Source organism: Cinclus cinclus, chromosome Z (genome assembly GCF_963662255.1).
Source record: "Cinclus cinclus chromosome Z, bCinCin1.1, whole genome shotgun sequence".
Lineage (NCBI taxonomy): Eukaryota > Metazoa > Chordata > Aves > Passeriformes > Cinclidae > Cinclus > Cinclus cinclus.
In genome coordinates, this window is record NC_085084.1 from 74,113,225 (window position 1) to 74,235,120 (window position 121,896).

Here is a 121,896-nt window from a genome sequence, read left to right on the forward strand (position 1 = left end):
TGTAACCTACACTCCTTGTGTAAACAGTGTCTGAGTTGAGAACTGTTACCCTGTTGCTGTGGAGCTGCTGCCTTGGTTCTGACCACTGATAGTGGATAGGGCTTAACAAACATGAAATATTTACTTTCTATATATTAGGAATCACAACTTTACGTGGACTGTGCATCCAGAGACAGGTAGTCTAGAATGTATGGGCTATATTCTACAAATAGAAGATAATTTTTACTGTGTCTGTAGGACTTTATCCCCCCAGATAATTCTCTCCACCAGACCTTAAAACTTTCTTTTTTGACTTTGGGAAGACCAATAGCCACAGCTTAAGAGCCATGTTTCCGAATTTTTTTCTCCTCCAACTTTGGCCTTGTTATCCCATTGCATGGGGATCCTTAATGCTACTTGAGAAAAGTTACTCTTTATGTCTTTAGCTGATTTTAATCCTCCCTGCAAAATCTCTCTATGATTCCCCCAAATAACTTTCAGTTTTCCCAGCTCATGGAGGAGTGCATGGATATTTTCTGTGATTCAGATAGCTGAGCCAAAGGTTAGCCAGGTTTAGAAGCTCTTTGGTTTTGTGATGAAATCTTTTTACAACTCTTGCCTAGCAAATCCATGAAAGGCTAGTTATGTCATCACAGTTGTAGTAGGTTTTACAGCATTAACTGTTTTCATTCAAAGTGTTATGAGGGATTATTGTTGCAGGTAATAACCAATAGTCATAAGTACCTGAAAAAATGTCTTTACCATATTTCCACTCTTGTTTTGCTTTTCAGCTCACTGCTGCCAAGAGACTGCTGCTTAGTAGGTTCAATAGGTCACTATTGATTATGTAAGGACAGCCTTAATGGATATAAACAATCTCTTTTCTATTTGAACAGATATATTTTAGTAGTATTTTGATAGCGGACAGTAAAAAACTTAATTTTTCATTGGCTTTAACATTTTGCCTTTTAGTTACATCCTCAGAGCCAACCCAAAACTTCACAGGTATTATCCTTGGTGTTTGCCTGAAACAAAGTACTTTAAACAGATTGGGTTTAAATGTTTTTGCATAAGTGTTCAAACCATTTCCACTTCCTCCCATGTTCTTTGACTGATATTCATCTGATTTCCTCAAGGAGATAAAAAAAAACCAACAAAAATAATTAGCTCTACAAAAAGAGAAGTGATCAGTTTTAGTTCCTTAAACTGATTTATTGCAGATTTATGGGAGTACAAGAAATTATGCTAAGGGAAGTAGAAATACCTGGAGTTTATTGGTCAGGACTGCTGAAATTGGTCAAAGAGCTGGACCTTATAAACTGACTTAACTGTTCAGCATCACCAGAAAAGACTAGAAGAAAATTACCCCCTACAACAAAATATTAACATTTTTTTCCCTGGGGTTGACATCTGTAATTTATGAGCAGGTTGAACCTTATTCTGACAGTCACTGTCTGTAGAGAGGAGTGTCTTTTGAAGGTGGATGTCCATTAGCTGTGACCCCCTGCTGTTTTAGAGCTGGAGTAATTCTGTATGTTGAAATCCTGTGCCCTATTTTGGTTTATATCTCATACCATGCTTTAGGTGTTTTCCTCTGTTCTAATCCAAATAAGGAAGAAGTTAATATTATATTAAGTTTTATGAGAATACCTTCAGACTGGTATAACTAGAATGATTGCCTCTCCTTTGCTCAAAATGTCTGATCTCTTTCCTAACTAATAATCTCAATCCTGTTGTGCTGCCAGAATTAAATAAGCACCTATATTATTTAATCAGCCTCTTGAATGTGGAGCAGTCACTGTCCAATGACTGATGACTGGCAGCTCATTAACTCCCCTATTAGCTGCCTCATCGGAAAAATTAAAAGAGACTAAATCAACAAATTAAGGAGTTTGTTCCCGTTTATTAATTTCTTTATTTCAGCTGCATAATTTTAATGAGTTAGTTGTTTACTTTTCCTTGCAGTTCTCATCCTCCTGCTATTGGCACTAGTGTGGGTGGAGCTGAAGCAAGAGCCATTTTAGCAAATCAGTGCCATGTTAAGAACAATTTCATCAGGTTTGATAAAGCACTAGTGAATTAAAAACTCCCTCTGGTCTCCTGAGTCCTGCTGCTTTTCCCCCTGGGGAGCCTCCCGTGTTCATCTCGGTGGGAGAGCCCTGCGAGCCGAGCCCGGGCTGCTGCTGTGTCAGCGCAGTCCTGCTCAGCTGCCGAGCAGCGTGAGGGTTATTCCCGAGTCCTGGGAGCGGAGCGTGTTCCCGGGGCTGGGACACCAGCGCAGTGCCGGACCAGCCCCCCCGGGCTCCTCTCCGCCTTGGTTCCCCCTTCTGCCTCGGCCCCCAGCGCTGGATTCACCTCCAGAAGTTGGTCATGCTTTGGGGTTTTGTGGGGTTCCCCCCGCCCTCCCTTCTTTTTTTATTATTATTTCTTTTTTTTTTTTTCCTTCCTTCTTCTTTATGGAGCCTGTCAATGCAAACATTCTGGGGCGTTTTCCAAAGCAGGTGTCTTACCCCGTAATGCATCGTCTGAAATCCACTGGTGTGACTTGCGCTGAAGCTCTATTCCGAGTTGCATAAAATAGAAGGCCAGAGTTAAAAATACACAGGTTGTGTTTCTCTGTGTCAATTTTACAGTCAAGCAGAGTAAAACAAGTTACACAAAGATACACAAGCTAGCAAGGTACATGATACAGTAAACAACCATGCCAGCAAAAAATGGCCTTGCAGGTGCAGGGAAAGTGCAGTTTGTTCAAAACTCCACTCAAAGCTGAGCATAGAAAGCCCCTGGAGATATTCTGAAATAATGCTGATTTACAAGTATGTGTTCTGCTAGAAAACTATTAACTTACATAATCTTAAAATCTCTAAAGCTTAAAAATACCCTGACACTTTTACAACTGACCAGAATTCAAAAATAAATTTGATGAGAAGAATGTATATTCAAACTATGGAATTGTTCTTTGAAAAAAGAATATATCATGGTGAAACTTACAGACTTGCTCTGAGGGGCTGATCCTGTTGCTTTAGTTATAGAGAAAAATAAAATTAAAGCTCATTCTATCCTTAAGATTTTTAGGTGTTCTTCAAATTTTCCACTGGATATTTTTATAAGAAATAATTTTTTTTCTTAATTTTAATATATCTAGGGCATTTTTAGTAGAAAAAATGGATGAGGCTCAGTACTAGTAAAGTTTCATCTTGTCCATGTCCTTGAGTGGTTTCAAATATACACTGTTGTTTCTGTATTACTTTCTCTAATCCTCTCAGCTCCCACAAAAATTGGACATGATCTAGCAGGCAGAAGCATTAGGTGTAGTTCTTTTGAGTTCAGTATAAGAGCACAGACAAGCCAATTTTCTTCTTTTTTTTTTTTTCCGGAATCAGGCTTTGCTGGATCAGAATATATTACAGGATCTAATGCAGAGTAGCTGAAATTTAGATTACATCAGTTGTGTTTTAATTTGATTTTGTTAAGCCGTAATAAATCCAAATTGGAAAAGAATAGTAAAGCTCTGCTTAAGCTATAGGGACCTCTTTAAATCCTGAAGCATGATCTATTTGTAACAGTTCTTGAAGCTTTGAGTTATAATAATAATGTTAAGTTCAGAAAAATACGCACTAAATCTCCAGAGACTGTAGGGTTTCTTTGAGACGTTCTCAAAAGATCTCTGGGGAGAGCAATACTGTCTGCTTTGACAGAATTTGCTTCTGCCTAGTTGATTCTTGAAGATGAAAGAGAAAACGAAATCACACGGAGTTAACTGGCCAGCAATTGTCATGAAGGTAAATGAAGGTGGGAAGGAGGTAATCATGTGTGGTAGTTTGGGTCACACTGTGGCTTACAGCTCTTTGTACAGGACATAAAGCCTGGTTAGGTACAGACCAGCAGGTAGCAAGTGGTGAGTAATGAAAATAATGTTTACAAAGAGGAGACTGCCTCTGACTCAGAACTGCTGAGACAAGGAGCAGCTTCCAGGATAGCAGCACCCTTTCAGTGCTGAACATTATTCTCCCTCCAGATGAGTTATCAGGGATGATGGCAAGGACTGTCTGGTGGGCATCCATGGGGAGAAGCAGGGCACGGGCTGACAACTGACATGGCATATTCTTTGTGCCCATTGACAGGGGGAAAGCCACAACACTGCACTTCAGCCAGGAGCTTTGGAGCCAAAGAAGGTTTCTGAAGTCAGTGGAGACTGCCTGAGAACAGACCGTGGTAAAATCAGTTACTTCTGCCCTTTCTCTGGATGACACATATTATCTTGAGTTACTTGATTAAGTGCATGAAATGTATTAGCCTCAAATGTGCAAATGGTACTGCATGTTCTGATTTTTTCTTTTTGTCCTTGAACTCTGTGACTGCCAATAACTTGGGATTTGCTTACATAATAAGAGCTAGGGTATGCAGAGTTGTTGGATAGAGCCCTACTGTGAGTACCCCATCAGAAGCTTAAGCTGTGGGCAAACTACTGCTGACATAAAATTCATATTAGCCTGGAGTTACAAAATATGTATGTATCATGCTATTACCAAAGATTTATATAATCTTAGAACTGAGTTTTAAATGCAGCATTATCCCAAGAAAATTAATGTCCAGCATTTAAAGTTAAACTGTGGGGCAGGTAAATTATTTAAGTATTAAAATAAACAACCTAGATGTTAGTAAGTGCCCACTTTGTTTTGTATTTAATGAAAAGAAACACAGAATTGAAAGGAAATGCTTAAGTGGAAACTCTTGCAAAAGCACTTCAGACTTTGTTAAGAGGCAGATTTAGGATCAAGTCCACTTAAAAATTATTTACAACTAAATTTTATTCAATATAGTAAAACTCCCTGTGGCTTTGAACTGTGTGTGTTATTTTGCTATTTTATTGTTTGCTTTTTTCTTTCATGCAAGTACAGTACTAAATCCATATATGTAGGCAGTTTCATTCTAAGTATTTTCCTCAGGTGTATGTAATGAAGTTATCACCAGACAAAAAGCTTTTTTTTTTTTTGCAATAATCTGCTCTCAAAAAAGCAGTGTGTGTTTGCTTGGCATTTTCATTTTGATGTAAATGTGTATAACTTTATGGGTCTTGTGAGAATTTTGTTCCTTGAACAGAAGAAACAAACCTGAGTATATAACTTGAAACTATATTTGAGAAATCAGATCTTTCAGTTAAAAAAAAAAAAAAACCTAAACATTTGCTTTTAAAATTGCAAAAGATTTTTCATGGAGCTGAAATAATTAATTGACTGGGCTAAAGCCAGCTTTTATAAGACAATACCAGATCTGAGAACCACAAAACCAAGAGTGTTTCAGCCACAGTGACAGAAATCCAGGCTGATAATACAAAATATACTGCCTAGAGATCTTAGAACAGTGCTGCAAATTGCTAACATGCAGCAACACACTGAGTCAGGTTTCAACATTGTTTTTCATTTCATAAATGCACACAGATTTCAGATGTTTAAATTTCCTCCAACATTGGTTTGCATAGTTATAAATCACTTGGAGTTTGTTTTTTTCAGGGTTTTTGCACGAGAGTTCTTTCCACAGATGTTTTGGTGAGCTCCCAAGTCATCTACTAATGTTGAGTAATGGGGAATCTCCAATCAACATAATTGTTTGGAAGTGATATAAGAAAACAGAGCATGTAATTATAAAGTATTTTCTCAGATATTACAAGATGACTCAAAAATGTTGTGTATATAAAATCTATATTAAGGGAGATGTTGGAAGAAAATTATGCAGACAGCTTTGTGCTGGCTAGAGTAATTTAGAATATATGGGGAACTTCAAAACAGCTCTGAGCAGAATGAAATGTTGAAGCTATTTGGGCTAGACTGGCTGATACCTGTCTATGTAGAAGTGCAGTGAATCTTATCCAGCTTCAGTAAAACACCTTTTCTTTACAGATAGGAAGCTACAAGATTGGGAAGCGGGATTTAGAAAATAATTTGTAGGACAGTACCTCAGTACATAACAACACTAGCAATGAAAGTAAATCTCTTGTGTAGCAGAGGATTAGCTCTAAAATTCCTCAGGATGAGTGCTGGATCTGAATCTTTAGTTCTTGTTTAAATCAATGACTGAGATTGGACTAATAAGAGAAATTACTGTTTCAGCCAGCAGCTCATTAGTTGGAAACACAGACAAATTACTTTGACAAGCACAAGTCTAGGAGTGCTGGCCTAATGTAGCTGAATTACTTCTAGTGGTATTAGAGGAGTGTAACTGATGTTATTCAAAGTTCTAGTGAAGACATCAAAGTAATTTGTGATATTCTACTCATTCTCATTCAAGGAACATGGATTAAAATTTGATCAGGTGCAAAGAAAGCTTCTATTCTTACTAATCTACTAGCTTTTCTTACAAGAAGATATCACAAAAATAATCTTTCTCGCCTAGCAAAAAAAATATAAGAAGAAATAAAATTATAAATGGTCAGTGTGGGAAAGGACCTTTTAAGATCACCAAGCTCCAGTCCTCTACCACGGGCAGGAATATCAAAGCTCATCCGTCCAGTTGTCTGCTATCTGTGAAGGGGGCATTGTATCTCTTCATGACATGTTGTGGTCTGCAGAAAGAATGCCAGGTGGAGGCTGTAACAGTAAGGACATAGAAGAAATGAAAATGTAGTACTCTGATCTGAACCATAAACAAGCAGATGTAAAACAGAGGATAAAACTTCAGGAGGAAATTGGAAGATTACTCTTTTCCCTTAAAGCAATTTGAGATCAGATCACTTTCCAATAACAACACAGTCAGAGCCAAAGAAGTAGCTACTGTAAAAATAAACTTGAGCAGCTAATTAAGAGGTGTATGCTGTATGATTATTCATAATAGCAGGTGATTTGGCTGATTTGGTGGTTTTGTCAAACAACTGCTCTGAGTTGTTGTCTCTGTGAAGGTGGATCTATAGAGTAGTCTGTGGATGACAGATCACAGATATTACAGATCTACCTTAACTCAAAAATTATTCTTTTGAAGACTGAACCATGATGCCAATGTCAGCTCTTTGAAATTGAGTGGTTCAGCTATTATTTTGGTTGCTTTAGCACATGCTTTCATTGAAGGTCTAGGCAGTGGTCAGAGCTGATTCTTGTATGCAGGAGTATTAGATTTTCTCCCTTTAGAGCCTTTGACATACCAGAGAAGAATATGAAGGGCTGAACTATATGACTTTGTGAATCTAAGGTGCTCCCTGTTGTGGGAAAAAATTACTTTATGGCAGCTGGGGAGACTGTCCTCAAGCACTGCCTGCTGCTACAGTGGCTGGGCAACACCTGCAGGACAGGTCTGGCCAGTGTTCATGATGCCTTCTTGACTTCATTAACCAACGTGTGCAAGTGAGGGGGAAGTTCTTGGGATAAAAAGTGAGAAAAGGGGAAAGGCACAGGGGTATAATCACACCTTTCAAATGCCTCCTCATAGTCACTATCACCCATGTTAATGATAACTGTTACTGGGTTTCTAAAGCCCTGTTTCATCAACCTCTTGCTCAGATCAGTAGAGGTTATCACACTGATAAATGTTTTGGCAACTTTGCTTAGAGAATGTGCCTGTCTAACTGCAAAAATAAATAGAGGGTTATGAAGAAGAAATGTTATATATGTTTCTATAACCCAGATCTGTACAATGGAGATAGGCTTTTCATATCATTCTCTTCTTTTCTTACGCCATTTTTTAAAATCAGGTATCCAGTAACATCCAGTAACATGTACAAAACTGTGGAAATTTGCAGTGTACACTCAAGGGGGAGTAGTGATTACATTAACACTTCTGGGATTTACATGCTTCCCACAGAACTCTTGGATCCCTTTTTTAATAGTCTTTTCCAATAAAGAAAACTGTATAAGCATTAATCATCTGACATAAAAATATCCTATAGTTTAGTGGGACAGGCAGCTTGCCTGGCTTCTGCAGAGTGCCATTAGACATTTTTTTGGCATTGGCAAGTTCAGGAAGGGTAGGGTTGGGTGACTTTTCCCAGAGCAGCCCTCAGAGTGCTATGTATTTGTAGCTAGAAAGGTGCTGGTAACACACTGGTGTTTTGGCTACCACCAGGCAGCCTCCCCCAGCATCCAGGCTGTCTCCAATATTCCCCCTCCATGGGCCAGTACTCTGGGCATGGCCAAGAGCTTGGGAGGGCACACAGACAGACATTACAGCGGCACCAACCTAACCAAGGAGATATGCTCTACCACATTGTCTGCTTGGAAATAAAACTAAGGGAAAGGAGAAGAGGAGGGAGCAGTTATTATTGGGGCAATTATCTTTTGGAGTTACCCTCCTATGTGTAGTGAGGACCTGCTTCCTAGAATGTAGCTGGACATAACCTTCTGATGGCAAGTAGAGAATTAATCTGTTTTCCCCTACTGCTTTATATAGACTTTTCCTTTACTTTACTGAACTACCAAAGTTAGTGGCTTATTTCAGTAGGCAGCCTGGTGAGAACAAATACATTTATGTTTACATTCAAGAAGCTGAGGAACTTCTTCTGTACTCTCTGCTGTGTCCATTCATAAACGCTCAGAGAAATGCAAAATTTGAATTTAGAGTGATCCGTCATATAACTGGCTGGGTTTGACACTGTGACTGAGTGCAGCTAGCAAATGTTTCTGTAAAAGGGGATGTCCTGTTCACCCACTCCTCCCTTCACTCCTTTACTCCTACCTACCTGTGAGCACTACCACTTTTGCTACATCTTTGGTATTTACTATACCACTTATGAAGCTGATTTAACTTGTTAGCCTGACAGAAGGCCTTTGCCAAGGTAGCTTATCAGTGTGGATCTCAGCTGGCACATGGAGAAGCAGGAGCACACGTCCAGGAGCAAGGTGTGTGAGGGAAGTGAAACTCCTGCTTCATTGATCCAGTCTTCCACATCATCGAGATATCCCAGCTGTAGTCTCAAACACAAAATAAGCTGCTCATCAAGGAACTAGATGGGCAAAAGACAAAAGGGAGACAAATGTTTGTCATGGTGTCCGAGATATCTATGTTCATCATTTGTGTCAGGGCACAGCCTACAGTGCCCAAATAAGCCTAGTGACAGTAGCCAGGTTCAGCCACGAGTCCAGACAGATAATCCACAGCCATGAGGCATGTCAGGGATCAAGCCAAGAGCTCAGGTTAAAAGGTCAGGGTCCAGATTAATGGGGCAGGTGGCCCAGCACAGGCACGGGCTGCAACACAGCTGAGGTGGGGCTGGAATGAGGCCTTGGTTTATAAGCCACTGCAGAGAGAAATGGGAGAGCCCATCCCTGGGCACTTCTTGGTAGATCTTTCTGGAAGGACTGTTTTCAAAGCTGGGCCCTTGCCCCATTACTGAAGCTGAGCCTGAGCTCAGGCACCCAACACCCCAGCTAGGGGGAAGGTAGAAGGGGAGTTCTCAGAATTCTGGAAGCTTTCAACAAACATGTTTTAGCTCAGAGCTAGAACTGAACTGTAGTAAGAGAAGTTTTGATGGGTCAGGGGACAGAGACTGCAGTATATTTTATCCCCCAGTACCTACAGTGTCTGACTTTTCTCCATAGTGTAGAGAAGCAAATAGTACAGTAACTCTAAACACTGTTTGCTTTCTCCAGAAACAAGATGATGGTGTGTTTGGGGAAAAATAGTCACCTACAGTTGAATTTACCCACAGCATCTTCTATGGTAGCTCCTTCCACACACACTTAACAGAAAATTCCCACAGACCAGCTATGCTGTGCATTCACAGTAGGCAGTCTTTTTCTCTGCTGTGCATCAGCCAAGAGTGGGAAAGCTATGCATCAACCAAGAGTGGGAAAGCTAGACCATAGGATCCAGGATATCCCTTTCACCAGGGATAAAAACCACCCTTTAACCAGACATTAAAAAACACCACAGTATTTACAGGAGTTCATAAGGGACTATGGTTCTCCTTCAGATTCATAAAACCTTTTAAAAATTCCACATGTATAAAATAAGAGAAAATTCTAATGACCCACCCTCACAAAGGAGAGTAACCTAGGTTCCTGTTATTAGATCCCTTGGGACAGATTAGAGTGAATGATTGGCGTTTGTAAATTTATATGTGTAGAGTATATTTTAGAACAATTTGGTTGCAACTGAAAGTAGGGATGTAGTCTTTTGGTTATTATTACCTATTGTAATATGATAATGTAAAAGCATAAAACATCACTTAAGAAACATGTGAAAATGAAAGAAAAGGAAAGGATAAGAGTAGAAGATCTCACCACCTGAAGGTCTCATGACAAGTCTTGGTTGTTGGAATTTCCACATCTCTTGGTCACAGTCTTGTCAAAGTGATGATTGCAGACTGGATTTGTTGGGTGGTGGGAGTATCCGAAGAAAAATCCATAGAACACAGAATCTACTGGGTTTATATTGGCTTAGGTTCAGGTCAGAACACCCAGGTGCCTCCTATGGGGTGAGGAGTTTCACATAGAATGATGTAATGTTGTGGATCAGGGGACACTGGGAATCTTTGACACCTTCTAAGATGTTACAGCACCAATGATGTCAGCACAGCTGAGTCCATCATGGCCCTTCAGCCCAGATTAATGCCTTCAGGCTGCAGTGTCCAGCACCTTCTGGCAGAGGAGTTACCACAGTTGAGTTCCCTTGAGTAAGGACAAAGAGACAGGGCTCATCTCAGGGGTTTGCCTTCCTGTGTCTCATTCAAAGCCCATGAGTAGCCTGAGGTGGGCTGTGCTGCCCTCTGCACTGGGTTGGTCACTTTGCACATCAGCAACCATCAGAATCCCAGTCTCTCTTCCACTGTCACCTGTGGACACATTCTTCTCCGCAGACCTGGGCTGACTGGAAAATAGTATTCCCCCTTTATCTTAAGTCCAAGTTCCAATTAGTAGGTGTATTTGGGGAAGGGTGGGCTTCAGTGGTTGCAGATGAACAGTTCCTTCTTTGCAGTTTGCAACAGTGGGAAGAAGTACTTCAATGATTTTAGCAATGTTTAAGCCATTAACAGTTTCAATCTCTCACAAACACATAAATTGAAATAAATTTGAAAAATTCTGGTTCTATATTTCTCTCAATTAGCATATACATGACTATGACATGATTTATGAATGATAAATAATTCATAATGATATTTAAAGAAAAATGTGTTCTAAAACCAACTTACATTTAAAATGTTCTGGCCTTTCACAAGATTGTACTTGTTATCATAGGATAGTGGAATTATTCTCATAAGTAAATTGAAATAGTATACTTGGTCTTTAGAAATGTTTGTGGGTGATCAGAGCTCTCTGTTGACTAAATTTTTACAGTAGATTTTCTAATATTTATTTTGCCTTAATGTATTAAAACTTATTGGTCCATATTAAAGAAGGGCAAAGTTTTAAAGTCCTGCTGTTGTCACTTAGTAAATAATTATGTGTCTCTCCATCAGCTGTCTTGACGTAGTCTTATCCCTGAGAATATTCCTGATGTAATTCTTCCTTCATGCTGCCTGCCATCCTGAGTCACTACGATTGATTCCAGAACAACATTCTGTTCCAATATCCTGCAAGTCAGCCAAAGCTAGATAGTGATGGGAGGACAAAAAGGTCATGCTTGAGTCATTCTTTTCAGTCTGCATGTATAGATTGATCAATCCTTTTCCACTGCAATCAGAAAACACCTATTTTTTCTGCTACATGGGAATAAAATCTAAATATATTTCTAAGGAAGACATATTTTGGAGGTTATATACTTATGTTAGATTTAAAAACTATGGAACTCATATTAAATCTTATATAATAATTAACATGTAAATATGTGTAGTTCAAAATAATCCCCTTCTCCTTCAGATCCAGTTTAACATTATGTCAATTGCTAGGGGCAGAGCAGTGAGACTAGATTAGTAGCAGCTGATTTAAGTCTATTGGACATTTTAAATGAAATTTGAAACATACCCACCTTTTTGTAATGCTTCTAAGGATGAAAATATCCTTTCTTCTTCAAATTCATTGTCCCTGTGTATGAGATTTGAATATATGAGCAAAGATAACTTTTTATATTCTGGATTTTGTAAGATTCCTGTAAGATGTAAATTTAGAAGACCTCCTGAATGTGGTGAAGATGTCTACCTCCATTTCCATAGGAATACCTCTCATTAGAGGTATACTAATTTCTAAGTATTTTTCTGCAATTTTGTCTTTGTCCCTCTTCCCCCTCATATAAGTAAGAATCAAAGGGTTTTGATCATCATTTCTCATTGTCTAACTCAATTAACCTTATTCTACAGTGGTGAAATAACTTCTCACTCTGAAATACAAAGTCTTTGATTTTGCTTTTGTCACCTGGGATCAAAGCATCTTTAATAATCTTTAAATATCCTTTCTAAACCAATTGCAAATACCTGTTGATCACTGCCTCTAAATTGTTCCTCTAAACTGACAGTCAGATTTGACATGACCTTCTGATGGTACTCACCACCTTTTATTGCCTGAGTCATAAGCAAGTGTTCAGCCACACCACCCAGGTTGCAAAAGGCAAAGGCAAGGACAGGGAGAATGAAGAAACATTTGTCATAGGAGAAGATCAGGTTCAGGGAGATCCAAGGAACCTGAAGGTGAACAGGTCCATGGGGCCTGATGAGATGTGTATGTACGTTCTGAGAGAACTGACAGATGAAATGTCTAAGCCATTAACCACCACATTTAAGAAGTAGTGGCAGTTCAGTAAAGTTCCCACTATCCGTTAAAAAAAGAGGAACATAACCCAGATGGGGAAAAAAGGGAAGAGCCTGGGAAGTACAGGCTGGCCAGTCTCACCTCAGTGTCCAGCAAGATCATGGAGCTGATCCTCCTGGAAGTTGAACTTAAGTACCTGTAAAATACGGAGGGGATTTGTGACAGCCAGCAAGGCTTCAGTAAGAGCAAATCACACCTGACAAAGTTGGTGGCCTTCTACAGTGCAGTTATAATGATGTTGGATAAGGGAAGAGTGACTGGGACAACATCCTCTACCTGGAGATGTGCAAAGCATTTGACACTGCTCCCCTCAACACCCTTATCTCTGACCTGCAGAGACATGGATTTGGAGGATGGACCATTTGGGGCATAAGGAAGTGGCAGGATCAACATCTCAATATCCAAATGGAGACCAGTGACAAGAGGTGTCCCTCAGGGGTCAGTACTGGGACCAGCACTGTTCAACATCTCTGTTGGTGACAGGGACAGGGGGATCAAGGGCACCCTCAGCAAGTTCACTGATGGCACTGAGCTGTGTGGTGTGGTGTGGTGTGGTGTGGTGTGGTGTGGTGTGGTGTGGTGTGGTGTGGTGTGGTGTGGTGTGGTGTGGTGTGTGGTGACCACTCTGGAGGGAAGGGAGACTTCCAGAGGGACTGGATAGGCTGGAGAGATGGGCCTGTGAGAGCCTCGTGAAGTTCAACAAGAACAAGTGCACCTGGATTGGGGAAATGCCAAGCACAAACACAAGCTGGGCATGAACAGACCCAGAGCAGCCCTGCCCAGAAGGACTTGGGGGTACTGTGGGTGAGAGGCTGGACATTCCCCAGCCATGGCACTCACAGCCCAGAGAGCCAAACGTGTCCTGGGCTGCATCCAGAGCCCCGTGGGCAGCAGGGCAGGGAGGGGATTCTGCCCCTCTGCTCTGCTCTGCTGAGACCCACCTGGAGCACTGCATCCAGAGCTGGGGTCCCTGCACAGCCAGGAGCCAGTCCAGAGGAGAGACACAAGATGTTTATGGGGATGGAGAACCACTCCTATGAAGACAAGCTGAAAGAGTTGCAGTTTTTCAGCTGGGAGAAAAGAAGGCTCCAAAGTGACCTGATAGCACCTCTCAGTACCTGAAGGGGCTGTAAGAAAACTGGAGAGGGAGGGTTTGTAGTGGCACAAGAAAGAATGTCTTCAAACTGAGAGATTATATATGGGAAGAAATTCTTTACTGTGAGGAGAGTGAAACATTGGCACAGTATTGTACTTGCCCAGAGAAGTTGTAGATACCCAATCCTTGGCAGTGTTCAAGGTCAGGTTTATGGGGCTTTGAGTAACCTGGTCTAGTGGAAGGTGTGCCTGCCCATGGCAGAGGGTTGGAACAGGGTAATTTATGAGCAGCTACCATGTATGTCTGCAGCTGTTCCTCTTTTCTGTGTGCAAGTATGGGTTGTTCCAATTTTAAATTTCATTGGGTTGGGAAAAGAGGGTGATGCATAGAGGGCTGCTGAGCAATAATCTGAGAAGAATGTAATGCCTTTATGAAGACTGCATATACTTATGACTGTGAAGTGAAATTATTACAGACTGGCTTTTGTGAATTTACTGTGTGCATTCATCAAGCTTTAAGGGACCTGTGAGAAGAACTAACCTGAAGACAATCAAACGTCTTAACATCTTTCAACAAAGCATTTGAGGGTTGTGCTTTCTCTATAACAATGCACTTCAAAGATTCTGCCAGAATGACACACTTGTGTAGTCGGGTCTTGGAATTAAATAAGAAAAAAAGAGCACTAAAGAAAAAACCTTTTCTGGATTAAGGAAAGGTGAGGGTATACTTGTCAGATGGGGTTCTCATTGGAACAGTTCCAGGTCTTGAAGAGTTATCTGAAAGAAGCTGAGGCCCTCACTAGCTCTCAGGGAATGATGGGGTTTAGAGAAAGGGTGTGTGTAAATGGACTTTTTAGGATGAGGCAGTCCAAGAACCATTGCTTGCAGAGTATGCAGATGCTGTCCCAGTGCTTAAGAGGAAAAGCTGAAGCCATGATAAGCCATGGAAAGTCTTAATTCAAGGAAAGAACATTTCCTTGACCACATTGTTTTTCAGGTCCTGGAGTATTAGTAATGGAGTATTAATTTGTGGATGTGAAAGGTCCTTCTGGGCCTTATTTCATGCATTCTGAATTACTTATTCTGCCTTTTTAGGCTGGGTGTTCCTACTGACCCAGAAGTCAGTGGGCATCATTTGACCACAAGGTACTCATTAAAGGTTTGGAGCTATTGTACAATTGGCAAGCTCTGATCCTGTAACTTTTCATGTAGCAACTATGCTCAAGTTCATCCACTAACTCTGCATTTCTGTGATCATTGCTGTCCTAATATCAGTCCTTTTTCCACAGAGGCAACATTACCAGATGGGCCAGAAGTTTTGTTAAGAAATGTATAACTATAGCTGTTCTCTGGAGAAGTCCTGACAACATTGCATCATGTTCTGGAAACTTACCAGCTACCCTGAACAGTTAGTGTTCAGCTTTGTTCTATACTCCATGAAACAGTGAGATCTACATATTTCAGGACTTCAGAGTCTTCCTGTAGGATTTGACGCTAGCTTATTCCCATGCAGAGGTTCATAGCCAAGAAATTAATGTTTTGACCTTGATTCTTACTGCCTGTGCTCAGCTCTGCTCTCGTATGGAATGACTCCATATTCTGATGACAGCTTCTTACCAGTTACCTGGTTGTTCTGCCAGATTGTTTAAGGCTTACTGATATTACCCATAAAATCAACTTGATACAAGCCTAAATAAAGGCTAAAATACTGGAAATCATCTGAATGCTTTGCAGTCTGTGAAAGGACTGTAAAGTGCAATGGCCCTTGATGTTTTTGTCTCCTGGCCCACATCTAAACTTATGCCAAGCTTAAGAACTTTATTTACAAAACAGGAGTCTATGAGGAAAAGATTGTACTTAAGTTTTGCAGCACCATGACAGTTCTTGCCTTGTTTTTACGTGGTCTTGAGACTCTGCTCTCTTCACTCCTTGCGAATTTTTTCCTCTTCCTACCCATATTTTCATAGCTGCAGACAGAAAAGAGATAGAGCCAGACAACAAGATCAAACTTTACTGCCTTCAAATCCCAAAAGAGCACATACTGGATGTAAGTGTCAAAGTGTCAGTGTCAGGGGTGACCTCTGTGAAAAAAGGTCAGGGGCAGCCCTGTGACAAACATAGCTGACTCCACGGCAGACCCACCACAGGACACCACTGAGCCCATCAGCCAAGCTGGTGGCACCTCTGTGAAAGCATTCCTAAGAGAGGGTAGAACATTGCATGGCAGGGTGAGGAGTAATGGAAAAAACCGTGAGAAAACAGCAGTGTGAGCACCAGCATGTGTGAAGAAGGGAGGAGGTGCTCTGGGCATCAGAGCAGGTGTTCTTTTGCATCCTGTGGGAGAGACCATGTTGGGGCAGATACCCACACAGCAGCCAGAGCAGAGACCTGCACTGGCACAGGTTGGCTTTTCCTGAAGGAACTGTGCTGGAGCACTCCTTGGGAACTGCAGCCCTAGGGAAGGACCTGTGTTGGAGCGGGGGAACAGTACAGGGGAAAAGCACAGGAAGGAAGGAGTAACAGAGATGAACTACTGTGTATTGACCACAGCTCCCCATCCCCCAGTTCCCTCTGGTCCAACTTAGTGGTGGGGAGTAAAGGACTCCACAAACGAAGGACTGAAGTTGAGGCTGAGAAAAAATATATGAGGAAGAAGGTATTATTTTAATTTTGTCTTTGTTGCTTCTCATCATCCAAATCTATTAAATTGGCATTAAATTAAATTAAATTAAATTAAATTAAATTACCCATATTTAATCTATTTTGCCTGAGATAGTAATTGGTGGGTGATTTCCCTCTGTTTTTCTCAATTTACTAGTTCTTTAATTTTGCCTCCTGTCTTGTTGAAGAGGGGCATAGGAGTGGATGTCTGGTTGTTTGGCAACCAACCAAGATCACCCATCTCATTTTTTAAAAAAGGCTTTTTCATTGGTTTAACTTCAGTCATTTTATGATAAACAAGAGGGTTTCCTTGGATATTACAATAATGCTTAGATAGCCTCCATTTCTGTATGAGAGAAAATTCTCTGCCCAAGATGCAGTCTAATGGAGCACACAGGACGTTTGGCTGTATCTGAATGAGATTTTACTCCAATGGCTTGTGGCAGGAGGGATTTTATATTTATATAAAATTTTCTTTTTTCTGCTTTTTTTTTTAATTGCTGCCCAAACTTTTCCTATTAGTGTTTTTTGTTTTTTGTTTTTTCTGTCAAGACCAAATGAGCAGCTTCTATAATAGCTGGCAAGTCATTAGAGACACAACAATGACATCCATGTTTCCCCTTTTCAGTCCTTATGCTACGTAATCCAGTTCTACTGTCCTGCATCTTCCCCTGCGGTTTCTAGCATAAACAACTGGTGCTCCCCTGTCTTCTATAGGACCTTGCTGGCCTGCCTTTAACACAGCTCCTGATGCACTGACTCAAAGCCAGGACTCCCTATCCCAGGCAGTATGAAATAGTAGTGTTTGAGTGAAAAGTTTATGCTTGCAGCATGGAATGCCTTACAAGAAAAGACTGCATGATATGGCAGAGTCCCTGGCCTCTCTCTGAAATAATTCTTTGGAGAAAACATGGGGCAAAGCTGCCAGTCCTTGTTGTCTAATCAGCCTCCTCCTCTTGGCCAGAGCATCTCTAGCAGCCTTGCATGTGTCTGCTTGCTAACACACGTGTTTTTCCGTAGTGACTCAAAACACATTCAGGAAGCCTTGCAGTGGAGATTTCACTGTAAGAGCATTACTAGGCATGGTGCTAGCACTGATCAGGTGCTCAGGAACCACTGTCTCAGGAGGGTGCCCCATCCTTTGTGGCATCCTTAAGGGTGCCTTCCTTCCAGAGCTAGAATCTATCTCTCTGTCTTGAATCTTTGTCCTTTGTATTAGGTGATAATGAAACAGACTCCCTGCTGCTCTGCTTCTTTTCATGGCTGGCTAAAGTTTGGCAGACTGATCTTTCCAGAGGTAAGGGGACTTCTTTGTCTGTGAGGCAAAGGATGGGTAGGAGCCAATAAACTCAATAGTGTTAATATGCCTTGCCAGAAGGAGGAAGGAGTGTCGCAGCTGGATGGATTTAGCTGGTAATTTTACCTCACTCTTTTTGAATTACAAACCTAGATGAGTTGATGTTTGTGGAAGATTTATTTGAAACACAGTAAAAGAATACCAGGAGCTGAGTGAATAGAAGCTTTGCCTCTGCCTGCTGGGGAAGTATTTACAGACCTTTGTGTGTTCTTCTCCATTACATTATGGTGATGAATCCATGCACAGTTGTAGGCTCAAGGACATTTAACTAGAGTTCTTTCTCTCCACTCCTCTTCCAGTTGTCCCTGTATTGACATTTGTTACACTCACACTCTCTTTACTTTAATTTTGCACTTTCGCCCAGTCCATTTATGGACTGTAGGCACTGATACAGTAGATATCAGATGATAGATATAGCTATAGATATGGATATCTATATATCTACAGTAGATGGCATTTTCAAAACTTGAACCTATCTGCACAGGTGCCTTAAAATAAGGCAAGTGCTGTGGTCCAGCTGGATTCATGTTGTCTTCGTCTCCAGCCATGAAATGATGTATTGCAGCATGTCCTGTCTCCATTGTGCAGGAGGATGCTGTGGAAAGTATAGTTAGCATTGGGCACTCAAGAGCTTTTACTGCTTGGTGCTCTATGGGAGTGTGTTGAACATGCAGAAACTTGCCTCTCTTCTAAATGTGAGTGCCAGAAACCCTCTGGTAATTCAGATGCAGAAAAAGACTGGGCATCCTCCATTGCTTACAGAATTTCTTCTCTTGTTGGCAGTACAAAATGTTCCCTTTTTACATAATTATGAAACTCTCTAGTGTTTATACATAAGCAAAGAATTACGCCCTTTTTGACAATGAGCAGCAGGCCTATCCACTCTATAGATTGTTTTACTGCTTTTCTTTCTTCTCCTTTTTTCTTAAATCAAAACCTTATCCAGTCCCTCAGTAGGCTTCCATTTTAGCCTGACATACTTAGGTCATTAATCTTCCTGCTGTGGTCTGGAAAATATCCCCAGATTCATTCCCAGATGTTTTGCTTACTTTTGTATCCAAAATGTGCACCCATTTGGTGAATCTAACATTTTAACCCAATCATGGGTACTTTCTATTTGCAGTGACATTACAAACAACATGTTTCCAAGTTCACTTTCAAACTCAATGCATAAATAGCTTCACTACATCATGAAATTTGCCAATTTGAATTGTCCCAATTTGTCTGCTAAATTTATCCATCACCACCACTAACACCACACAAACACATACTGGTTTCATTTTCATATTAGTTTGTGTCTCTGCAGGGAGGATGAGAGGTAATTAGCTTGTCTTGGAGGACCAAGACTACTTTAATGAACCCTCATGTGTTTGCTAAGGAGGTCCACTGAAGGAAGACCAAGCCCCCATTTTTAAATTTTCTCAAGCTTTCATTCAGAGAGTAGCTGTTTTCCTATGGGCAACACATGGTCTGAAAAAATACCTTCATACTGTGATGTGGTCCACAAACACTCAGAAATCTGAAGTTGAAAGTCTAATGTTTGTCTGCGATCTAGAAATGTTTTCTTCTGGCAACTGGACCCTGAGAAATGCTGGTATCATGTTAAACATGAAGGCTCTCTTATTTTCAAAGTCTTCACTCTTATTTATGCTGTTTATTATTTTGATTTACTTCCATAGTCTTTCAGAACAATGGAAAGTATTGCTTTAAAAGTAATGCTTTAAAATATCCTTGTCTTCTCCATCACAGCACCTCTGTCTAGTTAATGGCTTTTAGAAACCTGTATGTTCTAAGTAACGTGTAAATGATATATGACATGCAATTTCATCTTTTTAGTTGCTGTAGCAACATCACACTAAACTATGCAGTCAGTAGTCCAAACCAGCAAATGTCTTATTTCTAAAGGGTGGTTTACATATTATGAACACTATTAGAAATGAATGCTGAAATAGATAATTGACTATATAAGCAATTCCAGCAGAAGAATGTGTGCATGAGAAAGCACATTGAATTCACTTATACTGAATGGGTTTAGAACTGAATCTGTATGCTAAGCTTTATGTATAAATCTTACAAATATCCCTCACCTCCTCTTTTCATGCATGTACATACAGCACTTCTGTATGCACGAGATATATGCCATGATTCAAAGGCAGGTAAATAAAGCCCAAGAACCAGAAATTCTTTATGATGACCTGTGTATCTCTGTCCTATAACTGAAATACTCACTTATATGATGTCACTGTGTTTGCCATGGGCTTTCTGTTCCTGTATACATTATGATGGCATGATCAGGTCTGCCTCAAGCAGAGGTGAAAGGGGAGCAGTGCAACAGACAAATCAGTACTTCAGATCTTTCAAAGGAGTGAATATTGATGCTGTGGTCACTTGCTGTTTTCCACTAGGAGGAATAGGTTATTGCTTTCTTCATTCCCTTCCCTAGGGAAGTGCATATCCTTCCCTAGGATAAACTTTAAGCCATTTTTCTGTTTGCTAATCTTCTTCACCTTGCTATTTACTCATTGATCTGATGGTTTAAAGTTTACATTTGGGGTTTATGTATTTTGGATATTGTTCTTTTTTACATTGATTTTGCTCGGCTCATTATGGGGATTCATTAACAGGCTGTTGGGAAGTAATTTACAGACCTTGGATTGGGTCAGTTTGCCCCCCATTTCTTTTAATTCCTTTTCATGCCTGACTTTGTTTTGCACCTTCTGTCCATATTCTCTGTCCTTTTTCAGGCATCACTCCAGGCCTGTATTCTTCTAGATTGCATCACTGTGCCATTATTAAATACTTCATCATCTCAGAATAACTACATGTTACTATTCCATGTAAAATTATACAGAAAAAGACAACCAAAAACTAATTAATTTTTCACCTAAACAAGCCATGAAAAATGTGCAGGTAGACCAAGAAAATTTCAAAGTGAGCCTGAGAAGCCTCAGTGCTGCAGACTTGGAAAGTCAGGACATTGTGCTGCCTGCTATCACCAATGGTTATAGTGTGTTTACAGACCCACAGGGCCACAGTAGAAGACAGCTATACCATTAGAAAAAAATGGAATTGGAGCTGCAACTTGATCCTAGACCACAGGTGCTGTGATGTAAAATATCTGTAAATACAAATAAAGAAATAGGAATCCTAATATTAAATCAATATGTGGAAACCAAGTACTGATAATCTGAACTGGCATGAATTGTTCCGTTTATTTGTCAAGTAAATGCAAGACAGCTATGGCAATTACTCAAAGTGTGGCCAGTCTTGAAAGAAAAGTATTGAAGCTGTTGTTCCCTTGGTAAACCATTACACAAATAATTGCTCCATAGCTAACTCTTGTGAGTTACCATTCTTCAGCATGAGAAAGAGGTTGATGACTTGAAAAGAACTTTGTTAGCTTAAAATCTTGCTTGAAATGCCATTCTAATTAGCAAATACTTAACAGTTTTGTTTTCAAGGATGATATTGAATGTGTAATTATCCATGCAGTTTTCACATGGTTTGTTTCATAATTTGTGAGGCATTTTCTTGCATCACATTTTTTGCTCTAGTTTGAAGATGTATTGCTACTTATTATGCTAGAATCATTCCAATCAATGTTGGCATAAGTGGTAGTGAGATCAGGGGGATAACCTTGATCCTCTATCAAACTATAATTTTGGTTTTCTTTAATTGTGTGTGGTTTTCAGGCATTCTGTTTCATTGAACTGTTAATTTGACTTTTGTATTTTTTTTTATTTTGCCCAATGAAGCAGAAAACTACTGTGTCAGATGTCAGATGTGTATCTTCTGCTAATGCTAAATTCAATGATATTTCTCTGTATATACTGAAAATGGACAATGAAGAACAAAAGAGATTACTCTATCCATGGGGTTGATATAGGAGATAAAATAACTCAATATTTAAGTTAGATGACTGCTTGCTGTATTTTATTATTGACGATGGTTAGAGATAATGATTAGAGAAAGGGTAATTTACAAAAGAGGGATGCATATGATTTTTTTTTCTGCAACATAGTGTTAAGGGATTAAAAACAAAGTTCATTACTGCTGATTCTTTACGTGATAATTACAAAGTTCAGCTGACTTAATTGCCTGTGGTTGCCAACCACGAGTGTCATTTCTGAATCCTTTCAATGGAAAAATTTTGGGCTTTCATTCACAAGCACTGAAAGATTGAATTGAAACAGAAATAAATCAAATGAAGGCTTTGCACTATACAGGGGAAAAAATGAAGGCACCAATGTTGTTTGTTTTGAAATTAATTTTATTTTATGATTCAAAGCTGGAGATCTTTTTCTGGCTTCATGGAAAATTTTAGTACTGAATTTGGTGTTCACCACTAAGAGTGGATTCTGGCAATGTCATGGAAGGAGTAAATCTGCAATTAATAGACCTTCTGAAGAAACTGAATATATGTGTTCAGTGTATATATTCCCAGCAATTTTTTCCCCTATTCCACTTAAGGTTGTCATTCTTTGTTGTCAGTAACACTGATTTTGACAGCAATGGTTGCTGCAGACACTTTTGCAGGTTATATACATAGTCTTACAGGCTACTCAAGCTTCTTGCAGTGTCATTGTTAGGGTGTGCCTGAGCTCCAGTTGGTACTCCCACTCCTCTTGTGAAAGAGCACTTCAAATCCAGTGCTTCTTTTGTCACATGGGGTTGTAATATCTAGCTTAATTGTAAAGAGAATGGATAAGAAGGATAATTTTTTGTTGTAATACATAACCAGGAAATAAAAGTTCACTGTTTAAATGTACTATCAATAAATATCTGTTGATCTCTCTCAAAAAAAGAAATATTTATACAAATTTTAAGACATTTTCAAGATGTGCATGTAAGCCAAGCCTTATCAGAATTAATTTTTTTCTTTAAATATTAATCTAAGATCAGATATACTGATCTTGCATCATACCAATCTTAATTATAAGTTTAGATAAGATCCATATTTTTCCTGGTAGTCTCATTATTAGGTATCAAGCAGAAAAGAAGAGTACGACTTTTTAAATAAATAATGACTTGGAGTGTCTGGAAAGACTGGCTCTATTTACCATGCTGAAAGCATGGCTAGTTCATACCAACAGTATAGCTCTTCTTTTTTCAGTTACAAAATTTGTTCATTATTTAGGAGTGCTCCTGACCCAAAGTAATTTCTTATCATGTCCTTGACATTTTCAGATCAAACACTGGGACATCTATCATAGAATCACAGAATCCCTGAGGTTGGAAAAGACCTCCAGCATCATCAAGTCCAACCATCTGTAAAAGTGTAACAAAAATAGAGCACAAGCCACCCCCTCATGCATCAGTCCTCTCTAGCTCTTTCTTTGGCAGCCCCAGATGCCTCACAAGCTGGAGACCTCCTTCCCTCTGAACAGCATTAACAGTGGGAGCTACAGGAGGGATTTAATTTGTTCCTGTACCCACCTGCTGACCCTCTGTTCCCTGCCTTTGCTGCAGCTTTTTCTCCCACATGTACAACCTGTTAACAGAGTGGAATAAAATCTGTATGTGGGATTTAAAGTCGATAAAATTTCTGGACAAGTGGAAACAAAACTAATTAATATATCTTCGTCTTCAGGACTGTGCAAAATATGCTTTATCAGCAATAAAAGCTCTGCTTCATCATTATATATGATGAAGTAGGTGTTCTAGGAAGTAGTCGTAATTGTAATTGAAGCTCAGTTACCTATCTCTCCATGTATGTATATAGATAAATATATCTTCATCTGAGATCAGATATCCTGATCTTGCATCACAGCAATTTTAATAATAAGTATTTTACATAAGATCCATATTTTTCCTGGTAGTCTCATTTATAATAGTATTAGCATATTCAAGCAGAATAGAAGAGCATAACATTTTAAATAATGACCTGGAATGTCTAGAATCATACATACCATGTGTATGTACATATCAATGCACACTTATTGGGTGAGTCCTAGCTCATCCCTTATTTATAGTGCTGTTTAAAAACCATGGGTAACAGGCTCCTGGTATTTCCAAGGATTTTAAGAAGGTGAGACATCCAGTGACTTGAGTATTTTCTATCCTATGATGCCAGCTTTATTTAAAAGCAATCCCTTTTCCCTTAGCAGCTTGCCCACGTTCTTTGTTCCTATATTCTCTATGCTGACTTTCTACAGGAAAAAAGAATGCTTGAAATGTCACATGTCATGGTAATAAAAATGAAATATGTTATGAAATGTCAAGTCTGTTTGTTCATAGGTATTTTGTGTAGTTTCATGGTCACCTGTTCAGCAAACATCTAGATTCAGAGCTGAAAAAGCTTCTGCACTGAGACAGTATTCCTCTGCTTAATCTTCAATGAAATTTTTGAGAGAAAATAGAGTATGCTGAATGGTTCAGTGTACTTGTGACCTAATCCCATATCGGTTACATAAAACATAAAGCAAAAACTTTGAAACTTTAAAAACCACAGCAATTATTACCTCTACATGTAACTTTTTAGACAGAACATTTTTCAGCTCTTGCAGCAGTCTTCTTAGGTGGCAGTCTTCTGTGCAAAGGGCTGAATTTTGCATCTACAGCACAGCTGCTGTGATTTACTTTTTCATGTCATTTTTTTAGCCTACAATCAACCTCAGTTCTTAGTGTCAAGGGTACTTTTTTATCTACATCTCCCTTCGACTTGTCTTTTCTTGATTTCCCCCATAGCTTCCTTAATTTGATCTGCTGTTTTGCTTTCAGAATTAAGTTTGTCTACATGGTCTGTTTTAGCCAATAGGGATAACCAAGACAACTTGGTGGTTTCTTCTCATTCTTACCTCTTTGATGCACAATATCCTGTGATGGAGCAGGGCTGCTTGCTTTCCTATAAAGAAGCTCGGATTGGTGACACAAGGCAGACAAATGTTTTGTGACTGAGAAGGTTTCTTGCAGGAAGCAGGTGTTTCCGTAGACTCACAGAGTCAAAGAAAATACTTTATTACCTCATGGCTGCAGAATTTATTGCAAATTTTTCTTTACAATGCTGGTGTGCATGTATCTGAGGGTTTCCTGGATGTGTAAATCATTAACAGAACTCTGTGTGTGGTCAGTAGTCAGCTTATGATTTAAGTAAATAGTGCTTTACTTTTATCTAGGGCACGTGCAAAGCATAAAACTCTTGAAGGTTCGAATTCAGCAATGCTTCCTCTCTAGTGGCAAAAATGACACCTGGAATTTTATATTTTATGCACACAGTAATGGTTCAAAATGCAAATAGTCCTTTTCCTTACAGAAAAACCCAGCTGCTGAAAACGGTTCCTGCATAGAATCTGCTTAAACTCAGCTTATTTTCCTGCTTCCCCCATTTCTCCTGCAGTCTGCATTCAGGCCCTTTATTTCTTTGAAGAGCATTCAAGCACCTGGTCCTCACCCCTTAGGGCTGTTCAGCCCCACTGCAGCTATTTGGAAACCCCATCCCTAACCTGTGGCTCTACTGTTTTGTACTATCCTGTGTCAAGACCATTGTTACTGCTTTTTCCATCAAATACATTTAGGTCAACTTTGTGTTTCACTTCTTCCCACAGCATGAAAAACATTGGAGGGATTAATTAATTAATAAAATGAAATTAATACTTCATCTTGCTGGGACAGGCAGTGTAGTCTTAAATTTATAATCTGAGTTTTTGTGATATTCAGGTTTATTTCTATTGTAGAGGTTTTTGTGAAAAACACTCAGTGTCATCATTCTTGGTTTCCAACAATACTTCTATCAACAGTTGTTTCTTCTACGAATTCTTCCAAACTCCTTCTTAGTTTGTGATTTTCTACTTGATCCTTCTCAGTTTGACATGTATTAGCTATAAGAATGCATTTCAACCTGAAGTTTGAAAGATAACGTGTGAAAATGCAATGTTACACAAATTATTTTTGTTAGCAGCTTATTTAAGAATAGCATGCTTTGCAAAAACAATTTGCATGAGTTTGCTCTAATCCTTAAAAACCTAACTGTACATCATCCTAAAAACAGACTGCAAAATGTGGTAAAAAAAGTTTTTTAAATGAAAGGTTATGTTTTTTACTTCATCTTTCTTTTTTAAAACAGGAAAAAATACATACAGTATTAAAATTTTAAAATACATATAATACAGTCATAAGAGCTTTGATAGTGAAATAACCTTCCTGATTTTATTTTCAGCTCTATTCAATGCATTTCACTCACTGTACCATCATAGAAGATGGAAATAATAGTAATTTCTGTGCAGTTGATGAGGTGTGAGAGAAGTTGTGAAGCTTTTGTGAAATTTGGCAGGGAAAATTGTAAGCTGTATTAACTTTTTTATTTTTGTATTGGAATAGCCTCATTGGAGTTGAAATCAGCTGTTTACTCAAAGAGATGCACAATTTGTCCACTTATTTTTATAAGTTCTCTTTTTTATCTGAATAAGGGGAAGCGTTTGAAAAATTAGACCATCTGATGCAATAAGTGCCTTTTCAAAAAATACAGCATGGGGAAATGCAACCAGAGAATAGAAAGAATAAGTACATAGCTACAGACATTTAAAAACAGGGAAGGTAGATATTTCAAGAGAGGAATCCCAAGAGATCTTATTGGTCTATTTATTGTGATGAAGGGGACACTCTAACTCAGGTTTTCATTTCAGTTCTTTATACACTAGAATAGGGAGGTTAATATTTTTATCTTCAAATCAATGAAAACACTGAAAGTATTACTGGAGTTCTGCTGCATTGTATTAGAAACTTTCTAAGCCTGTTTCCAGAGTTATTGCATATAAATAGCATGGTTTTATTTAAAATAAAGCTCTTCCTTTTCCCATGATCTAGAATACATTCTGAGTCAGAGTGGAACTTTAGTTTTTCCCAAGTATTCTCAAGGTACTTATATATTCATGTTGTGTGAGGAAGAGGGCATTGCACTCCCCATACAAGCACAAAAACAACGTCAGTGGAACTTGCAAGGCTTATGCCTTGCATTACCAAAAACAAAAAAGGAAGAAGAAAAGGGGGGAAAGCATGGGAGAATTTCAAAACCTTACTGTATTTTCTGTTGCTGAGTAAGGACAAGGTGATGTCTTTTCTCTACACATCATCCTTAATTGTATCCATCCTTGAGGAAGTAACATCAGCCTCTCACCACCATGAAGAAAATTGTGGATGTGCTCCCAGGGCCTTGGGGAGCTATCTCCAGCCTTAGGGGCTAAGAACAATGAACTGATAATTTGTTGTTGAAATAACTGCATTCATTTCAATAGTTGTACACATTAACAGTTGTTGTCAGTGGTGTTATTGAGCAGCCTTTTTCTAACAAGCCAGGAGGTGGTGTGGGACCTCTAACAGAAGACAGTGACATTAAAAGGAACACACTAGAGCTGGGAACATGCAGCTGTAATGAAAATTACAGAGAAAACCACATTGCCACCTATGGTAGTCTTTTTCATCTGTAACATCAGGCCAAGCTCTTTCTAGTCTTGCAGATTTCAGAATTACATTTTCCCCAAGCACAAAATGTTCTTGAACTATTTCTTCTGCACACAAAGTTTGAATAGGTTTTGTTTTAGCAGTGGGTTGCTGTGGGTTTTTTTGCTTCTTGTTCTTGTGCAGTTTTTGGAATGTTTATCCCAAACTGGCTAGGGAAGGCTGATAATATTACAGCTGTCAAAATGTGTAATCCTTTCCTGAGCCTATAATAAAATCCCTGATTTAAAGGATGTTTCATTATCAGCTGTTTGTCCTGAGTGTGTGAGAGCCCACAGGCTGGCTCACAGTCTTTCCTGAACCCGTGGTACTGTTTATCCTCCCTACTGAGATCACTTAGTTTATTTGCAACAAAGTAGATTTCTAACTGCATCCATACACAGACAATATGTACAGAGGGAAGAATACACAGTCTAATGATGCAAATAATTCAGTGTCGACATATAGCTTGGTAATTGTCACACACATAACTGTTGATAGTATTTTGGTGGGATTTTAGATCTGTTTGCTGTCCTAGCTGACAGTTCTATGGAAGCTGATGATTTTTTTTTGTATTTAATAAATCTTATTCCAGAAAAATTAAACAAAGATAACATTTCAAGTTAAGACTGTTTTGAAGAAACAGCACTAGCTCATTAGAATTAATTTTCATTGTCTATTTTAATTTTGTTTCCTTTTATAGAAATTTTCTATTATAGAAATACAGACATTCATATTAGGCTGGTGCCCACATACCCTTTTTCATGTAGGTTAAGTACTTCTTTCTTTTTTCCCTAGATTGTTCACACCTAGCCAAATGTGACCGAAGGAACTGTCCTTTTCATTTCACACTTTTCTCTTGCTTCCAAGATGGAGAAAGAGCAACAAACATCGTAGAATTAATGCTCAATTACTGCATCAGAAAGGCAGCCTGAAATTCAGAAAAGTGCTCCAACGAAGTAAAGGGTTTGGACTACAACCAGACAGTGACAATGGGACAGTAGAGCTATAAACAGAAAGGAAAAATACAGGCCTCCATTTTGATGGCAGTATTCCAGTACCTGCAGGGAAGTTGCTGGGAGGATGAGGGCAGTCTCTGCCTGGTAGGAGGACAACAGGCATATGTTGAAATAAGAGAGGTTCTCACTGAGCATCCAGAACTGCTTATTCACCCTGAGTTCAGCCAGGCAGTGGAACATGCTGCCTCAGAGATGTTGTGCAGTACCCATCCTTTGAGATTCTCGTGCTGTGAATGGATAAACCCAGAGCAACAAGTTCTGGTCTCATGAGTAAGTGCCTTCAGCAAAGGACAGATTAGAGATCCTCCAGCATTAATTATTCTTTAGTTCTGTGAGGTTTTGCTGAACTTTAACAGGCCCCATGAAATTTAGGTGACACTGCTGGGTCTTTCTGTTGCTTTTGTTTTCAATTTTTAGTGATTTTTTTACAATGTGCATCCATACAGACACAGTCTTTTTCTGTGTTCAGCATTTCCTGAATTAAATGATTCCTGGGTGCATGTCCCACATGGTTGCCTCTGCTTTTCTAATCCTTCATTAGAAGGGCTCTCAGTAAGGAGTACTTCTTGTACTTAGCTGATCTTTTCGGTCTTGACAATAACATTTATCTGTCATATCTAACTTAGTGTAATTCAACACACGCAGGAGAACATATGGATGTCATGCTTCTTAACCTTGCAGGTTTGTTTATGCAAACATTTAAGCTGCAGATGTTCACAGGACTTCATGGAGTTCTAAACAAACATGTACTTGGTTTTCCACATTCCACATTAAACAGCTGTTGTATGTCTAGAGTTAAGGTCACCTAGCTTTTTTAGCTTTCTTACCTGTGTTCAGACAAACAATATTGATTGCTCTTCATGAACACTTTTAGAACACGATTTTAGGACATTTCCTTTGAAAAGAAATTTAAACAAATACATGCTTCTGCAAGTCTAATTTGACAAACAGAAACAGTTGGCTAATTTCAGGATGGCAACGCCATAAATCCTTATATGCAAACTTTCAGTGTTTAATATGCAGCTTGTGAAATATCAATTAATTGCCAAGTATTTGATTTCTCTCCAAAAAATATTGCAAAGGCAACTAATTTGGTCCCTTTTCCCCTGCTGCACTCTTTTCCTTCTCAGCCTCCCCTCCCTTCTGCATGCTCACATGTACAGACACACACAAGAGACAGTTTTTCCTTTTATCTTTGTCTTCCACAATTCTACTACATGTCCTCTCTCTCTCTTCAGGGGTCTTTCCTTGATCCTCTTTCATTCTTGCCCCATGTCTTATTCACCTGAATAGACAACTCCATCTGTTTTCTCTGTAGTTATTGCCAAAAGAATCTACAACTTTCCTTCTGACTTTTGTCCAAACAAAACTACTGGCCTGTCTTTTTGACATTTCTTTGTGAATTTGTCACCAGCAGAGCAAGCTAGACAAGGCTCAAAGACAGTTCCTAATCAGTCACACAAACCTCTTTGTTTTTCTTGTTCTTCCTTAACTTCTGTAGCAGTCTCAACCACCCTGCCAATTAAGCAGCAAGTAATTTTCCACATCTGCATTCAGATCCAGGCTATCTTTCACTTTTTTTGCTTTGCTATTCTATAGTATTGTGTTTCCCTCCCTCAGTTCTATTTGTGTATTTTGCATTAAGCTGCCACTAAAATAAAGAGAAGATTTGAACAAGGATCAAGCAAACTTCATTCCTTCCCATCCAAGTACCTTAAAGAGGAACCTGTGGTTAGAGTCTATCCTGGATATACTTTTTTTCTGTCACTTTAACTCTTGCATTCTCACCCAGAATGGAAAAACGATTAATTAGAGAACAATTCTAGCCTAGATGACTACATGCTATAACAAATAAGATATTTGGGACTGATTTTCCTAGAATGAGATGCTAATTTAACTTACACCTCCTGGTTTCTAGGCAAATGACCAAACATGTCCATTCTTCTCCAAGTGAGACAATAATTCGTAGTCCACATATTTTTTAAAAGCCTATGCCCGCTTTGCTCAGATGGCAACCCATAAAAAGAGAACTGCATTATCAGAGTGAACAGAAACGCTGCTACAGACTTACAAAAAAAAATTAAACTTTAAAATAATTCTTGAATATTTGGAACATGAAACTGCTGTTGGTTTATTAAGAAAGTGAGGTTAAATGATCTCACAGTCTATAGGCCCATTCATTCAAATATTTTATTATTCTATTGTCCAGTATAAATCATCCATAAAAATAGATAAAGTTCCCAAAGCTAATACAAATATATTTTTCTGAAAATTGCCAAATTAATGGAACAGAGGTCAATTAGTGGTCTAGGGGTCCCAATTAGTGTTTCTGCTGATGTGAAAGGAAGATCATACAGAATTTATTTAACATGGGGTTCCTTTTGGCAAAAGCCTGTTACACTGTCAGCTTATGTGTGCTGGCCATTCAAGCTAACTTGTGGAGATGACACCCATTGACATAAGTTTATCTCGAACCAGCCATAGCCTTTCAGTCTCTTGGCCAGTGAAATATAATAGAGGATATCAGGAAGAACGAAGCTAGCGTTGAAGTGAAATAAGGTAAAATAACTTCTTAGAAAATCAGGCTTTTTTAGTTCCACTGCATGGAAAAACATGATTTTTTTTTTCTTCCAGGCTGGTCTGAGCTTTAATCAGGTGTTATTGACGCATTTCAGAGCTTAACTTCTGTTGAGTCAGTATTGCAAAACTGTTACTAAGAGAGCTTTTGTTCTCACAAAATTACAGACTCACTATATTCAAGGGCACAAAGTGTTATCAGTGGCCAAGAAGTATTCAGTGCAGCTGAGGGTGTAGGGAATAAGCAATGTCCCAAGCCACTCATCATACCCTGACACCATCAACAAAGGTCAATACCACTGTGTAGAATGGAGTTATTTGAAAACAATTTTGTTTCATACCAGCAGTCTGTGATTCAAACCTCATCTCCTGGCTTGAGAAGAGGGATGGTACATTAATCATTACAACAACCAGTATGAGTATTTTCTTCCTCTATGCTGCCATGGTAGAGCTGGCAGAGAGCCCATTTCCTCAATTCACAATGTCTTTAGTCAGTGTATTGGTTTTGTGTGAGAACGGTTTCGTAGCAGGGGATGACAGGGCTGGCTTCTGTGAGAAGCTGGCAGAAGCTTCTCCCACATCCAACAGAGCTATTGCTGGAAAGATCCAAGATGGATTCACCACTGGCCAAAGCTGAGCCCACCAGCGACAGTGGCAGCATTTCTGGGATGAAAACTGCTGCACACCCGCAGAAGGGAGAAAGGAGTGAGGCTGTGTGAGAGGAAGAGCTCTGCAGCCACCAGGTCAGTGAAGGAGGAGGGGCAGGAGCTGCTCCAGCTGCCAGAGCAGAGATTCCCCTGCAGCCCCTGGTGCAGCCCATGGTGAGGCAGCTGAGCCCCCACAGCCCCTGGGGGACTGGGGGGAGCAGAGATCCACCTGCAGCCCCTGGGGGACTGGGGGGAGCAGAGATCCACCTGCAGCCCCTGGAGGACTGGGGGGAGCAGAGATCCACCTGCAGCCCCTGGGGGACTGGGGGCAGCAGAGATCCACCTGCAGCCCCTGGAGGAGCCCACACCTGAGCAGCTGGGTGCCCGAAGGAGGCTGTGACCCCATGGGAAGCCCGTGCTGGAGCAGGACCTGGCAGGACCTGTGGCCCATGGAGAGAGCAGCCCAGCCTGGAGCAGGTTTGCTGGCAGGACTTGTGACCCCACTGGGGACCCACAGAGGAGCAGCCTCTCCTGAGGGACTGCATCCTGTGGAGGGAACCTGTGCTGAAGCAGTTAATGAAAGCCTGCAGTCCATGGGAAAGGGTCATGTTAAGTAGAAGTTTGTGGAGGACTGTGTCCCGTGGGAGAGACCCCATGGGAGAAGGGGAACAGTGTGATGAGTCTTTCCTGTGAGATGAACTGACCACAGCCTCTTCCCCATCTGCCTACTCTGATGGGAGGGAAAGTAGGGAAATTGAGAGTGAAGCTGAACTTGGGTAGAAGGGAGGGGCTGGAGGAAAGTGCTTTAAGCTCTACTTGTATTTCTCATTATCTTACTCTGAATTGATTGGCAATATATTCAACTCATTTCCCTAAGTCAAGTCCATTTTGCCTGTGGCAGTAATTGGTGAGTGATCTCTTCCTGACTTACCTGGACCCAGGAGCCTTCCCTTGTGTTTTCTCTCCCCTGACCAGCTGAGCAGGGAGTGACAGAGCAGCTTGGGTGGACTCCTGGCATCCAGCCCAGGCCAACCCACCACAGTCAGGTCTGCCACCCAGATGTAACCTAGTATACTCTTTTGATCACAGGGGGCTTTACTGGGTTTTAGTGTAAAACATAATTGTGTATCTTAAGCTGCAGGAAAAACAGACCTGCATATTTTGTAGATGCTATAAAGGACAAAGACTCATGTTCCTCAGCAATAAGATGTGTACTGTCAATCTAGGATTTTTATAAAATGGTTATCATTAAGACATTCTGGGATATAGTTTCATTGCAATCAGTGAAAATTACGCTCAAATAGAAATGCCAAGCCTGCAGCTCTCGTTGGGGGTTATCAACCTGAATGCTGATGGAAGGAGAGAAAAAAATACCAAGAAATGACAAAGCTTTTATTTTCCATGCAGTTAGCCAAATAGATGAACTTTCTGAAGAATGACAGTTTGTTCCCAGGTTGAGAATTTTTATTACTTATTTAATGGTTTGGCTGTAAAGTCAAAAATAAAGTGGTTTATAAAGGAATTCAACCATTGGCTGATGCCTCTGTTATGAACAGATTCCCTCTAAAAAGGAATCAGATTTTGACTAATGGAAAAAGATCATATAAAATAGGAGATTCAGGATTAGAACCAGAATTTTCTGATCCTCCATGCCAGTTCTTATACATATACACCAGTGGAAAATGAGCATTACAGAGCTCTAAAGCAAAGCTCTTCTTAGACCTGGCCTCATTATCTCTCCCTTTCTCATTCAATGGAATTAGTAGTATATTTCAGCTTTATTTTTCAAGTGTTGTCCTGAAGGGTTAGACAGCCTTAGGCTAAAGCACCTGGAGCTCTATCTGGAGCTCCCTAGTGGGAAAAAAACCACAGGCATACCAGTAAGTCCAGAAGAAGATGTCTAAGATAATAAAGAGAAGGAATCATTCTACCAGGAAAACAGAAATTTCAGGGGAACTTCATGAATAGGTGAAGGAAGAAGTGAAATAGATTAAGCCAGACTTTTACAAGTGGCATCCAGGGAAAGGACAAGAAACAGCATGAACAGTAGTACAAGAAAATGCACATAAACATAAGAAAAAGCTTATTTAATGTGAGGGCAGTCAAACAAGAGCAAGGTCTGTCCAGAGAGGTTGTGGAATTTCTGTCCTTGGAGATATTCAAAACCCAACTGGACATGATTGATATGAACTGGTCAGCTGAGCAAGCTGCTCTAGCTGACCCTGCCCTGAGCACTTCAGGGGACTGGACATTCTCCAAAGCTCTTCTAACTTCATCTATTCTGTGATTCCTTGAAAAGTTTGCTACAATTTCTGCCTCTTGGATTTTTTTTTTTTAGTTATATACAAAAAAATCATTTCTACCAATAATTCATCTCATGAATAATCTTCAGTCCTTCAATCTAAAGTCCTCAAAGTATCTTGGAAACATTAATTTCAATCAGCTTGGCAGCTATAAGTGTAGTTAAAAATACACACATCCCAGTGAGATGCCCATCCATTTTGCAGATGAGCAATATGTCAGAGACTCAGCTATTGGAAGGTTTGGAAGTAAAACCCTGGAACTGAGTTCTAATTCTCTCTTTCCAGCAGCAGAATATACATGTGCTTTCTGATACTCAATTCTGTCATCTCAAACTCTAGGATTGTATCTGGAAGACTTGGTGTCCACCATAATAGTCTGCTCTCAATTTTCTTCCATCCTTTTATGTGGAGTTTTGTGTTCCAAAACTTGAACTTCCACAGTGGAAGCTACGAATAATGCAAGGTCTTATGCAGCAGCAGCAGCAGTACATGTCTAAACTGAGACACTGAAACTGAGTTTCAAGGATTTTAAACCAATGAAGGTTCCTACCAATTTCACTTGTGGACATTGTGAAGAATTGAATCTCATTTTAACATTTGCTGTCTGTATTTCTGCTCTGGTTTTTAACAGTTATTGATATTCTTGGTGCAGCAGTGCATTCTGCTGGTGGTTTACATCTACATTTGATGCATTTACCCATAATCTGTAGTATTTGCCCTGTCCTGGTACCAAAAGAACAAATTATTTCCCATCCCTTGTAGTTTCTAGTAAAGAATTGATTGTATACATTTAATGCACTGTATATATTTAAGTAGCAAAAATGCATTAATTCAGTCACGTAAAACTGATTTCATGTTAAAGTGTACACTAGTGAATTTAATTCCATAGCAAAACAGATGCTGAGAACCTGCTACTAAGCCTTCAGATTCCTGAAGAATAAAGCACTTTGTGTAGCAGTGTGGTTGTTATTGTGTACTTGTTGAATTGGTGATTTTCTATTTGTCTATACTGTTGTATAAGCATAATTGTGAAACTCTTCTAGGTATACACAGGTTAAAAAAGTAAGGACTCTTGCTCAAGTTAGAGGTTTTGAGACCTAGAAAAGAGTCACTAACCTTTTCCTTTCATATGCATCTATGCATCTATTCTGTGATCCAGAATAGAGAACTGAGATAGGCTGTAGGCTTCTGAAGCAGCTGTCAAGTATTGGAACAGACTGCTCAGGGAGGGGCTGAATGTGCAAATTTGAATTTGCTGGACATGGCACTCAGGACCATGGTCTGGATGACAAGGTGGAGATCAGTCACAGGTTGGACTTGATGATCTCAGAGTTCTTTTCTGAGCTTCTTCACATCAGTTTTGTTCTGTGTACTGGTGTTCCTCACCCAAGACTGTCAGAGGTGTAACCATAAAACATGACTATGTTAGTCTTCAGTGATTTTTCACTTCAAATTTTATATAGTTTAGGGCATGATGCCAAGCAGATTCAGAATGAACATAAAGGCATCACTGAAAAAATAACTTGAAAATATCCAGGTAACAATAATGAACTGAAGGGTGGATCCAAGTTTCAATAGAAATTACTTTTACATCAACAGAGAAGGTCAGCCTTTATGCAAGCAAGGATTTAAAAGCCTTGCTGTTATTACCTAAAGTAATACCCACAGTTACAACATTTTTCCTCCTGCCATTTCATAAATGTCAGCATAAGGTTTTTATTCCAGGGATTGTGGAAGAAATATATTGGATTATATGCAAAATTAATGTTTTTACTGTTTGAAATATGATTGGATAACTGGATGTCTACAAAAAACCTAAAAATTAATTGATTGATTGTGTTGGGATATGAAATAAAATGGGTTGATGGTAATTATAGAAGCTGATAATTGATTTCTAGTGATCTTAATTACCATGCTTAAAATTTTTGCAGTTCTTACTAAAATTTCCTGGTATGCTAGAACATTCCATTAAGTCCACACTGAAGAAGGCAAACATGAATGTTTCTGATGCTTGTGCCTTTTCTTTGTTTCCTTGTAGGTATGAAATACTTCTAAAATAAATGTCATTGCTATTTCAGACTTATTAATTTCAAATTTAGGAGGAGGGGGCATTATGACTTTATGAGATGGCCTCTGTAGGATTAAAAGATGCAGACCTGACATTTCATATGCTTGGACACAAAAACAACGTTAATATTTGTCTACCTGTAGTTATTGAAACTTTTACATTTTGGTTTCAGTTTCTTTCAAGTAAAAAACAGTTGGTTTTGCTTGCAATTAGTTTTGAGAGGATCACTACAATACCCCCTTCCCACTTTCCCCTTTGTCCCCTAGGTTGACTGTGGGTTTATAATCTTGAAGAAGCATGTGATTTCAAAGACAGAGGGCACCAGCATTGACTCCATGTTCCAAGGTTAAGTCATTACACAGTGTAACAAGGCCTATAAAACTTGGTAATTACTGTGCACACTGTAGGTACAATCTGAGACTTTGTGCAAATAAGAAATTTCACAGCCACCGAAGTTATACAATACACAGTGAATCAAGAATATTTGCTGAAAAAACCCAGTGTAGCTTGATACATTGATACATGCTGTAGCCAAAATTTCTTAATTTTATTCTTTTTGCACCAAATAGCAGAAGCGTACTGGAGAAAATAGATTTTGGTCTAGTGTAGAATATATTTAGTGTAGAATTCATTTAATCCTTGCAATATTTTCTTCTCCAAATGATTAAGTAGCTATTTCTTCATTATTTAACCAAGTGTGCAAACTCCAGAGAGGAGCTGGGCAAGCTGCTACATTCACATTAATCTAGTTGGAGACATTTTTTGATACAGCAGAGGGAAGAGAAAAGCATTTTTTTGTCTGAAACTAAATACTATTCACAGTCTGAAACCTAACACCCCATAGTTAGTTGATTTATTTGTGAAGCTATGTTATGCATTTGCTACACCATGGAGCTTCCTCTTTCTTAGCAAAATTAATTTCTTCCAATAGATTCTTGACACATGCTAAGTTATGGTTAGAGATGCAAATATTACATTCATCAATAGGAGACAGTGGTGTCATTGCAGCTCCTAAGGAGCTGGGCTAGAAATGAGTTAATGAATGAATGGGTTAATGAATGAATTCACTAATGAATTTACCTTTAACCTCCAGAGATTGCAGTGTTAGTCGTTATTCTGTAAACAAGTGCATTAAAATCTCACAGTCTTCAGCCTCAGGGTCATTTCCTTATACTTCAAAACAAAGGAAAAAAATCTAAACCAAATACACCATAGCTGAGAATCTCCAAAGCTTAGCAACCCGAGTTGAAGACGGGGAGTAGAGCAGGTTAGTGCTATACTTCACTCAGTTTATATATTCATTGTGAAGAAATCATAAGGGAAATTTGTACTCCTGATCAAAGGCTGAATCCAATTCCTTCAGAATGCATATTGCAGCTTTTAGGAATGTCAGTGTTCTTCCACTGCTAAGCTTTTCTTTTTCCCCCTGGAAGATGACAATCTGTGTAGGACTTAAAAGGGCTGTGATAGAACTGTGCTGATACTATTATTTGTTTTTTACTGGTTTAGCCTGTAGGAGAGTTCACAGTAGCTTGAACATTCAACTTTCTGTATAAAGACTCTTCTCATGAGGATGTTGTGTATTTTCTACCGACGTTAGACATAAATGTCACCTACCTAAATTCCTGTAGAGAATAATCTGGTTATAAAATATGTTAGACACAAGTCTACTCAGGAGTTAGGTACCCAAGTAAATCCATAAAATGCTACCAAGATTAGATCTAGGCATGATAAAGATACCTCTCTGTATATCCACATATTTCAGTATTAAAGGTATAAGGCTTTAAGAGTGACAAAAGATAATTATTTTAAGGTCAGTACACTGAAGGTTTACCATTGTGTTCCCATTATTGTCAGCAATTTCTCTCAAATAATTGGTTTTAGATTTACCAGGATAACATTATTATATATGTGCCACTTATCTGTAGATGGCATCAATGGTGGCCTTTAGTATGCAACTACAAAGCTCTTTTACCAACAAGTTTGAAGCTTAGAGAATGTTTGAGAAAGGTTCATGCTCACAAATAATAGGACACTGAGTGGTTTTATCAGTTTGATTGGAGTAGTAATTTTTGGTAATTGCTTTCTTTCACAGAATAACTCTACAGTCACTTAAACAATTCAAGTGTAAGTATACAATACGTCTCAGAAAAACACAAAGAAACAGTTATTTTTACAACCTCATACTGAGGACCTAACCTCATACTGAGGACCTCCTGAAAAAGAGAACACTGAAACAGAAAACAATTGTTATTCTCTGCTCCCACTGTTAATACTGTTAATTGCTGAGCACATTTGTGATTGAAGAAGAAAATTCCCTCCCCTGCAGCCAGGTTCTTTCTTTTAGAGTCTTATCACAGTCATAAAGCTTTGAAGAGAGACTCCAGACCCAGACTCAGCCAAAATGGGCTGTCCCACTCTAGAGCTATGGTCACAGCTTTTTGCAGCATTTCCCCACTAAAGCTTGCAGGTCCTAGGATGCAGGACCTGCTTCTCCTCCATCTAACCTCACAGCTTGAGTTCACCAAGAAAAGGCTACTGGGGGTTGGCATCCAGTAGCTGCAGCTTTGCAACTCATATGGGATCATGGAATATGTTCAAAATTACAGCTTCGTCTGACCTTCTACTGCCTGGTCCCAACAGATTATTTCTTCTTTCCCACTTCTGTGTCATTCCTCATTGTCTTCTTCCCACTAACCTCTCACACTTATGTCCATTACTGTGTTCCCTTCACTACATTAAAAATCCTGTTCCTTTGCTTTCTCTGAAGTTTTCATAATTTGTGTCGCTCTGGAATAAACCTCACCTCTACACCAGCATCTTCCCCCATAAAGGTCAAAAGAATAAGATTTTAATGCCATTGCACTACTCATTGAATTTCTGTGTGTAATTTAAATTTATCAGAAATTTTTCGTCATAACACAATTTCATTGGAAAATTGGAAAACCTACAAATATTTTATTAGATTTCAGAAAATATTCTACTGGGAAAAATGCTTTATGTTATTTAGTTTACTTGTTCATTCTGTAATTTTGAAAATTTTCATTTATTGACTTGGTTGAAAAAAAAATTTTGACATTCCAAAAAGACACAGGCTGTTTCCAGTTTATAGGCTATTTTGAAAATATTTTACCAATAAAATAATCCTTAGTCTCAACCCAAAAATATGCAAACTTGACCTGCTTTTCAGATCCCTTTTGTCCACACATTATTGGCTACTTATATTTTCAGTTCTTAAGAGCAGGAACTCTTCTTTGTATAGTACCTAAGACAGCAGGATTCTCTCTTTGTCCTCAGGACTACCACAATAAATATGGTTTGAATAATGATTGTTTGATGTAGAAATACTTGGTTGAGAGTCATTGGTCTGGTTACAGCAGAAGGTTAAGGTTTGCTCTATTGTGGTCTTTTCTAATCGGTGATATGATGAAGCCAGTGCTTATGGCACTGTTGCAAAAAGCACATTTTATGTCAGTCATATTATGTAGGCACACGCCTCCAGTTCATAATATCACTTCCTGACAAAGGAAGTAATGAAAGCAGAATAAAATTTGGTGGAAGTATAGAACTGCATGTTTTGATGTAGTACCAAGTAGCAGAAGATTCTATTTAGCTAATCTGGAGTCAAAGAGTGTTCCCAGCATGCACACTCTCTAAAAGATTTCTGTCCTGTCTAAAACAGGAACCATTTATTGAGCTCTATCTTTAAACTACATTTCACATTATGCCATGGTCAAGTAACTGCAAACATTATTTCTGCCATACTCAGCTGCACATTATTGATACCCTTGTAAAAATGCACACAACCCCCCCCCCCCCTCCGTTTATCACCCTCAGTTAAATCTGTTCCTCTGTAATGGCATAATGTCTAGCTGCCAAATAACTTAAATAACTTCATGGTATTTTTATTGCTCTCATTAGCTTTACTGAAATGGAGCCAAACAATGAATACCCTGGTAACTGAGTAATAAGCCTTCCCACCTGGTCTCTGGGAGATACAGACCATTCTTATTGTTAATTAGAAAATAACCTATTTTGTTTCAAATTATTTAAGGACTGATTTTTTTGTGATGATATTTGTGTTTTCAAAGTTAGTCACCTAATGTATAAGTAGTTTTTATTCCTCTGGCAGATAAGCTGCCCATATAAAGTCTTTCTTCACAGAATATTTTATTCGGAGTGGGTGGCAGAGAGCAGGTAGTTAAACAAGGCAGGGTTTTTTTGGTAAACAGTGCATTTCAGTGTGCTAGTCAGCTCAATGAGGCAGACCTGTAGATGTGAGGCTGCTCTAGGTCCCTAACCTCAGTTTCTGCCTGTACCAAAACTGAGCACCTGTTCCCAGGACACAAAACTTACAAAGAGGACACGCACATCAACAATGCCCTAACGTATAGATCTACATATGTATGTGTGCATTTGCACATGAAGAAATTGATTGCTCCAGTAGCTACTTTTAGATGTTTAGCTGACCCAGAAGCTGGCCCCAGAGCCTCTTGCTCTCCTCAGCTGTGTGGGATCTGTGTTTGAACCTGCAATGAGACTCTTTCTTCACTGGCTAATCCAATTGAGAGTTCACATGCATCCAAATGTACCCCTCGGACCAGTCCATCCAGACAGGAGAGAGAAATAGGGTTTAATGAGATTCTTGGGCAGACTACAGTGATCAGGCCCACATTTCAGTCTAACAAGCCACCAGTTTAAACTGAACTGAACTGTTTATTCTCCTTATTTCCCATTCTTGTTTCTCCCCAGTCCACTTTGAACCTTTCCTTTTCTCCCCAAAACCTTTCTTCCATTGCATCCCTTAATGAGTGTTCTGCCTCCTTCAGTCAATGAGTCAGTGGGGAAGGGGATTTGTCAGTGGGGAAGGGGATTTGTTTGGTGAGCTACACAGGAGGACAATAGTCTGACTGTGCTTTGGTAGTCAGGTGTAGCTCCTTCCCTGCACCAAATTTTCACTGATGAGACTGCTAGAGTTCCTCCCCTCAGGCTCTCAGTTTTCATCCCATCATGTACAGATGTTGATTAACCTTTAATCAAGTAGCCTAGCACAGTCTATGAGTAAATTTAAATTGCATCCAAAGCTCATTGCTACAAAATTGTGTTTGAAATAGATAAGGGAAAACATGTACAGTATTTTACCAATGTCACTATCACTCATGATGTTTAAGTGTATTTACTTAGAACATCAATATCTACAACAGCTAATATAAAGAGTGACCTTTTTTCTCTTTATGTTTTAGGAACAAAGTAGTGATAATTTCGGGAATATACTATCCTTGGTATTTTTGTTATTCAATTTATCAAGTAATCAGACATTCATGAAAGAGAGGAATGAAAAGCTTACTCATATACCTGAATCCCCTAGGAAGAAAATTTTATTTTATATGTTATGACTATGCTTTATATAAAAAATACTTCAAATTACTATAAGAAGATAGTGATTGTGGAGTTGGGCTTGGTAGCTGGTAGAGATGAATGCGCATGATATTTAAAGTTCTAATGTAAATTGCTTTCAGTCTCTAAAATTTTACTCTTTAGAGCTTATGATTTTCTTTTCTGTAAGAGATTGCTGTAAAAATAAACCCTGAAATTACGGCTAGACATACAAACCACCAGGGAAGAAAATGGAATATTCAGGAGATGTGAGACTGGTAAAGATTACTACTGTTAGCTAAAGCATTAGCTTTGTTTTTGTGGGAAAACAAAGCCAGTAGAGGTGCTATTTAGAAAAGAAAAGAAAAATGATAGAAAATTATCAGGTTTTAGCTTTTGTTACACTTCTACTATGAATCTTTTGGGTATTCTTTACCTTGGTTCCCCATTTGTAAAGTAGGGATAATGGTAATTTCTTCGTCTCTTGGCCCCTTTTTTTCAGTTTAGGTAGTGACAGTTCTTAAGAAAATTTCAGGCTCAGTTCTGTAAAATCAATAGAAATTAAGAGCATAAATACTATGATGGAAATGTAAGGGTCTAAACTATTTTCAAGAGTCTGGGAGTTTATGATTTTCCTTTTTCAAAATTGACTCAAGTCTTTCAGACTGAGGAAGATAGCTTCATGGGTGAGAAAATTTGTTTAATTCATCATCGCATCTTGACTGCTAATCAAAGGAAGGACTGCCCAAAGGTTGTTAGGAGGTGATTTTAGAGACAAGCTTCAGAAAAATGTATTGTAAGGCCATATACAGGCTTTTCTGGTGAAATCTGAAATTCCTTGCCACTGCTCCCATTTTATGCAACACAGAAATACGAAGTCCTTAGTCCCAATAAATTAACTGAATGTCTAGGTTCATAGCCAGCAGCAGATACCAGGCTTCCTCACAAACTGCACCAGAGAACCTACGTGCTTGAAGTTGCCAGCTGCAATCAGTCACAAGAAATTCAGATCACAGACGTGCTCCTTATCTTTTCTGGAGCCTGTACATTACCATGAAGGCAGTACTGTGTGCCTGAGGGATTCAGAGACATCCAATTAGAGCTCATCCAGAGGGGGAAAGCAGAGCTCTGGTCACACTGCACATCTACAGCTTTTAATTTGCAGTATAATCCCAACCATCACTGTCAGTCAGAAACACATCTGGCCATGATGCCCAGGCCGTGGCTGCTAGGAACATGCATCCCTGTTGGCATTTGTCAACTCTGTGTGGGAGTACAGACTCCTGCCATGTCCCGAGTACAGCTCAGTATTCTGGATGGTCTAACAGACTGTCACATTCTTGCTCTTTTGAGTTCCATTTTTGTATTTGGTTTCATACAGCCGTACTTCAGCCTTTCAAATGGTAATAAACTACAGTGTTTTGAGAGCTCCTTAAAATGCCTTTCCCCAGGCCTGAAAGATGAACATTGTTTATGATCATGACTAATGGAAATGTCAAAATTTTCAGTAGAGATTGGTAAAGTACTTTTGGCTTTTGATTTCTTTAGCCACAGAAGCAGAACTTGTCTTGCACATAATGTCATTGCCAGTGGCTGATGCACAGTTGTTCCTGTTCCTGCAAGCCTGAAAACATTGCAGATAGACAATTTTTCCATCTGTGCCGAATTGAGTAAAGACTTCTCTGTCAGTCTCAAGAAATTTATCCATCAGCAGAGGAAAGAAAGAAAGAAAGAAAGAAAGAAAGAAAGAAAGAAAGAAAGAAAGAAAGAAAGAAAGAAAGAAAGAAAGAAAGAAAGAAAGAAAGAAAGAAAGAAAGAAAGAAAGAAAGAAAGAAAGAAAGAAAGAAAGAAAGAAAGAAAGAAAGAAAGAAAGAAAGAAAGAAAAGAAAGAAAAGAAAGAAAGAAAGAAAGAAAGAAAGAAAGAAAGAAAGAAAGAAAGAAAGAAAGAAATAGAAAGAAATAAAAGAATGTAGGAACTAAAAGTCAATTAGGACAAGGACATATTTCACCCAACTCTGTTTCACAGTGCCTGATTTAAGTATTTGTGTTTAGCTTTCATCTTCATCTGGTAGCATTGCCAGCACAGTTTTCAAACCTGCAGTTTCATTACATTATTAATCCCAGGACAGAATTATATTACAGGAATATCTAACTCTTCTGTGCATTCTAAAACACCAGTAATAGTTTCCATTTCCATCAAGGAGCACTGTATTCTGGCATGTGATGAGGAGCTGTTGAATACTATTTAACAGCTGTGTTAAAAGGGAGAAATTCACATAGAACGTCAGAATGCAATAACTTGGTTGGAATTAAATCAAGATTTTCAAAAGCAGGCATATGATCTTTTAATTATGAGTTACTCAACCCTTGGTTTTGGATGACATTGTGGCAAATCAATGTCCAGTGTATCCCTTATAAAAGGATGCATTCAGCACTAAAAGGGAGACATTACCTCATAGCATCTTCAACAATTCTAATTACTCTTTTATGAAAACATTTTCATGTCATAGATAGGGAAGATGCACTTTAGATACAGTTATGACAAAGTGAGTATTGCCTTTTTATTAAGCAAGTCTTTTCAAAAAAACAAGACACTTCTCCACTAGCATTAAGCCCTATTTTAGTCACAAATACTGAATAGCAAGCAACTGTGGAAACATTATTTTACACATTCTTATTTTTTCCTCTTTTGATATTTATCTCCTTCTGTGTTTGCAGATGATAACCACACTTGCATGGAGCACAAAGCCAATTCTTTAAATCCCCATCATGAGACAGTCTCTGTGTCGTATTTGTAGGTGTGTTCTAAAATCTGTTTGTTTGTCGTTTTTCCCAAGTGTAGGTTACCAGAACTGTAGACAGCGCTTAATCTGTGGCACTGATAGGTCCATATTCCTTCCCTATATCCTTCTTGCTTTTTTGCACAGCCATATAACAGAAGTGGTTCACAATCATCTCATTTTCAAAAGCTTCAGAGGAAAAACACTTTTGTTTAAATGCATTAATTTCTTCCTCTAGCTATTAATTTGGTTCTTTAGGTCTTCAGTTTACAAAATCACCTCATTTTCCTTGAAGAGTGCTCTAATAAAGATCCTTCTTGATGATGCCTCTCTTTTGTCGTACTAAAAAATTTCATTCTTTCAGCCTGTGTAATCAGTTTCTCTTTCTATCAATTCTTCACATAGAAAAGAAAGGAGAAAAAAAAATCATGGTGTTAATTCTTTATCTGTATGAGTCTCATCTTGAAAGTACGGTGTTTTGCAAATGTTCCAACTATTTTTAGATGTAATAAAATACTGGAAATACTATCATATATACATGAAGTAGTTATGTTTGTAGTTCTGTTATTTCACCTTCACCTGAGAAAAATGTGCCTTTTATGAGCACAATCATCTGTGTTCATCATTATATAGCCTCATTATAGAAGTTTTTGGCTAATTTATGAAGTCAAACACTGGTGTTTGTGCCTGTCATTTGTTTACAGTAATAAAGACTGCATGTGTTTACACCAAACTGGAATTTATATTTAAGTTGTTCTCTCTTCACTGTATATGCACAAAATGTTCTGAGTGAGTTTAAAACTAACCCAGATGAAATTTTCCAGCCTGTAGCTCAGTCACATGCCTGAAACATGCCTGGATATTCAGAAGTGGCATATGGGAATGTAGCCAACTCTTCCACATTGTCCAAAGTAAACATGTTTTAGACTTAGAAGCATTAACTGGTACTTCGCTTGGCTTTGCACTTGAAAAACATTTGTGTGATGATGTATTATAGTTTCTTGATGTGGAAAATGAACTGCAAACTGCAAATTGAGTCATCCGATAAACCACTAAGGATTTTTCCGCACCAAGGACACAGTTGTTCCCATGCTGTGCTACATGGAATGGGTTGCAAGCATGCGAGTACCTGTGAATGTGCTAGGGGTAGGAGTGGAAAGCTAAGAAGCTCCCTGCTTAGTAAATTGTAGGGACTCCAATAGCTGACTGCAGTCACCTCCATGCAGGGAGCATACTGGTGGGAGAAGCAGGAGGTTTTAAGTCGTTACATCTTCAGGCTAAACAAACATTTAGCAGCAACAGGGACTCCAGAGCGCCCGGAGTTGTAACCTGAATTCTGAGGACATCTAGTGGTGTGAGCCCACTGCACGACTGGGTCTTGGTCCCAGCTGGTGACCACTCGCACCATCTGTATGTCAGCTGAAATTTACTACAAAATTAAATGCTGTAAAAACAATTGGTTGAATGCACTGAAAGAGTACCATTCTTCAGCTCAAGTGATCCTGAATCCAACGCTGATAGACCCAAATATTGAAAAATTTTGAGATTGGATCAAAAATCATAAACTTCTAAATGAATGTTAGACCTTTTGTATTTGCCTTCTGTTCCCAGGACTTTCAGAGATCAAGTATGTTGAGCTCTTCTTTGCACCAGTAGGGATAGAAGTATATTTTTATTCCTAAAAGTCTAGTTTCGTTGGTTAATTCATTAATCTAGAAGTTAGAACTCTAAGATAAAAACCCAGTATCCCAAGATGCCAAAGAAATATGTAAGATTTTCTAATGCTGAGAAATTGTAAACCTAGCACTGCTAACCATTCAAAGAGCTCTGGAAAGAACTACCTGCTTCTCTGAGATTCAGGTTTTCAGCTTCCAAAGGGGAACTGCTGTTGTTGCCTCACCTTTTTGAGAGAGAACAAGAATCAATTAGCTGCAATTCAAAAAGGACTTTGATCAAGTCAAGCGATACCATGCTGAGCATTGTTACTGACTATTGCATGATGGTGTGTTTTTCAGTGAGCCCTTGATCTGGTACTTCCTCCCGAGGAGAGACAGGCGTCATGAAACAGAGAATCATTTCCTCAGTTCAAATTATTTTGCAGCTGGCTTTGACTACAGTTGGTCTGACTGGTAGGTACAACACTTCCTGAAACATTTGTTTTTTCCTCAAGACATTTTCTTTAGTAAAGTCTGAGGCTTCTATCCTGACCACCACTGGAGCATGTACCTATTTAAATTACTTCCTTCTGAAGTTCGGTATGGCAATTTTGAAAATGGCTGGATTGTCTTTTCTTTTTATACTATTAATTTAAGGATTGTTTGGTGGCAGTACTGAAAGGCACTTACTCCACCCCTATATTCACTTTATGCCTGTCACCTTCTTGGGAATTAGCATATAAATAGTTACACTATTTGAGATAATTACGTAGAACTTTAATGAAATAAAGATAAGCTTAAATTACAAGGTCACATGCTTGTTTTAAAATGAATGTAAATGGTCTGTGTTCTTGGTGTAAGTTAATGAGAAGTAGTCTTGTCAAGAAATATTCTTAAATGTATTTGGTTTAACAGGGAGTATTTGAATGATTCATTAATACATTCAGGTTGCCAGTACCCAAAAAAATCCATCTAGCCCATTGATTTCCTTATTTATATAATTGTCTGACCTATAATTTAACCCAAATATGCACAAAGAATGATATTATAGTTCTGTTGCAAAGTTGAAGGTGAAATTGAATTTTAAAATTGATCTGAAGATAAAAAATTTTAATGATTATCAGGACGAACCATAAAGCTTATATATTTATTTCCCATCTTCATAGTTTAATTTGGAGATAAGTATACCATTTCAAGTTTAGGCAAAAAATAAATGTTTATGCTAAAATTCGAAATCATTCTACTAGCTATTTTAGAAGCTTGAGGTAAAAAGTTATTTACTTTTCTGAGAACACTGATCATTTTCCCAGACAGTTATTTGCCCAATTCAGTCCACAGTTTCATGTAATTGTATTGTCTTCAAAAAAGGATTGCTTGGTTGACTTATCGTTCAACAATAGTGTCCAAAAGCATTACCCACTTCTCATTTTACTAGTTGGATTTTTGTACTTCCCTAGGTCAAACGTACCCTGGAAAACCTAAGATAATAAGATGTCGTTCTCTAGAAAAGGAAACTTTTTCGTGTTGGTGGAAGCCTGGCTCAGATGGAGGACTTCCTAACAATTACACCCTGTTCTACAGTAAGGACAGGTAACAAGTCACACATATGTACTCTAGGTGATCCAGTGATGGTTATGACAGACTAAGAGATTGACAACATTAATTTGTAAAGTTGATTTTGTGATTCCATTTTAACCTCAGATAGACAATAAGGGCTGCATAAGATCCATGGCTTCCCTTGTTGGAAGAGAACATCACCACTGACAGCCCCAAACCTTCAGCCTGTCTCTTCTGAAACTCATCTACCAAAAATCCCACTTGTCTGAAGATGTGCTAAGAACAAAGGCATGTTTTCCCACCTTTTTGGAAAGCACACAGCTTTCAGCTGAACGGGGTGTCCTCTGAGCACTGGAGCATGAGGTCACCACAGAGCAGCGGGTCTCCCATCACCCTAGCTTGGAGCAGGGCAGGAGGGGGCAGCCCAGACCTGTGCATCAGTCACCTCCTTGGGGACAGGGACAGGCTGAGGCCAGGCTGGGCTGGGACATCAGCTCATGGGTTGGGCTAGGAAAGGCAGGGATGTGTGGAGCTGGAGACCAGCTGAACTGGGGACCAGGGGCACAGGTAGTGCATGGAGGGGCTGGGCAGGGGCCCTGCCTTGGGGCCATGCCAGGGAGCTTGTCCATTACCATGCACACAAAAACCCCCATCTGGTCTATAGTCATTGATTCTCCTATTGGTTTTGTGGTCAATGGTTCCTAAAATGCAGTGAAATCAGACATGGGAATCACATCTCAAAAGTTAATATTTTGGTAAATTCTGGACCTGCTTATCCTGTTCAGGAATAAAGTGTGTATATGTTTGGCAACTTTACTTAACCTGTCCATCTTTGGTTAACTGTACTTTATTCCTGAAAACAATTAGTCTTTGAACAGGGATAATTTAGCAGGGAGGCTCAGAGACTAGAATTTTTTAATAAATCCAGTGAGATCCAGAATAGGTAAGATAAAGCCTCAGACATCCCTACTACAATTAAATATTCCAAATCACTGAGCAGAAAAAGATGCAGTCTTTAATGAAGTTACCACACAAAATGATGATTCGAGAACTTTTATTTTATGAAAAGCCCAGATGATTCAGTCTTGATCAAGAAGTTTAATATACATTTTAATTCATACTTGTCACTGCCTAGAGCCATTCTGCTTAGGTAACAATAAGAGTTCTTATCCATTTCATTAAATCAGTTGAACCCAGGCTTTGCCAAACACTGTAGAGCTGGGCCACAGTGACCTTTCCAGGCTCATTGTCTCTTAGCCACAATCCCCTCTCTGCCATCTTTTCTTTGTGAATTGTGACAAAACTGCCTGGAAACTAAGAAATCTTATTATTGATGATACATAGAGCATATAGTGGAATTAAAGTTCATTGTTGCACCACATCAGCTGATGTGGGTTTGTGTAGTTCTTCACACCTGGGGTAGGCTGTGAGCACATCACCCAGGTCAACTTTGAGCACAAAGCAGTCCCTCTCCTAAAGAAGCCGGAGGCCCATTTAAAGGCAATAAGTAATTGGCTGTGAAGTTTTGGGTTTTTAAAATTGTTGTGATGATGATCAGGTTAAAAATCAAATAAATTGACGTCAGGAGGGTCACAGAACAGGTTGCCTTGAGTGCAACCACACAGTACATACAGGATGACCAAGGGATCAGGCCCGGCTACCAAGGGTCTAGGAAAGGCAGGTCCTGCTTGGCCACCTTTTATGAGCAGGTGGCCCAGTCAGGAGAGGCTGTGGATGTAGTCTGCCCTGAACTTCAGCAAAGTCTTTGATAATATCTTCTACTGCATTCTCCTGCAAAAGCTGGCAGCCCATATCTTCGACAGGAGCACTCTTTGCTGGGCTAAGAACTGGCTGATGGCTGGGCCTAGGGAGCAGTGGTGAATGAATGGAATTACATCCAGCTGCAGCTGGTCACTAGTGGTGTCCTTACAGTGTTGGCGTCAGTCCTATTTAATGTCTTTGTTGATGATCTGGAGGAGAGGATTGAGAGCACCTCAGCCAGTTTGCAGATGGCACCAAGCTGGGTGGGAGTGCTGACCTGCTGGAGGGCAGGAAGGCTCTGCAGAGGGATCTGCACAGACTGGATCCATGGGCTGAGGCCAATTGTGTGAGGTTCAGCAAGGCCAAGTGCTGGGTCCTGTCCTTGGGTCAAAACAACCTCCTGCAGCTCCAGGCTGGGACAGAGTGGCTGGAAAGCTGCTGAGTGGGGAAGGACCTGGGGGTGCTGATCAACAGCAGCTGAACATGAGCCAGTGGTGCCCAGGTGGCCAAGAAGGCCAAAAACATCCTGAATGTATCAGCAATGGGGTGGCCAGCAGGACCAGGGCAGTGACTGCCCCTCTGTGCTGGACACTGGGGAGGCCACACCCAAATCCTGCGTCCAGTTCTGGGCCATTTATAACAAGAAAGACCCTGAGGTGCTGGGGTGAGTCCAGAAAAGGGGAACAGAGCTGGGGAAGGGTCTGGAGCACCAGTCCTGTCTGGAGAAGCTGAGGGAGCTGGGGGTGTTTATCCTGGAGAAGAGGAGGCTCAGGGGGCAGTTATCATTCACAACTGCCTGAAAGGAGGCTCCACTCGTGTGGGTCAGTCTCTGCTCACAGGGAATAGTGATAGGACAAGAGGAAATGGCCTCAAACTTCACTGCAGGAGGTTCAGGTTGGATCTCAGGAAGAATTCCTTCACTGAAAGGATGGGTAAGCATGGGAATAGACTGCCCAGAAGCCCATGGTGAAGTCACTGCTCTTGGAGGTATTCAAGAAATGACTGGACATGGCACCTGGTGCTGTGGTCTGGTTGACAAGGTGGTCAAAGCTTGACTTGACATCTTACAGGTCTTTTTCAACCTAAATGATTCTCTGACCTTGCTGAAAACAAACTAATCAGTAAAAGAGCTCTCTGCCATAGGGCCCATAATTTCTAGGGGTAGTATGTGAAGTTGTTTAGCAACTTACCTAATTGAAATAAATACTCCTCATTTCCCTCTTATTTGCTTATAAATATTGCTAAAGTTTCTTTGTTCTCTCTCTGGAAGACTCTGTTTCCATTCTTTTGTTGATTTATTCCTATGCATAAAAAAGAGGGTGAAAGCATTCATCAAAACAACTGCAGTGAAAATATCAATGAAGCATTTATGGTAACAGCATTTGATGTATACCAAAATGTTTCCAAGAGATGGGATTATAGATACATATAATATAAAATTATAAATGTTTTCTATATTTTTTATTTTTAAATAAATAAATTTATTTATACATCTATATAAGTTATATATATATATGTATATATATACACAAATATTTCAGATTTCTCTGCTGCACCTAGTCCATTACTAGAATATTATCTGCTTTGCTTCATTTCCTAAATTTTTAAATAATTTTGTTTCAGTGAAGAAAAAATCTATGAATGTCCAGACTACCTAACCTCAGGTCCAAATTCCTGCTACTTCGATAAAAACCACACTAATCCCTGGACAACATATATTATCACTGTAATGGCAACAAATGAGATTGGAAGTAACAGCTCAGATCCTCAGCATGTGGATGTAACTTCCATAGGTAAAATCAAAGAATGAAATGGAAAACAAACTAGTTGGAGATGTGTGCAGTTTTTAATCTCAGAACAGGTAGTGGTGAAAGACTTCCTTCTTTATGATGTGCAACTAGCTATCAAGAAGTGTTTATTTACAGATAATCTAAAATATGCATGTTAAATGTATGTGAAAACTGTGTTTTAATCATAGATTTAGTAACTACATACTGTAGGAATTTCATGTGTGGATATGTAAAAATTTTAACTTCAGTTGAAAAATTTGCTTCAGTTTCTAGTTGTCTGAAGTATTTTACTTAGACTCAATATAGATTATAAAATTTTCAATTTAGATCAAGTTACCTAATATTTCAAATGTATAAATCTTTTTTGACTGCTGGCATTGCAGTCTTGGAAGGATGAAAATAACTGCCTGAGCATTATACAGGTTTTTTGTAGTATTTTATATTCCTGAGTCCATTCTGTTTTCTGCACACACATAATATACCATTTTAATTATAATACACTTAGTTTTTCTAGCTGACATTTTAATTTTGCAAAAGTAGCCTTATGAAATTATGATTTGTATTTCCTCAGCCTGACAAATTCAGAGTAAAGCTTAAGATTTACTGATAATGTTGGAAATCAGGAGCTAATTAAACTCATTAAGTAGAAAGGAAAAATAAAAGGCTTCTTCATTACTCTTTTACAGTTCTGAATTATATGAAATTAATATAATGACATACAAAACCATAAAGGAGGTGTCTTTTCTGAGAGAAAATTAAATGTCACTTTAATGGCACTTAAACTTTTCATTCATTTGTGTAGTTCAGCCAGATGCTCCTGTGGACCTCTCTCTAGAAACAAACACATCTGCTAACCTGTCATACCTTTGGGCAAAATGGTCTCCACCCCCATTAGCTGATGCTAGCTCTAATTCACATGTATATCACTACGAGCTACGACTAAAACCTGAGGAAAAGGAAGAGTGGGAGGTAAGGGAAAAATATATTTCTTTTATAAATCCTCTATCCAGTGAATTCACATTTAACTATTTCCATTGACATTCCCCACCTGTTGCCATATTTCTAGGAATCAACTTCAATACTGCTACAGCTGAGTTTTTAGGACAAAATGTTACTCTTACAGTTATAGTCATGTGTCCTCAATGCTACCTAGCTTGTTGATGCTTTAATGATGGAGAATGCTGTGCATATTGAAATAGTTCTGAGGAGAAATTAGAAGGGTCTGAGAAAGTCACTTAAAGCCACTGAGAATTTCAGTGGGGGAGTTTATATGTGGGCTGGACTACTTGCAATGCTCCTTGTATTTTGGATATGATGGAGTTTGAGGAAGTCTACAGTTCAGTATGTTCTTGAATATCAGAATCAGCAGTGATGTTTTTTTTCTGCCAAAGCACTACTTTTGCTTCTTTGTAATTAATATCTTATAAATACTCAACTTAAATCCCTGACTTTCAGAAGTGAGTAGCTCACACCTATTCCTTTATGGTTTATTTGTTGAAGTGGTCCAATTCTCTATTATTTTCCCAGTCCATTTTCTTTTCCAGACAGTATCTGTAGGAATGCAGACACACTATGAGGTGAGCAGCCTGCAAGCTGGGGTGAAGTACTTTGTTCAGGTGCGTTGCAAGTTAGACCTTGGAGAGTGGAGCAAGTGGAGCTCGGAAAGAAGCATCCAGATCCCTAAAGGTGAGTTGATGATTGCTGCTCTGTAAATTGCTTTTAAATTCTATCAGGTTTGATGCTATGAGGGTACCTGAATGCTGGTCCTGAAAACCTGGCCTCTCACGTTGGTACTTTGTAGTGTTCAGTGCATTTTACCATACTGCCTGTGTAATTGTTTTGTTAATCTTGATCCAGTCAGGATCCTCTGCTGAAACTGGCTGTAATAAACAAGGTGGGATTTACTAGGAAGTCACTTCTGATACAGGCATGCCTAAATAATTTATTGTCCCTGTCCCTTTTTTTAAAAAATGTTGATTTTCTCTGTAGCTATAAATATCAGGTAACGTTTTTTGTGTAAGAGCCTGGATTGAAAGCACTGATCACAGAGCATGACACATTTACAGGTACTATCACAGCGAAGTTACTATCTGTGTTTTATTGAATTTGAGAAGACACACTAAATATGTATGACATCATACCTTGCTGCCAGACAGTTCAGCCAGCTTGTCTCAAAACTTCTTCCGTTTACTGGTTGTATTGTTCATTATTTGACATGGAGATTATTGAAGTACTGTGTCTTGGTTTTGAAAAGACAGCTGTGTGCTAGGGAAGAGCAGGGTCTTCCCTCTGAATTAGTATAATTTTGGAATCAAGGGGGCTCTCAGGCAAAGATATGGGGATAGGAATAACATTTCGAGATATGTATGTATGTGTATATACCAAGGCAAACAAAACAACAACCATGAGATTACCAACAAAGAGAACAACAGTTCAGTAAACAGCTCTTTTGGCTGTGCACACCTTTCCCCTGTGGTGCAGTTACTGTCCCAGGTGGCAGTGAGTGCAAGCCGGCTCCTGGTGGGCAGGGGTAGATGCGGTGATCCCGCGGGGCTGCAGCGGTGCTGGGGGTGACGGCGGCCGCGTCCCGACGGGAAGGGTGGAGGAGAGGCTCTGCTCTCGGATCCTTGGGGCGCCGTCGGTCCCGGTGTTCCGACAGGATGCGGGAGGCTTGGAAGCAAGGCCGAAGCAGGAGGGCGTCCGAGCAGGGGGTGCGGGGTCCCACAGCCGAGGAAAGGCAGCTCCCGGCGTTGGGATGGCAGGGCGAGGTTTTCCAGCAGCCGTCCTTCTCCCAGAGCCAAACCAGTGAGAGAGTGAGCAGCTGCCCCTACTCTCCTTTACCTGCCTCCCACTCTTTTAAGAGAGAAACTCCAAAAAGGGACAGGAAGCCTACCCCTATCACTAGCCATCTTAGCGTGTTAATGGAAAAACTTCCAGACAGAGAGGAGACGGGGGAAAAAAAAAGAAAAAAACAACCCCCAACATACTGTTAATAGAAAAATATTTTTTAAATGTCCCATTTTCAGATCTGCCTTGCGCAATTAGAAATTTGAAAAATCGATGTCTCTGTTGTATGTAGTAGAAAATATAAATTATTGATATAATAGACTATGTTTTTGCTACAAATATGTAACTGCAAAAGTTTCAGTCATTTCTGGGTTTTGATGAGCATCATCCTATTCAAAATTAAAGCATTTTTCTCCGCCCAATTCTTAAGTGCTGTTCTTGAGACTATAAAGACATGCTCAGGAGCAATCATGCAAGTATTCTGAGTACTGAACATAACATTACAGAGAAATATGAGAGCTGCTTCTTTGTATGTTTTGAGTACCTCACAAGAAAATTACTGGCAAGAACACAAACAAATAGACAAACATTTACATTCTTCTTTTTTACCTAAAATCAAAAGAAAATGACAGCATACCTTTCAAACGAACAGATTAATCTTAAAACATCCCTTTTGAAACAAAAAAATTTTTTTTTGTATGTAGTGGTTTATGCCCAGCTGGGAACAAACCACGACACAGCTGTTCACTCATATGTCACCATGGTAGAATTAGGAGAAGAATCAAAGGTAAAATCTGTAGGTTGGGATAAGAACAGTTCAATAATTAAAACAAAGTAAAATGTTATAATAATTGTAGATGATGATGATGATGATAAAGAAGGGGGGGAAAAAAGAATAAAAAATTATGGACAATATTGTTGCTCACCCAGTACTGACCAATGCCAGACTCCATTTCTGAATCCTGATGGGCGCTGATTCCAGGTGACTCCCAAATTTGTATGCTGGAGACGATGTTCTGTGGAGTGGAGTGTCCCTTTGGTCAGGTCACCTGTCCAGGCTATACTAACTCCCAACTTTTTCTTCTGTTTTGTAACCTCTTCACTGACAGAGCAGGAGACACAAAAAGGTCTTTGACTGAGGATAAATATGACTTAGTGACAAAATATCCCTGTACTATGAAAATTATTCTCATACTGTATCCAAACCACAGTTCTATCCCAGCTACTGAGAAGAAATAATCTCTATCCCAAACACTATAGAAAGCAGATTGGATAGTAGAATGTATTTTAAATAATTTCACAGAGCCTGCTGTGACAATATTTCAACATTCTTTATGAGTTACCCTAAGCTGTTGCTCTAAGCAGCAAATGGTCCCTCCTTTCCTGCACTCCTATGAAGCAACATTTTTTATATTTTCCTGTGCTCTTCTTGGCATTGTTTTATGAATTCAAGGGGGACCTAATGGATTAAACTTACTAATTAATTAATTTCTATATCTCTTACAGAACGGTTACCTCCTGAAAAGCCTACAATAATAAAGTGCCGTTCTCCTGAAAAGGAAACATTTACTTGTTGGTGGAAACCTGCTTCAGATGGAGGACTCTTGACCAACCATACTTTGCTTTACAGCAAAGAGGGGTAACAAGTGCTGTGTAGTTATTCAGTGTTTTGTTGGAAGGATCTGGAAAATCAATCCTCATTGGTTTCTTGTTTCGGGAGATGTCATTTTCTACAGTCCATGTAGTCCATGTAGTTTACAGTCTGGTTTTGTCCAGTGGCATGTTCTGGTATCACACTAAAGCAGCAACATCTCCAAGACTGAAATACTGAATCTTGATCTCTTTATAATGGCAGGTGAATTACTGTGAATTCTGTCTTCATTGTTCATCAACAGGGTTTTAGTAAACAATATAACTGTACAGTCCTAAAACTCTTCAACCATGCAGTCTTAGAAATAAAACTTCCTAAAATGACCAGATACTAAAATTCTTATTTTCTGATAAGGCTTGTTTTGCACTAGTATTCATAGGCCATGAATGCATCCTGGTTTCTGTAGTAATCTTTCCTCAGAACTCAAATAAAGTGCTGAACATTCATTTTGAAGGAAGAGTCAATAATTTTTTTTAGGTCTTGTGAACCCTTTTTGGTCCTTTTAAGTTCAGCTAGTACTGCTCAACCTTGCAATGAGATAGAGAGATGCTAAACTCTGTAACTGTCAGCTGAGAGCCCATTCTTAGTGTAAAAAGACAGATACTGATCGAGCCAGGTATGGCAGAGTAAGAGGTCCCCATCCACAACTTTCTCTTTTGTTATTATGTATGTAGGAGGAGTGTGAAAACAAATATTGCATATTCAATTTTCTCTCCTACCCCTCCTCTGACTTTGGGAAGCTTGGGAATGGATGTGAAGGAGAGGTACAAAGTAGATCTTTTTTTTTTAATAATCAAGAGATGAAAAAACAAATAAATTCTGAAAGCTTGTTAGTGCAACCTGCAGAATTCCTGTAAGTATGGAATGAACTTTGGAAGTACATAATTTTTATTTGATGGGTTATAAGATTTCAGCAATCATTTCTACTCAGTCTCTGGAACATGTAAGGGTTCTGGGCTGTGCAGTGGACTGTGGCTTTCAGGGGAGTAAGAGTTGTGCTGTACTAGCCCACAGCTGCGTCTGCCATAGCCTAAATTCTTCAAGCTTTGTGGTGTTTACTTTGTGGGGAAAATGCTTAGCACAGTCTCTGGGATTGTCCCATGACTCTTTAGTCTGGAAGCAGTTTTCTGATTTTCTTCACATTGCCAGGCGTGAAAAATTGGATCCAGCCCTAAATAATGCTGAAGTACTAGTAACCAAAATCAGGTGTTTTAGTCTGTGTAATGTAATCACTGTGATTCTTTCATTTCAGAGAAGAAAAAGTTTATGAATGTCCAGATTACAAAACTGCAGGCCCTAATTCATGCTACTTTGATAAAAAGCACACCTCTTTCTGGACCATATACAATATAACTGTGAGGGCAACTAATGAAATGGGAAGTAATGTCTCTGATCCTCATTACGTAGATGTGACTTACATAGGTAAGAGTTTAAAAGTTGTTCCTGTGGAACCAAATAATTCAGAATCATGGGTTTTGACACAAGAATTATAATTCCTGCTCTCCTGATATATAGTGTTATGTCCAAGTTAAAAACTTGTACAAATACGATATTCCTTAGTGTAATAACAAATCAATATTCATCTCCTTACCATCTTGTTTTCAGAAGAAGCCAAAAATGCTAAAAGCTTTAAAATTATGTTCAGATAAACATTTATTGGTTTTCAATATTTCTTGTAGTCAAACACTAAGAAACAACATGCATCTAAAATCTTTCTTCACACAGTACAAATTTTATCTTTTAAGTAATAATATTTATATCTGATTACCCAAAAGTAGTTTCCAGATCCAAGAGAAGCTGCATTAATGCTTTTTATAGCAATGTACTGATAATCTCTTTCTCAGACTTTTTCTACAGAGTGACTGTGGACAAGTAATTAGAGTTTTATCTAAGGGAATGGAACATTATCCTTGATAACCATTTTGTTGTCAAGCATCTGGCTGCCAGGAGTCTGGCAACTGGAAAAGGGCTGCTGGAGAAATTGCTTTATATTCTACCTTAGTGCAATGGCCTGATAAATTTTTGATCTGACAGTGCTAAAATATATGCACAATATGCAGAAGCTGTACCTCTAAACTGAGGAAGATGCAAGCCTGACCATAGAATAAACCTGCATTCCATTTTGGTTTATTTTTGGTATACAGACAGAGCTTTAATATGCTTTTTTGTTTTACCTTTAAGTATCTTTACATATGAGTGTAGGGTTCATGTGGCTGTGTTTTCTAAATGTAAAAGATGGAGGGGACAAGTTTCATTAGATGCATCCATGTTTTCAGTGCTCCTAAATATTTATACCGAGCTTTGATAAGATTATAGTAGAACACAACTTTCATAACAGAACATTAAATAATGAACTTTGAAATATAATTGTGGGGAAAAGTAACAATAAATGGTAATGTAAGAAAAAAAATCTGCGTTGAGAAATGATTAAGGCAAATCTCAACATGAATTCAACATACTTACTACTATTTGGGGGGGGAGGGGGAAGTTAAAATTCATTAATCCATACTTTATCTGAAAACTCTTGGTTTCTATATTCCAGTAGCAGTTCTAAATTATCAGACACAATGGAGATGGCAACACTTCACTCACATAATTTTGTAGTTCTTCTTAAGAAATGCAGGGGAAAAAAATCACTTGGATTCTTATTGATGGTTCTTTTATTTCAACAGTACAGCCAGATCCTCCTGTGAATATTACTCTGGAATTAAAAAAGTCAATAAAGAGAAAACCGTATCTGGTGCTGACATGGTCACCACCCCCACTAGCTGATGTCAGATCTGGATGGCTTACCCTTGAATATGAATTGCGACTAAAGCCTGAAGAAGGAGAGGAATGGGAGGTAAGGATGTCATAAATTTTTGCTAGATAAAGTTTTCTGACCAGCTAGATTTTGTCATCCAGATCCCATGCTTGAATGTAGTGATGCAGACACTCTAAATAGTTCATAATTTTTCAAAAGTGCTTGTGTGACCCATGATTTCCTGCTGACATCCCTGGCATCTCACATGCTGCTGTACAATAGCAGGTGATAAAGTACTTGTTTTTAATTGTGGTCATTATTTATTAATCATATTGGCATTGTAGTTTAAATTGTTCATTCTCATTTAGTCAGGTTTCTATCATGATAATTTATTCTTAACCACAAGCACTTCTTAAATAACAGAAAGCTCAGCAACATTACATACAATAATTTAAATTTATATAAATAACCATTAGGTGGTAATTGTAGTGGCCACAAAATAATAATAATTTTCTGTGCTAGGATCTAAACTGAAACAACTGAGTGGCAAATTAAAGACTTCAGCTATAGGTATTTGACTCCACCTCTTCTCCAGAGCTTCCAAACCACCTCTGTATCTCCTCCTGCCTTCCCCCTCTCACTGCACTTCCCTCTGGCCTTCTGGCCATTACAAGATCTACTTTTTATTACACAGTGCATTTCCACCACTCCACATTCCCTCTTCCTCGCTTCATTTTCTTTCTCCATCTCTGTTTCTTGTGTCCTCCTTTTCCTGTAACCATTGTGGTTTCTACCATTACCACAGCTCCTCCCCTGTTTGCATAAATTCATGGTATGTTTATAAAGCAGTTAAATTTGTCCTGTACACCAGAGTTAGATCTCGTTCCCACCTGCTAGAAAACTAAACTACGGAAATAAAACAAATGTACCATTATTCCACTCTTTCTCAACAATGATTAGGGAAAGATATCCAGACTCATTCTATATTCCCATCTTCATAACCTAAACCTTAGCTGTGACTTTTATTTTATTTTATTTCCAGACTATTTTTGTTGGACAGCAAACACAATGTAAAATGTTTAGTTTAAATCCTGGAAAGAGGTACATTGTGCAGATTCACTGCAAACCAGACCACCATGGATTGTGGAGTGAGTGGAGCCCAGAAATGTATATTGAGATCCCTACTGGTGAGTGGCCAGGCATCCCTTCAGTAACTGTTATTACATGCAAATTCATGTTATATTTTTTTTGTTAGCTGTTTGTGGCACCTATGCAGATCCCTTAGTTTCCCTAGGACAGAGAAGGACATCATTGCTAAGGTAACCAAATCCTTACCATCCCTGCACCATACCCAGTTACCTTTCCCCTTCATTACTGTATTATAGAGTTGAGAAGGTGATTAATTTCTTTGCTTATTTAGACCTTGTCCTTTCTGTCCATTGCCTCATTTTTTCTCTTTGCTTATTTAGACCATGTCCATTCTGTCTATTACCTCATTTTTATTCTTTATGGAGTTTTTTAATTGAAAGAACACTGGCAACTGCATTAAAACTGTGACACGGACAACAAAGGGTGACTGCTTGCAGACAGAAACAGCTCTTCATTACTCTTTATCTGGAATGAATATGAAATAAGCACTTCAGTATAAAAAGTGTTACATTACAATAAAAATCCTTCAAAATATGTAAACCTAGGTCCCTTTGCCCAGCATTTAATTAATTGTACTATATGTATTTAATAATGAAATTACTACAGTTTTGGTACAACTGGATTTGAACACAATCTGTATAATTGGCTGTGACAAAATTTTCCTCTTCATGCATTTTTGTATAATTTTTCCAAGACAGTTTATTTCCTGTGCAGTACCATTAGTAAAAATTATATTCATTATTTGATATTACAGGGATTGTTGAGATCCATCTGTGCTGGTGGAGGCCTCTATTCAATAATAAATTTGGCAGTTTAGGCCAATTTTTAAAATAAAAGTAATTTGCAAGAGAGTTTTTTGCATGCTGACTGTGCATATGCTAGATGCATGTCCTTAAATAAGACTGTTTTTTCTTAGACTTTAGAGTAAAAGATATGGTTGTGTGGATCATCGTTGGTGTCCTATCATCTCTTATCTGTTTAATCATGAGCTGGATAATGATTATGAAAGGGTACAGGTAAGCCACCAATTTCACAATTGCATGGAGTCCAAGATCAGAGAAAAATTTTCAAAAATAACTTCTAATATTTGATTCCATTTTCTATGGCATTTGCCTTATCTTATAAACTATTAGTTATAGGTGTTTGACTTAATTTGCAACTGATAAGGCAGTATCTCTTCTCCTTATGGAAACCAGGCTAAATTCTCAGTTCGTAAAGATCTGTGTCTGTTAGATCTGATTAATCTTGGTTAGTCATGTAATATTCATCAAACATTACTTAGAGTATCCCTTTTCCTGTAGGAGGCATGTCTTTGGGGTTTGTCATAATTTCCTAAGGTAAACAAGGTTGTATTATGAAATTGTCTTTCTGACAGCTTCTCTATAAATTTCCTAAATTATTTCTTAGAATCCTGGCTAATTTCATTCAAATTGAAAGAGGTGTTGCAAAGATTATTGCTTTTGTGCAATTCTTACAAAAAATACTGGCTGAGTAGAAGAAAGGGATAGAAACTGGTTGTAAAAGCCATGTCCTTCACAATAAATCCTGTTTAGCAGTAGTCAGGTGACTGTCAATGATGCACAGACAGCTCTACGCCCTCCTGGACTGTGCTTCACTTCACTGTGCCATGACCAATGATGAATTTACAATGGCATTACAAAACTGGAGGGACAGATGGCAATAAAAAGGATATTAGTAATTTTACTTTTCCAGTTGAGTAACTTCTGTACTAGGGGTGGTTTTTATAGATACATCTAAGGGTACTTTATGAGCTGTAACTGCATTTGTGAATTAGGCAGGAGACAGAGGTCCAACTGGGACATAAAAATATAGGAGAAGTATTTAAAATCTCAGTCACATTCTGAGGAAATGGGAGAACAAATAGTGAGGTAGAATCTGTATTTACACCTGGTATGTTTTTTCCTTTTTTTTTTTTTTTTTTTTTTTTTTAGAATGATGGCCTTTATCCTGCCACCAGTTCCAGGACCAAAGATAAAAGGCATAGATACACATCTGCTGGAGGTGAGTACCACAGCTAACAACAAAAGAATTCACCATAACTCACTTTTCCAACTTATGTACTAGCAAACACAATTACCACAGTAAAGTGTAAAACTGCATTAATTAATCAGTGTTGGAAATAAGCAACACTTTCTGGTTAAACATGTGGAAGATATGGAAAGATGTGAAAACTGTATGAGTCAGAGTTTTGCCTTGCACTTGTAACAGGAGGGTGTTTAAGAACAGGGTTTGTGACTGTCCTGTTTCCTGGGACATGAAATGCCTCTGTGAACTTCCCAGTAACTCTTATGAAACCTTATGAAAGGTGCTCTGCACAGTCTTTTGCCATGCTGAAGAGGCAGGACATGTCTGCACTGCAATTCTCCTCCATTTCCTTCTTGTTAAACTCATACCTGTCAAAAGCCCCCTGCTCCTCTCACATTAGAAACATGAATTTTAGGTTTGTCTCCCCACTGAAGAAACTCAGGAATTTTTCTTTCAATATTTTCTTTCAATATTTTCTTTCAATATTTTCTGCAGCAGTAGAAATCAGGTCTAGCAATATAACTATTGAAGTGTCTGTATACCAAATGTGTAGATTGTTCATATAATCCCTAAGGCTGACGAAGAAAAACTATATCCTCTTCATTATACCTTCAGACAGGAAAATCTGAAGAATTACTGAGTGCTCTTGGTTGCCATGGTTTCCCTCCATCATCAGACTATGAGGAACTACTGATAGAATATCTGGAGGTAGAGGACAGTGAGGATCAGCAACTCATGCCGAGTCATGACACTCCCAGTAAAAACACAAAAATTATACTGAAGGAAACAGACAGTGACTCAGGCCGAGGGAGCTGTGATAGCCCTTCTCTCCTCTCTGTGAAGTGCAGGGAGTCCCGTGGCCTTCCATCTACTCTTCAGACACAAGATGTAAGAGCTAAAGAAAAGAAAGGAGGAAAAGGGAGCTGGGAAACTCGGTGTACAGCCTCCGAACAGAAAATGCTCCCTTGTAACAGTGAGAGTATGAAGTCGTGCACGTGGCTGGCAGCTCAGTTACCCGGTAATCAGGCTGCTATGTTTGCCTACCACAGCACTGTGGAGGCATTCAGGATAACACTGAACACCACAAATGTGAACACTTCACCAGTTTTGGTGGGAAATGAAGAAAATCGTCAGCCACTATATCCTATTGCTGAAACTGTGTATGATGATGTGGAAAAGATAAGCGAGATGGAGTATTCCAAAACTGACCAAACCACAGTGCAGGTCAGACAAAACCAACAAAATGACAGATCACCTTTCCTGAATCCTAAAGTAATGGACTATGTAGAAGTTCATAAAGTCAGACAAGATGAGGAACCAACACTGTTACTGAAACATAAAGAAAATAGTGGAAAGACCAAAAAAAGCACTGTTCCAGGAACCAGCAAAGAATATACCAAGGTCTCAACAGTTGTGGACCATCACATTTTAGTATTACTGCCAGATCAGCGCACCCAGAACACACCTGTATCTCAAGAACCTGTAGCAGAAACATCTCAGAACCCTCAGGAAAGTCAAGCTGAGAAGAATACAGGCTACAGCATGACAGCTCCAAGTGATTCCAGAGGAGACACCAGTGGATCAGACTACATGGACCCATCTTCCTTTATGCCCTCCTTTAAATAACCTTTTTAGTACAGCACATACTTAGTAGTTACACACAGCAAAATAAAATCACATAGCAAACAGTTCTTTGAAAAAATCTAGCCTCCAAAAGCCTAGCCTCCAGTGTGCATTTTACAGGTAATAAAATAATCTGTGAGTTGAGGTAATAGTCGTGGGCATAGATCCTGGATCATTAGCACACATTTGTGACACAGTGAAATGAGGAAGGGGATCTTGTCTGTCGTGAAAAATGCACTGTAAAATAATTATTCAGATCTGCAAAACTTGTGTTGGTTGATGAAGCCTGAGGGAATTCCACAGATTCAACAAAGATGGAAATTGTTATAGGTCAGTCAGCAAACCATAGCGATCTGAGCAGTACCTACATTACATAAATCATTGCACAACAATATTTTTACCTACTGTGTTAGCTAATGTGTTTTCTTCTGAATGCATTCTGGCACTAGATTAAGTTGTCTTTCTCTTTTTTCTCAGTCCTTGAGAAAAAGGAGCTCTTATACATGACAAATCATACATAAAAGAGAATATATTATACAAATTGCAGTGAAATAATAAATTCTTCTAAATATATTTTTGCTTTGTTTCAATGTGACAGAAAACTGCATCCCATCCATATCCTAGTCCAAAAAACCAAACTGAAAAAGAAAGCAAGATAACATATGATATACTGCCTTACTGTATATAATACACAATTTTACTTTAATATAAGCCCATATGTTTAACAATCTATTTTTAAAGGCTATTTTTCTATTACCAAAAAAAAGAGCAAAATAAAATATTTTTTAATTTCCCAATGCTATTTAGCTACCTAGGACCTTTTCTCTTTCCTTCTGCTGAGGCAGTAATAAATAAAGCTATAATTTCTATACAAAGCATAAAATTAAACTTTATACTAATTAAGAATATGGAGACATTTTTAAACTATATTTCTAATATATTACAGATATATTACTATTTGAATTGTAAATTATTTGTTTCACAGGTTTTTTATTACCTGTAATTATATAATTAAAATAGAATTTAGGTTTTGAGAGCCGAGGTTCTTTCCCATTGAATTTGTACTCTGACACCAATTGTAAATGAAATTGAGTTCTTCTGTATCCTGCACTTTTCTCTGAGCCTGGAAGGAAAGTTTGAAGTCAGATTTTTTATAATGAATTTATGAACATCACTTCTGGAACCCAGCCTCCAAGGTCTGATTCAGCCCTCCACTGAAAAAGCACTAGGAATGAGGAGACAAGTCCATGAGTCCATGTGCTTGGGCTGGTCCCAGAAAAGCAGTGGGAACAGTAAGGATCAATTATAACCCATGTAACTGAAGACAGAATCAAAATGGTACTGTACAGCCTGCAAAGTTGCTGTGGTCCTTCCTTCTTGAAACAAAAGTTTAATTTACTCTAGAAAAGTGTGACTGTGTGATGACTGATTAAAAGTGTGCCAAGTATTTAGCAGGCATCTCTAGCTTCAGGGGAAACTGAAAACTTAAGTGAGGGAATGATCCTGTACCTGAGCAGGAGAGTGTATTTGATAGATACACTCCCTTTTGTTATTCTCCTTCCTGAACAGCTTTACTTTTCTCCGTACTCTTATGATTTTATGCACTGAGCGAGCCTTCCTGTGATATCAGCCCTGCTGCAAAGCCAGACAAAAGAGTATTTCAGATTTTGAAGGTCCCAGAAGGCCACATCTAATTTGGCAAATCAGATACTCACCCTTTACCTTCAAAGCCATGCAACTGCTCGAGCACAGAATATTGAAATTGCCTAGCCTTTGCACAGGCAGGACATAAGAACTTAACTAATTACCTGTGTGTCTATAAACATATGTGCTAGTGTAGAATGTAGCATTAGGGTGGCATCAGATTTTAAAGCCTGTCCTCTATACAGGCAGCTGCCCATTTTCAGGGGCTGATCAGAGCAGTCTGGATGCTCTGCTGAAGGTGTGGGAAGGTATCCTAGATTCCTAATTCAACCACTTATTTAACATGTGAAGACATGAAGGGGCTACTACAGCTATCAGCCTAACATAAAACTCTATTCAGTTACAGTTGACAGAACAAATTTACCATAGATACTTTTTTTGTAGTGTACCTTACAAATTTCTGGGGATGCTAGAAGTACTGCAAAGAAGCTCTTGAGTTATGAGGAAACCTTTGTGTGTGTGTGTAAGCTGATAACACTGTGTCTGATAGTGTTTTACTTACCCTTCCGTTTTCTGAATCTGACAGAGCTAATACGATCAGACACGTTCTTCTTTCTTTACACAGATAGCTCTATCTGTTGTTTCCTGCACTTAATAATGTGCATAAGGATATGCTGCTACAGGCCTTCTGGGATGTATCTAGTGATGCACAGAAGCTGTAGTATCTCATCAAGCCTAGAGCCTAAGGATGTTCCTTATAGAGTAGATTTCTTAGGTTAGAACACAGGTGCCTGCCCAGATGTATGACAGCAACAGGCCTACCCTATCTTTTTACATGAAGCTACTTTTCACCTGAAGCAAGCAGACACAACAGTTTGCAGATTCTAATTGTATGATTCATCCTGCCTAACTGTAGGCATGTGTGCCTCCAATAATCCACGCGAGTCAAGGACTTTCTCTGCTTTGTCATAAATGAATACTGAAACTGCAAAATAGTTGTAGCCTAAATTACTCCATGTAGTGTTGAGCATCTCCCACCTTTACTGATGAATGTCTTAATATGCCAAATCATCATGGCTCTCTGTGAAAAGGGAAACTCACTCACAGTGGAAAAGGGGCATTTTCTTGCTGCTTTGAAGTTTTTGGTCATTTGCTAGCTAGATGCAATTTGAATGCATTTTCATAAATATATTTAATTCTTGAAGATGAACAAATGTTCAGATAGATTAATTTTCCCTTCCATTTGCTTATATTTTCCAAAACACTTTCTTGCTCCCAGTGGCAAAGCTTCTGAAAGCGACCTTAAACATCTGAAAGTACATTAAAAAAACAAACAAACAAACAAACAACTTAGCATTCTGTAAAATAAAAATAACCTTCAGCTAAGTCTTTGGTCCTTTGAATGTTCAAATACTTAATTTTTTCTGTTTACAACAATATTTTTGCTGGCAATTCTTTAATCTTTTCATTAGGAAGTACATGAGTTTCTGCAGCAATTCTACAGAGTCAATCAGTGCAAAATTATGACACACCAATGGGGAAAAACAAGCTCTTGACACCTCTTTTGATATCCAGAGGGATGAACAGTATTTACCCCAGGAACAGGGATCAGCCCTCTAGCTCTTGCACCATTAGTCAAATTTCTCACTTGGAATAATTATTTCAAGAATGTGAATGATGTTTTCAGTCTCAAAGTTATCCACATGTCATAGTGTGAACTACTTTGTAATAGCATAAAAGCCCTAAAAGCTAACATAAAGACTCTTCTACATAATTAGTTTTACAAAATTCCTAAAATTTAATTTTATTTAATTACCTTTCCTTCTGACTCAGACTAATTTTATTAATTTTTTTTCTTCAGTATTGGCAAATATGATTCATTATCATTTTTTTTTCTATTTTGTTTTTAGCACAGACATATTGGATGTATAATTTTAGTATTTCTGTGTAATAGTTCAGACTTTAGAAGAAATACAAACTAATGAATTGGCACGTGCTCACAAAGCTCAGTATCACATAGGATGTGGACTTAAAGTTTGGTCTTGATGATACTATGTAACTACAAAGATTATTGAATAGAAATGCAGTGAATTAATCTGATATATTAGGAAGAGGATATATGTATTTATAGAACAAATTTTAAAACAAATACGTAATGATGATTTATGTCATAACAGTTAATTCTGTAGTATATCTGTGTTTCTATGTTTAAATGGTTGAAAAATAGACAGCTGCTTTAAATGTCATTCAAGTATCCAAAGCGTATTAGCAGCAGGTGTTCAAAATGAATAAGCAGAATTTTTTTGTGCTCTTTGAAGCATTGTATATGTGGGGTTTACATCATGAAGCCTGTAAGTGTATTTTGTAATTTCATGGTAAGTGTAAACCATCTGGAGGAAACTCAAGGAATCTGAAGGTGTGCAAGGAAGCTGAAGGCATGTAAACCAGTTTATAGACATCAGACATCTTCTACAAAGCCATAAAGACAAATGAAGTGAAAAAAGTGTCATGAGATCAGGCATCACATTCTCAAATAATTGCTACCTCAGATTTTTATTTTTTTGCTCCCTTTAAAAGGCAAGCACTAAAAAGCATTTTGCTTTATGTGTAAATTTGTTACATATTCTATGAAGAATTTAAGAATCTTATTTGTAAATCCAAATTATTTTTGTTAACAAACAGCTTGTCATGGAATCATCAATTGCGTTGCAGTGGTAGTATGAGGATGGAATATTTGAGACATGTAGCAAAATTAAATGTTTTTAATGTGGAAGAAAAAAGCAAAAACTAAAGAAAATTCCATTTTGAAGGAATATCCTTGGTGCCCAGATTGGCAGTAAAGCATCAGTCCCATTCCTGACCTGAAAAGTCTTTTGCCACTATTTGTATTCCCAGGTCACTAGGACTGACTGAGCCAACTTTCCAGAAGGATTCTCATCCTGGATCTCAGCTATGGAGCTGAATTTATCAATACTTGCTACTTAGAATTACCTGTTTTCAACTGAGTTCCTAGGAAGCAAACCTTTCAATTCTGTCTCTAAATGAGTAAAAATTGAAAGCCCTGCTCTCAACTATCTCAAGCCATCACACTAAAATCAGGCTCCAGTTCCTGTGGGTGTGGAAAGATGGATTGAATTATAATAATTTGAATAACCTTGTGGCCCAGCCTTGAAAATCAATTTGACACAAATCAGGGATTTTCTTAATTTTTTTTTGGTACCTGTCAAGCAGAAAAATAAATATAAATGAATGCCTAAATACACAATACATGGGGATATAAAGAACTTAAATATCATGGAAGCACAGAGCAGTTTAGGTTGGAAAAGACCCACAAGGTCATAAAGCCCAGATGTCAACCCAGTCCTGCCAAGTCCATCACTAAGTGACAGGAGGAGGGACAAGGTTGCTGCATGTGACAGAATGGAAAAGGAGTACAGTCACTATGGGATGGTACATGGTAAATTATGAGGGAAAAATGCATTTTGACTACACCTGAGGAGAAGGGGGGAAGAAGAGAAAATGGCAGGAAAAGAATCAAATTAATAGACAGTAAAAAAAAAATGAGCACTAGCAGAACTGAGAGGAGTGATAATTGAGTTAGTGAAGGGGGAAAATGGAAGAGAAGAAAATACTTCTGTATCAAAAGTGAGAATGTGCAAAGTTACCTGATGTAGTCCACAAAAGCAGTAAAGCCTCATGAAATGCTGAAGAGCTGGCAAAATGCTGAAATCAACTACTATGGGTCAGCTGTTACTTATGAGCAGAAGAAGTCATATACATGAGAAGTGGTCATTCATTTTCTAACGCTTACGGGGATTCTTCTTACCTATAACTGACATTGGTCCTGGGCAAAAACAAAACTTGAAGAGTCAGGCTCAGCATCTGATCTGACATTGCTTTTCCTACATTCCTAAGGGGAAAAATTGAGAGAAATAAAGTGCACCACACTGCTTTTATAAACAACCTTCCACTTTTCACACAGACATACAGGTGAGATTTATTTATCCATTTACATTGTCCCACACATATGTCTATCATTCTTAAGTGTTGTTTTGTTTTTATTTAGTATATGTAAGGCAATGACCTGAAAGCTCCAAGAGGAAAAAATATTTTGGGGATATTTCTAAGCAGCCTCTTGGTAGTTCTGGGCATTGTTTCAGTTTGTGACAATGTATATGTTAATACTTTCCTTAGTTGGAAAGTCTCTATCTTGGTAATAAATTCTGAAAATTACCAAGTTAGGTTTAAAATACATCTCTTCAATATTACATTTTTAAGAGGCACTGTTATATCTGTTGGAAGTAGTTAAGAAAAATATCTGTGTTATTTGTGTGGCCTCTTAGAGTGCTGATATGCTAAAAGCTGATCTTATACTCAAGATGTTGGTGCATAGAGCAGTTAGATCTAAAAAAGTCCTTTTTTATATATTCTTCTTTTTGGAAGTTTTATTCTTATTTTCTACTCAGTGAGGCTGCTTGTCTTGGATCTTGACATTATTTAACTTTTTTTTTTTTTTTAACAATGCTGCTTTTGGATCTATTTTTGTGAGCTGCTGAGTACCTTCACCTCATTTTGACATCAATAAACATTGAAAGATTTCCTTTCAGTTCCTGCTATTGTTAGAGACTTGTAGCACTGAGTAGAACTTTTAGAGGGTGCTGAAAATCATTGTACAAGTCACTTGTAGAAAATATCCCTTCAATAGGATGGAAACTATACATGTCTAGAAAAAGGCAGATTTTTCTACAGGCAGAACTATAATGATGCCATATTACATTTTTTTAATATTCATAATGCTGTAGACTACTCTTTATTCTCATCCCTTTGACTTTCATTCCAAAAGGGAGAGGAAACTACTGCTCAGCTATACTTAGAAAGAGCTCCTGAGCTGCTTTAGTGTTGTTTATTTTTCATTTTGGAAAGTAATTTTTTTTATTCTGACTTCAAACATTGTTCATTTGATATAATACAACCATCAGTTCTTATATAAGTGTTATGTTGCTCAGAGATACTCAGCACTATCTTGGCTTCTGAAATCTTTTTGTTATGTTCTGTGTATGTTTTAGTAATTGTGTAATATATAGCAATACTGAGGACATTGTTATGAAAAAGTATGGCTCATAAGAAACATGTTAGCAGTCATTAATGAATTATGTTTGTTCAAAATTCTGATGTGCTGTTAAATGAGAGTAAAAGTCTCTGGAACTCCCTTGCCTTTAATTGTGCCAGCAGTCTCTCAAATAAACAAAAATTGCACCTTCTGAATAATATCCAGAATAAACAGTATATTTTCAGCAGAGAAAGAGATGACCCAATATTTAGAGCAGACTTCCATTCCATTTGCATAAACCATTTCAATAGTAGCTTTGCAATACTAAGCAAGGCAGTTCATCCATTACAATTTCAGAATTTGTATTCAATGTGGAACACGAGAGGTTATTGCAGTGTCATTACTGTAACCACAGAATGACTTTAAGCACAATTATTCTGTGAACCAGACCCAATTTTTTTTGTAAATTTCTAAAATTCAAGAAATTGTAAGAATTAGATTTCATATGTAGTATGTACATGGTTTGGAGCATACTGGTATAAAAGTAGTTGCTCAGGAATTATTCATTGTTTCTAAGTGTATCTAAAGGAAAATGCTTTCAAATACATTTTTTGGGTTCTTAATATTGAAAATGCTGGCTTAACTAAAATCTGTTAGTGTTTTCACTTGTAAGATCAATATTGTTATGAAGTCTGTAGCTTTCTGATGAATTTTTTGATCTTTTGTCATTGTAAAATCTCTTTGCAATGGTGTTTGCATTTCAGTTTAATAAAAGTTCGTGAATAAAATTCCCAAATCTTGTATTTCTTCATAGTATGCAACACTTCTACTATGTAATGTATAGCAAGAAAAAGGAAAATCCAGGCATCCAAGACACTTTGTAGGGCAGGATCCTGCTGTCCTCCATGGGGAAAACTCCATAAAAGATATTTAACCAATTTTGATGCACTGAGCAATTGAACCAGGTAACACATATGGCTCACATACCAGATCGCAACTTCCATGTTTCTTTATGGCTCTTTATGTTGATTTAATTATATTTATCATTGAAATTCAGGGATTTGTTCAGCAAAGGTAAAGTTTGATCAAGAAAGGTTGAGTGTTGGGGGAGTCCTAAGGTGTGTAAGCACTGCTCTGGTTACTAGAGAGTACAAGTCTCTGACCCTTTGCACCAACACTGAGCAGTTTTCCTGCAAAACTGGGGCTGCCCCACAGCCTTCTGCCATAGGAGTAGGCAGGGTCACCAAAAGCACTGTGAAATACCTCTCACTGCCAGCTGTGTCTAGTTAAACTCTGTGCCAATTTCCATTCCAGGAAATTCAGCCTTGATCCTTGATTCTTAAGTATGAAAAGGCTGTGCTGGTTTTGGCCAGGGCAGAGAACAGTGCACTGCTTCTCCACAGTAGCTGGTATGGGGCTATGTTTTGGCTTTGTGCTGAGCAAAATGATGATGACAGAGACAGCTTTTTGAGCAGAGCTTATGCAGAGCCAAGGCCTTTTCTGGGTGCATGGGAGGCTGGGAGGCGGCACAATTGGGATAGGTGACCCCCAATTGAACAAAAGGATATTCCAGACCATGTGACATCATGCTCAGTGTGAAGTACTGAGTAAAGACAGGACTTTTGGAGTGATGGTGTTTGTCTTTCCAAGTCACCATTACAGGTGACAGGCTCTGCTCTCCTGGAGATGGCTGAACTCCTGCCTGACAATGGGACATGGTAAATTCATTCCTTTTGCTTTGATTGTTTTTCTGGCTTTTGCTTTTCCTATCAAACTCTATCTCAACTCTCGAGTTTTCCACCTTTTACCCTTTTCTTCCTCAGTCCCACTGTTGGGGGACTGAGTGAGTGGCTGCCTGGAGCTTGGCTGACAGCAGGTAATGGAGGAAAGACATACAGCTTCCCACTTCTCCCATCCTTGTAGGAGGTTGTGCTACATCTCTTCACTGACAAAACAGAACCAAAACAAGGGAATAAATGGGTCATCAGTTATCCCTCTCAGCATATCTGTCACTTTCTCCTCATCCACCCAGATGTATTTAACATAACACAATTCACAGAACCACATATTGGGTCAGGTTGGAAGGCACCATAGGGGGTCATCTGGTCCAAAATCCCTACATAAGTATCATCCCAGAGCACACAGCAGAGGACTGTATCCAGACTGTTCTTGAGTATCTTCAGTGAGGGAGACGGAGGGAAATCTCTTCCACTGCACGATCACACACAGTAAGGAAGTTTTTTCTCATGTTCAGGCAAAATTCTCCATGCATCAGTTTCTGCTTGTTGTCTAGTGTCCTGTTGCTCAGCACCACCGAGCAGAGCCTGGTTCCTCCTCTCCTCCTCCCTGCAGACACTGACAGACACTGATGAGGTCCCATCTCAGTTATCCCTTCTTGGGGCTGAACAGGATCGATTATCTCAGCCTTTCCTCATAATAGAGATGCTCCAGTACCTTCATCACCTTTGTCCACCTCTGCTGGACTCATTGCAGGACCTCCACATCTCTGTTGTGCTCCAGAGACCAGAACTGAGCACAGACTCCAGGTGAGACCTCACTAGAGCTGAGTAGCAGGACAGGATCACCTCCCTTGATCCTCTGGCAGTCTTGACCCTTCCTAAGGCACCTCAAGACTCTGTTGGCCTTCTGGCTCATGGGCAGTTTGTTGTCCACCAGGACCACCAGGTCCTTCTCCACAGAGCTGCCTTCCAGCAGGCTGGGCCCCAGCCTGTGCTGGTACTCGGGGTTCTTCTTGCCTAGGTGCAGGACCCTGCATTTGCCTGTGTTGAATTTCAGAGAGTTCTCTGACCATCTCTCCAGCCAGTCGAAGGCCGCTGAAGGGCTCCCAGGCAAACTGCGTAAAAAGAAGACTCAGTATGGGACAGCACAGGGTGACACCGGGGGACAGCACGGGATGCCCGCAGGACACAGGCGGCGGTGTGCGGCCGGCTCGTAACACACGTGTCGGGGCGGGCGGACATGGCCGGACGGCTGCGGGGGCTCGGCAGCGGTGAGGGACAGCGGGGACAGCGGGGGGACAGCGAGGGGACAGCGGGGGAGAGCGGGGGGACAGCGAGGGGACAGCGGGGACAGCGGGGGGACAGCGAGGGGACAGCGGGGGAGAGCGGGGGGGGGACAGCGAGGGGACAGCGGGGGAGAGCGGGGGGACAGCGAGGGGACAGCGGGGACAGCGGGGGGACAGCGAGGGGACAGCGGGGGGACAGCGAGGGGACAGCGGGGGAGAGCGGGGGGACAGCGAGGGAACAGCGAGGGGACAGAGTGGGGACGGGGGGGGGACAGCGGGGGAGAGCGAGGGGACAGCGGGGGGACGGGGGGGGGACAGCGAGGGGACAGCGGGGACAGAGTGGGGACAGCGGGGGGACAGCGAGGGGACAGCGGGGGGACAGGGTTGGGGACGGGGGGGAGAGCGAGGGGACAGCGAGGGGGTGGCGCGGTCCAGCGGGGCTTGCCAGAGCGGAGCAGCAGGAGTGGGACAGCAGGAGGGTAGAACTTCCCTAAGTCGTGGGTTTTCAACTACATTTTTGGGACTGGACTCTTGCAGATTCTACATTCCTTAGTATTGTAAGTGGTAGTATGGGAAGTGAAATTGTGTATAACTAATTTCAGGAAACCTTATTCTTCAGTCATTTACATTTCACATGTCTTTTAGAAATTGATTAAAGCCTTAGGCTTTTTAAAACGAATATGCAGCTCTCAGGAGATAGTGTTCTGGGTGCAGAAATAGAGTCTTTTGAAATAACTCCTTGCAGAATGGCAGAATGGGTCAGGCTGGAAGGGCCCACATTGGGTCATCTGGTCCAACCTCCCTGTTCAAACAGGGCCATCCCAGAGCACACTGCACAGGATTGTGTCCTGACAGTTCTGGAATATCTCCATTGAGGGACGCTCCACAACTTCCCTGAGCAATCAGGTGTCTCTTTCTGCTACCTGCCAAATTGCATCTGCAGTTAAATGAAAGGCACGACGGTGTGATGTTCCCAGGATTTTGGAGCAAGGATGGAAGATGACAGCTGGAGTTGTCAGGACCCTAAGCATAGCTTGGCAGGGCTGTACCTGGGAGCCCTGAGCCTTCAGCTCCTCAGCCTGAGCCTTGCCACAGCCCAGCCCTGGCTCTGGTGCTGAATGGACCTTGGACTTCTGCTGTAGCCTTGTGTCCAGCCCTGGCTCTGACCCTGTCTGCTGCTGCTCCTGCCTGGACTCCCTGGGTGGCCTCTGGGCCTGACTCAGCTCCATTTATACAGGGCATTCTCTGTGAACCCTGCTTTGCCCACCTTGTTCAGGTCTGTTGGGCGTCTGCCCTGCTTCCTGGGAGCGCTGTGGTCACCCTGGGTGCCTGACTGTAGGACATTCACCCACTGCTTCCAGATAGGAACTGGTATTACAAACAGTTTTCATTTTTAAAATAAAAATTATTCTTCTGTCAAAGCAGAGTCAATGTGAAACTGAAATCTTGAGTTTTAATGGATGAGACTTAAATGCCTTTCTTTTAAAATTACATATATTCTGCCTGTTACTTGCCTTTCCCCAAAGAAACCTTCTCAGACCAAAAAACCTGTCCAAAACTTTCTGTGATTGTAGCTCATGTGTTCCCTGAAGAGGTTTATTGAGCAAATCTTTTAGGTGTGTAGTTCACCAAATGTTTCATAATTCTCTTACTATTTTACAGTTGCCTTTAGGCAGCAGAAATGGAAAAGTTCTGTCTCCACACAAGCAAAAATGCCTCCTTGTAATTTTGTACCTGAAAAATATGAAGTAAGTCATGCATACTACATTGAATTTAAATAAAGCTTCATTACTGGGTTTGGGTGATAGGTTAATCTGCCAAATATGATTATAAAATTTGCTTCTTTGGGCACAACCCGACTGATACAACCAGGATATAACCTGTAGATGCATCTGTGTCACAAATCTGTAATTTTAAAACATTTAAGAAAGAGGTATGTGCCAAACAGCAGCCTTATTTCAAAAAGCTGAGTTTCAAAGGTTTGTGGAACAGCCTTCTATGTACCAGAACCTGTTATGATCTTAATCCTGTAGACAGCTGTGTAATCTGTGTGCTCCACAACAGCTCCATGAGTCTGGATCTATAGAAGGCATGCATGGATTCTGACTGTTTTATTCCACTCAGTCCTATCCATATGAACGCATGCAGAAGATCCGTGAACAAAATATTGCACCTTCACTGCGAACGTATTACAAGAAGCCATTGCTGCTGCACCAGGGACATATGCAGTGGTTGTTTGATCATGAAGGACGAAGATACCTTGATCTCTTTGCTGGGATTGTCACTGTCAGTGTTGGACACTGCCATCCGTAAGCATGTTGCTTTTTGATTTGTGGTATGAAATACAGGCAGAGACACCTGTGTTTGTTTTGTGCTTCATTAATCTGCAGCACTGTGAGCCTAAAACCAGAATATATTTTACAGAATTGTCATGTATCACAGTTCAATTTCTGCTAAATTTTGAGGAATTCATTAATTTGGTCTCTCTGTTGCCCCATCTGGCACACGGTGCAGCATCTGTGTTTGCAGAATCAATAGCACAGAGGTATGTGCATGTGTGAGTGTAGAGTCTGTGTGGAATTCAATCCCTTTGTCTCTCCCTTGCTACATGCAGGAAGGTAACTATGGCTACCCAGAAGCAGCTGGCTCGCCTGTGGCATACCACCAATATCTACATGTACCCAGCAATCCACGAGTATGCTGAAAAGCTAACTTCTCTTTTTCCAGATCCACTAAAGGTAAATTGCTTCTGACAGGAGCAGCGGCTGGTGAAGTGGGTGTCTGTTTATAAGAAGTATTTATTAAATAATTGAGAACCATGATATCTCTAGAGAGAAAATCTAGATGGGGAATACAGTTCAAGAGCCTGAGGGCCCTCAGGGCCTTTTCTTTAGACCTGGCTGTAGACAAGCACAATATCCCCAATTTCTGTTCTGTTTGTTTTCTCCCTTCACTAGTCACTGTGAAGAGGCACTGCTGGCTTAAAATTACTTAAAAGGAACAAAGAAAGTGTTTGTTATTCTTACATGTAGCCAGCATTCATTTTCTTGGTCTTGAAAATCCATAGTGAAAATTCTTTAATAGTATTTTGTGTAGTATATGTAAATGTTTACCAACATTTAAATAGATAAACCAAAAAATGTCATATTTCATATGCAATGAAACTAAATAATTTTTGTTTTCAGGTAAAATAAATTGGTGGTAAAAATAAATTGGGTTAGCAGAAGAATGTGAAGCTATTGCAATCTTAAAGATGGAAAGAGAGTAAAAAAAAAAATTAAATGTCCTGCTTAGTTTGACCCAACACTTTTAATTTCTTTCAATCAGAAATCCACCTTAGGAAAACCTGTAATCTGAAACCCTTTGAGATTTTTCTGTACCCTCCCAGAGCACATCAGTTGGATCTTTGTTCTCATCTATAATATAAGAGCAAGACTAATTTTATGGTTGTGAGGTCACCCTGTGGCAGTGCTGGGCTAGATAGAGTTCATCGTGTTATTAAAGGGCATGGTGTGATGCTGAAGAAGGAGGTGTTTTTGTGCTGTACTGATCCCAAGTGTTCTCCCACAGGTGGTTTATCTCACCAACAGTGGGTCGGAAGCCAATGATTTAGCTATGTTCATGGCAAGGCTACACACCCGTAACTTCGACATCATCTGTCTCAGGTAATGCCAACAGAGCTTCACAAAACTCCTCTGAGTATGGAATCACACTCTACATGCCTAAAAACAAGAAATAACTGAAAACTCTTTCACCCCAGGTCTGCAGAGGAGAATGCTATAAAATTATTTTATTTGACAAAGAGAAGTAAACCAGGAGCTGAATTTTTTCATACAGTATGTTAGGAGTAGTTTGTGATAAAAATGCAACCTGCAAATTTTGCTTGCATTACCTAGAAGATGGTCTGATGTCTCTGTTCAGGATGTGCTTTGGTAGACTTTTGTTCACGGCCAGATCAAGATGGAGCAACTGCTTCATTCTTCCTCCATTTCCCTTCTGCAGTGCCCCTTTGTGAGGGGTGCAAAGGTGCCTCTGGAACAGCAGTGCAGTGAACCTCAGCAGGGAACTGCTCTGCCTGGGAGCTGATTTTTGTTTTGTTTGCTTTGCTGCCTTGTTTTTCTATCAGAACCCTGAACCACAGTTCACTGCACAGGTAAAAAAACAGCTCTTCTGGCTTAATGACAAGGATGGAGCTGGACTGAACACCAGTGCACTGTAAACACCAGTATAAATAGTTACTTCTTGGAAATGAGTTATGTTGATCTGCTTTGTTTGAACAGAGGAGGATACCACGGAGGCAGCCCTTACACGCTGGGTTTGACATCTCTGACTCCTTATAAGCATGGTGTTGCCAATGGCTTTGGCTGTACAACTGTGAGATTTTTAATTTTTTTTCTTAATAATCTGGGTAACTAGTAGTTGATTTGAATATTTCAGCAATTGCTATGTTTTCTGTCCTCAAGCACTTTATGGTCACTAATCAAAACTGCAGTGTAGCAGTTTCTTCTGTGTAAATTCAACAAGAGCCAGAGTCCTGTTTTCTTCTGTATATAGTTCCTTAGGCTAATCTTGAGTTAGGACAGCTGTAACATGAATGATCCATGATTTGCAGTTCTTTAGTCATTCTTGATGCCTGCATGGGAGTCTGTGTAAGGAGCAAATTAATGTTCTGAACCCCTTTTTTCAAGTTGGTTTTGGCAGATCTGTGTGAAGCTGCTTTCAGATGGTCTGGAGCAGATCCTTCACTATAATAAATAAGAATCCTATTTCAGCAAGACAGGAGACATATCTGTTAAGGAAATCCACTGAGGTTAAATGGCAATATGTTATATCCCTGCCCTTGAGCAGATTGGAGTAACTCTCTCTGGAAGCCACTTTTGGTGACTCCCATAATTACAGGTGACAGCTCAGCTACATTATTAACCATAAGAAGGCTCATTTACAGCACCTTCCCAGCCTGTCTCAGTGAGTGGTATTTCATCAGCAGCAAGGATTAGAAAGTTGGAGTTCTCTCTATTAGATCTACCTGCCTCACTCTATTTTGCAGATTTTGCTCATACTTCAGAAATGCCACCAGCAACTCTTAAAATGCTGGCATTACCTTTAGATAACAAATATCCTGACTATGAACATAAAAATGAATAAAAAATCAATTGAGTGACTATTGCTGGAACAGTCTAAACTTGTTGGTTCCAAAACTTTCTTGGTTATTTGTTGTTACTCCCAAGTGTTCTTCAGACAAGTTCCTTGAACTGCATTTGTCCCTTGACTCTGTCAGCTGTTCTTCTGTTTTGCTATTTGTCATTACATCAAAAGATCATTTAGAAAGGTGTCATCAAATCTGTAGATATTTCTTTTGTGTTTGACAGACAATGTTACCAGATGTTTTTCGTGGTCCATGGGGAGGCAGCCACTGTAGAGATTCTCCAGTGCAAACTGTTCGAAAATGCAGCTGTACTGAAGGTTGGTCTGTGACAAAAATTTGGTTTTCAGATTACAAAGTAGTAGAGGGCTGTGAAAATAGGTTATAGTTACCTCCTCAAGCAAAATGCATGTCTGGTTAGGTTTTGTAAGGCCAACCAAAAAAAAAATTATTGCAGAGATTCTCAGGACCATGCATCCCAATGGGAAAAATTTGGGTCAGACGACACCACGTTCTCAGATTTTTTCTTGAAATACCAGTGTTTGTTATGGGAAGCTGTGGAACTCACTTCAGCACACCTGGAAGAAGTGTTGATAGTCTTTTTTGCTGTTTCTGAAGTTCTGACAGCTTTCCAGCTTTTATATTGGAGTAAGAGAAAATAAGGACAACCTACCACCAGCAACAGGCAGAGGTTGTACATGGGGCAAAATGTTCCATACACAACACAGTGTGAAATCTCCTCTGATGCTCTGCAGCTAACAACAATTCCAGTGTTTCTCTACTGTTTCAATAAGCACTTTTTATTATTTTAATTCATATGCACACTTAACAGAATGTTTTGTTTTTAGCTTTACTGTCCCCAGTGAACAGCAGCATTAGCCATACTAATTGCTCTGTTCTTTATTTAAGCACAGACTGTGCACAGATTCTCCAGAATCTTCCTACCTGCACTAACCATGGAGTACACATGGCTTAAGAGACTCTCTCCTTTAGTGTTTAGCTTTCTACTGTTAATTTGAGAGGTGATATGTACCATGCAGTCATGTAACACCTTTTGCTTAGATGCATAGTTTCATGTTTTGAAGCTAGTTTTGTGTCATATTAAGTAAATCCCCTTCAAACTGTTTCCCCTGTAAACAGGTGCTTGTCATGCAAAAGACCAATACATTGAGCAGTTCAAAGATACTCTGAATACCTCAGTGCCCAAGACAGTAGCTGGATTTATTGCTGAACCAATACAAGTAGGTAGTTTGCCATTTCTCAGTTGTAATAGCACAAGTAGTGTGAAATACTCTAATCTGATATTCTTTAGCTACAACATGAATATAGATGTTTGCTGATTTTTGCTATGGCTTTTTAATGCTTTAAACACCTTAAATATTTGAAAGACTGGATGCACTGCCTTCAAATTTTAGCTTTTGTCACTGACTTCAATGAACTAGAATTTTTCTTGTGAAATTAAACACAGAATCATGATTAAACATACATTTTTTTCTGCATTTAAACAGTGTTATGCATGCTATGCTTTGATTTATATTATATCCTTTCAATTTTCATTATTATTTCTGTAAACTTTTAACTCAACCGTCCTTCTCCCTCTTTCAGTCATGTTGTAAACTATATTTTTAACAGCTGTCCAGCAACTGATGGCCATAGGATTCATTGCTCTAGTGTTTCACCCTACATTCACAATTGCTTTATATGTGGTTCTTCAATAAGAAAAATGGAGAACTTATCCCGGGGAAGGGAAACAATGTGAGAACTGTGACTGCAAAGGAAGCAGTTCTCTGGTTTTGCTGTCTTCTAAGCACTTAAGTTCTTGAGTCTAAAAAGCTGTTCTGGTCCACGTGTAGGGTAGAATTGAATTTCCAATGCAAATACAAACTGTCAAGGTGAAAAGATGTTGAGGAGGCAATGTTCCAAACAAATTAACCAAAGAAGGAATATGAATTCTCTGCCCAACTTCATCAGCAGCCAGTTTCTGGGTTTTGCTGTGTGTAGATTTTCATAGTCCTTGTTTTGCTACTTTGTTGTTAATTGACTTGGTCTTACAGTGATCATGGCCTCACAAACATTCACGCCAGCACAACTAATGGAACAGCAGGCAGCACTGTGGAATGGGAATGCGTGACCTGAGCAGGAGCTTTCTGAAGTGGTTTCATTGCTGGAGCCAGAAGCTTGAAACAGCAGTCCTGCTGTTACTTGAGGGCTGCTAGATTTTTTTCAAGTAGAATTCCTGTTTCCTTGTTTGTTCCTGAAAACATTGTGTTTCTCTCTTGGCAGGGTGTTAATGGAGCTGTTCAGTACCCAAGAAATTTCTTAAAGGAAGCTTATCAGCTTATAAGGGAAAGAGGGGGCCTTTGCATTTCAGATGAAGTGAGTCAGATTTTTTTACCTAAGAATTTTAGAGTAGGGTATCTCTGAAAGTTATCATAAAAGAATCCAAGTGAAGCCAGGAAATAATCTAAGTGAAACGTGATACACTTCATAGCTTAAGTTTAACATGGTGTTATACTGCATTTTTCCAAGCATAGGAGCCTCCCAGTTTTTACTGCCTTTATTCTCATTTTGAGCAAAGGTGATATTTGTAGCAGACTTCAGTCCTTACCTTCTGGGAGCAATAAATTTACATAAATAAGCAGCAAATGCTACTTATGATGGAAGATTTGTCTAAATAACCCTTCCTTTTATGAGCTGATAAACATAGAATACAGAAGAGAGTTGACTGCTCTACTTGTGCAAATACATTTTAGAAGTAGAATTTAACTAAAATAATATTAAAATAGTATCAAATGCTTCAAATGCTTTTGCATTTTCTATCCACTTTGAAATGGAAGCTGCATCTGATTTGTGCATCTCACCAGGCCTAAGACATGATGACAGACTATCACATGATAGAAAAACCCAATTACAGTAAGTAGCATTTTGTGTAGAACCATCTGAATAAGGGTCCTAATACAAGTTGACTCCAAATGTAATTGATGTCTAAAGCAAATCACTAACAATAGAAAGACAAGAAAATATAAAGTGTGAGAAAGTGATGAGTGTTTCTCTGAATTTTTCCTCTGAAAGGTACAGACAGGATTTGGACGGACAGGCAGCCATTTCTGGGGATTTCAAACACATGGTGTAGTCCCTGACATTGTTACTTTGGCGAAAGGAATTGGTAATGGCTTCCCAATGGCAGCTGTTGTTACAACGAAAGGTATTAAGTGTTCTGTTTCACTGTGATGTGAAACAGAGTAATTGCAAAACACAATACAAAATAATTACTAGTGGAGAAATGTGTGTTTAAAAAGCTGAATGTTACTTATAAAATTTATCTCAATTTATCTTTTGACAAATTAATTGGATCCTCATTACTTCACTTGTTCCACCTTGTGTTGTGCTGTATCAATACAGAGCTGTATTTAAATGGGTTTAGTTGTACAACTGAAGCAGGAATGAACTTGTGAGTGGTTTGTAGGGCTGGGAAAAGAGCCTGGAAATCCTCACTGAATTCACTCTTTTACTGATAAATTTACTGTGAGCAAAGAGGGCAGGATGTTACCCAGATGTTTATTCCTACAAATAGCTGGCTCAATCTAATAAAGAAAATCTACAAATGGCAGGTGAGAGCGTTATGTTGCAAGCATGACTTTCAGAAGTTTTGTTTTGGCACCTGCTAGGCACTACAGTTTCTGGAAATATTTTTGCGCACACTGCTTTCAGGAAATCTTACTGTGTTGTCTCCAGTACAATTAGAGTTGAACCACAGTAAATGTAACTGTTGTTACAGTAACAAATGTTTAAAGCAATTAAGTACAGTTACCAAACGAGGCAGAGGAGGCCACCAAGATGATCAGAGGGGCAGAGCACTTCTCCTAAGAGAAAAGGCTGAGAGAAGTTGGATTGTTCAGCTGGGAGAAGGCTTTGGGGTGACCTATTGTGGCCTTCCAGTGTAACAAAAATGGAGAGAGACTTATTACAAGAACGTGGAGTAACAAGGAGGAATGGCTTTAAACTGAAAGAGATTTGGTTTAGATTAGATATGAGGGGAAAATATCTTTACTGTGAGAGTGATGAGGCACTGGCACAGGTTGTTCAGAGAAGCTGTGGGTGCCCTATCCCTGGCAGTACTCAAGGCCAGGCTGGATGGAGCTCGGAGCAACCTGGTCTGATGGAAGTTGTCCCTGCCCATGGTAGAGATTGGAACTGGATGATCTTTAAAGTCCCTTCCAACCCAAACCATTCTGTGATTCTGTGATTCTATGAACTGAAGTAGTAACCAGTGTTGTTCTTTTTCTTTTAGAGATTGCAAGTTCCTTGGCTCAAAACCTTCACTTTAATACATTCGGAGGAAACCCTTTGGCCTGTGTAGTTGGAGCTGCAGTTCTTGACGTAGGGAGATTACATAAATTACATAAATTTTTCTATGCCACAAGTTCTTTATATCAAAAGATGAAAATGTCACATAAAAATTTCTGTGTGGGCAATTTTTTAGATAACTAAGTAAAGTGCATAAACATATGCATGTATACATGCATGGCCAGTGTGCCCCATGCACAGGAAAAAAATCCTGATTAGTTTAATTGAAAAAATTTTCAGATCTCTGAAAGAGTCAGAGCCCTGTAATTATGACTTCAGAATAACCTTTATCTCCCTTGGGTTCTTTACTTTGTTAATAAAATTGTAGGAGAGTACTTTCTCAAAAGCCTTAGCTAATTCTTTCATAGCACTACACAAATCCACAGGTAAAGTAAATCTATTTTCTGGAACATGTGCCTAGGAAATTTTTTTAAACTTAACGGCTTTTATGTTATGCTTAAAAAACCTTAATGACCCGACAGTTGCAAACACCTGAGGTCAGAAAAACTTTTGGAAAAAAATAATTACCTCATGAAAAAGAAAATAGAAAAAATGTGCAACTTATTTCACTTACTATCCAGTAGAAAAGCAGTCAGTGGGTAGTAGGTCACTATTTAATTTGTCTTGATTATGCACAGAACATTAATTCCTGATGCTCACTTCATTACAGCAGACACTACTTCTATTCATGTTACTTTCCTGAGTGGTTTGTGGAGTTTAAGCTATTAATAAGATGGATGACTGTATAAAGAACCCATGTTTTGGGCTTTTTCATCTCTGAAGTAACTTGGAGCCTGGCTCTGAGTTCCAAGGAGATTGTTAAAAGAGTGAGAAAGAATAAAATGGAGCTGAAAGAAGAAAGAAAAGTAGGAACAACCACTTAAGCTTCTGTAATTATTTTTTAAATGCAACTTTTCTAAATGCAGATGTTAAGCTCATTTAATGGTTTTTGTGTAGGTGCCAGTATGTGCCTGCAAATAAGAACACTGATTAAGAAGGACAGTGAATGAAGACTAGATTGCTATTAAAAAATATGTTGTTGCTAAATATAATATAGTACTCAAGCAGTTCCCTGCCTAGTACACATAATTAAGCTTTGTTAAATTATATTTTTTTCTCAAGATACTGAAGAAAATTAAAATATTCTGGTAAGATTTTGAAAATAATCCTTCTGGTCAGGTATTTTACTCAGTTACGAGTACATGTGAGCAGGAATTACTGGATTAAGTAAAAAGAAAAATGTGAAAAGTGTCACAGAAACATCAAAGTATTATGTGCAATTGTATTCTGATGCTGCTAAGAGGAGGAAAATGTGAGCACTGAGGTAGTGACGGTATAATGTCAAGTTCAGCGGGGATTAACAGAATGTGTTGAAAGCTTTTCCTGAAACATTGTCATGGCACTTTTTAACCAGGCTATTGAAGAAGATGGTCTACAAAAAAACAGTGAGGATGTGGGAACATACATGCTCCTGGAATTGGCTAAACTACGAGATAAATTTGAGATTGTTGGAGATGTCCGTGGCAAGGGACTTATGATTGGAGTAGAAATGGTGACAGATAAGGTTAGTGGCTTCTTCATTCCTTTCAATTTACAGTGCCATTGAAAGTTTTATCACATTTTATTTCAGTTGAAATAACAGAAATATTTCCTGTTAAAAAGCAGACAGTGAGTGGGAAAACATGGCTCTGGCTAAAAATAAGTCAGAACATTCCATCATTCAGCTATTTCACAAGCCTTGAGTAAACAGTTACATGCACCTTAACTGCACAGACTCATGACAGCAGATAAGTTTTGCAGCTAACATTTTCACCTAGAGGTGGGACTTATTGGAGAGACTGGAATATACATCTTTGTCACAGAACTGATTTAGAGTATCTAAGTGAAGTTTAGTATTTCCTTTCCTTAGGACAGTCGTCACCCTCTTCCTGCTGAAGAAATCAATCAGATCTGGGAGGACTGTAAAGACATGGGGGTGCTGATCGGCAGAGGAGGGCTCTACAGTCAGGTACTGAACCTCTGGCTATAAAGAAAGCTTACTTTCTATCCTTGTGAACTACATTCCCACTTCTCTCAAGTTAAATTAATTTAGTTTAGTAAATAAACTAGAAAATGTATACTCTTAGCAGCTATCTCTGTTTAATGTTGCTTCTTTTAAAACTGGGCAGGAACTGTTTGATTCTTTTCAAATACTCTGAACCAGCTCAAAGGTTGCAGTTTTCCTTTAGAGAGACAACTTCCCCTAGAAAACCAAGGTACTAGAATCAATGCAATTTAGAAGAATTCAACAATACTCAGGAACAAGTCTTTGCACAATTTAGGTTATCACCTGACACATCAGTAAAAAACTAGTAGTCCTTTGAGTCTGGGGAGCTGGTGATGTTCTGATTCTGTGGTAATTAAAGGAAAAAAACAAAACAAAACAAAAGAAAACGTGTTGACAGCAAGTTCAGCAACCACACAAAAGAGAGAATTGGATATGAAAGCCATCAGCCCACACCAGCTGAGGATTGCATTACATGCTGTAGCCAGGACACTGCATCAGCTCCCTGTGTCCCTGCAGCACACAGTTAATGGCAGAGAATTGCCTCAGGGCTGGTCCAGTCAGTGAAGCCCTGACATAGAGGAGGCAGATTCCATGTGAGATGAATGGAGGGTAGCTAAAATAAACACTGTGTCTGTCACCTCATCAGTTCTTCCCTAAGTCACAGACCAGGAGGCAGGTAACAAGCTGAAGCTCAGTGCAGTAGAATCCCATTCTGTTTAAACAGAGGGCTGTTTATCAGTGAGTGTTTGCTTCAGCTGGGGCTGTGGGTGGGAAAGCCCATTATTCCACTCTTCCTGTATTAAGTCCTGTGACATGATGCCAGAAACATCGAAATTTAAGATTCTTATGGAAGATAAATGCTCTTGGAAACATAGATAGAATATTCTGATTTAACAGCCTATGTTTTTGACAAGTGTAGCTGTACATATAATCCTTCCTGATCAACATGCTTTCCAGGTATAGCACCCTAACTACAAAATAATATTTAGTGATTCATTCATAATGTATTCTCTTAAAAGGCCTTTAAAAACAGCTTATAATAAAACAGCAAATCGGCTGACACAATGCAAGAGCCTTCTTCTCTCAGCAGATACTACTTTTCCCTGTGGTAGAGATGCAAGAAAGGAAAATACGTCTGTCTCTGTTCTTCCTTTGTACAAATTCATCTGAGACTTTACTCTGTCTCTGTCTGCAGTTACAGAGCTGCAGACCTACCCTACTTAGGTCTTTTGTGGAGGCAGTTAGGTTATCAAGAGGTGGTCATGAGTCAGATGCAATTCAGTGCAGTCAAGTTCAAAATTGTTCCACTTCAAAGTGCATTTATCATAAGCCTCAGTGCTGCACTGCTGTTCTCCTTTTTTCCTCACTTTTTTGAGGTGGGAGTGCTGACCCAGTTAGGCTGCTTGAAACCATACTCTTTCCATACAATTTGAGCATTTCTGTTTCTTTTTGTTCTCTCTCCTCAGACATTTAGAATTAAGCCTCCTATGTGCATTACTAAGAGGGATGTCAACTTCGCTGTGGAAGTATTTCACACCGCCTTACAGAGACACGTGGAAAGAGCAACTGCAAAATAGAATTGTTTTGTTTCCTTAAACGAGAGGCACACACAGTCCCTGACACTTGCCACCCAGACTGGGCACTTACCTACCCTGGAAAGTAAAATCATAGTGTGATGATTACATGCTTCTTCACTATCATAAGGGCATTCTGACACTGTTCAGCAAAGGACATGGTGTAATCCGTTTTGTAGATGTACAGTTTAGTTCTACAGTGCCAATTTGTATTAACTGCACACCTATTACCAAAAAACCCTGACTGGATTAACAGTGTTATCAAATGGAGAGGCAGGCATATGTTCTTCCCCCCATGAAAGTTGTATCAAAATCAGTAATTTTAGGAAGATTGACAGAAAGAGTTGGGGAAGAAATTTCAGAGTTAAAACTGTTTACCCTGCCTACAAGGACACATGTAATTAGAGCATTACAAAAAGTTTGCAGACAGTTGATGTTTCTAACTGCAGCAATTATTTTTATCATGGGGATAAAAATCCAGTCATCACCCTCTCCAAAATACACTTCTTTTTTCCTCCTGCTGCTTTTGGAATTGCACAGCACACCCATGAATCTTTTCATAAAGGTGCAAACTCTGGAAGCTGGAATAAGATGTTATTTCTTACATAATCACTTTTTAATGTGTAAAGTCATTGCTTCCTTCAGTTTCCAATAAAAGAACAATGCTGTGAACAATCAGCAAGAACTGTACACTTATAATTTTACTTTTATTCTAGTTTTAATATTTGAAAAATTCCTTCACCCAATAAAGTACCATGTCAGGTTAGGGGAAGGAGAGGATTCTGCCAGTACTTTAGAGGAACTTTGGTAACAAAGCATCCTTTCCAAATCTTACTCTATGAATCCTAAACAATATTGTACAGCCTTTGCTGACCACTGCCTTCTCCAATTCCACTGATAACTCCTGTGTACTGAATTCTACTCCAAATTCAGGTGTTTGTTATCCCACCTTTTTTTTTTTCTACTCCAGATCAGGCAGATTATGGCTTTAAACAGAAGTGCTGTATCTTTCCTTAGAAATCAGAACAAATTTGTTCATTCATTTCACTCGTTTATTTCTCCTTCACTTATTCCAGCAAGGCTGTTCCACTAGACATTTTTCCCCAGCACCTGCCATGGAGGTAGATGTACAAAACAAATAGGAATTGTCAAAACTGATTAAACAGCTTTGTCATCTAACTCCTTCCCTTCTGTCTTCTGCTTAATGTAATCCAGTAATTTGAGGGCGGCAGAAGAAAAGCCCATGTCTTGGTGGTGCTTCATATTTGATAAAGGATCAAAGAATCAAACAACATTCTGAGCTGGAAGGGATCCAGAAAGGGTCATCAAGCCCAGCTCTTAAAATGAATGGCCCATAGAAGGATCAAACCCATGACCTGGATGTTCCTAGCACCATGTTCTCACCAACTGAGCTGTTGGGGATTGGTTTCTTTCCCTTTTTCCCTCTGTGGAATTTTCCCCATTGTCATGCTAAGATACCTGTTGATTAGGCCCTGGTGACAAGGGGGAGGGGACGGGAGGGAAGAGGGAACCCCGCGAGATTCAAACAGCCAGAAGAGGAAGCGGAAGGCTGGGTCTCGGCCCATTTCCCCCGCGGAGTTCGGACGAGAAGGACGATCGCTGCCTGTGTCCTATCCCTGCCATCCCAGCGTCGGGAAACCACCATCGGACCCTGCCTGGCTGTCTTCTCGCTGTGAACTACCACCATCCAGCACTCTGCTGAGCACCAGGACCAACACCGTGAGCGGAGAGCTCTCTCTCCATCTCTCTCTCCCCTGGGACAGCTCTGCCATCACCCCCAGCCCTCCTGCAGCTCTGCGGGACCCGCCCGCCCCCAGCACCGGGAACTGCAGCTCAGGGAAAAGGTGCCTGCAGCCAAAAAACACTGGGACTGAGTTACTGTTCTGTTTGTGGGTAATTTCATAGCTGTTGTTGTTCTAGTTTGTCTTGTTAAATATACTAGTAAAGAACTGTTATTCCTACCCCCATATCTTTGCCTGAGAGCTCTCTTAATTCCAAAATTACAATAATCGGAAGAATCACATTTTCTTTCAGTCCAAGGGGAAGCTTCTGCTTTCCTTGGCAAACACCTGTCCTTCAAACCAGGACATGAGCACAGGCCCTGCTACTGGCTACACTCGCCCTGAGCTGAACCCTCTCAAAAGAAAAGCAACAGCATACATGTTAAAATAATTTATTATTTTCTGTGTGGGTACTTTATCCATGCAGGTTTCTACAGAAACACAGGGTGAGTAGCTTTAAGTTACTACTTCCCCACCTGTGGTGTGAATGCTGCTGCAGAGTAAGGGGCTTAGACAAAGTGGCTTGGTGGAAGGAGCACTTGCCTGTGCCATGACACCAAACCATTCTATGATTAAAGGAAGGCTATTATAAAAAGAAGAAAGCACTGAGTCCTCCACAAGACAGTATTCCTTTTGTGCATCTTCATTTTTTTCCTACATTGGTACTTGCCGTCTTTGTTTAACTCCAGACACAGGCAATGTGCATGTTTCACTTCAGTGAGAGTGTTGCAGTACAATTCTGAAGACTGTCACTATAGCAAAGTTCTATCTGTTTTTACGTTTCTCTTTTTTGGTTTTGGCATTCACAGGTCCATTTACAGTTGGTGTTGTTGTAGCTCTTGCATGTCCTGTGGCTTTCAGGTGTTCAAACAATTTATTTCGTGATGGAAACACACAATTGCAGGTTACACAGTGGATGGGAACTTCATTCTACAATGAGAAAAAAAAAACTCTGAACACTTCACATTCATACTGAATATGTCGGCATTGCAATACACCAATTTCTTGCACCCAGTTTCCCCTTGGCAATGAAGCAGGAATAAGCTGTTTGTTTCTATCATCAATATTCCATTATTCATTCACAACTAAACACATATTTTAAAAAATAATCACAAATATACCTTTGTGAAATTTCAAAGCGTTTTAAGTAAAACCAAGAATGGAAGCCTTGCAAATCTAATTCAAAGTAAAGAATAGTTTTGATCTCACCTGACCATAGAGGCAGTACTTTGGGCTCTGAGATGCAGTGAATTTAATATGTCTTAGCTGTAGTTACTACGAAGTTTCACTCTCCAGCAAGCATCAATATTGAGAAAGATGCAAATAGTACTGCCTGTCACCTGCGGGTGACAACAGCTCTGTCCCCAGTTGTTTAATTAATCTGAACTGCCTTGCACACAGAACTTTACCAACTCTCCTAGAAATGAAGCTTAGTCCTGCATTTCTCTGTGAGGACATGGCCTTCCAGTGCCTTAAGGGGGCTTAAATAAAGGAGGGAGAGTGACTTTTTACACAGGCAGTGACAGGACAATGGGAAATCGTCTTAAACTGACAGAGTGTGGATCTAATTACACATTAGGAAGAAATTCTTTACTGTAAGGGTGATAAGGCATTGGCCCAGGGAAGTTGTGGATGCCTCATCCCTGGGAAGTGTCCAAGGCCAGGCTAGATGGGTCTGTGCACAATGTGGTCTACTGGAACTAGCTGACCTTTAAGGTCCCTTCCAACCTATGATTCTATTTTAAATAGCATAGGTAATTTGACATACCATTGTCGAGCTTTCTGAAGATGCCTTAGCAGACTTTTTCGCTTCCTTAGCTTTTTTCCCTTTAGGCTTAGTGCTGCTAATAGACAAAGCAAGATCAGTGCACAGGAACATTCAACGTTTACAAGCTTCTGATGTTTTTCAGTTTTCAATGTCTCTGCTGCTTTTTCCTGTTCTTGCTTCACACAACAAAATATAAGTGTATCCAGAAAAAAAATTAATTTATACAATCGTTTATCTCAAAAGGTTGAATCTGCTCCTGGGAAGTGATACGGCAGCAATCTGCAGTCAAATACCACTTTCAGAGAAGTTCATACATTCTTTGTTCAGTATCGTATTTATTCAAACCAGTTTTGGTGAGCAGCTCCCCAGAATCCACATTTGAGAGTAAATCTATCCTTCCTTGACAGTATCAAACATGACACAAAATGACACAGTGACTGCAATGCTGCAACCCAACACACCTTTTTGCTTCACTTTTTATTTCATTCTCTTGGCTGACATCATCTGTAATGCCTGTGTCCTCTGACACAGCACATCTTTGGCCATCATTTACCAACTCCTCTGTTGAGCCACAGTCCATCTCCATGCTGGGCACTTCCTTTTGTTCAACTGTTTCTTCATCAGCACTTTGATCAAAAGAGTCCTCATAACTCTGTCCAAACAGAAGAAATCCAAGTTAAATACTTTCAGTTCATTAGTGACTACGTTTATAGTATTATACTCATTTACCTCAAATATGGGTGGGTTGGGAGGAGAGAAAGCCATGGACCCTCTCAATTTTACTGTGTGTTTTCAGTGAGACTGTAACATGTAAAACCTTAGTGCTCCTGTTTTGAAAGATGAGGCCACCTGTGGTGAAGGGAAGAAACACCAATAAAACAGCCTCAAACTACACAAGAGGAGAATGAAGGTAGCTTTTAACTACACACAGGGTTCATCCTGTTCTGACTACTACTTATTTCACAGATAGTGGCTTGGCTTATAACTTTGCAAAAGATTAATTATTTAGACTAAATTTTTCTGTGCCAGACAAGTGCATTTAGGACACTCGAGACAAAATAACTGAGCTGACTGAAATTACGTAGACATATGTTAATTTCCTTCCTGAGCAGATACTGGCAGCCTTTTCCATGTGTAGAGTAGACTCAATATATGTAGTTTGGCAAAATATCAACTCCCTGTCTGAAGCAGAATAGCAAAGCTCCCAAAAGCACAATAACAAATTTGACCTAACACCACACTAATGTAACTCTTACCAACTCTAGTGCACAGTCTCGACTACCTGAAAAAAATTTCGCTAATCGTAACTTTAGGAAAAGAAAATAAAACCCACAGAGATTCCCTGTACTCCACAATGCTTGGCAGAGGATGGAGGTCAGGATTTCTCAGCACAAGATTCCATCTTGTGTAATGCAACAGTGCCACCTACAGTGTCCAGGCAAACTGGTGGAACAGAGCCACGGTGACTATGTGCCACCTCTGCAGTGAGAACAGACCTGGTCTCAAACAGAGGAGGAAAGAATTAACTGAAGCCTCATGACCTGCACAGAAACATAAAGGTCAAGCCAATACTTGGACTGTGCAACAAGATCAGCCAGTGTGAAGCCAGGAAACTTCAGCTGCTTGAAAGTCTCAGAAAAGCTTCTTAAGAGCAAGAGATAATGGTAGAGTGGGAGAGGTTAAAAAAGGTGAACAGAGAATAGGAAATTAGAGGGGAAAGCATAGAACAGGCAGGAGCTGGTACAGACAGCTCACTGGAACAAGGCTAGGACTGAGGAGTAAGTACTTGCAAAGGATAAAGTGTGAGGAAAGCAGATAGAGGAGTGTGCTTTGACACTCCAGCCACTCAAGCCTGAAACAACTTGCACTTGGTGAATTCCACCTGTTGCTGTCAGCACAGACCTGTGACAGCACACACACACCCAGATCCTGGAGTACAACAGATGGGTGTTACTTTTGTTTGTAATCCAAGAGAAGGGTGGAATGGATGTGTTCATTCCAACAGCTGCAGTGCCAGAGGAAACCAATACTGTGGCAGTCTTTTTGACCTCCTCTAAATCAGAGATTAAAAAACAATGCATTATACCAATTCCTGCAACTAAAGCCAGAAGTGACCAACAAACTGAGCTCTTAATGCACCAAGGCCACTACTGGTCTTCCTGAGTAATTCTTTGCATTCTCCCTATCTGTCTGTTTCCATCTGTTTTTCTCACAATTCAGACTACAGCCTTTTTAGAGTCATCTTCTAACAGAATGAAGTGAGGCCTATGATGTTATTGTAAGAACTATATATGATTTATTATACATAAATCAAATAAAGATTATTCTGGTGGCAAAGAAGAATTAAAAACATTTTTAAATGGTCTCCAAATTCTGTGGAATTTCAAGTTCTCCTATTTTGCAGGACAGAAAAATATTTTGTCAGGAGATAACAAAACTGGTTTGTAAAGGTCCCACAGTATCATTATGACTACATACCTTCATCGTTTTCTGTTTCTTCCTTTGTTTCTTTGAGAGTCTGTAAAGATAATTTTTAAATTACTTCTTTTTACATAAAACCCCCCAAAACTAGTAGGATTTCTAAAAGGTATCAAGCTATACTTTTCCTTTATCCTCTTAACATATTAGATAGACACAAAAAGAAAGTTATTCATGCCAGAAATTAAAACAACAGGTCCCCCTAACTACTCACTGCATTTAGTAACATATATATTCCTTCCAGACTGCACCCAAAGATACTAGTGAGATAGTTAGGATATGGCTGTTTAAAAAATGAAGTTGTGTAACAATTCTGATTTTGAGCACACTCATTTTCCACTTATGCCAGCAATCAACTGACAGTTAAGTACCAAATCAATAAGCACTGGCTCTGTGGAAGTCCCTCTTGCTTGAAAAAATATCAAACCCTTATTTTCCTTAACATATAACTTCAAGCAGCAGAGAAAACATAAGTCCATCATTCTACAGCACTCAAAGGCAGTCATGCAAATGCATGTGTTTTACTGGAACTCTGATGCTAAAAAGTATTTCAAATTGCACGATACTGAGAGCAAATGCAGTGGTACATAATCAGGAGCTCCCTTTGAAGGCCACTAAGACTTAGTAAATCATGAGTCATGATAAAATTAAAAACAATTTGAAGTACTTCTGTTTGGGTACGTCTTCTGTTTCTTCCTCCTCTTTGGTCTGTATTTCATCTGCATCATCCGAAGACACAGGAAATTTCCCTTCCTCCTCTTCCAATTGCTGTCGTAACAGTGATACCATCTCTCGATGTTTCTTTGATTTTTCGTGATTCTTCATGCTGTGAAGACCAGATTGTAACTGCTGGTTGCTCTGAGCAAACATTGTTATACTTACATGTAAGTCAGTAACAGGCCCATTATCCAGCACTACTAAGCATGGAAATTTCTGCATTGACAATGTCTTTACTGGAAAGACAACACTGACCATTATGTGAAGTTAAAAATTCTTTAAGATGAAGTTTTAAATTACTTAAAACCCAGTATCTCCACCCCCCAAATCCCAAACCACAAATACTTACGCTTTCTCAGTTTTCAAAAATTTTTCACAAGCAGGGCAGTACAGACCATCAACAAATTCAGCTTCTTCAGTTTCGTCATTCAGTTTGTCTGAAGAGATCAGAGGGGATCACAGAAGCAAAATCAGATAAGCAATTTTTGATCAAACTGCTTTTTAAGCCCCAGAAAATAGTCACAGCACTGACATTCAACTTCACCAGTGCTACTGACACACAGCTCAAGATCACCTCACCAAATCAGACATTAGTATAAATTAACAGCTGCAGCTTGTTCAAAGGAAAACACCAGAGAGGGACAAACTCTAGTACAGCACTCTCAGAGGGAAGCAGTGAGTTCATTTCACAGTAAGAACAGTGAATCTGAGGCTGTAAGTGAGCCACACACATGCTGCAGTGCCTCAGTATAGATCACCATACCTTCAATGCCTTTTGTCTCCTGTTCTAATTCATCTTCACCACCTGATCCATCTCCAAATTCCTTTTCATATTGTGCTTCCATCTCTTGCAGCTCTCTCTCCAGATCTGACATAGTTATCCAGCTCTGCTCTTTGTACTGCTCAGCAAGCCTGCAAGCAGAATACGGTTGTGTCCCAGAGACAGGAACTACAGGAACAGTTACTTCTACTTAAAGATAACTGTTCTTGGGCATCTCAGGAGGAAAGTTCTCCATCTATTATGAAGGAGCAAGTAATTTGAAATCTGAGCAATCTGAGTTAATTTGTGGTATTATTGGGCACCTCTACACTGCAAGCAGAGATACTAATGTAGGTAGGTCCTCACTGAATTTCAGGCAGAACATGCTGTGCAGCATGGTCAGTTATCAAGCTAACAGCAAGGAAGCCAGTCCAATCCTACTCTACGGTCTAAACTCACAAAAAATACAGGACAACAAAATCCACAAGCATATTACTCCTTGACTGTGCACTATGGGAACAGTGCAGCTCAGTTTTTCCAACCTAAGTGTGCCCCAAGTTATCAAATACAGCATCACAGGACACCTGAATTTTGCTCCAGCTAGCTTCTGTCCTCAGAATTATCAAGCCACTTGTCAATAAATGCATAACCCTACTTTATTGTCCCTAAAGGGAGAAAAATATATACATATATATATATAAAAACAATATATAATATACTTCATATATGTTATTACATAATTTTAATCAACATGCCATTTTTTTGCAATTGCACTCTTAGTAAGAATTTAAGCTCCTCTGTCATATGTGCAGGCAAACAGTTCTTCCAGTTGAAAAAATAAAGTGTGGCTATAGTGGGGAGACCACCTCTTCCTATTTTATCAAAAAAGCTAAACTTTTGACACAGCATTTAGTCCAAAGAAAGGGTCCTTTCCAAAGAGTTACAAGGAAAGACAAAGCTAAGTTCATTTTCCCCTCTTTCTTTTCAGCAGGTACAGCTCCAAGGCAGATGAAGGTGATCTAAGTCCAGGTTTTTACAGTTCTGTTCTCCCTTATTCTACAACTTACATTCTTTTTTCTCTAAAGGAACAAAGATAACTATTCAATTTTATTTCCCCAGCTAAATAAAAGCACACTGGTTTCTGTAATATTACAACCAGTTACCCACAGCATCCAGATAACCACTCCCCAGTTATCTTAGATCTATACAAGACAGTACAACAGAGAAAACTGAGTTTAAAAAGCTCAGATTTGTGATCAGAATTGATGCTTAAAATTTTCAAGAATGTTTAAAAGAGTAAGTGAAGCTACTTTTAGAATCTATGTCTATATTGCATTCTCATGGATAGTTTCTCCACGTTAAAAAAAAAAAAATTTGTTCCACATGTACATACTTGGCTTGTTTTAGCTTCTGCTGCCTTCGAAATTCCTCTGCTTTCCTAGTTTTTTCTGCATTTTGTTCTTCTAAAAGTTTTCTGTGAGCCTGCACTCTTCTATCCCTTTTACGAATAAAGGCTACTAGTTGACGGATCAGCTCATTCCTCTCTTTCCTTGCTTTCTCTCTCATTTTCTTATTCTCTTTTTCCATAGCTCGTTTCTCCCAGCGGTTTGAGGCTTGTCGTGTGTCATACTCTTCTTTCCAAGAGAATTTTTTCTGAGTACAGAAACTCTGCCAATATGCATAGAAAGGATGGACTACCTGTAAGAAAAATCAAAACTAAGTCACTTGTTGAGGAGGGTGTTGGGGCCTGGTTCTTTCCCTTTTCCCTCTGTGGAATTTTCCCCATTGTCATGCTAAGATACCTGTTGACTGGGCCCTGGTGACAAGGGGGGGAGGAGAGAGAGAAGAGGGAAACCCCGCAAGATTCAAACATTCAGAAGAGCAGACAGAAGGCTCTGGCTCTCCCCATTTCCCCCGCGGAGTTCAGACAAGAAGGACGATCGCCACCTCAGCTCCATCCCTGCCATCCCAGCACCTGGAGCCATCCTCACTGCTGTCAGACCCTGCCCTGCTGCCTTCTCGCTGTAACCTGCCACCATCCAGCACTCTGCTGAGCACCAGGACCCACACTGTGAGCGGAGGGCTCTCTCTTCATCTCTCTCTCTCCCCCTGGGACAGCTCTGCCATCACCCCCAGCCCTCCTGCAGCTCTGCGGGACCTGCCCGCCCCCAGCACCGGGAACTGCAGCTCAGGGAAAAGGTGCCTGCAGCCAGAAAGGGACTGGGACTGAGTTACTGTTCTGTTTGTGGGTGATTTCATAGCTGTTCTTGTTCTAGTTTGTCTTATTAGATTTACTAGTAAAGAACTGTTATTCCTATCCCCGTATCTTAGACTGAGAGCTCCCTTAATTTCAGAATCATAATAATCTGCAGGAAGGAAGGATCATTTCCTTAGCAAACACCTGTCTTTCCAACCGGGACAGATTTTTGGCGCCCAACGTGAGGCCCGAGGGCATTGAGAGGAAAGGGTGAAAAAGGAGTAACAGTTCTTGAGTTACCTCAGTTTTGTGTTAGGTGGCATCATGTTGTCCAGCTTACCGTGGTTTGGGCTCCATGTGGCCACAGCTTTATCTCTCCCATTTGCAATCCCTTACTTGAACATGTGTCCTATAACTCAGGCTGCTGTAACTATTATCCAGTTCATTTTGTGGGCTGGTAACATGAGAAATTCATGGACTTTTAACTTCCTCTGGAAGGTGGGCACATGGATTCAGGGCTATCACACTCTAACTGTACGTTTTTGGGGTTACTTTAATAATGGTACATATTGTGAGGATATGGCACCAGGAAAAACTTTGTCCCAACCCCTTACACAGTTTTTTGGGTCTGCTCCACCAGCTTTTGAGGGGTTCAAATCTCTTCTAAGCAGTAATGATAACATACAGTGGCTGACATTGCTAATAGGCCTTGTAAACCTGTTCTATTTAACATTCTGAGATGAGGGGAGATTGACTTGTTTGACAACCCTGATATGTCCCCCAAGAAGTAGGGATTCTGCCCCAGAGCCTGGCTCTGCCCCAGAGACTAAGGATTCTGCCCCAGAGCCTGACCCTTACCCTGCCCCTGCCCCAGAGACTAAGGATTCTGCCCTAGAGACTAAGGATTCTGCCCCAGAGGTTAAGGATGTTGCCCCTGAGCCTGACTCTGCCCCAGAGCTCACCTCAGAGAGGAACCATGCAGAGTGGATGGGGTTTCTAGTGAAGGAGATGGGCCAGATGCTGAAGGAGTACCTTTCCCCAGCTCTTGAGAAACTCTCCCTCTGCCTTAAAGAGGGAGAGCCTGATGGTGCAGCAGTGGAACCCACAGATGTTACATCTCGCCATGTTCCAGCTGAACTGCAAGGGCACTCACAGCCAGCAGCAGCTGCCCCCGTGGAAACTAGAAAGTCTAAGGTGAAAACAAAGCACCTAGATAATAATGATCAGAAAGCAGGGCTCTCACAACCAGCAGGGGAGCCAGAGGTTGAGATTGTCATGGAGTCCCTGTCGTACGAGAGTCTCCGTAATCTGCGTAAAGATGTTGTACGAAGGGGCCGTGAGGCTTTTACAATGTGGTTACTGCGGGTCTGGGACCTTATGGGTACAGGTGTGCTGCTGGATGGTACTGAGGCAAGGAATTTGGGACCCCTGACCCAGGACTCAGGTGTGGATCATATATTCGTAAGGGAACCAGGCCCCCTTTCCCTCTGGGAGTGGCTTTTAATGAGTGTAAGAGAGAGGTTTGTCCATAGAGAGAGAATGCAGGAGCACCACCATAGAATGCGCTGGAAGACCCTTGAGGAGGGGATCCAACAACTGAGAGAAGTGGCAGTACTGGAGATACTCTTTGGGAGGGGTGGACAACATGACAATGACCCCGACAAGGTCAGGTGCACAGGGCAGATGTTGTGGAATCTGGCACACCTGGGGCCATCTCCATACACCACATTCATTGCAGCCATTAATGCTGACACCAACCACGAGACAGTTGGTTCTGTTGCCAATAAGCTCAGAAATTTTGAGAGTATAATGAATGGCCCAATGCAGGCTCAGGTCTCTGCTGTGATTAGGGAACTCAGAGAGGAGTTCAAGGAGGAGATAAGAGGGGTGAGGGAGGAGATGAGGAAGGTCAATGCAGCACCAGTGCGAGTCACAGATCCCAGAGTTAGAGCCCAACGTCCCCCAGCTAGGGAGAGAGGATACACCCCACGAGCTGACCTGTGGTTCTTTCTGCGTGACCATGGGGAAGACATGAGGAGGTGGGATGGGAAACCCACTTCTGCCCTGGCAGCACGGGTGCGTCAACTCAAGGAGGGAAACACTAACCAAGGGATCTCCACTAAAGTGAAGGTAGCCTCAACTTCCCATAACCAAGGTACAGGGTATTACAAAAGGGAGGATGATTTGTCAGATCCCCTTGAGGGAACCTCCAACATGTATGCCCAGGAAGGAAATAATAACCAGTGCTAGAGAGGCCCTGCCTCTAGCCAGGGAGAGGCACGGGAAAACCGGGTCTTTTGGACAGTGTGGACCCGATGGCCTGGCACATCAGAGCCACAGAAACATAGGGCATTAGTTGATACTGGTTCACAGTGCACCCTAACACCATCACAATATGTGGGGGAAGAACCTGTTTCTACTGCTGGGGTGACAGGGGGATCACAGGAATTGACTTTGCTGGAGGCTGCGGTGAGCCTGACTGGGAAGGAGTGGCAGAAACATCCAATTGTGACTGGCCCAGAGGCACCGTGTATTCTAGGCATAGACTTCCTCAGGAATGGCTATTACAAAGACCCAAAGGGACTCAGGTGGGCTTTTGGAATAGCTGCTGTAGAGGCAGAAAACATTAAGCAATTGAACACCTTGCTTGGACTGTCAGAGAACCCATCTGCAGTGGGACTCCTGAAGGTGAAGGACCAGCAAGTGCCGATTGCCACCTCGACAGTGCACTGCCAGCAGTACAGGACAAATCGAGATGCCGTGATCCCCATCCACAAGATGATCCGTGAGCTGGAGGGCCAAGGGGTGGTCAGCAGAACCCACTCACCCTTCAACAGCCCCATCTGGACTGTGCGCAAGTCTGACGGAGAATGGAGATTGACTGTGGACTATGGTGCATTGAATGAAGTGACTCCACCGCTGAGCGCTGCCGTGCCGGACATGCTGGAACTCCAGTACGAGCTGGAGTCCAAGGCAGCAAAGTGGTACGCCACCATTGACATTGCCAATGCATTTTTCTCCATTCCTCTGGCAGCAGAGTGCAGGCCTCAGTTTGCTTTCACCTGGAGGGGCGTGCAGTACACCTGGAACCGACTGCCCCAGGGGTGGAAACACAGCCCCACCATCTGCCATGGACTGATCCAGGCTGCACTGGAAAAGGGTGAAGCTCCAGAACATCTGCAATACATCGATGACATCATTGTGTGGGGGAACACGACAATGGAAGTGTTTGAGAAAGGAGAAAAGATCATCCAGATTCTGCTGGGAGCCGGTTTTGCCATCAAGAGGAGCAAAGTCAAAGGTCCTGCCCAAGAGATCCAGTTCCTGGGAGTAAAGTGGCAAGACGGGTAACACCAAATCCCCACTGAGGTCATCAATAAGATCACCGTGATGTCTCCACCCACCAACAAGAAGGAAACACAAGATTTCCTAGGTGCCATAGGCTTTTGGAGAATGCACATTCCTGAGTACAGCCAGGTCATGAGCCCTCTCTACCTGGTCACCCGGAAGAAGAACGAATTCCACTGGGGCCCTGAGCAGCAGCAAGCCTTTGTCCAGATCAAGCAGGAGATCGCTCATGTGGTAGCCCTCGGCCCAGTCAGGACGGGACCAGAGGTGAAGAATGTGCTCTACTCTGCAGCCGGGAACAAGGGCTTGTCCTGGAGCCTTTGGCAGAAGGTACCTGGTGAGACCCGAGGCCGACCTCTGGGATTCTGGAGCCGAAGTTACAGAGGGTCTGAAGCCAACTACACCCCAACAGAGAAGGAGATCTTGGCTGCTTATGAAGGAGTTCAAGCTGCCTCAGAGGTGATTGGCACAGAAGCACAGCTCCTCCTGGCACCCCGACTACCAGTGCTGGGGTGGATGTTTAAAGGGAAGGTCCCCTCTACCCACCACGCCACCGATGCCACATGGAGCAAGTGGATCGCCCTCATCACACAGCGCGCCCATATCGGAAACCCAAATCGCCCTGGGATTTTGGAAATAATTACAAACTGGCCAGAAGGTGAAAACTTTGGTCTCACCAACAAAGAGGAGCAAGAACAAGTGACCCGGGCTGATGAAGCCCCGCCATACAACCAACTGCCAGCAGATGAAACTCACTATGCTCTTTTCACTGACGGTTCCTGTCGCATCGTGGGGATGAACCAGAAGTGGAAAGCAGTCGTATGGAGCCCCACACGACAGGCTGCACAAGCTACCAAAGGAGAAGGTGGATCAAGTCAACTTGCTGAACTCAAAGCCATTCAGCTGGCCCTGGACATTGCTGAAAGAGAGAAGTGGCCAAAGCTTTACCTTTACACTGATTCATGGATGGTAGCCAATGCTCTGTGGGGTTGGCTGGAAAGATGGAAAAAAGCTAACTGGCAACGTAGGGGAACACCAGTCTGGGCTGCTGATGAGTGGAAAGACATTGCCAGTCGGGTAGAGAAGCTACCTATAAAAGTCCATCATGTGGATGCTCATGTCCCCAAGAGTCAGTCTAATGAGGAGCACCGACACAATGAGCAAGTAGATCAGGCTGCAAGGATAGAGGTGTCACAGATAGACTTAGACTGGCAACACAAGGGAGAGTTGTTCCTGGCTCGATGGGCCCAAGATGCCTCAGGTCACCAAGGCAGAGATGCTACCTATAAGTGGGCACGAGACCGAGGGGTGGATCTCACCATGGACAGTATTTCCCAGGTTATCCATGACTGTGAGACGTGTGCTGCCATCAAGCAAGCCAAGCGAGTGAAGCCCCTCTGGTATGGGGGGCGGTGGTCCAAATATAAGTATGGGGAGGCCTGGCAGATTGACTACATCACACTGCCTCAGACACGCCAAGGCAAGCGCTACGTGCTGACCATGGTAGAAGCCACCACTGGATGGTTGGAGACCTACCCTGTGCCTCACGCCACTGCCCACAACACCATCCTGGGCCTGGAAAAACAAGTCCTTTGGAGACATGGTACCCCTGAGTGAATTGAGTCAGACAATGGGACTCATTTCAAGAACAGCCTCATAAACACCTGGGCCAGAGAACACGGCATTGAGTGGGTGTACCACATTCCTTATCACGCACCAGCGGCTGGGAAAGTGGAACGGTGCAATGGGCTGCTTAAAACCACCTTGAAGGCACTAGGTGAGGGGACTTTCAAGAACTGGGAGATGAATCTACCAAAGGCCACATGGTTAGTGAACACCTGAGGTTCCACTAATTGAGTGGGCCCTGCCCAGTCTCAGCCCTTGAGAACACCAGGTGGAGATAAGGTTCCAGTGGTGCACGAGAGGTATGCTAGGAAAAACTGTTTGGGTGAACTCTGCCTCCAGCAAAGACAATCCAGTTCGTGGGGTGGTTTTTGCTCAAGGGCCAGATTGCACCTGGTGGGTGATGCAAAGGGATGGAGAGACCCGATGCACACTCCAAGGAGACCTTGTTTTAGGGTGAACTACCTATGATACTGTGCCTGTCTATAACTGTATGAATGTTTATAATTTGAAGATTTTAATTATATAGCATTATGGTGGGGAAAATTCGGGGTGGATAATGTTGGGGGTTGGTTCTTTCCCTTTCACCTCTGTGGAATTTTCCCCATTGTCATGCTAAGATACATGTTGACTGGGCCCTGGTGACAAGGGGGGGAGGAGAGAGAGAGGAGGGAAACCCCGCAAGATTCAAACAGCCAGAAGAGGAAGCGGAAGGCTGGGCCTCGCCCCATTTCCCCGCAGAGTTCGGACAAGAAGGACGATCGCCGCCTCTTTCCCATCCCTGCCATCCCAGCGCCAGGAAACCACTATCGGACCCTGCCCTGCTGCCTTCTCGCTGTAACCTGCCACCATCCAGCACTCTGCTGAGCACCAGGACCCACACCGTGAGCGGGGAGCTCTCTCTCCATCTCTCTCTCCCCTGGGACAGCTCTGCCATCACCCCCAGCCCTCCTGCAGCTCTGCGGGACCTGCCCGCCCCCAGCACCGGGAACTGCAGCTCAGGGAAAAGGTGCCTGCAGCCAGAAAGGGACTGGGACTGAGTTACTGTTCTGTTTGTGGGTAATTTCATAGCTGTTCTTGTTCTAGTTTGTCTTATTAGATTTACTAGTAAAGAACTGTTATTCCTATCGCCATATCTTTGCCTGAAAGCTCCCTTAATTTCAGAATCTTAATAATCTGCAGGAAGGAAGGATCATTTCCTTAGCAAACACCTGTATTTCAAACCAGGACAGAGGGACAGAAAAAAACAAGAATAATAATTTAGATCTTTTGTAACAGGATTTGTCTGAACTTCTATACAGGCCACAGTTTTGCCTCAAAGCAATGAAGATTTAGAGGAACTTCTAACATCATCCTTAAAGTCAAAGCACATCAATTCAACAGCCTTAACTATCACAAACTGCAACTTCCAAAAATAGCCCCCTGAAGGACTGGATCATGCTGACACTAGTGTCCAGTTACTTAGCTGTGCTGTATTTCTCCTGTCAAAATAAAAGCACAATCAGAATCACACATGCTGCCTGCAAGCTGATGACTTACCTACAAACCTCCACATTAAACCACACCAGAGGTCAGCCATACATTTGCACAGCATAAAAAAGCAGCAAAATAAGTACATAATACTATTTCTTCCTTGTATATTCTCTCTGCTTCCTGAGTAAGACAGAAGTGAACTAGCCCTTGATGGTACAACAGCATGGAGCCCTGACTTACACAGTTTTAACAAAGGGCTACGTGAAGAAACATTTACTCTTGTTTTGTTAGCAAACAACATGATTGTAGGTTAAAATTATGCCCCTAGCTTCCACATTAAAACAAAAAGTAAGTGATCATTATTTATTCTTCTTCCTGTTACTAGTCACAGGTAAATGCTGGACTAATAACGTTGCATCATAATCACTTTGGGTTTGCTCTTTATTTCTCTCCAAATAATTATTGTCCTTCTGCATTTTGTATATTCATATATTCAGCAGTCAAGATATGCCTAAAATCCCTTCTTACACTACCTGCCCCACCACCAATCTTCCTTTTTACTACTCACTTCCATATGCCCAACTGCCCACATTTTGAGATACCTCATAGAAGTATTTAACCTAATGGTATATTTTCTTCCAGTGAGTCCTCTTCTTCTTCTGCCATTTTTATTCACAGGAACTACAACTATCAATTGTTATTCACAGGAACAACTCAACAATAACTTCCAGTAGCCTATCTTGTGGTTTCCAATAGGTAAGTCACTGGAGTTTTACTCTGCTATTACAAAGAAAAAAAAAATAAACATTCATATTTCATCCAATAACCTAAGTAATATTAGACGACCAACCTCAGATTTCTGCTTCAGAAGATGATACTTCTGTGCAAAAGGATGCACACTCATCAACTGATGACACGGATCATCTTCCCCTTCACCAGATGTATAAGGTGGGACTCTCCCCATTCTCAGCAGCTACCTTAACAACTTGCACATGTCTGCATACTTCAGCAGCCTGTACAGGAGCTCTTGCTGAACTCCCAGGTGGACTTTGTTTTGCCTACTACTCATACCTGGAGCTGATCACTTTTGTTTCTACATCTAGTTGACCTGCAAGTCTTCTCTTCCCATGAAGGCTTGTGACCTGATAGCCTTAAGAATATCCTTCCTGGCTGCCTGACACTGATCAAGCTGCCTCTCAAGCTTCTTGTGGATACACAGAGTATACCAAACCACAGAGCATTCACATCAAAGATTTTGAAGCCTTTGTATAGTTTTTTTAGCTCCATTCTAAAACTCTTCCCATTAAATTCCTACAGCGTAGAGAAGTGAGAACTGCAGTGCTGGAATCCTCAACAGTGTAATCTCTGTCTGAAAATTACCTTTCTACTTAACAGAGGCTATTACCTATAAAGTACCCCTATGAATTCCTCAGGGGGAAAAAAAGTGAGAACTCTGCTTCCAGAACAGTGTGAACTAAATAGATGTCAAAGAATGTCTGTGTTAGAATTCCAGTCCTTTTTGCAATTAAATGACATAAGCATTAAAGCCATTTTGAGTCTATAATTACATATCCCATGGCCTCAAAACAAGCAGTTTTCAAAAGATGTTTCAAGATTACTACATTAAAAGACATATTTTAGCTGGTTTAGAGATGCTGCGTATTCTCCCTGGGAAAGATTTCCACTTGTAAGCCAACCTGTAACTTCTCCCAACCTCCAAATGGGCCTTCCTACACTTGTTAAGAAGTTCAATTGTAACTTTTGTTTCCAATTCCAGCCAAGTTTTGTACCACTGAAGCTGCTAACTTTTAAGGTATGTACCGATTTAAATTTCATAAATAATTAGCCATATAGAGAAAGTGACAGGCAGAAGTACCACATTAGAAGCGACATTTGAGTTCACACAGTGCAGTTATTCCCTAGGGAAAGTGTTATCACCTCATTATTTAATTTCAACACAGAAATACTGGTAACCTTAAAAAGAAATCCTAAATCTGATAGTCTGATGGATTATAATAAACAGCTGGCAAATCAGTTCACAAAACTTCAAGTCATAAAAGTACCCACACACTTTCTTTGCTTCCTTCACAGAGGAAAGCATGCAATGTTTTCTGTCATTGCAGATGACTGTGTAATCATAATGGAAGCTCACACTGCCAGTCAACATCACATCTATTTTCTAAAGGCTGTGCTACACACAAAACGTTGTGCTGTTTTCCTGTATGAGGCAACATACTACATGTTATAGGGAGAAAAAATTGGGTCAATAACCCTGTCTGTAAAACATAAGTTGTGTTTAACACTGGTGAACTACTCTCACCAGAAAGCAAAGAAAACATGCATTATTTTGCTTTACAGGTCTTGCACTAGACTTAAGATTCCATTGGCATAATTGATGGTTGGCCCTGTGAAGCATCTGTCTGACAACTCACCCTGCAGGTCTGGCTAATACTACAGTCCAACAGGAAATAACAATTTTAATTCACACAAACATGAATCAGACAAGCACTTCTTTTGCAGTAATGGTCTACAATAGTAGAAAATAACCACAGACACATGGTATTCACCTCAGAGATGAGCAGGTGCCTTTCCTTTGGGACAAAGTAATGGTTTAACTCCGTTATCCGCCGTTCAGTTTTACACTTGCCCTTACCGTATCATAGTCACTATGAGAGTACCCGAACATAGGGAATTCTTCAATATCTTCCTGTGTCACATATTCCAACTCTTCCTTCGCAATCTTCTCAAAAACTTGTCGATAGACTGTAAAGAATCCCTGAAATAAATAAATTAATTAATAAATTTTTTGCACAGCTCAAGAGCAGATGTACAAATGATCAGGTGCAGTGTATTTTAGAGAAACATGGCTACATTGCAAGAGCAAGTCAAAACCAGGGTAAAGGCCTTGTAAGCACTTGCCCGAGGTACAAGACCTTTCTTAACAAAGTTCCACTATTTCTCATTACTTTTATTTCCATCTTCTTCACACAGTCTCTGTCTCTCTCACATGTGTCATCAAATACAGATTTTAAAAGAAAAAAGTACCCATATTCTGGAGATGGTGGCAAGATTCTAGTTACACAGGATTAAGTTTTGTGGAAGTTGCAGACAAAATTCACTATTAAAAATCCTATATTTTTCTAAATCAGTATGTTACTGACTACTAGTACAGTAGCAAAAGGACAGGTAAGTATTTTCTTTCGTAGATGTCCTTCTAATCACCTGGAGCTTTTTAATACATGGTGTTTTAAAATCCAATGGGGAATTCAAAAATCCAATATGGAATTCAATTATAGCAAGCACACTCGCCCCCAAAGACTGTTGTTACACTGCTTTTCTGTAGTTTTAAGCATTCTAGCTTGATAAAGGTACTTCTAAATAGATTACCATCACAAAGCCGTGGAATGCTTCACTATGTAAGATAAATAAACAATGTGCACACATCTGTAATCCTACGGCATAGTTGGACGTTATGATTAAGTAATTGTTGGACATTATGCAAGAATTAAATCTTCCTTACACATCCAAGGCTAATTTTGTCTTAGATTTGTGTAAGCTGTACTAACAAATCTACATATAACTTTAACACAAAACAAATGCCAAAACTTATAATCGAATTTAAACTGATTCATTAAAGATTGATTCATTACCTTTTCATCATCTCCATATCCAGAGTAACAGCTAACAGTGAAGTAGTGCAGCAGATCTAAGCTATCATCTTGATAGTCTCCATCAACTCCCCCTTTCAGCAGAGCTTCCCTGTGATTATCATACCTGGAAAAGATTCACAGCATCAAGGAGGTAGAGACACAGAACGCTCCTTAGTGCTGACAAACTAACGCAGTACACTTATCACATCACTGCATACTTTAACCCACTGTCCGTAATTTGTCTCTCATATCCAACGTCTTCAAAGAGAAAAAAAACATGACAGACCCAGTAAATATTCTCTCCTGACTTTTACTTTATGTATTTTATCTGCAATATCCACAGCAGTAATTCCTCAATAGCCAGCTACCAACCAATCACATTTGAGCAGGAGGCCTCACTAAACTTCCAGAAACGGGTGAGACATTATTTAACTCTCCCAAATCATACATAAGTACATAAAAACTGAAAAAACAGTCAAGTGTTTTCAAGGAGGACAAACTCAGGAGAAGTGGATTTGGCTGCGTAATCTAGCACATCCTTCAGACCACGTGAAAAACAAGCTACACAGAACATTCAGAACAGCAACTCCTTAGAGATGCGCGTGTATTTCAAATCAGGACCGAACACCTGAGTGCACTGCCCAAGGCCAGAGGGCTGACCCGAGGAGCCGTGCAGGAGCTGTCCGGTGCCCGGGGAGGAGGCAGCAGGCCCAGCCCGGCTGTCGGCAGGGCGCTGCTCGGGGCCCAGCACGCCTCCAGCTGCCGGCACACCACGAGGGCGGTGAGCGTGCGGAGCTCGGCCCCTCCGTGGGGCTGCACGGCCCCAACTCCCACAAAGCCCAAAGTCAGGCGGCTGCTCCTGCCCACAGATGCCCACACTGACTAAGGAAGCCCAGGCGCAGCATAGGACAAGTCCTGGCACAGTCAGGGCGAATAAAGCCTCTGCCAGGCCAAGCGCCGCTCACCAGGCCCGTTCCTGTGGGTCGCTGAGCACGTCGTACGCCGCTTGGATCAACTTGAACTGCTCCGCTGCCTCCTCCGCGTTCTCGAGGTTTTTATCTGCACGACAATTTAACGAAACTGTGTCAGCAGCGGTCAGGCTCGGCGGCAGGAGCCGCCCCGCCGTCCCCGGCTCCGAGCCAAGCGACAGCGAGGTGCCCCCGGGCCGTGAGGGGCCGGGGCCGCGCCGTACCCGGGTGCCAGCGCAGCGCCAGCCGGCGGTACGCCCGCTTCAGCTCCTCCTCGGCGGCGTCCCGCTTCACCCCCAGCACCTCGTAGTGGCACTTCATGGCGATGGCGGCGGCGGCCGGCGGGGCGGGGACACCGGGGCACCGGGCACGGCCGCCCCGCACCGGGAGGGGCGAGGCCGGCAGCGGGAGGAGCGAGGCGGGAGGAGCGAGGCGGGATCGGCCGGCGGTGGGGGCTTGTCCCGGGCCCGCGGCCGGGTTCGGGTGTCAGGTTTACCGGATACCTTGTGCTGGAATTCACGGAGTCGAGGAGGGTGGAAGAGATTTCCGAGATCATGGAGTCCTAGCTGTGACCCAGCACCACTGTGTCAACCAGACCATAGCACTGTGTGCTGCGTCCAGGTTTTTCTTGAACACCTCCGGGGACGGTGACTCCACCCTCCCTGGGCTGCCCATTCTGGTGTCTAATCACCCTTTCTGTGAAGAAATTACTACTAATGTCCAGGTTAATGTCTCCTGGCACGGCTTAAGGCTGTGTCCTCTTGTCCTATTGCCACATGCCTCAGAGAAAAGTCTGACCCCCCAGCCTGGCCCCACCTTACTTTCATGGAGTTGAAGAGAGCAATTTCCAGGGTAAATACCCCTGCTTCTCTTAAGACCTGTGCTCCAGGCTTTGTTGTGCTTCGCAGCTTGGTTTCCCTTTTCTAAATTTGCTCCAGCATCTTCCTGAACTGAGAAGCCCAGACCTGAACACAGGACTCAAGGTGTGACCTCACTAATGCTGAGCACAAGGGAAGAATAGCTTCCCTAGGCCTTCCCTAGGCCTGCTGGCCACACTGTTTCTGAAATAGGTATTTCTGATTCCTTTGGGTGTTGAGTGCAGAGGCAGAGCCAGTGCCAGCACAGCACACATTCTCAAGGCAGCTTTTTTTTTTTTTTTTATACCTGTGCTCTTCAGAGATTTTAGGGTTGGTCCAAGTTGGTTTCCTTCTTACACCCCTACGTCAGGTGTGTGTCAGTGGGTGCTACACAAAGAGAGTTTTGGATCAGATGGCAAAATCTGGAGGCCCTGATCTCACAGTAAAATCTGGAGGTCCCAACCTCAGTATTTAACCCAAACATGGCAAACTGAAGATGAGCCAGCAGTGCCCTGGCAGCCAGGAGGGCCAGCCCTGTGTTGGGGACATCAGGGACAGCATCACCAGCTGGGCAAGGGAGGGGATTGTCCTGCTCTGCTCTGCACTGGGGCAGCCTCACCTCCAGTGCTGGGGGCAGTTTTGGGTCACCTCAACCTAAGAAGGATATAAAAATATTGGAGTACCAGGAGGAGGGCAGCTTAGATGTGGAGAGATCTGGAGGGAAAGACTTGGGCACAGATGAGGTCACATGGCTTATTCATATTGCAGAGAAGGACCTCACTCAATGTACACCTTTGTCACAGGAGGTTTTGGCTGGAATTTTTGGAATTTGGCTAGAGTTAATTTTCATTACAGTAGCAGATAGCTGTGTTTCGGATTTGTGCTGACAACACCAATGTTTTGTTGATAGTAACAGAAATGCTGGGATTATTGCTGAGCAGTGCTCAGACTGATTGCCTTTTTTGCTTCTCACCCCACCCACCAGAGAGGGGTGCACAAAAAACTGGGAGGGGATGCAGCCAGGGCAGCTCACCCCAGCTGACTGCAGGGGTATCTCACACAACGTGGCACCATGCTCAGCCTACAAAGCTGGAGGAAGAGGGAGGGGACATTCACAGGGACACATTTGTCTTCCTGAGTCATTGTTATATGTAATGGAGCCTGGCTTTCCTGGGAGGTGAATACTTGCCTACCCACAGGACATAGTAGATAAATTCTTTGTTTTGTTTTGCTTCTGTATACAGCTTTTGCTTTACAAGCTTTGTTTTTTTGCTAAACAGTCTGTATCTCAACTCACAAGTTTTCACTTCTACCCTTCAGATTCTCTTCCGCACCCTACCAAGAAAGAGTGAGCAGGCAGCTTACTCCCTCACATCCTTCACACAAACTCTATTATCTCCAATAAACAAAATACCTTTTACTCCTGATTACTAAACTAAAACAAGAAAACTCTCTTAAACTATAATTTCCCCCCTTTTTCTTAAAATTATTCAAACCTACTCTAAGCTAAAAACCAAAATAAGCCATCAAAAACTCACACCTACAACGCACTAAAACCTGGGCTGAGTTGCCAGCTGGGGTTAAAACACTAGTGCATCAGGGAAAATTCATTGGACACCAAGGTTCTTTACACACAGGGAAGTGGTCAGGGCACCATGCCTGTCAAGAATGATGGATGATGACCTTAGTCATATGGCTTAGTGTTACTTAGTTCTGCAAGGAGTTAAGTAGGGTTCAGTGATACTGATGGGGGTCCTTTCCAACGCAACTGCCTCTATATATTAGACTATGTGAACTGAGCTTACGTATTCATGTCTTTCTTTCCAATCAAATGGAACACAGACCACTTTGCTGCTCAAGTTACATGGGATTTCCCTCACCCTGCTGGAACTTAACAGGTCAGCTTACTCTTGAGCCAGTTGTGTCCTTTCAGCATTAAGATGCTGGAAATTGAAAGAGAGTAATCAAACAGAAACTATGCACAAGCAAGACTTTGAAACGCAAGAAAGTTTGAAGGAGTGCACAGGGAGACAAAACTAGTCAGTGGAAGAACCAGGTCATGAGGTCAGGAATTGTGAATTAGATTAAAGGCATGTAATAAAGAAATAGCTTCCAGAGAAGTTGTCCAGAGAGGCTGTGGATGACCCACCCCTGGAGTGTCTGACGCCAGGTTGAATGGGATGCAGTGTTATTTCTCAAAACCCAGAATACCAGAAGGCAATAAAAGAATGCAAACTCAATCATTATAAAGAAACATATGTTTTGTTTATTTAAAAACTGAGGTTCAGATATGTTTGTACAATGTAAATTTCAATATTTACAATATTCAGTTGGTATTGTATGAAGGTTCATCCCTTGTATCCCCTAGGCAGATCCTTCAGTTCTGAACAGCTTTTTTTGCTTCTTCCTCTGAATTTTGCGTAGCTTCTTCTTATCTTTAACAATTGGCTTTGACTCTGGTTTCACAAGCTGTATTTCCACTGGCTTCTCTTCAGCTGGAGTTTCAAAGACCACTTCAGTAGGATCTTCTTCAACAAGGACCTTAGTCCCTTTTTTCTTAATCTTTTGCACTTCTTTCACTTGCTGCTTCTCTCTAAACTTAGCTGCCACTGACAATCTTATCAGCCGGCGATGCTGTAAAAATAATTTAAATTTCACCATGTTTCAAGCAAGATGGAAGAAATCTGATATTAATGACACACATGCTAATTTCTCTACTTAATTGTCAAGACCCTCTGTAACACCATCTTTTTAGTTGACATGACTCCTGCATTCATTTCATGATTATGAAACTACTCTGTTCTCAAACCTTCATCAGTTTAGAGCATTACAAAGGGTCATGGGGAAAGGCATACTTGATGCTCTGGCACAGACTGACTGCCAGGGTGGTTTTCAAATTCATTGCTAAATGAAATAGAAAACAAAGACAAAGCTGCTTACCATATTTGGGGACTGGTAATGAGGATTTTCATATAGAGTTGGTCCTCCAAAGCTACCTTGGAAGATCTTTATAAGGTTCAGGACAAAACGAGGCCCAATTTCAACTAGAGATGCATCTTCTTCTATTATCTACAATAAAAAGAAAACCTTCTCCATTTCTCACAGATTGAATCAAAGCATATGACCTTGTAGGCACCTTGCAATACACAATTAAAATCTGAGATATGATATCTGATTATCTAGACTTGTATAAACCCAGTTCTGTACATAAAGCAGCTCTCTGAAATTCAAGCAAGCTTTTGGAGTACTTGGTATTTGTGAATTCCTTCTTCAGAAAAGCAGAAATTTTGAGTCAAAGCAGCAATTTAGGTTAAGGCACAGTTTAGGCCTTGGGTAGTACATCCTGCTGCCAAGCCATCCCTCACAGAATCACAACTCAGTGAATGCAAGTTCAGTGAAACAGATCTCTCCAGAGATATGGGATTAGGTAAATCATTTCAGGACACTGAATCTGCAAGCACCAGGGGCTGGTGTATTCTGATAATAATAATAATGGCTATTATCTTAATTAATGGATTTGATAAGAAATTACTCAACTGACCTCCTTCTGAAAAGCTAAGAGAGACCACTCACCTGGTAATTGCGAAACCAGATCCTTTCATCAGTGATGGTGAAGGTGAACACATGATCGACAAAAGGCTGGCTTTTGGGGTGGTACTGTGGTGTACCAAATATCTGTAACAAAAGGCAGTGTTTCTGAACATCTGCAGTTTAAGAGTTCAAACATAAATGGCTCATTTTCAACTCCTTTTAATTTATTAAGATCCCAAACCCAGGTTACATTTCACAACCAAAAACTTAAGAACAAGTGTCTAAGTCTAATCATAAGAATATGATCCCCATCCTTTGTGTTCTTTTCAAATCTCAGAAGTGTAGAACTGCTACTTGAAAAGAACACTTCTGATTTTTAAGTATGTTGCCAAAAACGCATCTCCAATGAGGAAACACCAGAACTAGAGACTGACCTGAATAAACAATTCTTTTAGCAGGGCATAGTGTGGCTCCCGGTCAAATATCTACAAAGAGTAAAAATGTTATTTCACATACAAGGCAAAATGCAATAGTCATGCAAAAAGAATAAAAACATACCCAAATGAAATAAAATCTGTACTTACTGGATCAAAAGACAAAAGGGGTCTTGAACCCCTTAGGCAATTTCCTGTCATCTTCAATTCAGCCAGTGTGTGAACTACAGTGATTAGAAAAAAAAATTACTTATAGAAAATCTTTCAGACAAGACAGCAAGAATACAAACACAATAATGTCCACCAGCTTACCATTCTGCACCAAGAATTTAGCAGATGGTCCCTGTGGTGTGTTTGAAAGCCTGCAGAGGACAGGTGGTGGGGAAGAGAGAAAGAAAAATATTAACAGCAACCAGAAGACATGCTGGATTTCCACACTACACCCCATCCAGTTATTCCTGCACTGAAGTAGTTTCTGTCACTTTTACAGCTGCACTGAGTTCCTTTAACATGCTCATAAACACTAGTTTTCTAAATGATTTTGTAAAATGCTTCTGTGAACAGTCTCCAAAAGCTGGTCATGCACAGTAAATTTGCACTATCCACAGAAGTGCAGTATTACAACAAATTTAACTAAGCAGCACTATTTCATGCATCTTCACTATTACAGGAGGAAACTTCAGCTAGAACTGAAGCATCTGCAGCTATAAACAGAAATGTAACAGAATATAACATTTCCTTACCACATGTAGAGATCCTGTTTCTTTTTGGCTTCAAAAAAGATGCACTTATTGCAGTTTTTCATTTCACATACCTACACAAAACACACCAAATTAGCTGTTTACAAACATTTTTAAACTTTCCACATTCATCTCTAATATTTTCCCCTCTCTAAAATGCAAGTTCAAAAGCAAAGATCTTGTCTTATTAAATGGCACCTACTGATACCCACATTTTGGTGATTTTTTTTTTTGGGTTGTGATTTTTTTTTTTTTAATCTCACATACTTACTACAAGGAGTAATAACTTCATTAAAGCTACAAACAACCTGATAAGTTCTCCAGCATATAAACACAAAAGCAGGAGCTGAGACATTAGGTTCCAGGTTCAGAACTATCAATGTCCTACTAAATTTAAGCTGGCTGCATATTTGTGTCCTGCATTGTTCAGGTATAAGATGTACTACACCTCTCACCTACACAGAAAAGCACATTATGCTCTATTTCTTCATGATGAAAATCAGTATCTAATTAAAAGTTTCATTTTGGTTTTATTAACTAAAGTCAGCTTCGTGTTTAAACATGACTGCTTTTTGGATATCCATAATTTTCACCTATGACATTACACTTTGACCTTGGTTGCCCCTTTCCTTTGCACACTGAATTCCCATAGAAAATAAAATCAAATAAAGAAGCGCCAAGATAAATCCTGAATTACCTCATTGATTACAAATAACTGGTCTTTACGGTCCATTTTAGTATCTGGAAGACAAAAACAACATTAACAAGGCTGGAAAACCAATTTAATATAAGAAATTCTTCTAACAGTAAGGTTTTTTGCAAAAATTTTACTGGTTTATAAATGAAAGGGTATTTTTCAAATTTTTTCTGTCATGTTACGGAATAAATAAACATAGCAACAAAACTAACTGTGCAGGTTTGGGACTGGTGCTGTAGGATTCACCAGAAAATATCTTGATGCAACAATTGCTGTACTTGTTGGGTCAAATGGTGCTTGTTTAAGAGACAAGTTTCATCAAAAGTCTTCTGTACCACATTAAAAAAAAAAAAAAAGAACAGGTTGCTAGAAGCTCTTGGCTTAAAGGTATCCTCAAAGTATAAGTTAGGAATGATGTTCAACCCCCACCTGCTTTAGAGTGAGGCATCAATGTCCTTAAGTCCTGCATTAAGTGTCTTGTTCTGAAATTAATTCCACGCGAGGAGAATATCAGGACTCGCTCTTTGTTTTTCCATTTGCCCTAGAAAAAAGGCACAACAGTTATGTGGAAAGCTTCTAGCCTTAATACTGTTATAATACAGCAAAAATAAAAGTTTGGACAGTAAATACAGAAAGACACAACACGAACTTTTGTTATCTGCCCACCCAGCCAGAACCACGCACTCAGAAAGAGTGGAGACAGAACAGGGGGGCTCAGCTTTTACAGGAGGAACAGCCCTCATCCTGATCCACTCCCAGGCACGGCCTTTCGCTCCCACCGAAGTACTAAAAAGCCACGTGCATCACTTATTTTCCTGCAAAATGGGCTCAGAGCACAGCCCAGCTAATCCTGTCGATACTCTGAAATCTTTTGTGTTCACACGCAGTACTTTACGTTTTTCTTACAAGGAAACCGAAACCTTCCCCGTATGATCCCTAAATGGAACAGGCTCAATTTCCATACAGCCTCTGTATACGACAGAACTGCCTAACTTTTTCAAATGTTTCTGAGACTGAGGTTACACATCTCACCGACATAGACCAGAACACCGCTTTTCGCGTATCCCCACGGAAACAACGTGAAAGCGCCACGTGTACTTTTACTTGTGCTGGAATTATAAAGGATTCCCAATAAACCTCTCGGTCCCGGCGTAGCAGTCGTGCTCCCCCAGACAGCGCAAGCCCCGGCGCGGCGGGGAGGCCGGGGCGCGGCCCGAGCGGCGGTACCTGGGACACGGGCGGCGGGATGCTGTATTCCTGCGGCGGGATGCTGTATTTTTCCTGCGGCGGGATGCTGTATTTTTCCTGCGGCGGGATGCTGTATTTTTCCCGCCGGCCGCCCTCCGGCGCCGCCTCGCCCGCGCTCGGGGCGCTCCTGGCGCGCTTCGCCTTCCCCGCGGCCAGCGCTCCACGTTTCCTCTTGGCCGCCATCTGTCCCCACGCCATGCCGGGCTCGCTGCTCCCGGCACCACTTCCCGTGTCACGTTTCCTGCGCTCTGATCTCACTTCCTGCGCTCGCCGGGGCTGTGCTGGCGCTGCCCGGTGCCCGCGCTCCGGTTGCGCTGCTCCCTCCCGCTGTCCGGCCATGCCGTTCTCGGCGCAGCCCCCCGCCAGCGGCGAGCGCTACGCGCTGTCCGCCAGCCTGGACAATGCCCGGCACCTGTCCAGCCTCCTGCGGGCCGTGCACTTCCAGGAACACGCCACCTGCCTGGCCACGGCCAGCGGGCTGCGCGTCACGGTGGAGGATGCCAAGTGCATCCAGGCCAACGCCTTCATCCAGGTACGGGATGACGGTACTGCTACACACCTTGCACAGGTTAGCGCCGCTGTCGCAGCGCCGGGAGGACGAGCAGCCACTGGACAGGGTCCAGCTGAGGCCACGAAGATGGTCAAAGGACCAGAGCGTCTCTGTCGTGAGGAGAGCCTGCGGGAGCCGGGCCTGTTTAGTCTGGAGAAGAGCAGACTGAGAGAGAGTCTCATTAATACATACAGATATCTCAGAGATTGGTGCCAAGAAAATGGTACCAGACTCCTTTCTGTGGTGACCAGTGACAGGAAGGAGAGCAATGGGCATAAACTGAAACTCTGAAGCTTCACTTCAACATGAGAAGGAACTTCTTTACACTAAGGGCAGCAGAGCACTGGAACAGAATGCCAGGGAGGTCATGGAGTTTCCATCTCTGGAGACCTTCAAACCCACCTGGACGTATTCCTGTGTCACCTGCTGGAGGTGACCTTGCCTTGGCAGAGGGGTTGGACTGGATGATCTCCAGAGATTCATTCCAACCCTAATGATTCCATGTGCTCACCTCCAGAGAAGGGGAGACTGCTGGAACCAAGGCAAAGGTGCCTGAGCTGGTGTGGAGGAGGGCCCAGGGTGAGACTTTCCTTGTTTATGGGTGTCCGTGCTGGTGGAGTTCCAAACCCTTCACCCAGTACATCTCTGCACACCTGCACACCTCATCTGTTGGTGCAAATGCCAAGCTCACAGCTCCTTCTGCCCGTGCTGTGCTTCATTGCACAAGCAAGCACTCATGCTATCGCTCTTTAAGTGTTTTTATAGCTCATCCCAAAGCCAAAAGTTTGGATTTATATCAGCTGTGAAGGAGTACAGATTCACAGACACTTGACTGAAGATGGTTGTGGTGTGCTCAAAGCACCCCAGTTTTCCCTCTGGGCTACCAGGAAAATAAGAAATTACTTTCCCAAAAGCACCTTTTCCAAAATGCCACCATGCTTTATTTCTGAGATACTCTGCTCTGTTTCTGAGATACTCTGCTGCTTCATAGGTGCCACAAATCAGTGAGTGCCAGTGACAAACACGATAGCATGGAGCAGTTTACCCCCTAGGCTAGTCAAAGACAGGGTTCAGCACATATTTAAGAGTGGTGAAGTCACTGTTCTGTTATGATGTACTTCTAGTATTTGGAATGTTTACTCATGCTCTGAGCATAAAAAAGTAAGTATTATTACTGGAGAAGGGTGATACATTGTATAGTTCCCTGAATCTTTCCAGCTCCAGAAGTAAGAGGCTCTAGGCTTTAACATTTATGGCTTGTGCTTAAACCATAAAAGACAAGAATTTAGGATTTCATGTTTATGCCATCTACCTTGTTTCAAGTGTGGCGTGATTGTGTTTTCCTAGGTTTGAGAATGAAGACCCACTCTTCTATAATCAATGCTGTGTTGCATGTTGAAAGCACTTGGTATTGCACTGATTTCTGAAAGGGAAACTCTGAAGTGCAAACTGAAATAATTGCAGAAACTCCAGATTTTTCATCTCTCTGCTTTAACTTACAGGCAGAAATTTTTCAGGAATTTTCTGTTCAGGAGGAATCAGTGATGTTCCGGATCAGTTTGTCTGTTCTTCTGGACTGCCTCACCATTTTTGGAACCAGCTCCCTGCCAGGTGTGGTGTATTTTCCATGAATCAATGCAAGCTGTGTGGGTGCTGCAGGATGTGTATTCAGGTGGAGTGGAGTGACACCGTGACAGCGTTCTGTCATGGTTCTACCCTCTCAGCTCTGTATTGAAATCCTCATTCCTCTGCAGTTTTGGCTGTGGCTGACGTAAAGATCTAAATGGAGTGTACTGAAGAGCACTGTGGTTTTGGGAAACCAGAGGTTTGGGTGGTGATAACCTGCAACAGGAGGGTGTGACCACAGCACAAGCTGAGCTGCATTAACATCAGTTTGGGTTGCACACCTAACAAGTAGTAAGGAAAGATGATGTGAGACAGAGTACCATGAGCATTTTCCAATTCCTCTGAACTATTTATAGCATGTCTTCATTGTCACAGCTGGTGTTTCCTGTCTGGTGGGTGAATTATTTGGATTTGAGTTGTCTACACACATAACTGCATAACTATTGGCATTTCAGAGGGTGTCTATGAGGCAGCACTAAGTGTGTTTGAGTAACGTATTGGAGGTTGGACCAAACAAGGTGAATCAAGTTGATCTGTTCCCCTTGTGCCAGAAAAATGTGAGTTTTCTAAAGTAGTCAGATGTCTTAGCTGCGCTCTCTGTGGAATGTTCTCTTTTTCAGGAACATCAACGGCCCTTAGAATGTGTTATCGTGGTTATGGGTATCCCCTGATGCTGTTCTTGGAAGAAGGAGGAGTAGTAACAGTGTGCAAAATCAACACTCAAGAATCTGATGAGTTGTTAGATTTTGATTTCTGCAGTACAAAGGTTGTTAATAAAATCATCCTGCAGTCGGAGGGACTACGAGAAGCATTTTCTGAACTGGATATGACCAGTGAAGTTCTGCAGATTACCATGTCTCCAGATAAACCCTACTTCAGGTACTAGAAATGGCTTTCAGCTCAAATGTTCATGCTCGGCTTCCTTTGGTGATGACTAGAAGTTTTCACAGTGGAGAGGGGGGGAGCTATTTTAGAATACCAGTTCATTTCAGGAAGAATTGTAATGGGTATAGCAAATTACAGTATGTACTCTAATTAACATAGTAATGAGCATTTTGACAGCCTGGTAAATGTGACACTGGTGTGGGCAGTTTAACTTTTTTGATTAGACAAAGTGAAACAAAAGGCAGTGTTTTGTGAAGCTGTCATTGAGGTGTGTACAATGACTCATTTTGATGAATTTTTACAGAGCTCTTATCAGGTATTTTGAGATGGTGCTTTTTGTCTTCCAGGTTATCCACTTTTGGAAACGCTGGAAGTGCACACCTAGATTACCCTAGAGACTCTGATTTGATGGAAGCATTCCACTGTACTCAGACCCAGACAAACAGGTTAGAAAGTCTGTGACTGAAGCCCTCTATCCCAGGTCATGCATTCTTGATGGGAAGTTTAAAAACTGTTTTTGCAATACTGTAACATTTATTTTATTAGTATGGGCAGCAAAAATACTCCCCATCTGATGAAAGTCTGTAATCAAAATGTCTGTAATCAAAAGCTAAGTGCTGACAGTTTAATGTTGTCACTTGGTAAAGACCAAATGAGCATGTTCCTAATTGTTTTTTGTTTATTCTGGGTCTTTATTCATTACTAATGTTTCAGCTCCTCTTTGCACAATGAATTTTTTTCCATATTACTGTTTTTTTCTCCTGCAGGTACAAGATTTCTTTGCTTAAACCATCCACAAAGGCACTGGCTTTGTCTTGTAAAGTGTCCATTCGAACAGACGCTCAAGGATTTCTTTCACTGCAGTATATGATTAGGAATGAAGATGGACAGATCTGTTTTGTGGAATACTATTGTTGCCCTGATGAGAATATCACTGAGGCAGAACTGTAGATGTGTGCGTGCTGGCATCTGTAATATATTTTTGGTTACATAAAATACAGGGTTTTTTAACAAAACTAAATGAAAGCTGTAAGGTTTGATATTGTCTTTTTAAAAAAAAAACCTCTGGAATAAGAAAGCTGAAGACTTTAATTTTCTTCCACTGCAAACATTCTTAGCCTTGACTCAAACTGAAGCTGAAAAAGCAGAAAGGGAAGTTGATGTCCTATAGACAATGCTTCATCCTGTAGACAATGCTTCCTGCACAGATGTTAAAGTACTGTTTGTGTAATACATTGATGCTTTTTACAGTGTTCTTCAGGAGTTTTTGTTTGAGTTATTTTTTCTGTCTTTGGCTTCTAGTAAGCAATTACACAAGGGAAAATCGGAATACTAGTTGTATATAAGCCAGCTAACTTTCAGTGACTTAAACCCAAATTTGTCTTGAAAGAGACCAACATTTTTAAACAGATCTCTTAATAGCAGCAGGTGGTTTCTTGCTGGCAAATGCTGACATGTTGTGTCAGTGAAGCCATTAGGCTTCTTCTCATCTTGATTAATTCTTAATATAATTCTATTCCCTGGAATTCCATCTGACACCAGTTTACCATTTTGTCAACAAACTGATGTTGAACTGGTAAATTGATATAGAATCCAGGATTTACTGGCTCATTACTCATAACTGTTCTGGCAACATCATTGTTTTGCATTAGATTTCCTGCTACACTTTGCATGGGATCCAGAACTCAGATTACCTTTACTACATTTTGTTTCTGCTATTTAACAAGACTTTAGACTACAGGAAACCAGCTGCAGAAGAAATGTTCAGCTCATGTTTTTTTTAGTAGTATCACACAGGGAGATTGTCATAATTCAGATTTTGCCCACATGTTTTCTTTTAAAATGGTGCATGAAAGTACTCAGAAGTACTTGTCATGTGAAGTAAACCAGTTTGTGGGGTGGGAGCTGTGACCACTGGGGGCTGTGGGATTCCATATCCAGAGGCCACAAAACTGGCGAGTGATTTTCCCTTCAATTGTTTTGATTTGTGATTTTTCAGATTAGGAACTGACCTCAGGTCTTTAAGAAGGCCCTTCTTTGTTTCTACCAGAAAACTACTGCCAATAGACCTTGGGTCCCTACCAGTCTCTGAAGATTCCAGAAATCAAAATAATGCCTTTGGCTCCTGGTCCTGACAATCTTTATGCAGCAAAATGCCAACAGTGCTGGTGCTGCTTTTATCTCCTGCCTCCCAACATGCTGAATTTTCATGTCGCCTTGGCTTTCTACAATGACTTGGATCTGTAAAGCACAGAACTCACCAGGGGGAATTCAGTTCTACACCTCTTTTTGAAAGTTAGTGGTGGGAAAGAATCAGTTGTTTAGTTTTTATTTAGTTTAGTTGTTTCTTACTGATTTACACATGGGTTTACAAGGAAAGAGTACTCTTGTATACTTGACTAGATGAGTCTTTAGTGGGATTAGTGGAGCAGCTGGAAAATCTGAGGTGAACCATATGCTGTTTCCTGTAGGTGTCAATTTTTAACCTCATTTTGTAACAGCTTGAAGAATCCAGCAGGTGGGTCTTACGAAAATAAATATGTAGAAACTGTGTTTAGTAGCACTAAGCAGTATCTTTGCTGAACATTAGCACTAAAGAACACTAACATTAAACTGAAAAAACACCAGGATTATTTTAAAAATGCTGCCATTACAGAATAGTCGCTTGATGCCTTCTTGTTGAGACAAAAACTCATTTTAATGTGAATGACTGTGGGTGAATTTATGTGAGTAACAGGTGGGTTCAGCCTCTTTCTACTCTGCTTCTGCCCTTAGCTGGGTCTAAGGACAACAGGGCAGTGCATTAGCATTGCTACAGCTGATTGCTGTAGGGCTCTTCCAGGCAGAGTGTTGGAGGGAGATGCCTCACACAGCTCTGATTTCTGTGGAGTAATGGACTCCCACAGAAGTGAGAAGTGGGTGTGAATGTCGACCACGACTGTGAATGTCAATCCGTGTATTTTGGAGGAATGTGTCGTGGGGAGTCTAGAAAGAGTTGCACTTCCCAGGAAAATCTACCATAAAAATCTGAGCAGAGAAACAGTGGGAATTTCACTCCCACTTTCACCCCCACCTCATCAGCGTTTGAGGCTGGGTAGTGGGTGGGGGCCTGTGTGTGGATTAAAACTCTCAGTGGAAAACTGAGCAGACTCCTACCCCTTCCAGTTCAGATGGGGCCATGGAGCTGACCAAAAAAGAGCAAGTGAGCAGAAAGCTGGAGGTCTGAGATAAGAAATCTATTTGAACATATGTTTATATTTTACCCCATAAATGCCAGTGGAGTGCAGTAATGGGTTTGGAACATAAGGGAGGCATGGAACTACTCCACCCAATTAGGCACTTGCACCCCTAATCTACCAGAAAGGAGACTTAATCCATGAAATAGATAGCAGCTAACAAGTCCTAAGTTACATCCAGGTGTTGGGAAGATAAATTACTTGTTAGCAGAATTGCCTTGTTAGCCTTCAAGGATCTCATACCTCGGGGGAGGTTAACACAGCTTGGGAAGAAGGATGTACCATTTATGATAGGTAGACACAAAGAATGCAGAACTCTAAGGCCACAAGGACATATGGCAGAACTCCCAAGACAAGGAAGAAACTAATAAAGCCAACTCAGCAACTGTGCTGAAACTGACTCCGACTGAGTAAAACGAATTCCAGCAGGGAGAAATCACGACAGACTGACTCATGGCCCACCATGTCAAAAGAAGATGAAGACTGAGGGCGCGGACTAATTAGCATAAGAACTGAGAGAATCATTGACCGATAGAAGATAGAATATTAATTAATTAATTATTGCAGTCCATTAACATTAATGCCTGTGTTTGCTAATGTTGAGGGATACATCTGGTGCAGGCAGTTGTGTTTGCAAGCTGAATTCGAGATTCAGGTTGAGCTGTGGGTGGGAGCTCAGAGAGAGAAAAGAGGCCGTGAGCTGCCAGCCCTGTGATTAACAAAGGGCACAAAGCCCGGTGAAACCAGCCAGGTGAGTGGGCACTGGGAGACACGGCAGAGGCCGGCAATTACAGACATTTTGGATAACAAAAGAGAGGAAGACGAGTGATGCCAGCAAGGTGAATTGACACAGAGAGGGTGGCCGGAGCCGACTGGAGAGGAAGAGCTACACTTGCACCTGGGTAGACAGCGAAGGTGTAAAATTCCACGTGGTTCCTTTTTTGGGAGGCATCATCAGCACGAGCTGTTTCTGTGTAACTGCGCCGTGAATAAATGGCTTTGTGGAACGAGACGTCTGAGACTCTTTCGTGGGAAACCTGAAGTGGAACCAGCAAGGTAACTGGTCTGACTGTGAGTGGAATGTTTGGGGCATCAGCTGCGGCACTGGAGCTGCCCGCTGTGAAGGGGCTTCGGTCCCAGCTGTGAGAAGTCTGGGAGTGTGACTGCCACAGAGGCTCAAGAATGGTCAGACTTGGCAGTTTCCTTAACACTAGAATTTATAAATAGCAGAAAGTTTTGAGAGTTGGTGTGCTTGATTTGTGGAACACCACTGAGCACCCAAGCTTGTCCAACTGGAATAAATAATCAGTGCTTCTCTTGTCAGGAAAATTAATCCACAAACACCAGAGGTTTATGTCCAAAAATGAGACAGAGGAGATCTTTTTGCTTTATTCGAATAAAGGGAGAGGCCATGGGGCATTCCCCTGGGATCTCTCAAATTTTTGGAGGACGCCGCTTCCTTTTTATCCTGTTTTCCCGGCTGCATTTCCCTCTCTCTTTCTCCACTGGCTGAGGTACTTGAGAGGCACAGACTTCCCGGAATGCCTGATACCCGAGATTCCTCATTAATGTATAACCCTCCCTTTTAATTTTTAATTCTTAGAGAATTCATAGTTTTCCCCTATTGCTTCTTTCATCTTTCAATATTCAATCTCATGTATCAGCAAACCTACAGCTTGTTTGTAAAGGCAAATATCTTTTTCCATTCATCAATCAGTGGAATCCTTCCCATTGTTCCTTTTATCTCCCAGCGC

The 121,896-nt window shown here is 40.6% G+C and overlaps 5 protein-coding genes across 8 annotated transcripts; 3 read left to right on the plus strand and 2 right to left on the minus strand.

The window, feature by feature from the left end:
• The first annotated feature begins 46,021 nt into the window (after positions 1-46,021).
• On the plus strand, positions 46,022-62,727 carry PRLR (prolactin receptor). 2 transcript variants are annotated; one of them, XM_062513072.1, is made up of 13 exons: positions 46,022-46,091; positions 47,075-47,207; positions 50,559-50,728; positions 51,528-51,694; positions 52,052-52,054; positions 52,270-52,411; positions 55,019-55,151; positions 56,416-56,585; positions 57,836-58,005; positions 58,949-59,093; positions 59,972-60,071; positions 61,008-61,077; positions 61,717-62,727. In XM_062513072.1, the coding sequence occupies exons 1-13, from the start codon at positions 46,022-46,024 to the stop codon at positions 62,725-62,727; spliced, it is 2,484 nt and encodes an 827-aa protein (XP_062369056.1). The 2 variants fall into 2 exon arrangements, with proteins under 2 accessions (XP_062369056.1, XP_062369057.1); XM_062513073.1 differs by lacking the exon at positions 52,052-52,054.
• Positions 62,728-72,397: 9,670 nt separating this feature from the next.
• Positions 72,398-85,557, plus strand: AGXT2 (alanine--glyoxylate aminotransferase 2). Its single transcript, XM_062513376.1, has 14 exons — positions 72,398-72,428; positions 74,106-74,191; positions 74,568-74,752; positions 75,058-75,181; positions 76,014-76,108; positions 76,724-76,817; positions 77,813-77,906; positions 78,727-78,827; positions 79,870-79,962; positions 80,659-80,791; positions 81,878-81,966; positions 83,348-83,497; positions 83,843-83,941; positions 85,447-85,557. Exons 1-14 carry the CDS (start codon positions 72,398-72,400, stop codon positions 85,555-85,557), a joined length of 1,485 nt encoding a protein of 494 aa, XP_062369360.1.
• A 2,175-nt stretch (positions 85,558-87,732) lies between these two features.
• DNAJC21 (DnaJ heat shock protein family (Hsp40) member C21) lies at positions 87,733-106,668 on the minus strand. Of its 2 annotated transcripts, none has more exons than XM_062513198.1 (12): positions 106,563-106,668; positions 106,336-106,429; positions 105,371-105,494; positions 104,374-104,496; positions 94,473-94,777; positions 93,083-93,231; positions 92,669-92,756; positions 92,270-92,428; positions 91,603-91,642; positions 89,586-89,776; positions 89,125-89,197; positions 87,733-88,286 (listed from the first exon to the last, which is right to left on the minus strand). In XM_062513198.1, exons 1-12 carry the CDS (start codon positions 106,657-106,659, stop codon positions 88,122-88,124), a joined length of 1,608 nt encoding a protein of 535 aa, XP_062369182.1. In that variant the 5' UTR covers positions 106,660-106,668; the 3' UTR covers positions 87,733-88,121. The 2 variants fall into 2 exon arrangements, with proteins under 2 accessions (XP_062369182.1, XP_062369181.1); XM_062513197.1 differs by having other exon boundaries at positions 89,125-89,200.
• Positions 106,669-109,478: 2,810 nt separating this feature from the next.
• Positions 109,479-114,058, minus strand: BRIX1 (biogenesis of ribosomes BRX1). 2 transcript variants are annotated; one of them, XM_062513154.1, is made up of 11 exons: positions 113,951-114,028; positions 113,825-113,854; positions 113,027-113,138; positions 112,598-112,641; positions 111,904-111,974; positions 111,473-111,522; positions 111,311-111,384; positions 111,161-111,211; positions 110,769-110,870; positions 110,136-110,264; positions 109,479-109,829 (listed from the first exon to the last, which is right to left on the minus strand). In XM_062513154.1, exons 1-11 carry the CDS (start codon positions 114,026-114,028, stop codon positions 109,560-109,562), a joined length of 1,011 nt encoding a protein of 336 aa, XP_062369138.1. In that variant the 3' UTR covers positions 109,479-109,559. The 2 variants fall into 2 exon arrangements, with proteins under 2 accessions (XP_062369138.1, XP_062369139.1); XM_062513155.1 differs by having other exon boundaries at positions 113,825-114,058.
• Positions 114,059-114,182: 124 nt separating this feature from the next.
• Positions 114,183-117,931, plus strand: RAD1 (RAD1 checkpoint DNA exonuclease). Its single transcript, XM_062513370.1, has 5 exons — positions 114,183-114,377; positions 115,898-116,006; positions 116,642-116,900; positions 117,254-117,352; positions 117,674-117,931. The coding sequence occupies exons 1-5, from the start codon at positions 114,183-114,185 to the stop codon at positions 117,855-117,857; spliced, it is 846 nt and encodes a 281-aa protein (XP_062369354.1). The 3' UTR covers positions 117,858-117,931.
• The last annotated feature ends 3,965 nt before the right edge of the window (positions 117,932-121,896 follow it).

What these genes read in the sequence shown, in the direction of transcription:
- PRLR (XM_062513072.1), top strand. Translation starts at nt 46,022, where the DNA reads ATGAAACAGAGAATCATTTCCTCAGTTCAAATTATTTTGCAGCTGGCT. An exon ending in TTGCTTTACAGCAAAGAGGG is followed by an intron (nt 55,152 to 56,415) that starts GTAACAAGTGCT and finishes CTTTCATTTCAG; the next exon opens with AGAAGAAAAAGTTTATGAAT. An exon ending in AAGAAGGAGAGGAATGGGAG is followed by an intron (nt 58,006 to 58,948) that starts GTAAGGATGTCA and finishes TTTTATTTCCAG; the next exon opens with ACTATTTTTGTTGGACAGCA.
- AGXT2 (XM_062513376.1), top strand. Translation starts at nt 72,398, where the DNA reads ATGGCCGGACGGCTGCGGGGGCTCGGCAGCG. An exon ending in TTCGACATCATCTGTCTCAG is followed by an intron (nt 76,109 to 76,723) that starts GTAATGCCAACA and finishes TTGTTTGAACAG; the next exon opens with AGGAGGATACCACGGAGGCA. An exon ending in TTGGAGCTGCAGTTCTTGAC is followed by an intron (nt 81,967 to 83,347) that starts GTAGGGAGATTA and finishes CTTTTTAACCAG; the next exon opens with GCTATTGAAGAAGATGGTCT.
- DNAJC21 (XM_062513197.1), bottom strand. Translation starts at nt 106,659, where the DNA reads ATGAAGTGCCACTACGAGGTGCTGGGGGTGAAGCGGGACGCCGCCGAG. An exon ending in CTCATAGTGACTATGATACG is followed by an intron (nt 94,778 to 104,373) that starts GTAAGGGCAAGT and finishes TTTTTCTTACAG; the next exon opens with GTAGTCCATCCTTTCTATGC. An exon ending in CTTCAGAAAGCTCGACAATG is followed by an intron (nt 88,287 to 89,124) that starts GTATGTCAAATT and finishes TTCTCATTGTAG; the next exon opens with AATGAAGTTCCCATCCACTG.
- BRIX1 (XM_062513155.1), bottom strand. Translation starts at nt 114,043, where the DNA reads ATGGCGTGGGGACAGATGGCGGCCAAGAGGAAACGTGGAGCGCTGGCC. An exon ending in TAAAAGAATTGTTTATTCAG is followed by an intron (nt 110,871 to 111,160) that starts GTCAGTCTCTAG and finishes CTTTTGTTACAG; the next exon opens with ATATTTGGTACACCACAGTA. An exon ending in ATTACCAGTCCCCAAATATG is followed by an intron (nt 109,830 to 110,135) that starts GTAAGCAGCTTT and finishes TTATTTTTACAG; the next exon opens with CATCGCCGGCTGATAAGATT.
- RAD1 (XM_062513370.1), top strand. Translation starts at nt 114,183, where the DNA reads ATGCCGTTCTCGGCGCAGCCCCCCGCCAGCGGCGAGCGCTACGCGCTG. An exon ending in AGGCCAACGCCTTCATCCAG is followed by an intron (nt 114,378 to 115,897) that starts GTACGGGATGAC and finishes TTTAACTTACAG; the next exon opens with GCAGAAATTTTTCAGGAATT. An exon ending in CCAGATAAACCCTACTTCAG is followed by an intron (nt 116,901 to 117,253) that starts GTACTAGAAATG and finishes TTTGTCTTCCAG; the next exon opens with GTTATCCACTTTTGGAAACG.